The sequence below is a fragment of the Hyperolius riggenbachi genome, chromosome 10 (assembly GCF_040937935.1).
Source record: "Hyperolius riggenbachi isolate aHypRig1 chromosome 10, aHypRig1.pri, whole genome shotgun sequence".
NCBI lineage: Eukaryota > Metazoa > Chordata > Amphibia > Anura > Hyperoliidae > Hyperolius > Hyperolius riggenbachi.
Window position 1 is genome coordinate 288959757 of NC_090655.1, and position 144179 is coordinate 289103935.

The following is a 144179-nucleotide window of genomic DNA, read 5'->3' on the forward strand; positions in this document are numbered from 1 at the left end:
TGTGCCCACTCTGTCTCTCTCTCCCTGTGCCCACTCTCTCTGTGCCCACTCTGTCTCTCTCTCTCTCTCTGTGCCCACTCTGTCTCTGTGCCCACTCTGTCTCTCTCTCTCTGTGCCCACTCTGTCTCTCTCTCTCTGTGCCCACTCTGTCTCTCGCTCTCTCTCTGTGTCCACTCTGTCTCTCTCTCTGTGCCCACTCTGTCTCTCTCTCTCTCTGTGCCCACTCTGTCTCACTCTCTCTCTGTGTCCACTCTGTCTCTGTGCTCACTCTGTCTCTCTCTCTCTCTCTGTGCCCACTCTGTCTCTCTCTCTGTGCCCACTCTGTCTCTCTCTCCCTGTGCCCACTCTGTCTCTGTGCCCACTCTGTCTCTGTGCCCACTCTGTCTCTCTCTCTCTCTCTGTGCCCACTCTGTCTCTCTCTCTGTGCCCACTCTGTCTCTCCCTGTGCCCACTCTGTCTCTGTGCCCACTCTGTCTCTGTGCCCACTCTGTCTCCCTCTCTCTGTGCCCACTCTGTCTCTCCCTGTGCCCACTCTGTCTCTGTGCCCACTCTGTCTCTCTCTCTCTCTCTGTGCCCACTCTGTCTCTGTGCCCACTCTGTCTCTCTCTCTGTGCCCACTCTGTCTCGGTGCCCACTCTGTCTCTCTCCCTGTGCCCACTCTGTCTCTGTGCCCACTCTGTCTCTGTACCCACTCTGTCTCCCTCTCTCTGTGCCCACTCTGTCTCTCCCTGTGCCCACTCTGTCTCTGTGCCCACTCTGTCTCTCTCTCTCTCTCTGTGCCCACTTTGTCTCACTCTCTCTCTGTGCCCACTCTGTCTCACTCTGTCTCTGCGCTTGCACGATCACATAGCCGGGTAGCGTTCTGCACATGCGCTGAAGTACTGTGTCTGTGCACAGATCTCCTGGCCAGATGAGGGCGTTCGCAAGCGGTGCGCTCATGCAGCCACAGAAGCCACCAACTAGGCCTGAACGATTTTAGGAAAAAAATTGAATTGAATTTCGATTCAATTTGCAATTTCCTTCCAATCAAGCTTTGTTCCCCCTCTGTGTCTCTCTATCCCTCTCTTTGTGCGCCCACTCTGTCTCTCTCTCTATCTCTGCCCACTCTCTCTCTCTGTGCCCACTCTGTCTCTCTCTGTGCCCACTCTGTCTCTCTCTGTCTCTGTGCCCACTTTGTCTCTCTCTCTGTGCCCACTCTGTCTCTGTGCCCACTCTGTCTCTCTCTCCCTGTGCCCACTCTATCTCTCTCTCTTTCTCTGTGCCCACTCTGTCTCTCCCTGTGCCCACTCTGTCTCTGTGCCCACTCTGTCTCTGTACCCACTCTGTCTCCCTCTCTCTGTGCCCACTCTGTCTCTCCCTGTGCCCACTCTGTCTCTGTGCCCACTCTGTCTCTCTCTCTCTCTCTGTGCCCACTTTGTCTCACTCTCTCTCTGTGCCCACTCTGTCTCTGTGCCCACTCTGTCTCTGTACCCACTCTGTCTCCCTCTCTCTGTGCCCACTCTGTCTCTCCCTGTGCCCACTCTGTCTCTGTGCCCACTCTGTCTCTCTCTCTCTGTGCCCACTTTGTCTCACTCTCTCTCTGTGCCCACTCTGTCTCACTCTGTCTCTGCGCTTGCACGATCACATAGCCGGGTAGCGTTCTGCACATGCGCTGAAGTACTGTGTCTGTGCACAGATCTCCTGGCCAGATGAGGGCGTTCGCAAGCGGTGCGCTCATGCAGCCACAGAAGCCACCAACTAGGCCTGAACGATTTTAGGAAAAAAATTGAATTGAATTTCGATTCAATTTGCGATTTCCTTCCAATCAAGCTTTGTTCCCTCTCTGTGTCTCTCTATCCCTCTCTTTGTGCGCCCACTCTGTCTCTCTCTCTATCTCTGCCCACTCTCTCTCTTTCTCTGTGCCCACTCTGTCTCTCTCTGTGCCCACTCTGTCTCTCTCTGTCTCTGTGCCCACTTTGTCTCTCTCTCTGTGCCCACTCTGTCTCTGTGCCCACTCTGTCTCTCTCTCCCTGTGCCCACTCTATCTCTCTCTCTTTCTCTGTGCCCACTCTGTCTCTCCCTGTGACCACTCTGTCTCTGTGCCCACTCTGTCTCTCTCTCTCTCTCTCTGCCCACGCTGTCTCTCTCTCTCTGCCCACTCTGTCTCTGTGCCCACTCTGTCTCACTCTCTCATGTCAGCACAAAATAAACGCAATGTAGGCAAACATGTCAGCATAAAATAAACGCATTGCGGGCAACATTTCAGCACAAAATAAACGCAATGGGGGCAAACATGTCAGCACAAAATAAACGCATTGCGGGCAATATTTCAGCACAAAATAAACGCAATGGGGGCAAACATGACAGTACAAAATAAACGGATTGCGGGCAACATGTCAGCACAAAATAAACGCACATTTCACCTGGAAAAAAAAGCATTTACTCACCTGGCAGAAGACGTCCCCTCACGCAGCCGGCCTCTGGTGTGTGTGCCGCTCCCCCCGGACGATCCTCCTTCAATCTCCCGCTCTCACAGGCAGAGCAGAGCTATGGCAAGATGGCGCCCGAAGCCCTGTACTGGAGACACAAATAGTCTCCAGTACAGGGCTCCGCCTCTGGACGCCATCTTCCCGTAGCGCTGCTTTGCCTGAGCCTGCCGGAGGACAATGCAGGCTGCGGGGAATGAACTAGTGCAGCGTCTACGAGACGCTGCGGCTAGTTCATTCAGTACGGTGGCCAAAGTCCCGAGGGCGGGACGTCCCGCTGCTAAAAGCTGGACGTTTCCAGGGACCTCATGCAGCCTGGGACAGCGCCCACCCGAAGGCGGGACGTGTCCCGGGTAAAGCGGGATGTATGGTCACCGTATCTTTAACAAGCTGGCACATCACGGCATTCCAGCAGTTCTGGACAGGGCCGGGCCGAGGCATAGGCTGGAGAGGCTCCAGCCTCAGGGCGCAGTGTAGGAGGGGGCGCAGAATTCATTCAGCTGTCATTCCTAATTGTGTTTGAAGCAGAAAGAAATAAGAAAAGGGGATACATGACAGTGACTGCAAGCCAGATAACTAGATATTAAGCTGTTGGGGGGGGGGGGGGGGGGTTTGTGGGCCCTGTGGCGCCTCTTAGTCTAATAGCAATCAGTGTTTGACGGCTGGGGTGGGAGGGATGGAGGGGCGCACTTTGGTGTCTCAGCCTTGGGTGCTGGAGGACCTTGTCCCGGCTCTGGTTCTGGAGACGTGTTTCGCTACTGGGGACAACAAAGGATGATTTGCATATTCAGCTGTGGTGCATTGTGGGACACCTCAGCACACTCTAAGCTGAATAATCACAAATACCTTCTGCTTTAAAGAGAGACTGAAGCGAGGATAAATTCTATTTTTTAACTTGTATTCCTGTCAATGGCCATAACCCCTGCTAAACTGCCGCTATCCCGAGGCAAAACGAGGGGTCTATACCCTCCAAATCCCCTCTGTGGTGTCCGGGGAGCGCTTCCTGAATGAGGCAGAGCTAATGGCTGTAGCTCTGCCTCTGAGCGCATCAATCCCAGCTGATCGCCGCCTCTCCCCGCCCCTCTCAATCTGCCTTTACAGAGAGGGGTGGGGGAGAGGTGGAGATCCGCCGGCAGATTGACGCGCATGGAGGCAGAGCTGCGGCTGAAAGCTCTGCCTCCATGGGCAGCAAAATCCAGGATCAAGAAAGTCGTGGATTATGCAGGGGGGTTTGGGGGGTAAAAACCCCTTGTTTTGCAGCGGGATATCGGCGGTTTATCAGCTAGTCATTGACAGGAATACAAGTTAAAAAATAGAATTTATCCTTACTTCAGAATACTTAAGGCAAAAAATAAAAATGCTATTTACTCACCCGGGGCATCCCTCAGCCCCCTGAAGCTGGATGGTGCCCTCGCAGCCCCACTCCGATCGTCCTGTCCCCGCTGGCGGCTACTTCCGGGTTCGGTGACAGCCGCCGACAGGCTGGGAACGTGAGTGATTCTCCGCGTTCCCAGCTGCTATATCACCCTCTATGCTGCTATAGCGTATATATTATACACTATAGCAGCATAGAGGGTGATATAGCGGCTGGGAACGCGGAGAATCAGCCGCGTTCCCAGCCTGTCGGCGGCTGTCTCCGAACCCGGAAGTAGCCGCCGGCGGGGACAGGACGATCGGAGTGGGGCTGCGAGGGCACCATCCAGCTTCAGGGGGCTGAGGGATGCCCTGGGTGAGTAAATATCATTTTTTTTTTTTGGCCTTAAGTATTCCTTTAAGCAGAGGGCCCAACCGTCCCAATCTCGTCGGGACTGTCACGATTTATGGGGGGCTCTCCCGCTATCACGGTGTGAGCCCCCCAAGTCCCGGCGGCAGTGGGCAGCAGTAAAAAAAAAATGATCGAGGCGCCAGCCGCGCCTAAGTGGTATGCGGGATGTGGCCATAGCATTACTACCTCCCTCCCTCCTTCCCTTGAGATCTGCCCCCCTGTGTCCCTCGTTAGCAGAGTGCGCAGCGAGCGGAGCGGGCTGTCATCTTACCTGCGTCCATGCACAAGTATTGTGTCTTCATCCAGCTTCCTGCTTCCTGTGACGTCACAGGAAGCAGAGTGAAGCCGGACATCGGTACTCGTGCATGGACGCAGGTAAGATGACAGCCCACTCCGCTCGCTGCGCACTCTGCTAACGAGGGACACAGGGGGGCAGATCTCAAGGGAAGGAGGGAGGGAGGTAGTAATGCTATGGCCACATCCCGCATACCACTTAGGCGCGGCTGGCGCCTCGATCATTTTTTGTTTTTGCAGTGGCACCCATCCTCACCCATCCTCCCCACCCACGGGCACCCTTACCCTCCTCCCCACCCACGGGCAGGGTGTATAAGGGTATATTTAGTAAAAAAAATATAAGGGCATAAATATTAATTAAAAAAAAAATCTTCAAAAACCGATGGTAGGCGTGTGTTGGGGGTGTGGTTGGGGGGTGTGGCCAGTGTCCCGGTTTCTTAGTTTAAAATGTTGGGAGGGCTCTATTTATAAAACTTTACCGCAAGTTTTCCGCTCAAAACAGCGGACTTTCCCGACCATTTAGCAAAGTGGGCATTCATAAAAGCTGTTCCCGCATGAAAATCTACAATCGCCCAGCAGAGCGAGAAATTTCCGCCTTCTGCAGTGTTTTTCTAGATTTATCTAGAAAAAAGTAACAAAATGGCCATTCATAAAGATTAGAGGAAGCGGTATGTGGATGGGAAATACCGCTTCCTCGATATAGCGAGAAGCCTGCAGATTACATACAAGTGAATGGGACAGACCTCCTAGAGAGAGCAGCGCACGGAGGGACTCTGACGGCTTCAGTGTTTCCGCATGCCTTCCGACAGCTTACCGCCAGCCTTCAGCGGGAGATCTCCGCACTTGTATGGCAGCTGCATGCGGATGGGAAATACCGCTTCCTCGATATAGCGAGAAGCCTGCAGATTACATACAAGTGAATGGGACAGACCTCCCAGAGAGAGCAGCGCACGGAGGGACTCTGCCGGCTTCAGTGTTTCCGCATGCCTTCCGACAGCTTACCGCCAGCCTTCAGCGGGAGATCTCCGCTCTGCTATCCCAGCTGCCAAAATTTTTATGAATGCCCACCCAGAAGTCTAAAATATTGATGCGGTATTTTCCCTCCAGTAGTATTTTCGCAACACTTTTTTTATGAATAGAGCCCATTGTGCTTTGCAGAGTTTGGAAGGGAAAGGACCCTACAGGCTAATCTTTAGCATCTCTCCTGCAGGCTGTAATTCCCTCCTTCGCCACAGGGGGATCAGTGGAACGCACATGTAGGAAGTGCTGGAACGCATAGACAGGAAGTGCTGGGAGGAACAGGCAGGAAGTGGAGAGACGTTTCCGGGTCAGAGGTGAAGCGGGAGGAAGTAGGCGGCGGACATTGCAGGACCTGGCAGTCGGAGGTAACGTGTGTGTGTAATATAATAACCGGCGAGGAGAGCTCCCGTCTCACGCTGCGAGATCACCGGGGATGCTGTGACGTCACACGCGGAGGAGTAGGGGAGAGGCGCAGTCACCGCAGGGGAAGTGACGTCATCGCTCACTACCAGCATTTGAGGTGCGCCCCAAGGTGACTGCGCCCCTCTCTTCTCCTATACTGGGGGTTACCTTTTGCTACCCATTCTGGGGGATGTTACCTTTTATGGGGGACACCTTTTGTTACCTATATTGGGGGTTACCTATAATGGGGGACACATTTGGCTACCTGTATTGCAGGAGAGTCACCTATAATGGGGGGGGACACCTTCTTCCTTTACTGGTAGGGTTACCTATACTGGGGGACACCTGTAATGAGGATACTGCTTTGGCTACCTGTACTGTGGGGTTACCTATTATGGGGTCTTTTGCTACATGTGCTGGGTGGGAGGCTACCTGTAATGGGGAACACTACTTTTGGCTACGTATAATGGGGAACGCCTGTGGCTACTTGTACTGGGGGGGGGGGGGGGGGGGGTGTACCTATAATGTGGGAATACCTTTGACTACACTTACTGGGTTACTGTCATGTTCTCTATAAACATATGTCGGGGGTATAAAGAGAAGATTTGCATATTAAGGAGTGATGTATTGTTGGAAACCACAGTTTCTCTCTTAAAGTCTACCAGAGCTGGAATAAAGTAAATGTTTTATACATACTCGGGGCTTCCTCCAGCCCCATCCGCATGGATCGCTCATACACCGCCGTCCTCAGTCTTCTCTGTCTTCTGTACCGGGTCTTGTTACTTCCTCCAGTCGTGGCCAGTCTGACATAAGTGAAGTGCACTATTTACGTATCTCGAGGGAGCGATCCATTAGTATGGGGCTGGTGGAAGCCCCAGGTATGTATAAAACGTTTACTTTATTCCAGCTCTGGTACACTTTAAAAAGAAACTGGAGTGTCTTTTCTTACCTTATTTTCCTCTTCAGGCATGTTCATCTTGTGAATACAAGCTGAGTTGCTGCATTCCCGCGGCAAAACGAAGTATTTATGCCCCTGAAATACACAGGCAAAATTCCACGACTTGGCAGGTCGTAGAATCTGCTGCCATGAAGAGGCAGAGCTGTGTGCAGTAGCTCTGCCTCTTACTGTGTTAGTCTTGCTGATCTCCACCTCTCCTCGCCCCTCTGAGCACTTTGTCCTTGATTATTCAGCTCCACTCATGCGCACACCCGTACCCATGAGACTCCTCCCACAGAGCAAGTGAGTCAGACGCCTGCAGATAGCGAGAAGCTGCGGTATGCGCAGCGCTAGTGGTGGGCTTTCCAGTAGTTTACTACTGGAATTCGGAATTCAAATGAAGTCTAATTCCTTCACGTGTGACCACAGGCAGCAGGGAGTTACCTTACCCAGAAGCCTTTGGGATGTTAGCGTTCTATTACGTGTGATAGTTGTAATGAGTGCCACGTTCCATGACTCCGTACCGCACTTACTCCTTCCAGCTTGAAAGAGGAAGTGTGGACTAGTCATGGAATGCGGCTTTCATTATGCCTATGACACATAATGGTACACAGACCTCCCTGAAGACTTCTGGGTAAGTTAACTCTCCGCTGCCTGTGGTCACACCTGAAGTCATTAGACTTAATTTGAAATCCGAATTAGAGTAGTAAACTACTGGAAAGCCCGCTATTAGCGCTGCGCTGGACTCTCCTGTGTACAGTAGAAAGGTATGAAGTACACAGGAGTTAAAAGGGTTGACAAATGAATAATATTAGCTAAACTAGTTGACCTAAGCCCATTTAAAAATGGGCCCTAGGTCTGTCACACCGCCAAATGTCAGTGCGCATGCGTGCGCACCTGTCTGCCACGTGTGCAGCTGTCCGACGGGCACACGCCCGCCCAGCTCCATGGCTCTGTCCTCCTGTCCCAACGGCTGTCCGTGCTGCACATGCGCAGTAGTGCAAACGCACGGACACAGGGACAGGGTGACGCAGGGACACTTAGGTTTTATTATATAGGATTATTTATATGATGAATCTTACTAGTGAATGAATTATGCTAGATATTTTAGCATAATTCTGAGTATACATTCTCTAATTCATAGTAATGAATGTTTAGCCTGACAATTAGGGCTCAGCCACACTATAAGCACTTTTCTGAGCGCTTGTGATTGATTAGGTCTTTCTGATCGCTTTTTAAAAATTGCTATCAATCGCTTTCATTAAAATCGCAGTAAAAATCACGTAAAAATTACCGAGATTGCACGATTTTTACGACATTTTAATGAACGTGAATGGGAGCGATTTTTAAAAAGCGCTTAGAAAGCACTAATCAATCACAAACGCTCAGAAAAGCGCTTATAGTGTGGCTGAGTCCTTACAGATTGCTATTGGGTGTGGGGGAAGGGTGGAAGGATGTCATAGGTGGGATTATGAGACAACATACTGTGTTTATACTGCAAAAACAATGTGATCGTCCATTGCTGGAGGGAAATTGATTGTCAGTGTTAATATCGTTCATGTCGGGATTGGCCTTCTCTTTATGCCTGCTACTCAATATACAATTTCTTTCAAAACATGGGACAATTCGATTGCCAACAGATCTAATCTGCTTCCATATTGTTTTTCAGATTTATTTTCTGATCAATTCTGTAAAATATCGACAAGATATATTATCGTAAATCATATCAGACCTGTTCCAGACTATCGATTTGACCCGTCTATGTGACGGAAAATTGCATGTCATATATCGTGCATATTATTGGTAGGCTCAGGCGTTCACTAATGACTTTATCATGTGATAATCTGTAATTGTGAAATCCTGGTACACACCATGCAATTTCCATTCAGACACACTGGTCAATGCGATATCTTCCCACAGGTCCAATCTGATTTACATTCGTTTTTCTTGATTTTTTTTTTTACAGAATTTAATAAAAAATCTATCAAAAAATGAACTGAAATCAGATGGTGGTTCCATTTGTAAATCGAATGGCTCAGTTTATCTGATATAAATTTGATGATGTGTAGCAGGTAATATTCAATCTTCCATCAGATTGGTGGTTTAATCAATTTTGGAATATTGGTTAATGTTTCTGTAAAACAGATGGTAGATAGTACGGTGCTTTCTCTAGAAATTTTTTTGGCATGAAAAAGTAGCCGGGTGGGGTGAGATGAGAGCATGGAAGGCCGGTGCTTTTCTGCACAACTCTGCTTAAAACGGAGGAGGAGGTGAGACGATGACAGCCGGGTGGTCACCCAAACTAGCCGGGTGATGCACCCGCCTAAAAGAACCTGGGGAGAACACTGTAGTGTACTCTTCCAATGCTGGGAATACACGTCACGTTTTTGCGGCAGAATCGTTACGTTAGTTGCCTTCGATAGATAAAATTCCATCATGTCCGATTCTCTGTTCGATTCTTTTCCGCTCGATTTCTCATAGAAATTAATGGAAAAAAAGATAAGGAAAACGAGCGGAAGATAAGAGACTCAAGCAGAGGATCGAATGGTTAATAGATGCGCTGAGAATCGACCCCAAAAAAGTAACATGTATTCCCAGCATAAGCCTGATGGCAAATCTTTTACTGTTAGTGTCAGTCTGATGGCAGATCGTTTACTGTTCAGTGTTCTCCTCAGGACTAATTAGGTGGGGGAGCCGCCCGGCTCTTTTGAAACCCCGCCCGGGTGCTATCCAAGGCCCGCCCACATTTACACACAGTTCTCCAGCTTTTCCGTGTGCTGATATGCGCTGGCACAGAGCGGATTTCCCTCTGCATAGCTGCCCCTAGTTCCCGTTATGCTGCCCGCCCGTAGAGTCAGTCAGACCTCCAGATCATGGATATGAGAAGGGAGCGATGTGTGGTAACACGCCATAAACTTCAAATACAGGAAGTGACATCACTTGAAGTCTGGCGCGTCACCGCACATCGCTCCCCTCTCTCACCCCTGCTGGCTGCCGCTCATCAGGAGGTCTGACTGACTACGGGTGGGCAGCGCAGCAGGAACTAGGGAGCACATCCTCCGGTCCCCTCCCAGTACTCCTCCCCCATCCGTAGAGCGGCCTGGCCGGCGCTCCCCTGGGCAGCAGGCGATCCAGTCTCCAGGACCAGCGAACTGGGACGTGGGTCACCGTCTTCCAGCAGAAGCCCCGCTAGATGGATAACTTCATCCAGAGCATCCTGGGGTGCACAGAGCCCGGCGAGCAGCAGGAAGGAGTGCTGGTGGTCAGGAGGATGGGATGCTACTCTATGAAGGAGGCCATCCAGCTCATCATCCAGATCGTGGCTGCCAATGGGGTGAGCAGAGGGAGTGGGTGACATTGGTGAAGGGGGGGGGGGGGGGTGTTGTAACAGTGCAAGCACACTGGATCAGGGTAGAGGGTTGCCCTATACTGCAGGGTGTAATAATCACAGTGGTATAGAGTGGTTGTGTAATTATAAATGGAATGGTCGTAGTAATGTATGGACTGCAATGTATTGTGCTAAAGAGCCGGGCATAAAATCAAAAATCAATTCTTTATTTTTATCTGGTAAACAAGTAATAAGAATGCTAACCAGGCAATCCAAACGTTAAAATCACCATTACTTTTCTTGTTGATAAATGATCATTCCCCAGTTTACCTGACTCTTGTTTGGTACACACAAAATTTGGTACACAAAAAGGAAGTTGCAGGGCATGCTGGGTTGTCCTTTTTTGCTTCTCTATTTCCCCTCAGACTTAACTAATGCAGCCTGTTTGGCTGAAGCCTCTTTCCCTCTGGTTTTCCCCGCCCACACCTCTGTTCCTCTCTGATTGGCCAATATTTCTCATGCTGAGACAAGGCACTTTCTATAGTGAATGGCGGGCAAATCAGGCAAAGGAGAGTAAGGGAGGAAATTGCATCAGAATTGGCTTCACAGTAGCCACACTTAAAATGGGAAATGCTAAGAAGGATTTTTTTTTTTTACTGTAGAAAAATCACTAAAATCAAAACATGGACAGTGCAATACATATGTTATGGGTTTTTTTCTGAGATAGTATGGCTGACAGCTCCTTTTTAATGTATTGTGCTGTGCTGTAAGGAGGGTGATGTGAAGTGATCACTAATAAGCTATGTAATCTGTAGGTCGGTGCAATAATATGTGGAGTGTGGTGGGTTCTTTATGGGGAGGGGGGGCGCATACTAAAGTGCAGTAATTTGTGGAGTGTGATATTGGTGCCTATTGTATGAAATGAAATGTGTTTGAGAGTGCAATAACCTATATGGTAAGGAAATAGGCATAGGCCATGATAGGGGGTGCAGGGGTGCATAGGCCATGATAGGGGGTGCAGGGGTGCATAGGCCATGATAGGGGGTGCAGGGATGCATAGGCCATGATAGGGGGTGCAGGGATGCATAGGCCATGATAGGGGGTGCAGGGATGCATAGGCCATGATAGGGGGTGCAGGGGTGCATAGGCCATGATAGCCGTGCATAGGCCATGATAGGGGGTGCAGGGGTGCATAGGCCATGATAGGCAGTGCAGGGGTGCATAGGCCATGATAGCCGTGCATAGGCCATGATAGGGGGTGCAGGGGTGCATAGGCCATGATAGGGGGTGCAGGGATGCATAGGCCATGATAGGGGGTGCATAGGCCATGATAGGGGGTGCAGGGATGCATAGGCCATGATAGGGGGTGAAGGAGGTCATAGGCCAAGATAAGGGGTGCAGGGGTGCATAGGCCATGATAGGGGGTGCATGAGACATGATAGGGGGTGCAGGGGATGTGATAGGGGGTGCAGGGGTACATAGGCCATGATGGGGAGTGCAGGGGTGCATGGGACATGATAGGGGGTGGAGGGATGTCCTATGCTGTAAGCATTCTTCCCGTTGCGCCCCACCCAGCTACTTTTTCATGCCACCCGGCATGAAAAAAATTCTGTGGAGAACTCTGCTGTTATTGTCAATCTGATGGCAGATCGTTTATTCTTAGTGCCAGTCTGATTGCAGATCGTTAGCCTCAATTTTGTGGCCGATTGGGTACTGTTAGTGTCAGTCTGATGGCAGATCGAGAGTGATATATTTTAAATCGATAGGTGACTATTTTAGAAGCTTTAGTATGTATTTGTTATTTTACATTTTTTTTTACATTCATTTTTTTTTCCCCTTTAGTTTTGGAGAACATGCCTAACTGCATAATTGTCGGTTGCCCTAATTTTACGGGAAAAGATGAGAACATTAGTCTGCATTGCTTTCCGAACACTGTCGACAAAATTAAACTCTGGCTAGAGAGAACAGGTCAAACGTTTGTCGACATTGATGCTCTTTCATCCAAAATTTTGAAAGGAAAACCTTCAGATTTGTACCGAGTATGTTCCAACCATTTCACACCAGAGTGTTACAAAACGAAAACTAAAAGAAAAACGCTAGTCAAAGATGCAGCTCCCTCAATTTTCCCTTCCAACACTAACAATGTAGTCATAAACGAGGAAGCTGTTATGACGTCCGGAAAACCAAAAAATATTGATTTGCCCCCGAAAAAAAAAAAGAAATTTCGCCATTTGATAGAATTGGGAGAATCGACGTACAGTTGTCCACATTGTTATCGAATTTACAAAGAAAAAGAAAAAGTACGCTGTAAAAATATATCAACACAGACTGAAGACCTAAGCTCTACTCAATCTGACCTGTTATCAGACAGTGGAAGTCCATCGTCAGTTCAATATATGGAAAATCCATACAACATAGTCTATGTAACACTGGAAAATCCGTCCGAAACTTTGTCTAGTGCACAAATTCCTTTACAACCATCTCTACCAAGCCTATATGAAAGTCCAATTACTTTACCACAAAGTACAATAACTTTACCAGTTTTAGTAGAAAGCACTATCTCAAATGTCGCCCCTTTTAATCCGCTTCCATCCCACCCTCAGGCAGAAGGAAATTCTGAAGATCAGTTTGATTCAAGAAGACCAATGGAAAGCTCATGTTCAATACTTGATCAAGGGAAAGATAGTGATGAGCAATTCAACCGCTTTGATTTTAGTTTAGACAAATCTGAAATAAGTGCACTTTGTGACCTTCAAGAATCGACACGTACAGGATCACCATCTGATCCTGACGAATATTTTAAAAACATTGCGTTTCAACGTAAATTTATTGTATTCGAATCTTGCCTAGACAACTTGATACAGAAAATGACATGCCTTGGGGACCCAGCCTGTAACCGTAAAATCAAAAAGTTTAACAAACAAATGCAAGGATCGGCAGTTATAGTAAGAGGTGAATGTGAGGATGGACATGACTTCAAAATCTTTGAATCACAACCAAAAATAAAACGTTACTATGCAGGAAATCTTCTTTTAGCAGCATCTGCGCTGTGTACAGGGCTAAACTTCACAAGACTGAATGATTTTCTTACTGTTTTTGGTATGCAATTTTTTAGTGAAAAAACTTTCCATGATTACCAAAAAAAATACCTCTTCCCCGCAATTAGTCGTGCCTGGACCATGGAAAAAGAAAACCTCAAACAAGAATTGTTTAATGAGCCGGTGACAGTGGCAGGAGATGGACAGTGCGACAGCCGTGGACACAGTGCTAAATACTGTATGTACACATTGATGGACCTGCTTAGTGGGAAGATTTTAGATTTTGAAGTCGTACAAAGTACCCAGTGTTCTTCCTCCGTTGCCATGGAGAAGTTTGCCTTTGAGAAGTGCATAGCCCGTGTAATTGATGATGGGTATGAAATTATATTTTTTGCTTCTGACCGACATGCAGACATACAGAAAGTTATGAGAGAGCAATATCCACACATCAATCATCAGTTCGATGTGTGGCATTATGCAAAAAATATCTCTCAAAAAATCAGAAAATTCAGCCAAAACAGAACCTGTTCTACTCTAACACCCTGGATCAGTGAACTCAACAATCACTTTTGGTGGGCAATCAAAAATTGTGAAAATGATCCCGAAAAACTTCGTAAGAACTGGCAGTCTTTACTTCATCATGTGGTCAATGAGCATGAATGGGTGGAGGATGGAGAAATCAGGAAATGTGCCCACCAAGAACTTTCTGAAAATCAAGTAGACGAGTCCATGTGGCTGGACCGTGAAACTCCTGCATACGAGCGACTAACAGCAATAGTAAACAACAAACAACTGCTGAATGATCTTCCACATCTGACCTGGTCCTGTCATACCGGCCCACTAGAAAAATTTCACAGTAACGTGCTGAAATATAGGTCAAAAAGATCTCATTACAGTTCTGATGATCTGGAATGCAGAACTATTCTTGCTGCATTGTCAAACAACTTTAACGTTAACAGACTTCAGGCTGGTTTTGATCGGGATCAAAAAGGTAGTAGGAAAAAAGGATCTAAAAGATACAGCCTTGTGCCCCCAAAGGGAAAAAACAAAAGGGTTTTGAGAAATAAGTTTGAAAAAAAAAATTGGGGCTTCCTATCTCCAATTCTTGTGGACACTTTAAAAATGTGTGAAGGTACACTGGAAACTGATTGGGTATCTAAATCTGATTCACTGCCATTGAACATTTCTACTGTTCCAAAGCCAGACATTGAGGATATGATTGCTGAACGGTCAAAGCCGGTTTGGCTCTAGTCACAAATACTAATGACGTTAAACTAGTTATTATTGAGGTTACAAAGTCTTTGAAAATTACCTCCCATTTATGTTTTTTTTTTCTTCATTATGTAAATAAGAAAAGTTAATTAAAAAAAAATAATTTCGATTGGTTTTGTTTAATTTTTTAATGTTATTAACTACCATTTTATGTAAATAACTTTTTGCTACATTTTTTGAAGATACAAATATTATTAGAATGGTGGGAATATATTTCTAATTTTTTCCCAGTATATTTTTTTTTCTATTTCTTGAAAAAATATCAAAACAAATTCATTTATATCTTCAAAACTTTTATGTGTTAAGTATTAAGTACAGCCAGGGCTGTGGAGTCGGTCCAAAAATCCACCGACTCCGACTCCTCAGTTTAGGATTCCACTGACTCCGACTCCTCAGTTTAGGATTCCACTGACTCCGACTCCTCGACTCCGACTCCTCTAATTTGCATATTACAATTTTGTTGATTAAAAGTATGTAACATGAAATTCGTCTCTTAAAGGGACTCCGAGCAGTGCAGAAACTATGGAAAGATGCATATCATTTTAAAGCTCTCTTTCTCCTCTTTCCAATGATAGATAAACTACCGCCCTACACCTTTTAGTTTTCGCGATTGAAATTGCCGCGGCTGCAATTTCGATCGCGAATATAGAGAAAACTAAAAGGCGTAGAACGACGATTTAGGTGTCGCCAGAAAGAGGAGAAAGAGAGCTTTAAAATGATACCCATCTTTCCATAGTTTCATTGTATTACACAGGGCGACTTTTTCTGCTGAATGGAGCTGCTGACTTTGAGAAAAAGTCGCCCTGTGTAATACAATGTAACTATGGAAAGATGGGTATCATTTTAAAGCTCTCTTTCTCCTCTTTCTGACGACACCTAAATCGTCATTCTACGCCTTTTAGTTTTCTCTATATTCGCGATCGAAGTTGCGGCCGCGGCAATTTCAATTGCAAAAATAGCGAAAACTAAAAGGCGTAGGGCGGCGGTGTATATATCATTGGAAAGAGGAGAAAGAGAGCTTTAAAATGATATGCATCTTTCCATAGTTTCTGCACTGCTCGGAGTCCCTTTAACTGCCAACGCTTAGGAATTTTACAAGACAACTGAAGTGAGAAGGATATGGAGACTGCCACATTTATTATCTTTAGTCATAGACTACAACTAGTCCTTGGTAAGAGTACTTGTAAAAGGTACAGACCGGAACAAAGAACATCTATCAGGCCCTAGGCAATGTAAGTGTGGGTACATGTAAGAATGATGTGCAGGTACTCTGCAGGGGAATGAGGAGATTCTTCCTCTATTACACATTCTTCATGCACAATCTGAACAAGGTTTATGGGTGACAGACAACACCTCTGTGTTCAATGTGCACAGCATTCTCAGTGGATTCCCTGCAGCTCTGTGGAGAGTGCATATGTAGAGTATAGTACTACTGTGTAACAAAGTAAACCTGAGACAGATGAAATTAAAGTTTTATACATACCTGGGGCTTCCTCCAGCCGCCTTCAGGATAATCAGTCCCTCGTTGTCCTCCTCCACCACCTGGATCTTCTGCTATGAGTCCAGGTACTTGAGCCAGTCGGGCGTAGTGCGCATGCACACACTCCGCCGCCAGGAGCATACTACACCTGTGCAGCACTATTGCGCAGGTGCAGAATGTTCCTGGCTGTGGGAGCGGCATTCGGCCGGACAGCGCTGACTGGCTGAATTACCAGGACTCATAGCAGAAGATCCGGGTGGTGGAGGACAGCGAGGGATTGATTAGCCTGAAGGGGGCTGGAGGAAGCTCCAGGTATGTATAAAACTTTACTTTTCATCCGTCTCAGGTACCCTTTAATTTGTAGTCGCCAAACCAAATTTTAACAACATATCAAATTATTTGATTTCATCAGCAAAGGGAGTGCATACATTTGCATAAATCAGCATCAGTGCAGAATTATTTCCATCTCATTGACCATCTCTATTAGTGACACAGCTACACATCAGGCTTTATTCTTACAGCATAGATGTTATTTAGTATATATAAGAGATTCCTGTGTACACATCATATATACAGTCACAATCAGATATGTATATCTGACCTTAAAAATACGGGGACTGCTTTATTGAAGCAGCACAAGTAACTAATTTTGATTGGTTTATTTCATTTTTGTGGACTAAGCACAGCTATTACTGTATATATACTGTATATATACATTATTTTTAATGACTATTATCTGAGAAATAGAACATTTTATCATATTTTCTATTTTAATTACAGTTACAAATTCATTAGGAGTCGGAGTCGGTGCATTTTCTCCCGACTCCGACTCCAGGCACCCAAAATTGCCCAACTCCACGACTCCGACTCCGCAGCCCTGAGTACAGCAAATGTTTTTTTTTTTTATAACATATCTTATAAAAATATATCTTTGTGGTATATTGAGAGAATATTCACTTTTTGGAATAAATTTCATAAATTTAATATAAGTTGATTTTGTATATTACTGTTATCATCCTGTTTTGCTTATCCACGTTGATGTACATTATGCCATTTTTTGATTTTTTTTTTTTTTCTTTGAAAAAAACATTTTCAGTCACTACAGTGAAGTTTAGAACATAAAGTGAATTCATTCTTATTTTTTTAACTTCTTAATTTCTGCCAGCCATGCTCTGGGGTGAGAAGGAAGGTACGGGAGGGCCTTTAACCCCACCCTAGTACATAAGGTTTTGAATATAACAGGCACTGTACTCAAGTTCTGTTCAGCTTTGTCAGTGTGCTGCACAGCTATAACACTTACTACACAAATTGAAAATATTTAGAAATGGCCTTGTAGCCCTTTCCTGACTTGTGAGCAGCCACAATGCGCAGCCGTAGGGCCTCACTGAGCTCCTTTGTCTTAGCCATGACTGTCCACAAACCAACTGCAGAGAGCTGTTGAAGTGATTAAAACAGCTGTTCCCAATTAATCCAGGGTAATTGGGATTCTTTAGAACAGCTTGGACTATTTGGAATGGTATAGAACTTTGGATTTTTCCACAGACTGTGACAGTTTGTGAAGGGTGTGAATAATTATGGACTGGACACTTTTTTCTCAAATGTAAATAAAAGCTGAGAATGATTTTTCCCACAATAATGCCTCTTGTACATCGTCTTATTATCTTTTGTGAGACACCCTATGTCATTTCCCGTCAAAAAATTACTTGCTGATAACTTTAAGTCAAAATTTGACAGACATATGAATAATTATGGGCAGCACTGTATACTTGAAGAAAAAACAATTGTTATTAAGAAAAAATGTTTGTTCAAATAAACTTTCAAACAGCACAATACATTTTTTTTTTGTTTCAACAATAAAAAAAAAATTAACAATAATATAACTTTTTAATGACATTTAAATAAAAAAATAAATAAACCAGTATAAATATTTTATATTCAGTCTAAAACAGCAGGCATAGGGGAACACAGCACAGGGAGACACACGAACAGCCAATCAATACACTGACCACGTAGGGGAACATAGGCAACGTGGGAGCAGCCAATCATTACACTGTCCCCATATGGGCTCCAGTATAGGTAGCCAGGCATAGGTGCTCCAGTATAGGTAGCCAGGCATAGGTGCTCCAGTATAGGTAGCCAGGCATAGGGGCTCCAGTATAGGTAGCCAGGCATAGGTGCTCCAGTATAGGTAGCCAGGCACAGGTGCTCCAGGATAGGTAGCCAGACATAGGTGCTCCTGTATAGGTAGCCAGGCATAGGTGCTCCTGTATAGGTAGCCAGGCATAGGTGCTCCTGTATAGGTGACCAGACTTAGGTGCTCCAGTGTAGGTAGCCAGACTTAGGTGCTCCAGGATAGGTAGCCAGACAGGTGCTCCTGTATAGGTAGCCAGGCATAGGTGCTCCAGTATAGATAGCCAGACATAGGTGCTCCTGTATAGGTAGCCAGGCACAGATGCTCCAGTATAGGTAGCCAGGCATAGGTGCTCCAGTATAGATAGCCAGGCACAGGTGCTCCTGTATAGGTAGCCAGGCACAGGTGCTCCAGGATAGGTAGCCAGGCACAGGTGCTCCAAGATAGGTAGCCAGGCACAGGTGCTCCAAGATAGGTAGCCAGGCACAGGTGCTCCAGGATAGGTAGCCAGGCATAGGTGCTCCAGGATAGGTAGCCAGGCATAGGTGCTCCTGTATAGGTAGCCAGGCATAGGTGCTCCTGTATAGGTAGCCAGGCATAGGTGCTCCTGTATAGGTAGCCAGGCATAGGTGCTCCTGTATAGGTAGCCAGGCATAGGTGCTCCTGTATAGGTAGCCAGGCATAGGTGCTCCAGTATAGGTAACCAGACATAGGTGCTTCAGTATAGGTAACCAGACATAGGTGCTCCTGTATAGGTAGCCAGGCATAGGTGCTCCAGTATAGGTAACCAGACATAGGTGCTCCTGTATAGGTAGCCAGACATAGGGGCTCCTGTATAGGTAGCCAGACATAGGGGCTCCTGTATAGGTAGCCAGACATAGGGGCTCCAGTATAGGTAGCCAGGCACAGGTGCTCCAGTATAATTAGCCAGGCATAGGTGCTCCAGTGTAGGCAGCCAGGCATGCCCCCACCCCCTGCAACGGATGCAGCTGTTACACTGAGCAACACTCCTCCACCATACTGGGATCTCCCTCACTGTCACTGCATGCCTGGTGCATAGACCTCATATCAGCGACTAGCCACAGCAGAAAGTAGAGAGGTGGCCTATTGCCTCTCTGCTAGACCACTGCTCTCCTCCCCACTGCCGGTTGCCACTGAAATTAGGTCTCGGAGCCCGTTCTGCAGCACCAGCAATGTGGATTTTACCATGGTGGTGGTGGAGGACAGCTCAGCCTTAGGAGTGGACGAAGATGGGTGGGCGGGGAAGTAATAGGCAGAAGGACCACCCCTGGCTCAATTATGCATCTCCCTGAGCCTCATCTGTTTGGCTGCATGCTGCTCTGCATAGGGCAGCAGAACAGCAAAATTAGAGGTGTAGCCAGCAGTGTAGTCCTCAATCTACTTGTAGATCGCGATCCTGGCCTATACACCTCCTGCAGGCTCTAGTGTACAGTACTATTTCCTGTGTGTCATGTAATATACAGGAAGCGATGATCTGCACAAGAGCATGAAGGTGGAGGATAGAGAAGGAAGGACAGAGCTGGACTCGGTGCAGAGATGAGCCCAGCACCGCATCCACTGAGGGAGACCGGCGCCTGCAATCGTTGGAATTTTTAAAATGCTTCTTCACACTTACCCCTCGCAGAAATTACATTAATGGGACGGGATTGGGCCGTTAATATTAGCGGTTTGTTCGTAAATCGGGGACTACCTGGACAACAAAAAATAAATCACATAGATGAAAACTAACCTATTGCGATCTTTAACCATTTCAGCCGCCCGGACGTGATCCTCACGTCCAGGCGGCTGCTCTGTTGCGGTGCCGCGCATCGGCAATCTCCCGCGCGCGGGCGCGCCCCAGTGCAGTCCCCCGGTAGCCCTCAGATCAGTGAACGGGAACGTGGTTCCCTATCATCAATCCGTGTCCCCAACACTGAAACCGAAGCTCTCTTACTAGAGGCTTCAGTCTTTCTGCAAAAAAAAGTTTCCCCGTCCTCCTTGTGCTTCCGGTTAGCGAGAAGCACAAGGAGAAAAAAAAACTCAAGGTGGCCAAATAGTAAAACTACATCTACAAACATTTTACATACCATTTTACACAGAACATTAAAAATTGACTGTTTATTTCCCAACACCAAAAAATTGCCCAAATAAATTTTTTAATGAAAAAAAATTACATTTAAAAAACAAACAAACATAAATAGTTACCTAAGGGTCTGAACTTTTTAAATGTGCAGGTGAAGGGGGTATACTATGAAATTTTTTTTAATTATAAGCTTGTAAATAGTGATGGACGCAAAACTGAAAAAATGCACCTTTATTTCCAAATAAAATATTGGCGCCATGCATTGTGATAGGGACAAAATTTAAAGGGAACCTTAACTCTAAAAAAACATGAGTTTTACTTACCTGGGACATGTACCAGCTCCTTGCAGCCATCCTGTGCCCTCGCAGTCACTCATGGCTCCTCTGGTCCCCCGCTGCCAGCTAGTTTCGTTTTTGCCGACTGGGAGTTGGCCGGTTGCCATGCGTACCTTTTTTACGCATTCCCGCTGGTGCAGGAAGCTATTACGGACATCAACAAGTAAATTTTTACGCGTTATGGTTGTAATGCGTAAAATTTTATGCATTACACACGTAATGCGTAAAAAGTTACTTGTTGATGTCCACAATAACTTCCTGCACCAGCGGGAATGTGTAAAAAGGTACGCATGGCGGTCGGCAAAAACTAAACTAGCTGCCAACGAGGGACCAGAGGAGCCATGAGTGACTGCGAGGGCGCAGGATGGCTGCAGGGGGCTGGTACATGTCCTAGGTAAGTAAAACTTTTTTTTTTTTTTTTTTTAGAGTTAAAGGGACAATTAAGTAAAAAAAAAATGAGTTTTACTCACCTGGGGCTTCCAATAGCCCCCTGCAGCTGTCCGGTGCCCTCGCCGTCTCCCTCCGATCCTCCTGGCCCCGCCGGCAGCCACTTCCTGTTTCGGTGACAGGAGCTGACAGGCTGGGGACGCGAGTGATTCTTCGCGTTCCTGGCCACAATAGCGCCATCTATGCTGCTATAGCATATATCATATACCATATAGCAGCATAGAGGGTGCTAATGTGTCTGGGAACGCGAAGAATCCCTCGCGTCCCCAGCCTGTCAGCCCCTGTCACCGAAACAGGAAGTGGCTGCCGGCGGGGCCAGGAGGATCGGAGGGAGACAGCGACGGCACCGGACAGCTGCAGGGGGCTATTGGAAGCCCTAGGTGAGTAAAACTCATTTTTTTTGTTTGACTTAAGTGTCCCTTTAAGGTTCCCTTTAAATGGTGTAATAACTGAGACAAACGGGCAAATAAAATACATAGGTTTTAATTATGGTAGCATGTATTATTTTAAAGCTATAATGGCTGAAAACTGAGAAATAAATGATATTTTTCTTAATATTCCTGTTAAAATGCATTTATAAAAAAATTATTCTTAGCAAAATGTACCACCCAAAGAAAGCCTAATTAGTGGCGGAAAAAACAAGATGTAGATCAATAAATTGTGATAAGTAGTGATAAAGTTATTAGCGAATGAATGGGAGGTGAAAATTGCTCTGATGCATAAGGTGAAAAATCCCCGCGGGCTGAAATGGTTGTTGGATGGATTAATTGCATTCAGGTTGTTTGTTAGAAAAATAGATATCCTGGTCCAATCTTCAGGCCCACACAATGGTGGAAACGTGGAGTGTGTGCAATGCTTTTTATGTAGTCCATCAGTCCATATACGTTGCCTATTTCACTGCAACAGACAGACTCCATCCCTGTCGGCATCGCTATACAAGAGTGATGTGCACCATTGTGTATGGCCAATTACCCATCTCCCGCCATGTCACGCACACACTGCTCTGTCGTCCCTCCGCACCCACTACCCCGCCCTTCTCCCGCCACGTCACATGCGCCGCTCTGTCGTCCCTCTGCTCCCCCCTACCCTGCCCACCTCCCGCCATGTCACGCACACGCTGCTCTGTCGTCCCTCCGAACCAACTCCCCCGCCACGTCACATGCGCCGCTCTGTCGTCCCTCTGCTCCCCCCTACCCCGCCCATCTCCCACCACGTCACGCACCACTCTGTCATCCCTCTGCTCCCCCCTACCCCGCCCATCTCCCACCACGTCACATGCGCCACTCTGTCGTCCCTCTGCTCCCCCCTATCCCGCCCATCTCCCGCCACCTCACGCATGCGCCACTCTGTCGTCCCTCTGCTCCCCCCTACCCCGCCCATCTCCCACCATGTCACGCACACGCTGCTCTGTCGTCCCTCTGCTCCCCGCTACCCGCCCATCTCCTGCCATGTCACGCACACGCAGGTCTTTCGTCCCTCTGCTCTCCCCTACCCCGCCCATCTCCCACCACGTCACATGCGCCGCTCTGTCGTCCCTCCGCTCCCCCCTACCCCGCCCATCTCCCGCCACGTCACATGCACCGCTTGTCAGGAACCGGCCCGCGGCACGCCTGCGTATACGGTTCCCGACTGCGGGTTTGACCAGATCAAGCGGGGAGCAGCCTTATTCAAGCTAAAAACAAGGCTGTTACTCCTCAAACGCTTCTTACTACCACCACTTGCTGTTGCTAGACACGTCCACTCGGCTGTCGAGTGCTCATGCAATCCGCGTATTCGTATTCGGTTCAGCTTTGCGCTTTAGGCTAAATACGGGAACGCCACGCACATACACACACAGTACAGTTGTACAGTAACACGGCACGATCAGGCACTGACTTGTAATGCAAGTTACACTGTAGTGCAGCAAAACCACTAACAGTCGTTCCGAACGATACGGTTAGCCACTCTGCTGTCGAGTGCAAAAGTGCCACATACACACAATGCCGTTACAATCTCATACGGTAGTGTTGCTCAAACGTACAATCAGGCATGGACTTATACCCAGTTACGCTTCAGTCTCTTCTAGGCTATGAGTGTTAGTTTAGTACAGCAGAAGTCAAACTTATTAAATAACGATTTAATATTCCAAAAAGTGGAACCATGCAGAAAATAATATATACAAAAGATGTACAAAAAACAAAGTAAAAAAAAGTTACAAAGTAAAAGTTACAAGGATACAGAACAAGACAAGTTGCACATAACGTTAGTGCGTAGGTTAGAACGGGGTTGGCGGGCGAACACCGTTCCGATTCGCTCGGGATCCCTCTAGCTATGTGCTACCTCCAAGAGAAGATGATTTTTGAGAGTCCTAGCTGCTGTTTTATAGCAAAATGTGTGCCCCGGGGCTACCCCAATGTCCAGGTGCAGGAATAATCCAATTTCCTGTTTAACGCATGCAACTTCAAAGCGTTCCTGTTTTAGCTTGTGAAGTTTGGGGTAAAATGATAGTCTAGTACATACATCAAAAGAGTGAGGCTCCCTCCTGTCATGTAAATTCCAAGGGTTTTCCTGTCCACTTTGAACTTGGCAGACTCAGTTAGTCAGATTGTATTTTGGCCAACAGGTGCTGTTTACAGAGTTCAACACAATATTGTTATGTAATTACCTGTACCCAGACACAGACAATCACATCTGAGACAGCAGATCAAAGGTGAAGACCTGACTGCTATTGACTACTTAGCCATCTCCTTGCCAGAGGCTAGCAAATCCATTTAGCATTCCCTGCTCTTAAGTGGTTCCTAATTAGCAGCAGACAATGACAGCTGCTGGACAATGAATGCAGAGTTAACTTGCATTTACATACTCCATGAAGCCAACCTGACATATCTACACCTTTGACATAATACACAGCAGATAGAAAAATGAAAATATACTACTGTATTATCGCAACATCATAACTAGCTGCTATATCATGACACCGCTCTGTCATCCCTCTGCTCCCCCCTACCCCGCCCATCTCCCACCACGTCACATGCGCCGCTCTGTCACCCCTCTGCTCCCCCCTCCCCGCCCATCTCCCACCACGTCACATGCGCCGCTCTGTTGTCCCTCTGCTCCCCCCTACCCCGCCCATCTCCCGCTATGTCACACACACGCTGCTCTGTCATCCCTCTGCTCCCCGCTACCCGGCCATCTCTCACCACGTCACATGCGCCGCTCTGTCACCCCTCTGCTCCCCCCTAGCCCGCCCATCTCTCACCATATCACATGCGCCGCTCTGTCGTTCCTCTGCTCCCTACCCCGCCCATCTCCCACCACGTCACATGCGCCGCCCTGTTGTCCCTCTGCTCCCCCCTACCCCGCCCATCTCCAGCTATGTCACACACACGCTGCTCTGTCACCCCTCTGCTCCCCCCTCCCCGCCCATCTCCCACCATGTCACATGCGCCGCTCTGTCGTTCCTCTGCTCCCTACCCCGCCCATCTCCCACCACGTCACATGCGCTGCCCTGTTGTCCCTCTGCTCCCCCCTACCCCGCCCATCTCCCGCTATGTCACACACGCTGCTCTGTCATCCCTCTGCTCCCCGCTACCCGCCCATCTCCCATCATGTCACATGCGCCGCTCTGTCATCCCTCTGCTCCCCGCTACCTGCCCATTTCCCGCCATGTCACGCACATGCTGCTCTTTCGTCTCTCCGCTCCCCCCTACCCCGCCCATCTCCCACCACGTCACGCACACACAGGTCTTTCTTCCCTCCGCTCCCCCCTACCCCGCCGATCTCCCGTTACCTCACGCACATGCTGCTTTGTCGTCCCTCCGTTCCCCCGTACCCCGTCCCATCTCCCGCCACGTCACGCACGTGCCGCTCTGTCTTCCCTCTGCTCCCCCTACCCCTCCCATCTCCCACCACGTCACACACGCCGCTCTGTCACCCCTCTGCTCCCCCCTCCCCGCCCATCTCCCACCATGTCACATGTGCCGCTCTGTCGTCCCTCTGCTCCCCCCCCTACCCCGCCCATCTCCCACCACGTCACGCATACGCTGCTCTGTCATCCCTCTGTTCCCCCTACCTCGCCCATCTCCGGCCACGTTATGCACCACTCTGTCATCCCTCTGTTCCCCCTACCTCGCCCATCTCCCGCCACGTTATGCACCACTCTGTCATCCCTCTGTTCCCCCTACCCCGCCCATCTCCCCCCACGTCACGCATATGCAGCTTTGTCATCTCTACGCTCCCCCTACCCCACCCGTCACGTCACGCACGTGCTGCTCTGTCTTCCCTTTGCTCCTCCTACCCCGCCCATCTCCCGACCTGTCACGCACGTGCTGCTCTGTTGTCCCTCTGCTCCCCCCCACCCTGTCCCATCTCCCGCCATGTCTCCACGCTCTGTCGCCCCACTGTGGTCCCCTACCCCATCTCCCGCCACGTCACACGCGCCGCTCTGTCGTCCTTCAGCTCCCCCCTACCCCGCCCATATCCCACCATGTCATGCGCCACTCTGTCATCCCTCTGCTCCCCCTTACCCTGCCCATCTCCCACCATGTCACATGCGCCGCTCTGTCACCCCTCTGCTCCCCCCTCCCCGCCCATCTCCCACCATGTCACATGCGCCGCTCTGTCGTCCCTCCTCTCCCCTTACCCAGCCCATCTCCCGCCTCGTCATGCACCACTCTGTCATCCCTCTGCTCCCTCCTACCCCGCCCATCTGCCACCATGTCACATGCGCCACTCTGTCCCTCTGCTCCCCCTAACCCACCCATCTCCCACCATGTCACGCATACGCTGCTCTGTTGCCCCTCCGCTCCCCCCTACCCCGCCCATCTCCCACCACGTCACGCACCACTCTGTCATCCCTCTGCTCCCCCTACCCCGCCCATCTCCCGCCACATCATGCACCACTCTGTCATCCCTTTGCTCCCCCTACCCCGCCCATCTCCCGCCACTTCACACACACGCTGCTCTGTCGTCCCTCCGCTCCCCCTACCCCGCCCATCTCCCGCCATGTCACACACACGCTGCTCTGTCATCCCTCTGCTCCCCCCCACCCCGCCCATCTCCCCCCACATCACGCATATGCCGCTTTGTCATCTCTACGCTCCCCCTACCCCACCCATCTCCCGTCACGTCACGCATATGCCGCTTTGTCATCTCTACGCTCCCCCTACCCCATCCGTCACGTCACGCACGTGCTGCTCTGTCGTCCCTCTGCTCCTCCTACCCCGCCCATCTTCCGCCAAGTTACACACACGCCGCTTTGTCATCCCTCTGCTCTCCTCCTACCTGCCCATCTCCCGCCACTTCCAGCACGCTTCGCTGTGTCGTCCCTCTGCTCAACCCCCCGCATAGCGACAGTACAGCTACGCAGCTGACATACGTTTGTACTGTCCCAGCAATGTTACCGATCCCCGACGGGCGTCAGGCATCATAGGTGTTTTTGTCTTATTGATATGTTTATTTATTTTTTACAGAAAATGCCTCGCTGTATCTACAAGAAATGTATCCACATGACTGGTCAGAAATCAAAGTACCCGGATGTTTCTCTACATAGGTTGCCAAAAGATGCACAGAGAATAAGGCGCTGGCTCCAGAACGCCGGCATGGAGGAGGAGCAGATTTGTGCTTTTGTTCCGATGGTGCTGGAAGATCGTCAGGGGGATAAATTCCGTATGTGCTCTAATCATTTCTCCCTGGATTCCTATACTGTGAAGGGGACGCTACGGCACCTTCGCAAGGATGCAGAGCCAACACTTTTTAAGGAAGTACCGACTTACACCGACTGTCGTTTCGATAAATGGAGGAGGAGGGCCGTAAAGCGAAAAGCTGCAAACTTGTCTTCAGGGATTCCAGATGTTGATAACCCAAAATGGCCATGCTGCTTCTCTGACCCACCAGAAGATAGAACGCCCGCACTGTGCATGTCTGCCCAGATCCAACCGGAATATCACAGCTCGGAAGAGGACCCTGAGTTACTGGAGGTGGTCCGGCATTCTCTGTCACTCCATCACCCAAACACATGCAAGGAGGAGCGCCTTCCGCCGTCCTCTCCAAAGGTAAATGTAGAAGATCACAGTCACCTGACAATCACAGAGTCACCCATTCAGCCAGAAGCTAGGCATTATCCTTCACAGTATCCATCAGGAGTTTCTGCACATCTGTATCTAGTGTAATAATAGAGGTATAACGTAACTACTGGTATATCTAGTGTAATAAGAGGTATAACGTAACTACTGGTATATCTAGTGTAATAATAGAGGTATAACGTAACTACTGGTATATCTAGTGTAATAATAGAGGTATAACGTAACTACTGGTATATCTAGTGTAATAATAGAGGTATAACGTAACTACTGGTATATCTAGTGTAATAATAGAGGTATAACATAACTACTGGTATATCTAGTGTAATAATAGAGGGTATAACGTAACTACTGGTATATCTAGTGTAATAATAGAGGTATAACGTAACTACTGGTATATCTAGTGTAATAATAGAGGTATAACGTAACTACTGGTATATCTAGTGTAATAATAGAGGTATAACGCAACTACTGGTATATCTAGTGTAATAATAGAGGTATAACGCAACTACTGGTATATCTAGTGTAATAATAGAGGGTATAACGCAACTACTGGTATATCTAGTGTAATAATAGAGGGTATAATGTAACTACTGGTATATCTAGTGTAATAATAGAGGTATAACGTAACTACTGGTATATCTAGTGTAATAATAGAGGTATAACATAACTACTGGTATATCTAGTGTAATAATAGAGGGTATAACGTAACTACTGGTATATCTAGTGTAATAATAGAGGTATAACGTAACTACTGGTATATCTAGTGTAATAATAGAGGTATAACGTAACTACTGGTATATCTAGTGTAATAATAGAGGTATAACGCAACTACTGGTATATCTAGTGTAATAATAGAGGTATAACGTAACTACTGGTATATCTAGTGTAATAATAGAGGTATAATGTAACTACTGGTATATCTAGTGTAATAATAGAGGATATAACATAACTACTGGTATATCTAGTGTAATAATAGAGGTATAACGTAACTACTGGTATATCTAGTGTAATAATAGAGGTATAATGTAACTACTGGTATATCTAGTGTAATAATAGAGGTATAACGTAACTACTGGTATATCTAGTGTAATAATAGAGGTATAATGTAACTACTGGTATATCTAGTGTAATAATAGAGGATATAACATAACTACTGGTATATCTAGTGTAATAATAGAGGTATAACATAACTACTGGTATATCTAGTGTAATAATAGACTTATAACATAACTACTGGTATATCTAGTGTAATAATTGAGGATATTACGTAACTACTGGTATATCTAGTGTAATAATAGAGGATATAACATAACTACTGGTATATCTAGTGTAATAATAGAGGATATAACCAGTGGCGTAGCTAAGGAGCTATGGGCCCCAGTGCAAGTTTTACATTGGGGCCCCCCAAGCACTTTATACAGAACAATTGATACGGCGCACCAGAACTTGCCAAGGACAACCCCAGTGTCAGAGGTGCCAGAAGGGGGGAGGGGGGACAGCATGTTACTGATTATTATCATTCAAAGCATTTATAGAAGTGATTATTACAAACACAGGACCAACAAAGAGCTAATACTGCGTTTGAGGGAGGGCCCTATGGGGGCCCAAGGGCCCCGGTGCGGTTGCAACCCCTATTGCTGCTCCACTGGCTGTAACACACCTCTATCTAGTGTAATAATAGAGGTACAGTGGCTTGCAAAAGTATTCGGCCCCCTTGAAGTTTTCCACATTTTGTCACATTACTGCCACAAACATGAATCAATTTTATTGGAATTCCACATGAAAGACCAATACAAAGTGGTGTACATGTGAGAAGTGGAACGAAAATCATACATCATTCCAAACATTTTTTACAAATAAATGCAGTCAGTTTCCCATAGATATTGCCTGATGAGTGCTAATGACTAAATAGAGTGCACCTGTGTGTAATCCAATGTCAGTACAAATACAGCTTCTAAAATGATAACATACTTCAAAAATTATAAAGTTCTAATGTTGTGAACGATATTTATCGCAGCGCCCTTTTTTCTGCTTTTTTTGCCGTATTAACGATAATTGCATTAAAGTCTATGGCGGTGCCCCTTACGTCCACCCTCAGCCGACGCCCCTTTTTCCTGCTACCAATAAAAGAGGTATAACACAGCTATGTCTAGTGTAGGAATAGAGGAAATAACATATACAGTATATATCTAGTGTAATAATAGAGGTATAACACATCTATATCTAGTGCAGGGGTGTCAAACTCAAATACAAAGTGGGCCAAACACTGTACACTGGGACCAAGTCATAGGCTAACATCAATGTCTAATGGCCACCTCCCTCCCTTATAAAGTTCCCTGGTGTCTAGTTGCCCCCCTCCTGCTCTATACAGTTCCCCGGTGTCTAGTGGCCACCTCCCTCCCCTATACAGTTCCCTGGTGTCTAGTGGCCACCTCCCTCCCCTATACAGTTCCCTGGTGTCTAGTGCCCCCTCCCTCCTGCCCTATACAGTTCCCTGGTGTCTAGTGGCCCCCTCCCTCCCCTATACAGTTCCCTGGTGTCTAGTGGCCCCCTCCCTCCTGCCCTATACAGTTCCCTGGTGTCTAGTGGCCCCCTCCCTCCCCTATACAGTTCCCTGGTGTCCAGTGGCCCCCTCCCTCCCCTATACAGTTCCCTGGTGTCGAGTGGTCCACACCCTCCCCTATACAGTTCCCTGGTGTCTAGTGGCCACCTCCCTCCCCTATACAGTTCCCTGGTGTCTAGTGGCCCCCTCCCTCCCCTATACAGTTCCCTGGTGTCTAGTGCCCCCCTCCCTCCCCTATACAGTTCCCTGGTGTCTAGTAGCCTCCTCCCTCCCCTATACAGTTCCCTGGTGTCTAGTGGCCACCTCTCTCCCCTATACAGTTCCCTGGTGTCTAGTGGCCCCCTCCCTCCCCTATACAGTTCCCTGGTGTCTAGTGGCCACCTCCCTCCCTTATACAGTTCCCTGGTGTCTAGTGGCCACCTCCCTCCCCTATACAGTTCACCGGTGCCTAGTGGCCACCTCCCTCCCCTATACAGTTCCCTGGTGTCTAGTGGCCCCCTCCCTCTCCTATCCAGTTCCCTGGTGTCTAGTGGCCCCCTCCCTCCTGCCCTATACAGTTCCCTGGTGTCTAGTGGCCACCTCTCTCCCCTATACAGTTCCCTGGTGTCTAGTGGCCACCTCTCTCCCCTATACAGTTCCCTGGTGTCTAGTGGCTCCTCCCTCCCCTATACAGTTCCCTGGTGTCTAGTGGCCACCTCCCTCCCCTATACAGTTCCCCGGTGTCTAGTGGCCACCTCCCTCCCCTATACAGTTCCCTGGTGTCTAGTGGCCCCCTCCCTCTCCTATCCAGTTCCCTGGTGTCTAGTGGCCCCCTCCCTCCCCTATACAGTTCCCTGATGTCTAGTAGCCCCCACCCTCCCCTATACAGTTCCCTGGTGTCTAGTGGCCCCCTCCCTCTCCTATCCAGTTCCCTGGTGTCTAGCGGCCCCCTCCCCTATACAGTTCCCTGGTGTCTAGTGGCCCCCTCCCTCTCCTATCCAGTTCCCTGGTGTCTAGTGGCCCCCTCCCTCCCCTATACAGTTCCCTGATGTCTAGTAGCCCCCACCCTCCCCTATACAGTTCCCTGGTGTCTAGTGGCCCCCTCCCTCCCCTATACAGTTCCCCAGTGTCTAGTGGCCACCTCCCTCCCCTATACAGTTCCCTGGTGTCTAGTGGCCCCCTCCCTCCCCTATACAGTTCCCCGGTGTCTAGTGGCCCCCTCCCTCCCCTATACAGTTCCCTGGTGTCTAGTAGCCCCTCCCTCCCCTATACAGTTCCCCGGTGTCTAGTGGCCACCTCCCTCCCCTATACAGTTCCCCGGTGTCTAGTGGCCCCCTCCCTCCCCTATACAGTTCCCTGGTGTCTAGTGGCCCCCTCCCCCCCCTATACAGTTCCCTGGTGTCTAGTGACCTCCTCCCTTCCCTATACAGTTCCCCGGTGTCTAGTGGCCACCTCCCTCCCCTATACAGTTCCCTGGTGTCTAGTGGCCACCTCCCTCCCCTATACAGTTCCCTGGTGTCTAGTGGCCCCCTCCCTTCCCTATACAGTTCCCTGGTGTCTAGTGGCCCCCTCCCTCCCCTATACAGTTCCCTGGTGTCTAGTGGCCCCCACCCTCCTTGATACAGTTCCCTGGTGTCTAGTGACCCTCCTCCCTCCCCTATACAGTTCCCTGGTGTCTAGTGGCCCTCCTCCCTCCCCTATAAAGTTCCCTGGTGTCTAGTGGCCCCCTCCCTCCCCTATACAGTTCCCTGGTGTCTAGTGGGCCCCTCCCTCCCCTATACAGTTCCCTGGTGTCTAGTGGCCCCCTCCCTCCCCTATACAGTTCCCTGGTGTCTAGTGGCCCCCTCCCTCCCCTATACAGTTCTCTGGTGTCTAGTGGCCCCCACCCTCCTCCCCTATACAGTTCCCTGGTGTCTAGTGGCCACCTCCCTCCCCTATACAGTTCCCTGGTGTCTAGTGGCCCTCCTCCTGCTCTATACAGTTCCCCGGTGTCTAGTGGCCCCCTCCCTCCCCTATACAGTTCTCTGGTGTCTAGTGGCCCCCTCCCTCCCCTATACAGTTCCCTGGTGTCTAGTGGCCCCCTCCCTCCCCTATACAGTTCTCTGGTGTCTAGTGGCCCCCACCCTCCTCCCTATACAGTTCCCTGGTGTCTAGTGGCCACCTCCCTCCCCTATACAGTTCCCTGGTGTCTAATGGCCCCCTCCCTCCTGCCCTATACAGTTCCCCGGTGTCTAGTGGCCCCCTCCCTCCCCTATACAGTTCCCTGGTGTCTAGTGGCCCCCTCCCTCCCCTATACAGTTCCCCGGTGTCTAGTGGCCCCCTCCCTCCCCTATACAGTTCCCTGGTGTCTAGTGGCCCCCACCCTCCTCCCCTATACAGTTCCCTGGTGTCTAGTGGCCCCCTCCCTCCCCTATACAGTTCCCTGGTGTCTAGTGGCCCCCACCCTCCTCCCCTATACAGTTCCCTGGTGTCTAGTGGCCCCCACCCTCCCCTATACAGTTCCCTGGTGTCTAGTGGCCCCCTCCCTCTCCTATATGGTTCCCTGGTGTTTAGTGGTCCTCCCTCCCCTATACAGTTCCCTGGTGTCTAGTGGCCCCCTCCCTCCCCTATACAGTTCCCTGGTGTCTAGTGGTCCACACCCTCCCCTATACAGTTCCCTGGTGTCTAGTGGCCCCTCCCTCCCCTATACAGTTCCCTGGTGTCTAGTGGCCCCCTCCCTCCTGCCCTATACAGTTCCCTGGTGTCTAGTGGCCACCTCTCTCCCCTATACAGTTCCCTGGTGTCTAGTGGCCACCTCTCTCCCCTATACAGTTCCCTGGTGTCTAGTGGCTCCTCCCTCCCCTATACAGTTCCCTGGTGTCTAGTGGCCACCTCCCTCCCCTATACAGTTCCCCGGTGTCTAGTGGCCACCTCCCTCCCCTATACAGTTCCCTGGTGTCTAGTGGCCCCCTCCCTCTCCTATCCAGTTCCCTGGTGTCTAGTGGCCCCCTCCCTCCCCTATACAGTTCCCTGATGTCTAGTAGCCCCCACCCTCCCCTATACAGTTCCCTGGTGTCTAGTGGCCCCCTCCCTCTCCTATCCAGTTCCCTGGTGTCTAGCGGCCCCCTCCCCTATACAGTTCCCCGGTGTCTAGTGGCCCCCTCCCTCTCCTATCCAGTTCCCTGGTGTCTAGTGGCCCCCTCCCTCCCCTATACAGTTCCCTGATGTCTAGTAGCCCCCACCCTCCCCTATACAGTTCCCTGGTGTCTAGTGGCCCCCTCCCTCCCCTATACAGTTCCCCAGTGTCTAGTGGCCACCTCCCTCCCCTATACAGTTCCCTGGTGTCTAGTGGCCCCCTCCCTCCCCTATACAGTTCCCCGGTGTCTAGTGGCCACCTCCCTCCCCTATACAGTTCCCTGGTGTCTAGTAGCCCCTCCCTCCCCTATACAGTTCCCCGGTGTCTAGTGGCCACCTCCCTCCCCTATACAGTTCCCCGGTGTCTAGTGGCCCCCTCCCTCCCCTATACAGTTCCCTGGTGTCTAGTGGCCCCCTCCCCCCCCCTATACAGTTCCCTGGTGTCTAGTGACCTCCTCCCTTCCCTATACAGTTCCCCGGTGTCTAGTGGCCACCTCCCTCCCCTATACAGTTCCCTGGTGTCTAGTGGCCACCTCCCTCCCCTATACAGTTCCCTGGTGTCTAGTGGCCCCCTCCCTTCCCTATACAGTTCCCTGGTGTCTAGTGGCCCCCTCCCTCCCCTATACAGTTCCCTGGTGTCTAGTGGCCCCCACCCTCCTTGATACAGTTCCCTGGTGTCTAGTGGCCCTCCTCCCTCCCCTATACAGTTCCCTGGTGTCTAGTGGCCCTCCTCCCTCCCCTATAAAGTTCCCTGGTGTCTAGTGGCCCCCTCCCTCCCCTATACAGTTCCCTGGTGTCTAGTGGGCCCCTCCCTCCCCTATACAGTTCCCTGGTGTCTAGTGGCCCCCTCCCTCCCCTATACAGTTCCCTGGTGTCTAGTGGCCCCCTCCCTCCCCTATACAGTTCTCTGGTGTCTAGTGGCCCCCACCCTCCTCCTCTATACAGTTCCCTGGTGTCTAGTGGCCACCTCCCTCCCCTATACAGTTCCCTGGTGTCTAGTGGCCCTCCTCCTGCTCTATACAGTTCCCCGGTGTCTAGTGGCCCCCTCCCTCCCCTATACAGTTCTCTGGTGTCTAGTGGCCCCCTCCCTCCCCTATACAGTTCCCTGGTGTCTAGTGGCCCCCTCCCTCCCCTATACAGTTCTCTGGTGTCTAGTGGCCCCCACCCTCCTCCCTATACAGTTCCCTGGTGTCTAGTGGCCACCTCCCTCCCCTATACAGTTCCCTGGTGTCTAATGGCCCCCTCCCTCCTGCCCTATACAGTTCCCCGGTGTCTAGTGGCCCCCTCCCTCCCCTATACAGTTCCCTGGTGTCTAGTGGCCCCCTCCCTCCCCTATACAGTTCCCCGGTGTCTAGTGGCCCCCTCCCTCCCCTATACAGTTCCCTGGTGTCTAGTGGCCCCCACCCTCCTCCCCTATACAGTTCCCTGGTGTCTAGTGGCCCCCTCCCTCCCCTATACAGTTCCCTGGTGTCTAGTGGCCCCCACCCTCCTCCCCTATACAGTTCCCTGGTGTCTAGTGGCCCCCACCCTCCCCTATACAGTTCCCTGGTGTCTAGTGGCCCCCTCCCTCTCCTATATGGTTCCCTGGTGTTTAGTGGTCCTCCCTCCCCTATACAGTTCCCTGGTGTCTAGTGGCCCCCTCCCTCCCCTATACAGTTCCCTGGTGTCTAGTGGTCCACACCCTCCCCTATACAGTTCCCTGGTGTCTAGTGGCCCCTCCCTCCCCTATACAGTTCCCTGGTGTCTAGTGGCCCCCTCCCTCCTGCCCTATACAGTTCCCTGGTGACTAGTGGCCCCCACCCTCCCCTATACAGTTCCCTAGTGTTCAGTGCTTTCCCCCTACTTACCCCATATGGCTTCCCTGGTGATCTAGGGCTTCACCTCCAATATAGCTTCCCTGGTGGACTAGAGTGGGCCAAACATAATGCAAAGTGGGGAAACCAAATAAGGGACACATTTAATGTCTCCGAGGGCCAGATGTGGCCCGCGGGCCGGAGTTTGACATGTATGATCTAGTGTAACAACATCCTCACTCTATCATTTCTGTACAGGAGAGAGCGACCTCTGGAGATCACATGACCACATCGGTAATGATGGAGGCGGAGCCCGGTCACATGGCTGAGAGGATACTAAACCTCACACTAGAGATCATCTGCCTATTGACGGGAGAGGTGAGGATGACTGTCACATGGTAGAATACTTTTATTCTTGTTTATAAACATATATAACACTAGCACATGCATTCCCCCCTCACACCTGGCCCCCGGCTAAAGTAGTGCGGCTTAATGTGAGGGGCGTGAGTTGTGCGCATGCTATGCACAATGGTGCAGTGTAGCATGTGCTGGTATCTTACGTGTGCTCCTGCCAAGTAGCAGCCGCTCCACTGATCCCGCCCTGAGCCCTGCCGGGTCCAGTGACTTTATAGGACGGGATCCCCGCACTTTGATTGGCCCGGTAGGCTGCTTGTCACTTGACAGTGCGGGCATCACATCTTGTGAAGTCACTGGACCGGGATGAGTGAAGTGGCACAGGGCGGGCCCAGGGAGGGGCTCAGGGCGGGATGAGTGGAGTGGCACAGGGCGGGCCCAGGGAGGGGCTCAGGGCGGGATGAGTGAAGTGGCACAGGGCGGGCCCAGGGAGGGGCTCAGGGCGGGATGAGTGAAGTGGCACAGGGCGGGCCCAGGGAGGGGCTCAGGGCGGGATGAGTGGAGTGGCCCAGGGAGGGGCTCAGGGCGGGATGAGTGGAGTGGCCGATATTAGCACGGAGCATAAGTAAGTTACCAGCGCACACTACGCAGCACTACAGTGTGTATAGTGTGCACACCGCGCGCTGCTCACGTTAAGCTGCAGTGCTTTAGCAGCGCAGCTTAATGCTTTCCTCCTGTCTGACTCCAAAGTAGCTGGGTGCTGCAGCCAAGGAAGGCACAGTCAGCAGACATCCCTGGAACAATAAGGCATTTCACTACAAATTACTTACGGAACAGGTGCTGGCCCCAGCCAGGATGCCAACCCCAGTCTCCTACATCAAAGGTAGTTTCTTTATCCAATACACTATCCAGGAGCTGCTCCCTTGCCAAACAGTCCCAGCAAATCAAGTCCTAGTTAGTCCTGGAGAAGGGTGTCATTGCTGGGGTAGCAAATTTAAGGAGGCCACACTAAGGGGGGGGGGGGGGGGGGGGTCTGCCAAAGGCTTACAATCTAAAGTTGCCAGCAGACAAGAGTCCAGGGAGCAACAGCTGGCGGCGACCGCCATCCACAAAGGCAGAGATACGGCGGAAGCTGTCTGTGAAGGGAGCATCCCCCGGCCGGATGCGCCATTCACTTGCGCTTGTCTCCCGTCGCTAGTCCGCATACACACGCAATACGCGTGGCGGACTAGCGACCGTTGCGGAGACAGAAGTTGCCGGCGATTGTACTTTTCAATCGCATGGCAACTTCACTTCCCGGCGACAGTTCGTGGCGCGCACGTCATACACACGGGGCAACTGTCGCTCAGACATGCGCGTGCCACGTGTTTGTGGCGACAGTTGTGCCCTGTGTGTATGAGCCATAAAGGGTGGGGGAGGAACACATGAGGTAGGACTGTGGAAAAGGTGGTTGACAGAGTTAGAGTGTGGTAGATGTGGGGTAGGCCATTTTAAAGAAATGTGTTTTGAGGGCTTGCTTGAAGGTGTAGAAGGAAGGATTGAGTCTGAGGGGGAGTGGAAGGGAGTTCCATAGGGTGGGGGCAGCTCTTGAGAAGTCTTGTAGGCATGCATGGGAATGAGAAATGCGTGGGGAAGTCAGGCGGAGATCATTGGAGGACCAGAGGGGACGGGCAGGTATATATCTGTGGACGAGCTCAGAAATGTAGGTTGGGCAGGTCTTGTGCACAGATTTGTAGGTAAGGCACAGAACCTTAAAATTGATCCTGAAGCTGATAGGGAGCCAGTGTAGGGCTTTGCAGAGGGGAGACGTGGAAGCAGAGCGGTGGGAAAGATGGATGAGTCTATCTGCTGCATTCATGACTGATTGAAGGGGTTCAATGCGTTTTAAGGGGAGGCCAGATAGTACGGCATTGCAGTTGTCAAGGCGGGAGATGATGAGGGCATGGATGAGAAGCTTGGTAGTGTCTGGGGTCAGAAAGGGGCGGATTTTGGAGAAGCTTCGAAGGTGGAAGTTGCAGGTTCTGGTAACATTTTGGATGTGTTGGCTGAAGTAGAGGGCAGAGTTTAGGGTGACGCCCAGGCAGCGGGCCTGGGAGGTAGGGCGGATGGTAGTGCTGTTGATAGTGACCTGAATATCTGGGAGGGGTGGTGCGGGGCGGGGTGAAAGAGAGGGCAGAGTCTAGGGTGACGCCCAGGCAGCGGGCCTGGGAGGTAGGGCGGATGGCAGTGCTGTTCATAGTGACCTGAATATCTGGGAGGGGTGGTGCGGGGCGGGGTGAAAGAGAGGGCAGAGTCTAGGGTGACGCCCAGGCAGCGGGCCTGGGAGGTAGGGCGGATGGTAGTGCTGTTGATAGTGATGTGAATATCTGGGAGGTGTGGTGCGGGGCGGGGTGAAAGAGGGCAGAGTCTAGGGTGACGCCCAGGCAGCAGGTCTGGGAGGTAGGGCGGATGGTAGTGCTGTTGATAGTGACCTGAATATCTGGGAGGGGTGGTGCGGGGCGGGGTGAAAGAGAGGGCAGAGTCTAGGGTGACGCCCAGGCAGCAGGCCTGGGAGGTATGGCGGATGGTAGTGCTGTTGATAGTGACCTGAATATCTGGGAGGGGTGGTGCGGGGTGAAAGAGAGGGCAGAGTCTAGGGTGACGCCCAGGCAGCGGGCCTGGGAGGTAGGGCGGATGGTAGTGCTGTTGATAGTGACCTGAATATCTGGGAGGGGTGGTGCGGGGCGGGGTGAAAGAGAGGGCAGAGTCTAGGGTGACGCCCAGGCAGCGGGCCTGGGAGGTAGGGCGGATGGTAGTGCTGTTGATAGTGACCTGAATATCTGGGAGGGGTGGTGCGGGGCGGGGTGAAAGAGAGGGCAGAGTCTAGGGTGACGCCCAGGCAGCGGGCCTGGGAGGTAGGGCGGATGGTAGTGCTGTTGATAGTGACCTGAATATCTGGGAGGGGTGGTGCGGGGCGGGGTGAAAGAGAGGGCAGAGTCTAGGGTGACGCCCAGGCAGCAGGCCTGGGAGGTATGGCGGATGGTAGTGCTGTTGATAGTGACCTGAATATCTGGGAGGGGTGGTGCGGGGTGAAAGAGAGGGCAGAGTCTAGGGTGACGCCCAGGCAGCGGGCCTGGGAGGTAGGGCGGATGGTAGTGCTGTTGATAGTGACCTGAATATCTGGGAGGGGTGGTGCGGGGCGGGGTGAAAGAGAGGGCAGAGTCTAGGGTGACGCCCAGGCAGCAGGCCTGGGAGGTAGGGCGGATGGTAGTGCTGTTGATAGTGACCTGAATATCTGGGAGGGGTGGTGCGGGGCGGGGTGAAAGAGAGGGCAGAGTCTAGGGTGACGCCCAGGCAGCAGGCCTGGGAGGTAGGGCGGATGGTAGTGCTGTTGATAGTGACCTGAATATCTGGGAGGGGTGGTGCGGGGCGGGGTGAAAGAGAGGGCAGAGTCTAGGGTGACGCCCAGGCAGCAGGCCTGGGAGGTAGGGCGGATGGTAGTGCTGTTGATAGTGACCTGAATATCTGGGAGGGGTGGTGCGGGGCGGGGTGAAAGAGAGGGCAGAGTCTAGGGTGACGCCCAGGCAGCGGGCCTGGGAGGTAGGGCGAATGGTAGTGCTGTTGATAGTGACCTGAATATCTGGGAGGGGTGGTGCGGGGCGGGGTGAAAGAGAGGGCAGAGTCTAGGGTGACGCCCGGGCAGCAGGCCTGGGAGGTAGGGCGGATGGTAGTGTTGTTTGTGATAGTGACCTGAATATCTGGGAGGGGTGGTGCGGGGCAGGGTGAAAGAGAGGGCAGAGTCTAGGGTGACGCCCAGGCAGCGGGCCTGGGAGGTAGGGCGGATGGTAGTGCTGTTGATAGTGACCTGAATATCTGGGAGGGGTGGTGCGGGGCGGGGTGAAAGAGAGGGCAGAGTCTAGGGTGACGCCCAGGCAGCAGGCCTGGGAGGTATGGCGGATGGTAGTGCTGTTGATAGTGACCTGAATATCTGGGAGGGGTGGTGCGGGGTGAAAGAGAGGGCAGAGTCTAGGGTGACGCCCAGGCAGCGGGCCTGGGAGGTAGGGCGGATGGTAGTGCTGTTGATAGTGACCTGAATATCTGGGAGGGGTGGTGCGGGGCGGGGTGAAAGAGAGGGCAGAGTCTAGGGTGACGCCCAGGCAGCGGGCCTGGGAGGTAGGGCGGATGGTAGTGCTGTTGATAGTGACCTGAATATCTGGGAGGGGTGGTGCGGGGCGGAGTGAAAGAGAGGGCAGAGTCTAGGGTGACGCCCAGGCAGCGGGCCTGGGAGGTAGGGCGGATGGCAGTGCTGTTCATAGTGACCTGAATATCTGGGAGGGGTGGTGCGGGGCGGGGTGAAAGAGAGGGCAGAGTCTAGGGTGACGCCCAGGCAGCGGGCCTGGGAGGTAGGGCGGATGGTAGTGCTGTTGATAGTGATGTGAATATCTGGGACGGGTGGTGCGGGGCGGGGTGAAAGAGAGGGCAGAGTCTAGGGTGACGCCCAGGCAGCGGGCCTGGGAGGTAGGGCGGATGGTAGTGCTGTTGATAGTGATGTGAATATCTGGGAGGTGTGGTGCGGGGCGGGGTGAAAGAGGGCAGAGTCTAGGGTGACGCCCAGGCAGCAGGTCTGGGAGGTAGGGCGGATGGTAGTGCTGTTGATAGTGACCTGAATATCTGGGAGGGGTGGTGCGGGGCGGGGTGAAAGAGAGGGCAGAGTCTAGGGTGACGCCCAGGCAGCAGGCCTGGGAGGTATGGCGGATGGTAGTGCTGTTGATAGTGACCTGAATATCTGGGAGGGGTGGTGCGGGGTGAAAGAGAGGGCAGAGTCTAGGGTGACGCCCAGGCAGCGGGCCTGGGAGGTAGGGCGGATGGTAGTGCTGTTGATAGTGACCTGAATATCTGGGAGGGGTGGTGCGGGGCGGGGTGAAAGAGAGGGCAGAGTCTAGGGTGACGCCCAGGCAGCGGGCCTGGGAGGTAGGGCGGATGGTAGTGCTGTTGATAGTGACCTGAATATCTGGGAGGGGTGGTGCGGGGCGGGGTGAAAGAGAGGGCAGAGTCTAGGGTGACGCCCAGGCAGCAGGCCTGGGAGGTAGGGCGGATGGTAGTGCTGTTGATAGTGACCTGAATATCTGGGAGGGGTGGTGCGGGGCGGGGTGAAAGAGAGGGCAGAGTCTAGGGTGACGCCCAGGCAGCGGGCCTGGGAGGTAGGGCGGATGGTAGTGCTGTTGATAGTGACCTGAATATCTGGGAGGGGTGGTGCGGGGCGGGGTGAAAGAGAGGGCAGAGTCTAGGGTGACGCCCAGGCAGCAGGCCTGGGAGGTATGGCGGATGGTAGTGCTGTTGATAGTGACCTGAATATCTGGGAGGGGTGGTGCGGGGTGAAAGAGAGGGCAGAGTCTAGGGTGACGCCCAGGCAGCAGGCCTGGGAGGTAGGGCGGATGGTAGTGCTGTTGATAGTGACCTGAATATCTGGGAGGGGTGGTGCGGGGCGGGGTGAAAGAGAGGGCAGAGTCTAGGGTGACGCCCAGGCAGCGGGCCTGGGAGGTAGGGCGGATGGTAGTGCTGTTGATAGTGACCTGAATATCTGGGAGGGGTGGTGCGGGGCGGGGTGAAAGAGAGGGCAGAGTCTAGGGTGACGCCCAGGCAGCAGGCCTGGGAGGTAGGGCGGATGGTAGTGCTGTTGATAGTGACCTGAATATCTGGGAGGGGTGGTGCGGGGCGGGGTGAAAGAGAGGGCAGAGTCTAGGGTGACGCCCAGGCAGCGGGCCTGGGAGGTAGGGCGAATGGTAGTGCTGTTGATAGTGACCTGAATATCTGGGAGGGGTGGTGCGGGGCGGGGTGAAAGAGAGGGCAGAGTCTAGGGTGACGCCCGGGCAGCAGGCCTGGGAGGTAGGGCGGATGGTAGTGTTGTTTGTGATAGTGACCTGAATATCTGGGAGGGGTGGTGCGGGGCAGGGTGAAAGAGAGGGCAGAGTCTAGGGTGACGCCCAGGCAGCGGGCCTGGGAGGTAGGGCGGATGGTAGTGCTGTTGATAGTGACCTGAATATCTGGGAGGGGTGGTGCGGGGCGGGGTGAAAGAGAGGGCAGAGTCTAGGGTGACGCCCAGGCAGCAGGCCTGGGAGGTAGGGCAGATGGTAGTGTTGTTTGTGATAGTGACCTGAATATCTGGGAGGGGTGGTGCGGGGCGGGGTGAAAGAGAGGGCAGAGTCTAGGGTGACGCCCAGGCAGCGGGCCTGGGAGGTAGGGCGGATGGTAGTGCTGTTGATAGTGACCTGAATATCTGGGAGGGGTGGTGCGGGGCGGGGTGAAAGAGAGGGCAGAGTCTAGGGTGACGCCCAGGCAGCGGGCCTGGGAGGTAGGGCGGATGGTAGTGCTGTTGATAGTGACCTGAATATCTGGGAGGGGTGGTGCGGGGCGGGGTGAAAGAGAGGGCAGAGTCTAGGGTGACGCCCAGGCAGCAGGCCTGGGAGGTAGGGCGGATGGTAGTGCTGTTGATAGTGACCTGAATATCTGGGAGGGGTGGTGCGGGGCGGGGTGAAAGAGAGGGCAGAGTCTAGGGTGACGCCCAGGCAGCGGGCCTGGGAGGTAGGGCGGATGGTAGTGCTGTTGATAGTGACCTGAATATCTGGGAGGGGTGGTGCGGGGCGGGGTGAAAGAGAGGGCAGAGTCTAGGGTGACGCCCAGGCAGCAGGCCTGGGAGGTATGGCGGATGGTAGTGCTGTTGATAGTGACCTGAATATCTGGGAGGGGTGGTGCGGGGTGAAAGAGAGGGCAGAGTCTAGGGTGACGCCCAGGCAGCGGGCCTGGGAGGTAGGGCGGATGGTAGTGCTGTTGATAGTGACCTGAATATCTGGGAGGGGTGGTGCGGGGCGGGGTGAAAGAGAGGGCAGAGTCTAGGGTGACGCCCAGGCAGCGGGCCTGGGAGGTAGGGCGGATGGTAGTGCTGTTGATAGTGACCTGAATATCTGGGAGGGGTGGTGCGGGGCGGGGTGAAAGAGAGGGCAGAGTCTAGGGTGACGCCCAGGCAGCAGGCCTGGGAGGTAGGGCGGATGGTAGTGCTGTTGATAGTGACCTGAATATCTGGGAGGGGTGGTGCGGGGCGGGGTGAAAGAGAGGGCAGAGTCTAGGGTGACGCCCAGGCAGCGGGCCTGGGAGGTAGGGCGAATGGTAGTGCTGTTGATAGTGACCTGAATATCTGGGAGGGGTGGTGCGGGGCGGGGTGAAAGAGAGGGCAGAGTCTAGGGTGACGCCCAGGCAGCAGGCCTGGGAGGTAGGGCGGATGGTAGTGTTGTTTGTGATAGTGACCTGAATATCTGGGAGGGGTGGTGCGGGGCGGGGTGAAAGAGAGGGCAGAGTCTAGGGTGACGCCCAGGCAGCGGGCCTGGGAGGTAGGGCGGATGGTAGTGCTGTTGATAGTGACCTGAATATCTGGGAGGGGTGGTGCGGGGCGGGGTGAAAGAGAGGGCAGAGTCTAGGGTGACGCCCAGGCAGCAGGCCTGGGAGGTAGGGCGGATGGTAGTGTTGTTTGTGATAGTGACCTGAATATCTGGGAGGGGTGGTGCGGGGCGGGGTGAAAGAGAGGGCAGAGTCTAGGGTGACGCCCAGGCAGCGGGCCTGGGAGGTAGGGCGGATGGTAGTGCTGTTGATAGTGACCTGAATATCTGGGAGGGGTGGGGCGGGGTGAAAGAGAGGGCAGAGTCTAGGGTGACGCCCAGGCAGCGGGCCTGGGAGGTAGGGCGGATGGTAGTGCTGTTGATAGTGATGTGAATATCTGGGAGGGGTGGTGCGGGGCGGGGCGGGAAAATTATGAGCTCAGTTTTATCCAGGTTAAGCTTCATTAACCTAGCTGACATTCAGGAGGAGATGGTTGATAGGCAAGAGGAGACCTTGTCCATAGCGGAGGGGGAGAGATCGGGGGTGTGGAGATAGATTTGGGTATCATCGGCATATAGGTGGTATTTGAAGCCCAGGGAGGAGATGACTTTGCCAATAGAGGAGATGTAAAGTGAGAACAGTAGAGGGCCCAGAACAGAGCCCTGGGGGACTCTGACTGAGAGGGGTGTGGGAGTTGAGGAGGAACCATTGAAAGAGGTGGTGAAGAGGTATGAGGAGATCCAGGCCAGGGTGTTGTCACAAATCCCTAAGGACTGAAAGGATTGAAGGAGGAGGGGATGGTCAACTGTATCAAATGCTGTGGAAAGGTCAAGCAGTAGCAGGATGGAGTAGTTTCCTTCAGCTTTGGCAAGGATAAGGTCATTTACTACCTTGATGAGAGCGGTTTCTGATGAGCAGGAAGGAAACCAGGTTGTAGAGGGTGGAGTAGGGAGTTGGTGCTGAGGCAGTGCGTGATGCGTCTGTGGATCTGGGGTTGGGTTGCAGTGACTGAGCATCTGTGAGGTATGACCAGTTGGTGCTGAGGTAGTGCGTGATGCGTCTGTGGATCTGGGGTTGGGTTGCAATGACTGAGCATCTGTGAGGTATGGCCAGTTGGTGCTGAGGTAGTGTGTGATGCGTCTGTGGATCTGGGGTTGGGCTGCAATGACTGAGCATCTGTGAGGTATGGCCAGTTGGTGCTGAGGTAGTGTGTGATGCGTCTGTGGATCAGGCGTTGGGTTGCAGTGACTGAGCATCTGTGAGGTATGGCCAGTTGGTGCTGAGGTAGTGCGTGATGCGTCTGTGGATCTGGGGTTGGGTTGCAATGACTGAGCATCTGTGAGGTATGACCAGTTGGTGCTGAGGCAGTGCGTGATGCGTCTGTGGATCTGGGGTTGGGTTGCAATGACTGAGCATCTGTGAGGTATGGCCAGTTGGTGCTGAGGTAGTGTGTGATGCGTCTGTGGATCAGGCGTTGGGTTGCAATGACTGAGCATCTGTGAGGTATGACCAGTTGGTGCTGAGGTAGTGTGTGATGCGTCTGTGGACCTGGGGTTGGGTTGCAGTGACTGAGCATCTGTGAGGTATGGCCAGTTGGTGCTGAGGTAGTGCGTGATGCGTCTGTGGATCTGGGGTTGGGCTGCAATGACTGAGCATCTGTGAGGTATGACCAGTTGGTGCTGAGGTAGTGCGTGATGCGTCTGTGGATCTGGGGTTGGGTTGCAGTGACTGAGCATCTGTGAGGTATGGCCAGTTGGTGCTGAGGTAGTGTGTGATGCGTCTGTGGATCTGGGGTTGGGTTGCAGTGACTGAGCATCTGTGAGGTATGACTAGTTGGTGCTGAGGTAGTGTGTGATGCGTCTGTGGATCAGGGGTTGGGTTGCAGTGATTGAGCATCTGTGAGGTATGGCCAGTTGGTGCTGAGGTAGTGTGTGATGCGTCTGTGGATCAGGCGTTGGGTTGCAGTGACTGAGCATCTGTGAGGTATGACCAGTTGGTGCTGAGGTAGTGTGTGATGCGTCTGTGGATCTGGGATTGGGTTGCAATGATTGAGCATCTGTGAGGTATGGCCAGTTGGTGCTGAGGTAGTGTGTGATGCGTCTGTGGACCGGGGGTTGGGTTGCAATGACTGAGCATCTGTGAGGTATGGCCAGTTGGTGCTGAGGTAGTGTGTGATGCGTCTGTGGATCTGGGGTTGGGTTGCAATGACTGAGCATCTGTGAGGTATGACCAGTTGGTGCTGAGGTAGTGTGTGATGCGTCTGTGGATCAGGGGTTGGGTTGCAATGACTGAGCATCTGTGAGGTATGACCAGTTGGTGCTGAGGTAGTGCGTGATGCGTCTGTGGACCTGGGGTTGGGTTGCAATGACTGAGCATCTGTGAGGTATGGCCAGTTGGTGCTGAGGTAGTGCGTGATGCGTCTGTGGACCTGGGGTTGGGTTGCAATGATTGAGCATCTGTGAGGTATGACCAGTTGGTGCTGAGGTAGTGTGTGATGCGTCTGTGGATCTGGGGTTGGGCTGCAATGACTGAGCATCTGTGAGGTATGACCAGTTGGTGCTGAGGTAGTGTGTGATGCGTCTGTGGACCTGGGGTTGGGTTGCAATGACTGAGCATCTGTGAGGTATGACCAGTTGGTGCTGAGGTAGTGCGTGATGCGTCTGTGGATCAGGGGTTGGGTTGCAATGACTGAGCATCTGTGAGGTATGACCAGTTGGTGCTGAGGTAGTGTGTGATGCGTCTGTGGATCAGGGGTTGGGTTGCAATGACTGAGCATCTGTGAGGTATGACCAGTTGGTGCTGAGGTAGTGTGTGATGCGTCTGTGGATCTGGGGTTGGGCTGCAATGACTGAGCATCTGTGAGGTGTGACCAGTTGGTGCTGAGGTAGTGTGTGATGCGTCTGTGGATCTGGGGTTGGGTTGCATTGACTGAGCATCTGTGAGGTATGACCAGTTGGTGCTGAGGTAGTGTGTGATGCGTCTGTGGATCTGGGGTTGGGCTGCAATGACTGAGCATCTGTGAGGTATGACCAGTTGGTGCTGAGGTAGTGTGTGATGCGTCTGTGGATCAGGGGTTGGGTTGCAATGACTGAGCATCTGTGAGGTATGACCAGTTGGTGCTGAGGTAGTGCGTGATGCGTCTGTGGATCAGGCGTTGGGTTGCAATGACTGAGCATCTGTGAGGTATGACCAGTTGGTGCTGAGGTAGTGTGTGATGCGTCTGTGGATCAGGGGTTGGGTTGCAGTGACTGAGCATCTGTGAGGTATGGCCAGTTGGTGCTGAGGTAGTGTGTGATGCGTCTGTGGATCTGGGGTTGGGATGCAATGACTGAGCATCTGTGAGGTATGACCAGTTGGTGCTGAGGTAGTGCGTGATGCGTCTGTGGATCTGGGGTTGGGTTGCAGTGACTGAGCATCTGTGAGGTATGACTAGTTGGTGCTGAGGTAGTGTGTGATGCGTCTGTGGATCTGGGGTTGGGTTGCAGTGACTGAGCATCTGTGAGGTAGGACCTCCTGTGTAAAGCTTTGCTACCAAAATGTCAGCCATGACTATTTGTGCATTGCTATTGGCTGCAATAAGAGCACAGGCTTGGAAATAAACCACAAAGGTGATGATTGTGTGTTAGTGTGTGTGGCTTATCCAAAATAAAGGCATTGTGATTGGACAATCATATAATTATGCATGAATTAGAATCTGGGTGGGACTTATGCTGGATACACACGTTGAGATATCCCGTTCGATTCCCGGGATCGAACGGATCGAATCAATTATTTCCAACATGCTCGATTCGGATTTCGATCGCTTCTGCCGTCGATTTGGCATACTTAACATGCAAATTGACGGCAGAAACGATCAAAATCCGAATCGAGCATGTTGGAAATAATCGATTTCGATCCATTCGATCCCGGGAATCGAACGGGAAATCTCAACGTGTGTATCCAGCATTAGGGGTGTGTTTGGAGGTTCAACCTTAATTACAATTCTGTAGTTATTTTAAGGATTGAAACCTTAACTTCAGAAATCTCTGCTTGATTTAAAGACAAAATTCTTAACTTTAGGTTTGTCTGATGTAACTTGTTTAGTGAATACTACATGCTTTATCACTGTGGTAATAACAGTAAAAAAGCTCAGAAACAAATACCGTACATACTGGCGTATAAGGCGACTGGGCGTATAAGACGACCCCCCAACTTTTCCTCTTACAATATACAGTTTGGGGTATACTCGCCGTATAAGACTACCCCTCTGTGTGAGCGAGCATGCCGGGTGCCAGGCAGAGTTGTAAATACCGTACTTATGCATTCTCCGCCTAATTGCTCCTTGCGAGAAGCCGCTTGCGCGGGTAGCAGTGCCTCTTCCGTGGTCACCTGACCGGTGATGTGTGCGTTCCACTGATGACGCTCATGGAAGAGCCCGGCAATCTCTTCTATGAGCGTCATCAGTGGAGCGCACGCATCACCAGTCAGGTGACGCCGGAAGAGGCACTGCTACCCGTGCGAGCGGCTGCTCGCAAGGAGCAATTAGGCGGAGAATGCGATCTATTAACCAGGGGACTGCACCATAAGTACGGTATTTACAACTCTGCCTGGCACCCGGCACCCTCCTGACTGACATCCGGCGTATAAGACGACCCCCGACTTTTCTGAAGATTTTTAGGGGTTAAAAAGTCGTCTTATACGCCAGTATATACGGTATATGAAATACTGGGACCAAGAACTGAACTCAGACACCAACTTGGACACATGGTCAAAAATATGGTTAAATGCAGCTAAAACTTCTATCTGCGTAACAGCGAAAGAAAATATCTACATGATCATGTTTCTTTGGTACCAAACACCAGTCAGACTCCATAAATGGAACCCATTAATATCCCCGGCATGCTGGAGAAAGTGCAATCAGCCTGGTACTATTTATCATCTGTTCTGGTCGTGTCCTAGAATACAGTCCTTCTGGACAGAAGTGATCCACCTAATAAAGTGCTACACTGACATCGAAGTACACTTAGACCCTTGGATCTGCATACTGGCAAAACCAATACCTAAACTGAAATCTCATAGGCAGCGCTTACTAAATCACTTTTTAACTGCTGCTAGGTGTGTCATATCAAAACATTGGAGGGATCCTCTCTCAGGCCCGGTGCACACCAAAACCTGCTAGCAGATCCGCAAAATGCTAGCAGATTTTGAAACGCTTTTTCTTATTTTTCTATGGCGTTTTGCTAGCGTTTTGCGGATTTCAGTATAGTACATTTCATATATTGTTACAGTAAAGCTTTTACTGAACAGCTTCTGTAACAAAAACGCCTGGAAAGCCGCTCTGAACAGGCGTTTTTCAGAGCGGTTTGCGTTTTTCCTATACTTTACATTGAGGCAGAAACGCATCTGAAATCCAAAAAATGCCTCACCCCGGGAGTATGCGTTTCTGCAAAACTCCTCCGGCTCTGGTGTGCACCAGCCCATTGAGATACATTGACCAAGCGGATCCGCAGCCACAAGCGGCTGCAGAAACGCTGAAAAAGCCGCTCGGTGTGCACCAGCCCTCATCCAATGTTACGGAGGTACTGAATAGAGTGAAATATATCTATAAATTAGAGCACTTGACAGCTGCTGTTCAGGATAAAATGCATTTGTTTGACAAAATATGTAGGGAAATCGTCCTGTAATTATATTTGCAATGTTATGACTTTTGTCAAAATGTAATACAGTACTTGATGCTGGCCGGACTCTTTTCTTCTCTTCTCTCATTTCTCTTTTTTCCTTTCTTCCTATCCTATCTTTCTCTCCCGTGGATGCCTGGTCTGTAGGGGTGTGCGGATGGCCAAGGCTATATTTGTAACATAATTTGACCCCTCTGGGCTTATTGGAGGACCATCGCATGCCCATGCGGACTAGAGTCTTATTGGGATTAAAACAACTTCTATAGATTATAGCTTAATAGGCTAGAGTGGTAAACTATATTGAAGTATTGTGATGTTTTAGACTCTCCACTGTTATAAGCTATCAGAATCTGTTATGCTTGCAGATAATGGTAAAGTGAAAGCAGAATGTTGTTTTATTTTTTCTTTGAAAAATTTGAAAATAAAAAATTTTAAATACAAAAAAAAAAAGCTCAGAAACATTATTAACCACTTAATGACAAACTGACTTATGAAAACGTGCTGCTAGAGCCTCTTAATGGCTCCAAGACGTTTTTATAAGTCAGACAGTGCTGCTGCCGCTGTGCGCGCTCACGTGTGCGCTCCCGCATGTGCATTCCCGTGCATGTGCGCGCTCCCGCATGTGCATTCCCGTGCATGTGCGCGCTCCCGCATGTGCATTCCCGTGCATGTGCGCGCTCCCGCATGTGCATTCCCGTGCATGTGCGCGCTCCCGCATGTGCATTCCCGTGCATGTGCGCGCTCCCGCATGTGCATTCCCGTGCATGTGCGCGCTCCCGCATGTGCATTCCCGTGCATGTGCGCGCTCCCGCATGTGCATTCCCGTGCGCGTGAAAACAGTGGGAAAAAAAAACCACCAAAGAAAAAATACACCTTTATTTCCAAATACAATATTGTCACCATACTTTGTACTAGGGACATAATTAAAATCTTGTGATAACCAGAACAAATAGGCAGATACAATGTGTGGGTTTTATGCCCAGTAGCAGTGTTTATATTAAAACTATAGGGGATGAAATTGGAGAAGTAGTGTATTTTTTCATTTTTTCCTTGTTTTTCCCTTTAAAATGCATAGAAAATAAAGTAATTACTGAAAACAAATATCAACCCCAAAAAGCTCAATTGGTGGTAAAAAACAACAACATATACATCATTTCATTGTGATCAGTAGTGATTAAGCCAGGCATGGGCAAACTTGGCCCTTCAACTATTACGGAACTACAAGTCCCACAATGCATTGCAGGAGTCTGACAGCCACAGTCATGGCTCATAAAGGCAAATGCATTGTGGGACTTGTAGTTCCGTAACAGCTGAAAGGCCAAGTTTGCCCATGCCTGGATTAAGCTATTGGCAAATGAAAGGGATGAGCACTGAAAGGTGAAAATCGCTCTTGTCCGTTAGGGTAAAACGCCTTTGGGGTGAAGTGGTTAAAGGACCTCTGTCTTAAAAATCTTAAAAACACAAAATATATGTAAACGTAAACAATTAAGAAGTATGTTTCTTCCAGATTAAAATTAGCCATAAATTACTTTTCTCCTATGATATGTGAAGTGAAAATCCGCTCAACCAACCACCCAGCAGGGTCAGAGCAGGAACGAGGCAACTCAACCTCAAACAGCTGGCATGTCGTGCCATGTCCTACTGCTACAATAAAGATTATTAACTGCTGGATCATTGAGCGGAAAATCACTTTCTTGGATACTACTTTTCTCCTATGTTGCTGTCACTTACAGTAGGTAGTAAGGTAGTAGGTAAAGAGGCCACTGTACTCCCCCTGCTGAAAAAAACCCCACTCGACCCCTCCCTACCCTCCAACTACCGCCCAATCTCTCTCCTCCCTTTTGCCTCAAAGCTCCTCGAACGCCTGGTCCACAGACGCATCACGCACTACCTCAGTACCAACTCCCTACTTGACCCCCTACAATCTGGTTTCCGTCCTGCCCATTCAACAGAAACCGCTCTCGTCAAGGTAGTAAATGACCTTACCCTTGCCAAAGCTGAAGGAAACTACTCCATCCTGCTACTGCTTGACCTTTCCTCGGCATTTGATACAGTTGACCATCCGCTCCTCCTTCAATCCCTACAATGCTTAGGGATTTGTGACAACACCCTTGCCTGGATCTCCTCATACCTCTCTAATTGCCACTTCACCACCTCTTTTAATGGTTCCTCCTCAACTCCCACACCCCTCTTGGTTGGAGTCCCTCAGGGCTCTGTTCTGGGCCCCCTACTGCTCTCAATTTACATCTCCTCTATTGGCAAAGTCATCTCCTCCCTGGGCTTCAAATACCACACCTATATGCCGATGATACCCAAATCTATCTCCACATCCCCAATCTCTCCCCCTCCACTATGGACAAGGTCTCCTCCTGCCTATCAACCATCTCCTCCTGGATGTCAGCTAGGTTCCTGAAGCTTAACCTGGATAAAACTGAACTCATAATTTTCCCGCCCCGCTCTGTACCACCCCTCCCGGATATTCACATCACTATCAACAGCACTACCATCCGCCCTACCTCCCAGGCCTGTTGCCTGGGTGTCGCCCTAGACTCCGCCCTCTCTTTCACCCCGCCCCGCACTACCCCTCCCAGATATTCATGTCACTATGAACAGCACTACCATCCGCCCTATCTCCCAGGCCCGCTGCCTGGGTGTCACCCTAGACTCTGCCCTCTCCTTCACCCCCCACATCCAAAATGTTACCAGAACCTGCAACTTCCACCTTCGCAACATCTCCAAAATCCGCCCCTTTCTGACCCCAGACACTACCAAGCTTCTCATCCATGCCCTCATCATCTCCCGCCTTGACTACTGCAATGCCATACTATCTGGCCTCCCCTTAAAACGCATTGAACCCCTTCAATCAGTCATGAATGCAGCAGCCAGACTCATCAGACTTTCCCACTACTATGCTTCCACTTCTCCCCTCTGCGAAGCCCTACACTGGCTCCCTATCAGCTTCAGGATCAGTTTTAAGGTTCTGTGCCTTACCTACAAATCTGTGCACAAGACCTGCCCAACCTACATTTCTGAGCTCGTCCACAGATATATACCTGCCCGTCCCCTCCGGTCCTCCATTGGTCTCCGCCTGACCTCCCCACGCATTTCTCATTCACATGCACGCTTACAAGACTTCTCAAGAGCTGCCCCCACCCTATGGAACTCCCTTCCACTCCCTCTCAGACTCGCTCCTTCCTTCAACACCTTCAAGCAAGCCCTCAAAACACATTTCTTTAAAATGGCCTACCCCACATCTACCACACTCTAACTCTCAGTCAACCACCTTTTCCACAGTCCTACCTCATGTGTCCCTCCCACCCTTTAGATTGTAAGCCTTGCCAGCCCGCCCAACAACCCCCCCCCCCCTACCACCCCCCCTTAGTGTGTCCTTCTTAATTTTACTATCCCAGCAATTACACCCTTCTCATGGATTAACTCGTACTTGTTTTGCCGGGTCTCTGTAAACCGCATTTTATACCCTGATTGTATGGATAACCTTGTGCTATGTTGTATAACAGTGTGCTACCTCTCTGTCTGTCACCCCTTGTTGCAATGTATGTATCCCTATTTATTGTCCAGCGCTGCGTAATATGTTGGCGCCTTATTAATACAATTACTAATAACTGACAGGTTTTGGACTAGACCATGTCTTCATGGGGGGTTCACAGGGATTTCTTTATTTTCAAAATGCACTTAGTAAATGGCAATTGCTCCGTCCAACTGCCAAAAAAGTGTACGGTGAGCAGGGAGGCTGGCCTGGATCTTTGTATAAATCCTTTTCAGGGAATGTCTTTATAAAGAATAAAGGCCATGCTGAGAATCCCCCATGGAGAGATGGACTAGCCCAAAACCTGTCGGTAATGTCAGATTTCTACTAACTGCTGTAAGTGACAGCAACATAAGGAGAAAAGTAATGTATGGCTCATGTTACTCAGGAAGAAACGTACTACTTATTTGCATGTGTTTTAAATTTTAAGATTTTTCGTGACAGTTCCTCTTTAAAGACTGGAGATGAGCTGAGGGAATTGAGGCCAAAGTCCCGCTCGGGAATCGCAGGTCATTCACATTTTTCCTGACATTTTAAATCAGACAGCTTTCTGCTTTTTCCCACATGATGTGCTTATTCCTGATTCCAATGTTGCTTCATCTACATAAAAAGGTGAACAAAAGCTAAACAGTGAAATAATAAAGTAGGTTTGATTAACATGGCCACTTCTGCATTCATTATATGACAAAATGTTATACAGTATGAACAGGTATTATCAGTAGCGTAACTAAGGAGCTGTGGGCCCCCTCAAGCACTCTATACATAAGAATTGATGCGGGGCACCAAAACCTGCCAATGGCAACTACAGTGTCAGAGGTGCAAGAAGGGGATGGGGAACAGCTTGTTAATAATTACCACTATTCAATGTATCTATAGAAGTGATTATAATGAGCACAGGACCAATAGAGAGCTAATACTGTAGTTGAGGGAGGGCCCTTCGGGGGCCCCTCTGGCCCAAGGGCCCGATGCAGTCGCTACCTCTGCACCCCCTATTGCTACGCTCCTGGGTATTGTGGTGTGTGTGTACTCAGATATGTCCACTGTTGTGTGCAGGGCTGAGGAGTCAGAGCAATTTTGGGGACCTGGAGTCGGAGTTGGGGGTTTCATAAACTGAGGAGTCGGATGATTTTTGTACCGACTCCACAGCCCTGATTTTGTTATATTTCTATTCCTGCCGTGGTGAGTGTGATGGGAGAATGAAGAGATGTGTGGGGAGGCAGGGGTGGAGTCAGTGACATATGAGCATACAGCCAAAGCTGTCAGTGGTGTTATTGCTGTTTGTGGCACTGCTAGGCTGAGGTATATGCATAGCTCACAACAGTCCCGATTTGGGCGGGACTATCCCGGTTTACGCCCCCTGATCCCGCCTCCTGCCTGTCAAATCCTGCTTTCCTCCTCCCTGCCCGACTGTCTATGAGGAGGAAAGAGGGACTGTTGTGTGCTGTGTGGATTTCTGTCCTGTCTCTGTAGGGAGGCTGCTGGGGAGGGGAGAGGGTGACGCTGGTCTCCCCTCAGCACAGGGTGTGCCCGCCAGGTACAGCTCCCCATCCCCAGTGGTGACTCAGTCTGCCCAGAAGAGCTCAGCCGCCAGAGGCTCCTCCCCCTCCTCAGTCTGTCACAGTCCGCAGCGGCGGCTGAGGGGCGTTATGTGACGTGACATCATCGCCGGGTCACGTGAGCAGGCTGAGGGAGGCGGGCGCTCTGAGTGTGAATCGAGTTTCACGCACCGGGAGTGTGGAGAGCGCTGCCGCTGCTGAGATAGCATGCTGGGGGGATGGGGGGAGCGGGGTGTATGGAGGGGGAGAAGCGGTCACTCCGGCACATGGTGCCCCGCAGCCTACCGGGGGCTCCCGTGTGATGGAGGCGGACAGACCCCTCAGCGGGAGGCCACGCTGCCATGGCAACGGGGGAAGCTGCAGGCCTGGCAACCAATCACACGCGGCCAGAGGAGATCTGAGTGTCAGCATAGCTCCCAACTGTCCCTCTGTCCCTCTTTCCTCCTCATTTGTCCCTCTTTCTATGTAAATATATATATTTCTCTATTAAAAATGTTTGACTCTACGCTTTATTCCCATCCTTTACATTGATATATTACTAATTTTAAAATGTTAATCTGAAGGAAAATGAACCAGGATAGAAAGGACCAGTGTGGTTTGATTTATAAAACAGTGTATTTTTCTTATGAAATCTTCATGGTATGCGTGACTAGGGGTGTGGCAGGGGCATGGCTTAAGTGTCCCTCTTTCTCATCTCACAAAGTTAGGAGGTATGGGTATATGGGGTATATGTGTAGTGGCTGTGTGGTGTAATACATGTGGTGTGTTGGGTCAGGCAGCCAGGGATGTTGTACTTTTCTCTCTCACACACATAGCAGGTGGCTGGAAGAAAGGACTGGATGTGAGTTCCTGTTTGGTGGGGTGTTTGGGGGATGATCTGTAGTGGGTGTGTGGAGATGACTTTCATGGGAGGGCATTTGCTGGTTCAGCCACACCCAGGATGGGGTGACTTGAAGCACTCTCTTCTGCCACGCCCCTCTGACATCATCTTCCACCTCTCTCCAGTAACCAGAAAGTTGCCCACTGGAGATCAGCCACTTAAATATATGTACAATGATATGAAATGTTCTGGAGGATTGTGGGAAGTTCAAGATATGTTATTGTTTCTGTTTTGATGCAGAGTTTGCCTGTTGCAAAATGTTCTGACCAAGTGATTACGGTGCCCCCACCTCACTGCCTTAGTCTGGAGGGACACAAAGTTGAGAGGATTCTAGAGGTTGTCAAGGAGATGATGGAGCTGCTGACAGGAGAGGTGAGCAGTGCTGGGAATTTTGGGATATTATCCAGTAACACAAGGGGCGTGTCTGGAGGTTGAGAGGTGCTGGGAATTATGGGACATTATCCAGTAACACGAGGGGCGTGTCTGGGTGGTGAAAGGTGCTGGGAATTATGGGATGTTATGCAGTAACACAAGGGGTGTGTCTGGGTGGTGAGTGGTGCTGGGAATTATGGGACATTATCCAGTAACACAAGGGGCGTGTCTGGGTGATAAGCAGTGCTGGGAATTATGGGACATTATCCAGTAACACAAGGGTGTGTCTGGGTGGTGAGCGGTGATGGTAATTATGGGACATTATCCAGTAACACAAGGGGCGTGCCCAGGGTCGGACTGGGCCACAGTAGTACAGTTTTTTCCCTCGGTGCCCCCCCCCCCCCCCCCCCCCGCCTTGTCTGACAGAGCTCCAATTGCTGCCTGCAGCACAAAAAATTATCTTCTCAGTGCTGTAATCACTCATGCTGAGAGCAGTGGCGTAGCTAAGGAGCTGTAGGCCTCGATGCAAATTTTACAATGGGGCCCCCCAAGCACTCTATACATAACAATTGATACGACGCACCAAAACCTGCCAATGGCAACTACAGTGTCAGAGGTGCAAGAAGGGGATTGGAAATAGCTTGTTAATGATTACCACTGTTCAAAGTATCTATAGAAGTGATTATTATGAGCAAAGGACCAATAGAGAGGTAATACTGTAGTTAAGGGAGGGCCCTTCGGGGCCCCTTTGGCCCATGGGCCCCGATGCGTCGCAAACTCTGCAAAGTAGGACATTACTTTATATTGAAGGAGGAGACTCTATGCAAAGTTTAGCTGGGCAGCAGTGTCTCTGAATTACAATGCTGCTAAGATCATGTACATTTGGCCCTGTCCATAATACATCATGGCCACGCCCTTTTTCACCACAATCATGGGATGTGTGGGCCCCAGGTTGAAATTTCTTTGGTGGGCCCCCAGTGTCCCAGTCCGACCCTGGGCGTGCCTGGGTGGTGAGAGGTGCTGGGTATTATGGGAGATTATCCAGTAACACAAGGGGCATGCCTGGGTGGTGAGCAGGGCATTATGGGATATTATCCAGTAACACAAAGGGCTTGTCTGGGTGGTGAGAGGTGCTGGGAGTTATGGGACATTATCCAGTAACACAAGGGGTGTGTCTGGGTGGTGAGAGGTGCTGGGAATTATGGGATATTATCCAGTAACACAAGGGGTGTGTCTGGGTGGTGAGCAGGGAATTAGGGGACATTATCCAGTAACACAAGGGGCGTGTCTGGGTGGTGAGCAGGGAATTAGGGGATATTATCCAGTAACACAAGGGGCGTGTCTGGGTGGTGAGCAGGGAATTATGGGACATTATCCAGTAACACAAGGGGAGTGTCTGGGTGGTGAGCAGGGAATTAGGGGATATTATCCAGTAACACAAGGGGCGTGTGTGACGCCGGGCGACGCCCAGTCGTCCGAGGATTCGCGGCCGATTGTCCGATCGCAACCGTGATCGGAAAACTGACATTCTTTATTTTTAAAATAGAAGTTTTTCCTTCCTGCCTTCCCCCCCCTTTTGCCATGAGGGCTGAATGGGCCTGCGTTAGCATATGGCTAAAGCAACCTGGTTCAGCAAGAAATCCTGTTAAGGCTCCCGGAAAAGCTCTGGTGACACTAATGTGCTAATTGGGCAGAGCTGAAATACCAACAGAGTCTATTCAACAGGGGAAGCTAGCACAGCATGAGGTCTATTGACACCTACATTCCTCCCAGTCTTGACGGCACCGACTAAACTGAGTATGGAATGCATGGTGTTGATAACTTTGTCACATTTTGCAAATACCATCCATGGGAGGAATATGAAAATTACATAATTTTGTTTCCCTAATTCTGTAGAATATGGTGATACTAGACATAGCCAGGTAACCCGAGCAGGGGCTGAGATATGAATAATGGGGTCCCCGTGCGCCCCAAATATTGCAAGTTTGATGTCCTATGAACGTGTATTCTCAGCCCAATCTGAATATGAAATCGGTTTGCATGTGCGACAAAACCCCGGCGGGGTATGAAATTGGACATATTTTGTGGATGGCTGGAAGTTCCTCCCCTGAGAACTCACTGCCTGACACGCCCCTGGGCTGAGCTTGAGACTCCGCCCAGAAATGTCAGTGCTCAAAACTGATTGCATGAGGACCCCCAGCCAATTCCCCCACTTTCCATCATACCGAAAAGACTGCCACTGCTTGGGGAAATAGCAGTGGCCATCTTGCAGGCGGAGCAACGGCCATGTGGTTCGGCCATATTGCGAACTAACTGCAACAAAGGAACTTTGTCTTTTCCCGAACGGACTTTCCACAGAATCATAAGTATTCGTTCTTTTTATCCCTTTTTCTTTTATGTACTGTGTTATCATTGTCTCTCATCGTTTAATTGTTCACGATTGTCTGTATATATTAATTATTTATATTGTAACAAATAAAGGCTTTTTAAAAGGTCTTTACCTCTCAGTAAAACCTTCTATTCAGTATACACAGACGAGACCTAAACTTCCGAAGGGACGCTACTGTTTTGATAGATAGATAGGAATTGCACAGTTTTAACCGGTTGTTTGTTTCACAGGTCTATAGCCAGTTAGCAGTTTCTCTGGGCTGATAGAAAACAGAGATGGTGGCAAATCTACCCCTGGGTTGGAGTAAAAGTGTATTTTCGTAACCTCACAGGCTCCCTACTGCGTCGTGACGCTCAAACTCCGCCAATTCTACGCAGATTGCGTCCATAGCTCTCAATCTGTGTGCTAGAATCGGATCGGACGGTTTTGCGTGTTCACGGCCAGTGGGGCTCTTGTGACAGTGGTCGGCAGCGTTTGGGATCTGTGTGTGCTGATAGTATCTCAGGTAGGGCTATCGAATTAGCCCTATCGAGAAACGAACTAATTCGTTGGTAGTGACTGAGTGCAATATATTTTTCATATATACAGAGAGACTGTGTAACCAGTACCCCTCCCCTAAGTTTTCTTTTATTTGGCATGGAAATGTCCGGGAATTACAAGGTCATGGTCCTATCCGACCTGCAGAGTCTGTGCGAGGCGAGAGGCATGGACATCCGCGGCAAGAAACAGCAGGACCTGATAACGGACTTGTACCGATGGGATAGCCAGAATCTGCGGACGCTGGAGGTGTCCACTGTGGAGGACACCGGCTCATCTAACGCAAGTCGAGGGGAACCAGAGACTGAAGATCCTGTGCGTACCGAGGTTGAGCAACCCGCGGGCAATGCGGCAACAGATACGCAGGAGGCTGTCAGTGTGATCCCCGACCCCAGAACCCCTGAAAGTACTCGCCTGGAACCGGCCAGTACTGGACTGTCCAGTTATGTTGATCCAGTAATGCAGCAGGCATTGCAAAAGCTGATGGAAACTGATGTGGACAAGTACCTGCAGTACATGGCGGAGCAAAAGCGAGAGGAACGCCAATCTGCAGAGGCGCGGGAGAGACGACAGCATGAGCTGAACATGGCGAAAGTGCAGCAAGCCAGCCGGAGTTCAACGCCCAGCCTCCCTGCTGAAGGGACTGCCGCTCCAGTAAGTGCAAAATTTAAATTTGCTATTATCGAAAAAGACACTGACATTGACTTGTTTTTGAGGTCTTTTGAAAAGGCCTGCCGTCAGTATCGTCTGTCCCAAGACCAGTGGGCCAGACATCTGACACCCTTGCTGCGCTACAAAGCGCTTGATGCTTTCTCAGAGCTGCCTGTGGAAAAGGACAATGATTATACCGCTATAAAGGAGGCTATAATCACTAAGTACCAGCTGACGCCAGAAGCCTACCGGAAAAGGTTCAGGTCCTGGCAGAAAAAATCTACTGATTCTTATCAAGATGTGGTCAGCAGTCTGCTCACCACACTCCGCCAGTGGACGCTAGGCCTCACTAAAGGGTCTTACGGTGTCCTGGAGGACTTAATCGTCCTGGAGCAGTTTCTGAACATTTGCCCGGCTGATGTACGCCAGTTTGTGCTGGAGCGCCGACCGGCGTCAGCGACGGTCGCTGCAGACCTCGCTGAGACCTTTGCAACGACCAGGGTGCCGGAGACCCGCAGGACTGCCCCATCTAGCTGGAGAGGAGGTCAGTCCCACAATTTTGCAGACTCTCCTACCTCTGTGAGCCGTGCGCCCCAGAGGCCCTCCAGCGCAGCTGCTGCGTCCAGGCCTGCAGTAACAGAGGGCATCACCTGTCACTTTTGCCGCAAGCCCGGACACATGAAGTTTAACTGCCCGGAGCGGAGGCAGACCGCGCCAGCTCCTGCACCACCTACACCTCGCCCACGGCAACTGCCGCCAGCCAGCGCACCCCAGCCGGGAGCACCCAACAACGTCATGTTCGCAGGTGGGAGAGGGATCCACTCCGCTACGAGCAACCACCAGCTGGTTACAGTGAACGACCAGCTTGTTACCGGTTTCCGCGACACTGGAGCGGATGTCACCCTGGTGCGTGCGCACCTGGTCCCGACGGAAAATATCCTCCCTGACAAATACCTTACCCTCACTGGAGTGGGGGGCACTCTTTCTCGCATTCCCCAGGCTCGGGTGTCCATCGATTGGGGGGTGGGGGTTCAAGAGAAGGTTGTTGGGGTCCTGGACCAACTGCCGGTCCCAGTTTTGTTGGGGACCGACCTGGGCAAGCTTGTGTCCTATTATGAACCTGCCCCAAGCCCCTCAGACTGCCAGGAGGGAGACGGACTCTCCGCCCACACTAAGGTACTTTGCACCAAGGGGCAAGAACAGGGGGGAGGTGGGTTGAATGTGCCCAGTCCAGGGGTACCGAGTCCAATAGTACCTGTGTCACAGGTACCTGTGTTTGATATACCGATTGTTTGTGATGAAAATGTTGTTGTACCTGTCACTGTAATTCATGCATGCAGCCAGGATGTGAGTAATGCCAGTATGTGCCAGTCTGAAGGTGTACCTGTACTGGCAGTAACACGCAGCCGCGCTGCTCAGAACCTGGGCTCAGAGCAGGTGGAAGAGGTTCCGGCCTCCTCCCCCTCCTCTGACCACAGGGATGGTAGCCTTCAGCCACTAACTGCATATGCCACGGGCCAGCTGGCTGAGAGCGAGAGTGCTGCATTTGTGCAAGCACTCCAGACTGACCCTAGCCTCGAGGCACTCAGAAGACAGGCTTCGGAGCCCCTCACGAATGAAGATACCTTCAAGGTATATTGGGAAGGTGGTAAGCTGTACAGCGAGCCTGTACAGCCCACCGAAGGTGAAACAAGTGTGGGTACCAAGTTGCTTGTGGTACCCAGTGCCTTCCGGGGGCATGTGCTGAAGTCCGCACATGACATTCCCCTGGCAGGGCACTTGGGAATCCACAAGACACTTGACCGTATCCAGGGTCATTTCTACTGGCCCAGGATGCGGATCGATGTGACCAACTATTGCCGCTCATGTACTGTTTGCCAAAAGGTAAAACGGGCTGGGAACCCCCGCAAGGCTCCCTTGTGTCCACTGCCAATCATAGGTGAGCCCTTTCACAGAGTGGCAGTCGACATAATTGGACCATTGCCCACTCCCAGCAGCAGTGGCAAAAGGTACATCCTGACGGTGGTGGATTACGCCACCCGCTATCCTGAGGCCATGGCGCTTTCCTCCCTGAGGGCGGACAAGGTAGCAGACGCGCTACTTAACATTTTCTCCCGAGTCGGGTTCCCTGCGGAGATGCTCTCCGATCAGGGATCCCAGTTTATGTCCGAACTCATGGAGGCCCTGTGCAAAAAGATACACATGACGCACATTGTCTCCAGTCCCTACCACCCGCAGACCAATGGACTGTGTGAACGGTTCAACGGGACGCTGAAGCAAATGCTGACCACGTTTGTTGAGTCGCAAGGTGGGGACTGGGAACGATACCTGCCTCATCTGTTGTTTGCGTACAGGGAGGTGCCGCAGGAGTCAACCGGGTTTTCCCCGTTTGAACTCCTGTATGGGAGGAATGTCCGAGGACCCTTACAATTGATGCGGGAGACATGGGAGGGCAAGGGCGACCCCACTGATGTCTCCGTGGTCGATTACGTCCTCAAGTTCAGGGACAAAATGGAGTCCCTGTCCGCAGTAGTGACCAACAACCTGGCCCAGGCTCAGGCCAAACAAAAAGCATGGTACGACCGCACTGCTGGAGAGCGGTCATTTGATGTGGGTGACAAGGTATATGCCCTTCTTCCCGTGAGGCAGAACAAGCTGCAAGCAGCCTGGGAGGGGCCTTTTACTGTAGTGCAGCGGTTAAACCCTCTGACGCATCTAGTGAACATGGGGGGCAGGAAGCAGAAGAGCTTTCATGTAAACATGCTGAAGGCCCACCATGACAGGACCCAGTATGCGCTGCCAGTGTGCAGCCGGTTAGAGCAGGGAGAGGCAGACCCCCTGTTAGACCTGCTGGCTGACGTACGAGATGTGGACGGCGACCTAAACGTCAATCCACAGCTCGCCTCAGCCCAGCAAGAGCAGTTACAGAAGGTGCTGGGCCAGTACCAGCACACCTTCTCCGGTATCCCGGGGCGGACCAGTATGGCGGTGCATGGGGTAGATACAGGTACCCATCCCCCCATCAGGCAATCCGCTTACCGTGTCTCTCCCGAGGTACAGGCGGACATGCAGAAGGAGGTGAGGGAGATGCTGGAGTTAGGGGTGGTTCAAAAGTCCAGTAGTGCCTGGGCAGCCCCTGTTGTCCTGGTCCCCAAGAAGGACCAGACAACTCGGTTCTGCGTAGACTACAGGAAACTGAACGCCATCACCACTACAGACGCCTACCCCATGCCTCGCATTGATGAGCTGCTAGATACACTGGCATCAGCCAGGTACCTATCAATCATGGATCTGAGCCGGGGGTATTGGCAGATACCACTTGCACCTGACGCGAGGCAAAAGTCGGCCTTCATCACCCCTTTCGGCCTCTTCGAGTTCACGATGATGCCCTTTGGGATGAAGAACGCCCCCGCCACGTTTCAGCGGGCCGTGAACGACCTGCTAGAGGGAATGCAAGGGTTCGCTGTAGCGTATCTGGATGACATTGCGGTGTTCAGCCCCACCTGGGAAGAACACCTCAAACACCTGTCCCAGGTACTAGAGAGGCTGGCCATGGCCAATCTGACGGTTAAACCGAGTAAGTGTCAGATTGGCATGACCGAGGTGCAGTACTTAGGTCACCGGGTGGGGGGTAACACCCTGAAACCTGACACGGGAAAGGTGGACGCCATCCTGGCATGGCCTCGACCTATCACGAAAAAGCAGGTCCAGGCGTTCCTGGGGACCGCCGGCTACTATAGGAAATTTGTTCCCGCCTATAGTACACTGGCGAAGCCCCTGACCGATGCCACTAGCAAGAAGCACCCCAAGGTTGTTAGCTGGACCCCCGCTTGCGAGAATGCCTTCCAGGCCTTGAAGCAGGCCCTCGCAAGCGCCCCTGTGCTTCAGGCCCCAGACTTCAGTCGTCGGTTTGTGGTGCAAACCGATGCCTCTGACTACGGTCTCGGCGCAGTCCTCAGCCAGGTGGATGGAAAGGGGGATGAACACCCTATCCTCTACCTGAGCCGGAAGCTCCTGCCCCGAGAGGTAGCCTACTCCACAACTGAAAAGGAGTGCCTGGCGATCGTGTGGGCCCTACAGAAACTGCAGTCGTATCTGTACGGCCGCTCCTTCACGATCGTCACTGATCACAATCCCCTGAGTTGGCTAAACCGTACTGCTGGAACCAACGGCAAGCTCCTACGGTGGAGCCTGTCATTGCAGCAGTACGACTTTACGATCCAACACAAAGCAGGCAGCCGACACCAAAACGCTGATGGGCTGTCGCGGTGTCAGGGGGAACCCGACCCAACAGCGCCAATAGCTGCTACGGAAGGCGTCCTGTTGACACCTCCCTGAGCAGAGCTCGGGAAGGGGGAGGTGTGACGCCGGGCGACGCCCAGTCGTCCGAGGATTCGCGGCCGATTGTCCGATCGCAACCGTGATCGGAAAACTGACATTCTTTATTTTTAAAATAGAAGTTTTTCCTTCCTGCCTTCCCCCCCCTTTTGCCATGAGGGCTGAATGGGCCTGCGTTAGCATATGGCTAAAGCAACCTGGTTCAGCAAGAAATCCTGTTAAGGCTCCCGGAAAAGCTCTGGTGACACTAATGTGCTAATTGGGCAGAGCTGAAATACCAACAGAGTCTATTCAACAGGGGAAGCTAGCACAGCATGAGGTCTATTGACACCTACATTCCTCCCAGTCTTGACGGCACCGACTAAACTGAGTATGGAATGCATGGTGTTGATAACTTTGTCACATTTTGCAAATACCATCCATGGGAGGAATATGAAAATTACATAATTTTGTTTCCCTAATTCTGTAGAATATGGTGATACTAGACATAGCCAGGTAACCCGAGCAGGGGCTGAGATATGAATAATGGGGTCCCCGTGCGCCCCAAATATTGCAAGTTTGATGTCCTATGAACGTGTATTCTCAGCCCAATCTGAATATGAAATCGGTTTGCATGTGCGACAAAACCCCGGCGGGGTATGAAATTGGACATATTTTGTGGATGGCTGGAAGTTCCTCCCCTGAGAACTCACTGCCTGACACGCCCCTGGGCTGAGCTTGAGACTCCGCCCAGAAATGTCAGTGCTCAAAACTGATTGCATGAGGACCCCCAGCCAATTCCCCCACTTTCCATCATACCGAAAAGACTGCCACTGCTTGGGGAAATAGCAGTGGCCATCTTGCAGGCGGAGCAACGGCCATGTGGTTCGGCCATATTGCGAACTAACTGCAACAAAGGAACTTTGTCTTTTCCCGAACGGACTTTCCACAGAATCATAAGTATTCGTTCTTTTTATCCCTTTTTCTTTTATGTACTGTGTTATCACTGTCTCTCATCGTTTAATTGTTCACGATTGTCTGTATATATTAATTATTTATATTGTAACAAATAAAGGCTTTTTAAAAGGTCTTTACCTCTCAGTAAAACCTTCTATTCAGTATACACAGACGAGACCTAAACTTCCGAAGGGACGCTACTGTTTTGATAGATAGATAGGAATTGCACAGTTTTAACCGGTTGTTTGTTTCACAGGTCTATAGCCAGTTAGCAGTTTCTCTGGGCTGATAGAAAACAGAGATGGTGGCAAATCTACCCCTGGGTTGGAGTAAAAGTGTATTTTCGTAACCTCACAGGCTCCCTACTGCGTCGTGACGCTCAAACTCCGCCAATTCTACGCAGATTGCGTCCATAGCTCTCAATCTGTGTGCTAGAATCGGATCGGACGGTTTTGCGTGTTCACGGCCAGTGGGGCTCTTGTGACAGCGTGTCTGGGTGGTGAGAGGTACTGGGAATTATGGGATATTATCCAGTAACACAAGGGGCGTGTCTGGGTGGTGAGAGGTGCTGGGAATTATGGGATATTATCCAGTAACACAAGGGGTGTGTCTGGGTGGTGAGCAGGGAATTAGGGGACATTATCCAGTAACACAAGGGGCGTGTCTGGGTGGTTAGCAGGGAATTAGGGGATATTATCCAGTAACACAAGGGGCGTGTCTGGGTGGTGAGAGGTGCTGGGAATTATGAGACATTATCCAGTAACACAAGGGGTGTGTCTGGGTGGTGAGCAGGGAATTATGGGATATTATCCAGTAACACAAGGGGCGTGTCTGGGTGGTGAGCAGGGATTTAGGGGATATTATCCAGTAACACAAGGGGCGTGTCTGGGTGGTGAGAGGTGCTGGGAATTATGGGATATTATCCAGTAACACAAGGGGTGTGTCTGGGTGGTGAGAGGTGCTGGGAATTATGGGATATTATCCAGTAACACAAGGGGCGTGTCTGGGTGGTGAGAGGTGCTGGGAATTATGGGATATTATCCAGTAACACAAGGGGCGTGTCTGGGTGGTGAGAGGTGCTGGGAATTATGGGACATTATCCAGTAACACAAGGGGCATGTCTGGGTGGTGAGAGGTGCTGGGAATTATGGGACATTATCCAGTAACACAAGGGGCGTGCCTGGGTGGTGAGAGGTGCTGGGAAATATGGGATATTATCCAGTAACACAAGGGGCGTGCCTGGGTGGTGAGAGGTGCTGGGAATTATGGGACATTATCCAGTAACACAAGGGGCGTGTCTGGGGGGTGAGAGGTGCTGGGAAATATGGGATATTATCCAGTAACACAAGGGGCGTGTCTGGGTGGTGAGAGGTGCTGGGAGTTATGGGAGATTATCCAGTAACACAAGGGGCGTGCCTGGGTGGTGAGAGGTGCTGGGAATTATGGGATATTATCCAGTAACACAAGGGGCGTGTCTGTCGGGGTGGTGAGTGGTGCTGGGAATTATAGGACATTATCCAGTAACACAAGGGGTGTGTCTGGGTGGTGAGAGGTGCTGGGAATTATGGGATATTATCCAGTAACACAAGGGGTGTGTCTGGGTGGTGAGAGGTGCTGGGAATTATGGGATATTATCCAGTAACACAAGGGGCGTGTCTGGGTGGTGAGAGGTGCAGGGAATTATGGGATATTATCCAGTAACACAAGGGGCGTGTGTGGGTGGTGAGAGGTGCTGGGAGTTATGAGACATTATCCAGTAACACAAGGGGCGTGTCTGGGTGGTGAGCAGGGAATTATGGGATATTTTCCAGTAACACAAGGGGCGTGTCTGGGTGGTGAGAGGTGCTGGGAATTATGGGACATTATCCAGTAACACAAGGGGCGTGTCTGGGTGGTGAGAGGTGCTGGGAATTATGGGGCATTATCCAGTAACACAAGGGGCGTGTCTGGGTGGTGAGCAGGGAATTATGGGACATTATCCAGTAACACAAGGGGCGTGTCTGGGTGGTGAGCAGGGAATTATGGGACATTATCCAGTAACACAAGGGGCGTATCTGGGTGGTGAGCTGGGAATTATGGGATATTATCCAGTAACACAAGGGGTGTGTCTGGGTGGTGAGAGGTGCTGGGAATTATGGGATATTATCCAGTAATACAAGGGGCGTGTCTGGGTGGTGAGCAAGGAATTATGGGACATTATCCAGTAACACAAGGGGTGTGTCTGGGTGGTGAGAGGTGCTGGGAATTATGGGATATTATCTAGTAACACAAGGGGCGTGTCTGGGTGGTGAGCAGGGAATTATGGGATATTATCCAGTAACACAAGGGGCGTGTCTGGGTGGTGAGCAGGGAATTATGGGACATTATCCAGTAACACAAGGGGCGTGTCTGGGTGGTGAGCAGGGAATTATGGGACATTATTCAGTAACACAAGGGGCGTGTCTGGGTGGTGACTGTACCATTGTGTGTGTCAGGTTCCTGTAAGGTGTCAGGATGTCACTGTCTGTTTCTCCATAGTGGCAGTATCTGAAAGGAAAGAAGGACCTCTACAAGTACGCCAAGATGAAGAATCAGCTGCCCCTCAAATCACCGGGTAAGAGGAGACTTTCATTTATTGTAATGCAGAGAGCAGTACTTGTGGTATACCTAGACCCCCCCTCTCCCCCCCCCCCCCCCCCCCATCAACTAAAGACATAGACAATGTATTCAGGCAGTGTGTGTGTTTCCTACAGATGTATCCAGAAACCCACCAGAGAGATGTACAGGTCCTCTTTATTCCTGGGATTGTCCACCTAGATCCCCCATCATCTGATAATCACATAGAGACAATGTATTCAGTCAGTGTGTGTGTTTCCTACAGATGTATCCAGTAACAGAAACCCACCAGAGAGATGTACAGGTTCTCTTTATTCCTGGGATTGTTTACAGGAAGATTCCACCATCCCCCGGCATTATCAGGTTGGTGGGACTGAGGGTCACCAGAGACCCCAAACATTTTGCTATTTATGTAAGATATTGTTTGATATCTTTTTGTTCACTTAGGAAGAAGTTGCGACTGATGTAAAAGTAGAGGTTACAGTGGAAAAAAAAGAGACGTATGTGAGGAGTGATCAGCAGTCTATGGAGGAGGGGGACCTGATGAGGACAATTAAAGAGGAAGAAGAAGAGACATATGTGAGGAGTGATCAGCAGTCTATGGAGGAGGGTGACATTAAGAGAACAATTAAAGAGGAAGAAGAAGAGACATATGTGAGGAGTGATCAGCAGTCTATGGAGGAGGGTGACATGATAAGGACAAGTAAAGAGGAAGAAGAAGAGACGTATGTGAGGAGTGATCAGCAGTCTATGGAGGAGGGTGACATGATGAGGACATGTAAAGAGAAAGAAGAAGAGGCATATGTGAGGAGTGATCAGCAGTCTATGGGGGAGGGTGACATGATGAGGACATGTAAAGAGGAAGAAGAAGAGACGTATGTGAGGAGTGATCAGCAGTCTATGGAGGAGGGTGACATGATGAGGACATGTAAAGAGGAAGAAGAAGAGATGTATGTGAGGAGTGATCAGCAGTCTATGGAGGAGGGAGACATGATGAGGACAAGTAAAGAGGAAGAAGAAGAGACATATGTGAGGAGTGATCAGCAGTCTATGGAGGAGGGTGACATGATGAGGACATGTAAAGAGAAAGAAGAAGAGGCATATGTGAGGAGTGATCAGCAGTCTATGGGGGAGGGTGACATGATGAGGACATGTAAAGAGGAAGAAGAAGAGACGTATGTGAGGAGTGATCAGCAGTCTATGGAGGAGGGTGACATGATGAGGACATGTAAAGAGGAAGAAGAAGAGATGTATGTGAGGAGTGATCAGCAGTCTATGGAGGAGGGAGACATGATGAGGACAAGTAAAGAGGAAGAAGAAGAGACATATGTGAGGAGTGATCAGCAGTCTATGGAGGAGGGTGACATGAGGAGGACATGTAAAGAGGAAGAAGAGACGTATGTGAGGAGTGATCAGCAGTCTATGGTGGAGGGTGACATGATGAGGCCAAGTAAAGCAGAAGAAGAAGAGACGTATGTGAGGAGTGATCAACAGTCTATAGAGGAGGGTGACATTAAGAGAACAATTAAAGAGGAAGAAGAAGAGACATATGTGAGGAGTGATCAGCAGTCTATGGAGGAGGGGGACCTGATGAGGACAATCAAAGAGAAAGAAGAGGAGATGTACGTAAGGAGTGATCAACAGTTTATAGAGGAGGGTGACATTAAGAGAACAATTAAAGAGACTTTGTAACAAAAATGTTTAGCCTTATTTCTTCTATCCTATAAGTTCCTATACCTGTTCTAATGTGCTCTGGCTTACTGCAGCCTTTCTTAGTTGCACAGTGGCTGTATTATCTCTTATATAATCTAATCTTCTTTCCTCTGATGGCTTTGTCAGCTCAGGCACTCAGGCTGGAATGTGCTGGTCTGCTTGTGATAGGATAGAAGCTATACACACCCTCTCCACGCCCCCTGCAGGCTTTGTGGGAGTCACATACTTCGCTCCTCTCAGCCTATCAAACTCTGGTTAGAAGCCATGTCTTTTGTTTGTAAACACTGCCTAAAACTGGCAATTACAAGCCAGGATTGCAGCAGGGAGTGGCAGAAACAGCACAGAGGGGCCCAGGAGAACATAATGAATAGAATGGTATGCTTTTTATTGTAAGACTGTTAGAGTACAGATTCTCTTTAAAGAGGAAGAAGAAGAGACATGTGTGAGGAGTGATCAGCAGTCTATGGGGGAGGGTGACATGATGAGGACATATAAAGAGGAAGAAGAAGAGACGTATGTGAGGAGTGATCAGCAGTCTATGGAGGAGGGTGACATGATGAGGACAAGTAAAGAGGAAGAAGAGGAGACGTATGTGAGGAGTGATCAGCAGTGTATGGAGGAGGGTGACATGATGAGGACATGTAAAGAGGAAGAAGAAGAGACGTATGTGAGGAGTGATCAGCAGTCTATGGAGGAGGGTGACATGATGAGGACAAGTAAAGAGGAGGAAGAAGAGACGTATGTGAGGAGTGATCAGCAGTCTGTGGAGGAGGGTGACATGATGGGGACAAGTAAAGAGGAGGAAGAAGAGACGTATGTGAGGAGTGATCAGCAGTGTATGGAGGAGGGTGACATGATGAGGACATGTAAAGAGGAAGAAGATGATACATATGTGAGGAGTGATCAGCAGTGTATGGAGGAGGGTGACATGATGAGGACATGTAAAGTGGAAGAAGAAGAGGCATATGTGAGGAGTGATCAGCAGTCTATGGGGGAGGGTGACATGATGAGGACATGTAAAGTGGAAGAAGAAGAGGCATATGTGAGGAGAGATCAGCAGTCTATGGGGGAGGGTGACATGATGAGGACATGTAAAGTGGAAGAAGAAGAGGCATATGTGAGGAGAGATCAGCAGTCTATGGGGGAGGGTGACATGATGAGGACAAGTAAAGAGGAGGAAGAAGAAGAGACATATGTGAGGAGTGATCAGCAGTCTATGGAGGAGGGTGACATGATGAGGACATGTAAAGTGGAAGAAGAAGAGGCATATGTGAGGAGTGATCAGCAGTCTATGGGGGAGGGTGACATGATGAGGACAAGTAAAGAGGAGGAAGAAGAAGAGACGTATGTGAGGAGTGATCAGCAGTCTATGGAGAAGGGTGACATGATGAGGACATGTAAAGAGGAAGAAGAGACATATGTGAGGAGTGATCAGCAGTCTATGGAGGAGGGTGACATGATGCGGACAAGTAAAGAGGAGGAAGAAGAAGAGACATATGTGAGGAGTGATCAGCAGTCTATGGAGGAGGGTGACATGATGAGGACATGTAAAGTGGAAGAAGAAGAGGCATATGTGAGGAGTGATCAGCAGTCTATGGAGGAGGGTGACATGATGAAGACAAGTAAAGAGGAGGAAGAAGAAGAGACATATGTGAGGAGTGATCAGCAGTCTATGGAGGAGGGTGACATGATGAGGACATGTAAAGAGGAAGAAGAAGAGATGTATGTGAGGAGTGATCAGCAGTCTATGGAGTGGGGTGACATGATGAGGACAAGTAAAGAGGAAGAAGAGACGTATGTGAGGAGTGATCAGCAGTCTATGGAGGAGGGTGACATGATGAGGACATGTAAAGTGGAAGAAGAAGAGGCATATGTGAGGAGTGATCAGCAGTCTATGAAGGAGGGTGACATGATGAGGACAAGTAAAGAGGAAGAAGAAGAGACGTATGTGAGGAGTGATCAGCAGTCTGTGGAGGAGGGTGACATGATGAGGACATGTAAAGAGGAAGAAGAAGAGACATATGTGAGGAGTGATCAGCAGTCTATGGAGGAGGGTGACATGATGAGGACATGTAAAGTGGAAGAAGAAGAGGCATATGTGAGGAGTGATCAGCAGTCTATGGAGGAGGGTGACATGATGAGGACAAGTAAAGAGGAGGAAGAAGAAGAGACATATGTGAGGAGTGATCAGCAGTCTATGGAGGAGGGTGACATGATGAGGACATGTAAAGTGGAAGAAGAAGAGGCATATGTGAGGAGTGATCAGCAGTCTATGGGGGAGGGTGACATGATGAGGACAAGTAAAGAGGAGGAAGAAGAAGAGACATATGTGAGGAGTGATCAGCAGTCTATGGAGGAGGGTGACATGATGAGGACATGTAAAGTGGAAGAAGAAGAGGCATATGTGAGGAGTGATCAGCAGTCTATGGAGGAGGGTGACATGATGAGGACAAGTAAAGAGGAAGAAGAAGAGACGTATGTGAGGAGTGATCAGCAGTCTGTGGAGGAGGGTGACATGATGAGGACATGTAAAGAGGAAGAAGAAGAGACATATGTGAGGAGTGATCAGCAGTCTATGGAGGAGGGTGACATGATGAGGACATGTAAAGAGGAAGAAGAAGAGACATATGTGAGGAGTGATCAGCAGTCTATGGAGGAGGGTTACATGATGAGGACATGTAAAGAGAAATAAGAAGAGGCATATGTGAGGAGTGATCAGCAGTCTGTGGAGGAGGGTGACATGATGAGGACATGTAAAGAGGAAGAAGAAGAGACGTATGTGAGGAGTGATCAGCAGTCTATGGAGGAGGGTGACATGATGAGGACATGTAAAGTGGAAGAAGAAGAGGCATATGTGAGGAGTGATCAGCAGTCTATGGGGGAGGGTGACATGATGAGGACAAGTAAAGAGGAGGAAGAAGAAGAGACGTATGTGAAGAGTGATCAGCAGTCTATGGAGGAGGGTGACATGATGAGGACATGTAAAGAGGAAGAAGAAGAGACATATGTGAGGAGTGATCAGCAGTCTATGGAGGAGGGTGACATGATGAGGACATGTAAAGAGAAATAAGAAGAGGCATATGTGAGGAGTGATCAGCAGTCTGTGGAGGAGGGTGACATGATGAGGACATGTAAAGAGGAAGAAGAAGAGACGTATGTGAGGAGTGATCAGCAGTCTATGGAGGAGGGTGACATGATGAGGACATGTAAAGAGGAAGAAGAAGAGACATATGTGAGGAGTGATCAGCAGTCTATGGAGGAGGGTGACATGATGAGGACATGTAAAGAGAAATAAGAAGAGGCATATGTGAGGAGTGATCAGCAGTCTGTGGAGGAGGGTGACATGATGAGGACATGTAAAGAGGAAGAAGAAGAGACGTATGTGAGGAGTGATCAGCAGTCTATGGAGGGGGGAGACCTGATGAGGACAAGTAAAGAGGAAGAAGAAGAGACATATGTGAGGAGTGATCAGCAGTCTATGGAGGAGGGTGACATGATGAGGACATGTAAAGTGGAAGAAGAAGAGGCATATGTGAGGAGTGATCAGCAGTCTATGGAGGAGGGTGACATGATGAGGACAAGTAAAGAGGAGGAAGAAGAAGAGACGTATGTGAGGAGTGATCAGCAGTCTGTGGAGGAGGGGGACATGATGAGGATCTATAAAGAGGAAGAAGAAGAGATGTATGTGAGGAGTGATCCGCAGTCTATGGGGGAGGGTGACATGATGGGGACAAGTAAAGAGGAAGAAGAGGAGACATATGTGAGGAGTGATCAGCAGTCTGTGGAGGAGGGTGACATGATGAGGACATGTAAAGAGGAAGAAGAAGAGACGTATGTGAGGAGTGATCAGCAGTCTATGGAGGAGGGTGACATGATGAGGACATGTAAAGAGGAAGAAGAAGAGACATATGTGAGGAGTGATCAGCAGTCTGTGGAGGACGGTGACATGATGAGGACAAGTAAAGAGGAAGATGAGGAGACGTATGTGAGGAGTGATCAGCAGTCTATGGAGGAGGGTGACATGATGAGGACATGTAAAGAGGAAGAAGAAGAGACCTATGTGAGGAGTGATCAGCAGTCTATGGAGGAGGGTGACATGATGAGGACAAGTAAAGAGGAAGAAGAGGCGTATGTGAGGAGTGATCAGCAGTCTATGGAGGAGGGTGACATGATGAGGACATGTAAAGAGAAATAAGAAGAGGCATATGTGAGGAGTGATCAGCAGTCTGTGGAGGAGGGTGACATGATGAGGACATGTAAAGAGGAAGAAGAAGAGACGTATGTGAGGAGTGATCAGCAGTCTATGGAGGGGGGAGACCTGATGAGGACAAGTAAAGAGGAAGAAGAAGAGACATATGTGAGGAGTGATCAGCAGTCTATGGAGGAGGGTGACATGATGAGGACATGTAAAGTGGAAGAAGAAGAGGCATATGTGAGGAGTGATCAGCAGTCTATGGAGGAGGGTGACATGATGAGGACAAGTAAAGAGGAGGAAGAAGAAGAGACGTATGTGAGGAGTGATCAGCAGTCTGTGGAGGAGGGGGACATGATGAGGACATGTAAAGAGAAAGAAGAAGAGGCTTATGTGAGGAGTGATCAGCAGTCTATGAAGGAGGGTGACATGATGAGGACAAGTAAAGAGGAAGAAGAAGAGACGTATGTGAGGAGTGATCAGCAGTCTATGGAGGAGGGTGACATGATGAGGACAAGTAAAGAGGAAGAAGAAGAGACGTATGTGAGGAGTGATCAGCAGTCTATGGAGGAGGGTGACATGATGAGGACAAGTAAAGAGGAAGAAGAAGAGACATATGTTATGAGTGATCAGCAGTCTATGGAGAAGGGTGACCTGATGAGGACAAGTAAAGAGGAAGAAGAAGAGACGTATGTGAGGAGTGATCAGCAGTCTATGGAGGGGGGTGACATGATGAGGACAAGTAAAGAGGAAGAAGAAGAGACGTATGTGAGGAGTGATCAGCAGTCTATGGAGGGGGGTGACATGATGAGGACAAGTAAAGAGGAAGAAGAAGAGACGTATGTGAGGAGTGATCAGCAGTCTATGGAGGAGGGTGACATGATGAGGACAAGTAAAGAGGAAGAAGAAGAGACGTATGTGAGGAGTGATCAGCAGTCTATGGAGGGGGGTGACATGATGAGGACAAGTAAAGAGGAAGAAGAAGAGACGTATGTGAGGAGTGATCAGCAGTCTATGGAGGGGGGTGACATGATGAGGACAAGTAAAGAGGAAGAAGAAGAGACGTGTGTGAGGAGTGATCAGCAGTCTATGGAGGAGGGTGACATGATGAGGACATGTAAAGAGGAAGAAGAAGAGACGTATGTGAGGAGTGATCAGCAGTCTATGGAGGAGGGTGACATGATGAGGACATGTAAAGTGGAAGAAGAAGAGGCATATGTGAGGAGTGATCAGCAGTCTATGGAGGAGGGTGACATGATGAGGACAAGTAAAGAGGAGGAAGAAGAAGAGACGTATGTGAGGAGTGATCAGCAGTCTATGAAGGAGGGTGACATGATGAGGACAAGTAAAGAGGAAGAAGAAGAGACGTATGTGAGGAGTGATCAGCAGTCTATGGAGGAGGGTGACATGATGAGGACAAGTAAAGAGGAAGAAGAAGAGACGTATGTGAGGAGTGATCAGCAGTCTGTGGAGGAGGGTGACATGATGAGGACATGTAAAGAGGAAGAAGAAGAGACATATGTGAGGAGTGATCAGCAGTCTATGGAGGAGGGTGACATGATGAGGACATGTAAAGAGAAATAAGAAGAGGCATATGTGAGGAGTGATCAGCAGTCTATGAAGGAGGGTGACATGATGAGGACAAGTAAAGAGGAAGAAGAAGAGACGTATGTGAGGAGTGATCAGCAGTCTATGAAGGAGGGTGACATGATGAGGACATGTAAAGAGGAAGAAGAAGAGACATATGTGAGGAGTGATCAGCAGTCTGTGGAGGAGGGAGACATGATGAGGACAAGTAAAGAGGAAGAAGAAGAGACGTATGTGAGGAGTGATCAGCAGTCTATGAAGGAGGGTGACATGATGAGGACAAGTAAAGAGGAAGAAGAAGAGACGTATGTGAGGAGTGATCAGCAGTCTATGAAGGAGGGTGACATGATGAGGACATGTAAAGAGGAAGAAGAAGAGACGTATGTGAGGAGTGATCAGCAGTCTATGGAGGAGGGTGACATGATGAGGACAAGTAAAGAGGAAGAAGAAGAGACGTATGTGAGGAGTGATCAGCAGTGTATGGAGGAGGGTGACATGATGAGGACATGTAAAGAGGAAGAAGAAGAGACGTATGTGAGGAGTGATCAGCAGTCTGTGGAGGAGGGAGACATGATGAGGACAAGTAAAGAGGAAGAAGAAGAGACGTATGTGAGGAGTGATCAGCAGTCTGTGGAGGAGGGAGACATGATGAGGACAAGTAAAGAGGAAGAAGAAGAGACATATGTGAGGAGTGATCAGCAGTCTATGGAGGAGGGTGACATGATGAGGACAAGTAAAGAGGAAGAAGAAGAGACGTATGTGAGGAGTGATCAGCAGTCTATGGAGGAGGGTGACATGATGAGGACAAGTAAAGAGGAAGAAGAAGAGACGTATGTGAGGAGTGATCAGCAGTCTGTGGAGGAGGGTGACATGATGAGGACAAGTAAAGAGGAAGAAGAAGAGACGTATGTGAGGAGTGATCAGCAGTCTATGGAGGAGGGTGACATGATGAGGACATGTAAAGAGGAAGAAGAAGAGACATATGTGAGGAGTGATCAGCAGTCTATGGAGGAGGGTGACATGATGAGGACATGTAAAGAGAAATAAGAAGAGACGTATGTGAGGAGTGATCAGCAGTCTATGAAGGAGGGTGACATGATGAGGACAAGTAAAGAGGAAGAAGAAGAGACGTATGTGAGGAGTGATCAGCAGTCTATGGAGGAGGGTGACATGATGAGGACAAGTAAAGAGGAAGAAGAAGAGACGTATGTGAGGAGTGATCAGCAGTCTATGGAGGAGGGTGACATGATGAGGACATGTAAAGAGGAAGAAGAAGAGACGTATGTGAGGAGTGATCAGCAGTCTATGGGGGAGGGTGACATGATGAGGACAAGTAAAGAGGAAGAAGATGAGACATACAGTGGGTTGCAAAAGTATTCAGCCCCCTTGAAGTTTTCCACATTTTGTCACATTACTGCCACAAACATGAATCAATTTTATTGGAATTCCACATGAAAGACCAACACAAAGGGGTGTACACATGAGAAGTGGAACGAACATCATACATTATTCCAAAGATTTTTTTACAAATCAATAACTGCAAAGTGGGCTGTGCATAATTATTCGGCCCCCTTTGATCTCAGTGCAGTCAGTTGCCTATAGACATTGCCTGATGAGTGCTAATGACTAGAGTGCACCTGTGTGTAATCTAATGTCAGTACAAATACAGCTGCTCTGTGATGACCTCAGAGGTTGTCTAAGAGAATATTGGGAGCAACAACACCGTGAAGTCCAAAGAACACACAAGACAGGTCAGGGATCAAGTTATTGAGAAATTTAAAGCAGGCTTAGGCTACAAAAAGATTTCCAAAGCCTTAAACATCCCACGGAACACTGTTCAAGCGATCATTCAGAAATGGAAGGAGTATGGCACAACTGTAAACCTACCAAGACAAGGCCATCCACCTAAACTCACAGGCCGAACAAGGAGAGCGCTGATCAGAAACGCAGTCAAGAGGCCCATGGTGACTCTGGACGAGCTGCAGAGATCTACAGCTCAGGTGGGAGACTCTGTCCATAGGACAACTATTAGTCATGCACTGTACAAAGTTGGCCTTTATGGAAGAGTGGCAAGAAGAAAGGCATTGTTAACAGAAAGCATAAGAAGTTCCGTTTGCAGTTTGCCACAAGCCATGTGGTGGACACAGCAACCATGTGGAAGAAGGTGCTCTGGTCAGATGAGACCAAAATGGAACTTTTTGTCCAAAATGCTAAACGCTTTGTGTGGCAGAAAACTAACACTGCACATCACTCTGAACACACCATCCCCACTGTCAGATATGGTGGGGGCAGCATCATGCTCGGGGGGTGCATCTCTTCAGCAGGAACAGGGAAGCTGGTCAGAGTTGATGGGAAGATGGATGAAGCCAAACACAGGGCAATCTTGGAAGAAAACCTCTTGGAGACTGCAAAAGACTTGAGACTGGGGCGGAGGTTCACCTTCCAGCAGGACAATGACCCTAAACATAAAGCCAGGGCAACAAGGGAATGGTTTAAAACAAAACATATCTATGTGTTAGAATGGCCCAGTCAAAATCCAGATCTAAATCCAATCTAGAATCTGTGGCAAGATCTGAAAACTGCTGTTCACAAACGCTGTCCATCTAATCTGACTGAGCTGGAGCTGTTTTGCAAAGAAGAATGGGCAAGGCTTTCAGTCTCTAGATGTGCAAAGCTGGTAGAGACATACCCTAAAAGACTGGCAGCTGTAATTGCAGCTAAAGGTGGTTCTACAAAGTATTGACTCAGGGGGCCGAATAATTACGCACACCCCACTTTGCAGTTATTTATTTGTAAAAAATGTTTGGAATCATGTATGATTTTCGTTCCACTTCTCACGTGTACACCACTTTGTATTAGTCTTTCACGTGGAATTCCAATAAAATTGATTCATGTTTGTGGCAGTAATGTGACAAAATGTGGAAAACTTCAAGGGGGCCGAATACTTTTGCAAGCCACTGTAGTTCCCCCAGTATAGGTATAGATGTCTACAGTGTAGGTAGCTAGTATAGTTGCCCCAGTATAGGTATAGGTGACTCCAGTATAGGTAGCTAGTATATACAGTTCCCCCAGTATAGGTATAGGTGCCTCCAGTGTAGGCAGCTAGTATATACAGATCCCCCAGTATAGGTATAGGTGCCTCCAGTGTAGGTAGCTAGTATATACAGTTCCCCCAGTATAGGTATAGGTGCCTCCAGTGTAGGTAGCTAGTATATACAGTTCCCCCAGTATAGGTATAGGTGCCTCCAGTGTAGGCAGCTAGTATATATAGTTCCCCCAGTATAGGTATAGGTGCCTTCAGTGTAGGTAGCTATTATAGTTGCCCCTATTTTAGGTTCCTCCAGTGCTGGTAGCCAGTATAGTTGCCCCCAGGATAGGTTAGCAAGGTAGGTGCCTCCAGTATTGGTAGCCCGTATAGTTGTCCCCAGTATAGGTATAGGTTGCTCCAGTGTAGGTAGCTAGTATAGTTCCCCCAGTATAGGTACAGGTGCCTGCCAGTATAGATGGCTAGTATAGTTCCCCCAGTATAGGTGCCTCCAGTGTAGGTAACTAGTATAGTTGCCCCAATATAGATGCCTCCATTGTAGGTAGTTAGTATAGTTGCCCCCAGTATAGATGCCTCCATTGTAGGTAGTTAGTATAGTGCCTCCAGTGTAGGTATAGGTGCTTGCCAGTATCGATAGCTAGTATCGTTCCTCCAGTATAGGTGCCTCCAGTGTAGGTATAGGTGTAACAAGTGTAGATAGCTAATATAGTTCCCCCAGTATAGGTATAGGTTCCACAAGTGTAGGTAGCTAGTATAGTTCCCCCAGTATAGGTATAGGTGCCTCCAGTATAGATAGCTAGTATAGTTCCCCAGTATAGGTATAGGTGCCTCCAGTATAGATAGCTAGTATAGTTCTGCCAGTACATGTATAGTTGCCCCCAGTATAGGAATATGTGCCTCCAGTGTAGGAAGCTAGTAGAGTTCCCCCAGTATAGCTGCCCCCAGTGTAGAAAGCTAGCATAGTTCCCCCAGTATAGGTGCCTCCAGTGTAGGTATAGGTGTAACAAGTGTAGGTAACGAGTATAGTTCCCCCAGTATATGTATAGATGCCTCAAGTGCAGCGGCTGGGGAGAGTGTTCAGAACTTACTCTCCTTCCTCCAGCCAGCCACACGGGGCATCCATCTTGTTCCTCCAAAGCTCTGTCACTTTTATAACAGTGCCCCCTGTGGTGACATGTGGCTACGTCTTCACAGGGTGTGCTGTTACCAATGTGACGACGCCTGGGAGGAAGTAGATTGCAGCTGCGTGTGGCAGAAGGTAGGTGAGCGCCCTCTCCCTGTCAATGCAGCCGTTCTCCCCCTCCTGCCGATGTGGGCGTTCTCCCCCCAGCAATGCACATGCTCTCTCCCCGTCCCCTAAAATGGGATTGTGCATGATATGATTACCATGCACAATCAAACTGCGGTATACTGCCATACCGGTATACCATGGCAACCCTAAACACAAATATATAGTCTTCTTGGAGACAGAAATAAGGCTTTCCTCCTGGAGGTATAAATACTGCTTTCATCCTGTTTGGGTTTGGGTTACATTGTTGTGAAACAGCACTGCTTCAATTACAGCACCCAATACTGTTACATAAATTAATATATTACAAACACAATCATTACACACAAAAGTGCAAACTTGCAGGCTTACAAAATGTAAAGTCTTGGTAGCATAGAGGTAGAGACATTGGTGCAATCAGGGCCGTTTCTAGCCTTTTCTCACCCCGGGCAATACCCCTCAGAAAAACAAACAAACAAAAACATGACACTAGAGAAGACATCCCATATGATATAACCATGTGCCATATACTACATGCTGCCACCATGCACCTCATATATAACAGCAGGTATTATGCCGCCCACACTACAAGTCCCGACATCATGTCCCCACAGAGCAATTACAGGTATCATGTCCTTCACATTGCAGCATCAGATGATCAAGCAGGACGGTCTTCATTTCAGAATACTTTTCCACGAACATTATGGGATATGTAAATCTGACCCCGCCTGTTAGGATAGCTGTGGCCTGGAGGGGGTATATCATGGTAGCAGCACACACATTTATCCTCTGCACATCCATGATGTCCCCTCCCACCCCATCATGGGGGGAAATGCTGCCTTATGATGTGTGTGGGCTGTCATGGCCACGCCCATTTCTCACTGCAGCTTTGTCCCTTCCTTTTCCTACAAGCTCCCACAATGCACTTAGCATGCCAACCCCTTGAGAAAAAGGCCTCCTATGCTTTGTTCTTTGTGTAGATATTGTGATAGTCCTCTGTTGTAGCGTCCCACACATTAGGCCGGGCTTGGAGAAAACACAGATAATATTTTCCTATAGACGACTCGCTCCTGACAACCGGTAGAGCTGTGGAGATTCAAATACACAAATTGCAAATTGTTAGTGAAACTAACATCCTCCAAGTGGTAGACAGGTCATGTGTATGCTCATTGTGTATTTGAATCCCATGAGTGGGGTGTGCACTTTTTTTGCAGGTAAGCACTCATCTGTTTTTAAGTAGCGCTGTTCATTTCTTTGCTATGTTTGATTTAATTCTGGTCAGCTGCTCCCACTTGATAGTTTTCTTTGGTGTATATGCAGAGCCTCTGTTTGGGTTCAAGGTGCGTTTTGTAGTTCCTGGGGGGGCTCAGCGCATCTCTGAGCTGAGGCCATCCAGAGGCGGCCTGGTGATGCGCTGATCCCACTTTTTCTTAGGCACAGAGGTGGCACTGCATTATAAAATGTGAGGGACAAGGCCATAAGCTGATACTGGATGGCTGTGATCTTCAGTCACTAAGGTGGCACTGCATTATAAAATGTGAGGGACAAGGCCATAAGCTGATATCGGATGGCTGTGATCTTCAGGCACAGAGGTGGCACTGCATTATAAAATGTTAGGGACGAGGCCATAAGCTGATATTGGATGGCTGTGATCTTCAGGCACAGAGGTGGCTCTGCATTATAAAATGTGAGGGACAAGGCCATACGCTGTTATCGGATGGCTGTGATCTTCAGGCACAGAGGTGGCTCTGCATTATAAAATGTGAGGGACAAGGCCATAAGCTGATATTGGATGGCTGTGATCTTCAGGCAGAGAGGTGGCACTGCATTATAAAATGTGAGGGACAAGGCCATAAGCTGATATTGGATGGCTGTGATCTTCAGGCAGAGAGGTAGCACTGCATTATAAAATGTGAGGGACAAGGCCATAAGCTGATATTGGACAGCTGTGATCTTCAGGCACAGATGTAGCACTGCATTATAAAATGTGAGGGACAATGCCATAAGCTGATATTGGATGGATGTGATCTTCAGGCACAGAGGTGGCTCTGCATTATAAAATGTGAGGGACAAGGCCATAAGCTGATATCGGATGGCTGTGATCTTCAGGCACAGAGGTGGCACTGCATTATAAAATGTGAGGGACAAGGCCATATGCTGATATTGGATGGCTGTGATCTTCAGGCACAGAGGTGGCACTGCATTATAAAATGTGAGGGACAAGGCCATAAGCTGATATTGGATGGATGTGATCTTCAGGCACAGAGGTGGCTCTGCATTATAAAATGTGAGGGACAAGGCCATAAGCTGATATTGGATGGCTGTGATCTTCAGGCAGAGAGGTGGCACTGCATTATAAAATGTGAGGGACAAGGCCATAAGCTGATATCGGATGGATGTGATATTTAGGCACAGAGGTGGCACTGCATTATAAAATGTGAGGGACAAGGCCATAAGCTGATATTGGACGGCTGTGATCTTTAGGCACAGAGGTGGCTCTGCATTATAAAATGTGAGGGACAAGGCCATAAGCTGATATTGGATGGCTGTAATCTTCAGGCACAGAGGTGGCTCTGCATTATAAAATGTGAGGGACAAGGCCATAAGCTGATATTGGATGGCTGTGATCTTCAGGCACAGAGGTGGCACTGCATTATAAAATGTGAGGGACAAGGCCATAAGCTGATATTGGATGGCTGTGATCTTTAAGCACAGAGGTGGCTCTGCATTATAAAATGTGATGGACAAGGCCATAAGCTGATATTGGACGGCTGTGATCTTCAGGCACAGAGGTGGCTCTGCATTATAAAATGTGAGGGACAAGGCCATAAGCTGATATTGGATGGCTGTGATCTTCAGGCACAGAGGTAGCACTGCATTATAAAATGTGAGGGACAAGGCCATAAGCTGACATTGGATGGCTGTTATCTTCAGGCACAGAGGTGGCTCTGCATTATAAAATGTGAGGGACAAGGCCATAAGCTGTTATCGGATGGCTGTGATCTTCAGTCACTAAGGTAGCACTGCATTATAAAATGTGAGGGACAAGGCCATATGCTGATATTGGATGGCTGTGAGCTTCAGGCACAGAGGTGGCTCTGCATTATAAAATGTGAGGGACAAGGCCATACGCTGATATTGGATGGCTGTGATCTTCAGGCACAGAGGTGGCACTGCATTATAAAATGTGAGGGACAAGGCCATAAGCTGACATTGGATGGCTGTGATCTTCAGGCACAGAGGTGGCACTGCATTATAAAATGTGAGGGACAAGGCCATAAGCTGACATTGGATGGCTGTGATCTTCAGGCACAGAGGTGGCACTGCATTATAAAATGTGAGGGACAAGGCCATAAGCTGATATTGGATGGCTGTGATCTTCAGGCACAGAGGTAGCACTGCATTATAAAATGTGAGGGAGAAGGCCATAAGCTGACATTGGATGGCTGTGATCTTTAGGCACAGAGGTGGCACTGCATTATAAAATGTGAGGGACAAGGCCATAAGCTGATATCGGATGGATGTGATCTTTAGGCACAGAGGTAGCTCTGCATTATAAAATGTGAGGGACAAGGCCATAAGCTGATATCGGATGGATGTGATCTTTAGGCACAGAGGTAGCTCTGCATTATAAAATGTGAGGGACAAGGCCATAAGCTGTTATCGGATGGCTGTGATCTTCAGGCACAGAGGTGGCACTGCATTATAAAATGTGAGGGACAAGGCCATAAGCTGATATTGGACGGCTGTGATCTTCAGGCACAGAGGTGGCACTGCATTATAAAATGTGAGGGACAAGGCCATAAGCTGATATTGGACGGCTGTGATCTTCAGGCACAGAGGTGGCTCTGCATTATAAAATGTGAGGGACAAGGCCATAAGCTGATATTGGACGGCTGTGATCTTCAGGCACAGAGGTGGCTCTGCATTATAAAATGTGAGGGACAAGGCCATAAGCTGATATTGGATGGCTGTGATCTTCAGGCACAGAGGTGGCTCTGCATTATATAATGTGAGGGACAAGGCCATAAGCTGATATTGGATGGTAATACTCACAAAAGCTAATTATTAAAGATACTATAGTTTACAAAAAGGTTTATTACATGAAGAAATGTAAAACAGCCAGGCTGCTAGAACATCATATGTTGGTATGCATTTAGGTAATTATACAACTGTGCTAGTCATATACATCCACCACCACGACACCATAGAAAATGCATGCGCTTACCTGATGAAAACAGACTTTAATTACAGGGTCTGCAGTATAGCATAATAAGGTCAGAGGCCGGTGTCTTCCCAGCTGGCCTCCTTTCCACAGATAAATGTCAGCAATATTTCAGACTCTCCATGTAATGTTCACCAAAGGATGCATGAAAGATAACAGTAGACTCATCTGAGCGTATCTATCTTAAAGAGGAACTGTAACGACAAAACGGCCCCTGGGGGGTACTCACCTCGGGTGGGGGAAGCCTCAGGATCCTAATGAGGCTTCCCACGCCGTCCTGCATCCCTCGGGGGTCTCGCTGTAGCCCTCCGTACAGCGGTGACGCAATATTTACCTTCCTGGCTCCTGCGCAGGCGCTCTGATGCCTCTCGGCGCCGAAGTAGGCGGAAATACCCGATCGCCGTCGGGTCTGCTCTACTGCGCAGGCGCAAGTTTCCGGCGCCTGCGCAGTAGAGCGGACCCGACGGAGATCGGGTATTTCCGTCTATTTCCGTGCCGAAAGTCGCCACAGCGCCCCCGCTGGAGCCAGCAAAGGTAAATATTGAACTGACAGTCGCCGGCTGTTCGGAGGGCTGCGGCGAGACCCCCGTGGGACAGAGGACGGCGTGGGAAGCCTCATTAGGATCCGGAGGCTTCCCCCACCCGAGGTGAGTACCCCCCAGGGGAGGTTTTTGTTGTTACAGAGTCTCTTTAAATTTATTAAATCCTTTAAAAATGACGCACTATACATTCAGCAATCACTTACATCAGGGTCCTTGTTACAGGGACCCAGAGCAGCAAATCAACACACAGGACGCTGTCCAGCCACACGTCCGCCTCACCCGACCGGTTTCACTGTTCCCGTTTCATCAGGGGCTAAGAGACAGGGTGGCTGGATTGGCCTATTTATAAAAATCACCTTTAACGAGGAGGTGTTCCCCGGTGAAGTCACGCCGCAGGTACGGGCAGATCTTCCTGGAACATGGCGCTGCGCTCCACGCAGCGTCACTTCCGCTTCAGCTACGGTGGCTCAAAAGCGTATAAAGTCACAGGGATAATGAGTTCCACAAGGGGCCAATGCGTACTTTCGTACACATCAACTCCCGAAATTCCCAATGTTAATATTTTAACTAAAATGTATAAAAAATGTAATAAAATAATGCTAAAATTTAATTAGACAATCAATATTAGAATTTGATCGGAAATTACCCGAAAGCAGACCAGGGTATGGACTGCGTCCTGTTCACAATACTCAATGTTTAAAATTAATTTAAAATTGATCCTGCACTGCCATCTACTGGCAAGAAAAATTTACTGCAGACAGAAAAATAAGGTCAATTTTTATAAATGATTCTATACTACCATCTAATGGACTAAATCATTAATTACAAGCCATAAATAAAAAAATAGAAAATGTATACATTTGAAATAAAGCAATTTAAATCTAATTCAATATTTAGACCATTGGGAGTCATACAATTTAATTCGTAAATCCACTTGGTCTCTAATTTGGATATTTCTCTACAGTGTTCTCCCCAGGATTTTTTTCCAGCCGGGTGGCATGAAAAAGTAGCCGGGTGGTGTGCGAGGGGGAAGTGCAGGACAACTCTGCTTACAGCATAGGGGGAGGATGAGGAGACGAGCCGATGTACCTGCTAGGTACACACGATGCAATTTTCTGACAGATTTACTGTCGGATGGACTATTTCCAACATGTTTAATCTGATTTTCAATCGATTTTCTGTTTACTTCTATGGGAAATCGAGCGGAAATTTGATCAGAAATCAGATTGGACATGTTGGAAATAGTCCATCTGACAGTAAATCTGTCAGAAAATTGCATCGTGTGTACCTAGCATTAGGGAGAAAGTATTTCAGATTATGGTGCTCAGGTTCCTATAAAGCAGACCAGCACTCAGAACTTCCTCTCTTCTCTAAAAGATAAGCAGCAACATAATACATTTTAATGGAAGACATTTCATTGTTACAGCTGATACAAATTCTACAATAAATCTGCACTGTTTCTACTTCCTGCTTTCAAGGAAGCAGACATTGTTAACCTCCTGTGCTTTCAAATGAGTTTATCTGCCATAGCAGTCAGGTGACACAGGGGAGAAATAAAACTACAAATTGTGATTAGACAAGAGGGGTAATTATACAGGCCAGACTCTATAAATACATGCAGGGTACATTTCACAGTTTTCCTTCTATGCAAGAGTTCAGGTCCACTTTGTTGCTGCAGAGTGATTGTTGAAGGGGGAGGGGGATCATTACTGACAGAATGCAAGCTGAGGGGTAGACACGGCAGGAGAGAAGATTGCTTTTTTTATTACTTTACGTTTAGGACTCGGGAGCAGAAAAGAGCTGAGTGCAGAGGAGGCTGCCTCGGAAACACCCTGTCACTCTACATGCCCTGTAATTCTATCCTCCCCCGAAGTGAATGCAAACAAAAGAAAGCAAACATAGCAACAACATCAGAGCTCTGAAGTTAGATCACCTCTACTAGCTGGATTAGACCAGCAGCTCCTTATCTAAACTGCATGATAGTTATCTGCTGTCTGCGGGGATGGAGAATGAAGGAGTCGCTCCTGACTGACTGTCCCTGATTGCAGAACGAACGCACATGGTCTCTCTCCTCTCATAACTTCTGCAGGCTGCTGAGAAAGATGTGTGGGCGTGCTTGCTTGGCTGCCTCTCATTCCATTGGCCAGAGAGCTGCCAGCATAAAATAAAGCCTGTTTCATTGGAGGGCGGGAGGCCGCCCCTTACAACCCGCATGGTGCCGCCCCTTACAACCCGCCCAGCCAATCCCTGCTCCACCAGACAGCGTGAGGTGACAGGCAGAGGAGCGCTCCTCAGCTCCTGCAGTGTACAGCGTCAGCTCTCCCTATTGTGCGAGAGCTGGACGCTGATTGCTAGCAGGCAATGGAGCGCTCCTGCCTGGGTTTTTTCGCAGCTGGGTGGGTGATTGACAGCTGGGCGGGGTCTGGAAACAGACGGGCGGCCCGCCCACTTAATTGGCCCTGGTGAGAACACTGCTCTAATTTTATTAGAGCCTCTCCCAATTGTCCAAATATTTTTGTATACCACAAAAAATTAGACCTGACGGATCCTTATCATGTTTCAATCTAAAATGGTCTGAGACTGAATGTCTTTCAAAGCCATTTTTTATATTATTCACATGTTCCCCCAGTCGTTCTTTCAATTTTCTCTTAGTCCTACCGACATATTTGAGGCCACATGGGCATACTAATAGGTACACTACATATTTTGACTCACATGTTATAAACACCTTGATTTCATACGCATCTGAAAAAATAGTTTGCTTTCTGGGAGTCTGGGTACATGTTGTACAAACTACACACTTTCTACATTTAAAAAACCCTTTCTCCCCAAAGAAACTCAAACCCCTATAATGTGGTTGGTCAATAGCACTTCCAGTTATCATATCCTTAACCGTGGGCGCTTTTCTATATATGACCTCTGGCTGTTTCGGTATCAATGATCCCAGTACTGGGTCTTCTCTCAGAATTGGCCAGTGTTTATTCAGAATTTTCTTCAGTTTGTTGTGATGCACACTATAGTCGGTCACAAAGGGGCAAAATAATGGTTTTTTTAGCATTCTCCCTCCTTTCCTCCAAAAGAGTGGCTCTATCCATGGCCAAAATATCTCTTTCAACTTTCTCCAAATCTGTGCTCTTATATCCTTTTTTGATGAACCGATCTCTTAAAATATTGGCCTCTCCCTTGAAATCATCCTGATTACTACAATTTCTATATAACCTCATGTATTGTCCCTTAGGGGCTGCTCTCATCCAATTTTGATGGTGGCAACTACCGACTGGAATAAAACCGTTCCGATCCGTAGGTTTAAAAAATGTCCATGGGGCGGAGCCAGGCATGAAACTGTGAGGACGTGTCTTCCCGGAGCTCCGGGCTGAGAGCTGTCTTTTTGCCTATAATGAAGAAGCATTCTGAAACTAATCCTCTCCCTGATACCACCTCAGCACGGGGGAACAAACGAGGAACAAGACAGAACCAGACCTCAGTCGTAAATACTGTCACTAACTCCGTGGCGAAGTACTTCACAGGCCCAACCACACGCTCTAATCCTGACAAGATCAAGATGACAGACCAAGCTGGCCCAGCAGCAGCCCCTGGCAATTTATCATCCTCTCCCTCGGCTAAAAGTCTAGAGGACATCTGGGAATTTTTACGAAGCCTCCCAACAAAGGAAGACTTAGATAAACAGACTGACCTCATTTTGACCACCACGAGGTCTGAAGCTGCTGCTCTGCGTGAAGAGGTTACTGGCCTGACAGACAGGGTCTCAGGAGCAGAAGCAAATATCTCTCAGCTACAACGAGATGTACAGCTCCTTAAAGAAACATCCATTAAACAAACTGCCCTGAATAACTTTTACCGATCCAGCCTAGAAGACCTACAAAATAGGAATCGCCGCAATAACGTCCGCATTCGCAGCCTGCCGGAAACCACACGCAATGAGGATCTTCCAGCTACTGTACAGGCTATATTTGATAAAGTCCTCGATCAGATCCATTCACCTCCGATCCGACTGGATCGGGTTCATCGTGCTCTACGCGCCATGCCTCAGGGTGACTCCCCGCCCAGAGATGTTATATGCAGAGTCCACCATTTTCCTATTAAGGAAGCTATTATGGCAGCCGATAGGCGTCACGGTACTATTGACTTTGATGGAGCCCAGATCACACTCTACCAGAACTTGGCCCCCTTCACTTTAGCCCAAAGAAAAGCACTTCGGCCACTTCTTCAAGCTTTACAGGATGAGGGAGCGACTTACCGCTGGGGTTTCCCCTTCAATCTTCAAGCAAAGATTGGTTCCCGCTCAGCCATTTTACGCACTCCTGCTGATGTCCCTACCTTTTGCTCATCCTTAGAGATCGAACAAGTACCTCTTCCTCTATGGGACCCTGACCGACTGCTGATTAACCCACCGCAGAAAAAGAAACCGGCAAGAGAAGTTCAGCGTGACTCATCCTTGTGAGTTGTTTTAAGTGTTTCTTCAGCCCTTTTTCCTTTCTCTGAAGAACTATTCTCACGAGTGACCTATCAACACTCTTATTTTTACTTCCGTTTTTTTTTTTTTTAAACTAGGCACTTAGTGGACCTAAGACTCACATTTTTTCCTCTTGTTTTGGTTTTTGTTTTCTTTTTGTTTTTTCTTCTGGTGTTCTGGACTTACTTACTTCGATAGCTGATATACCACCCGTTCCCTGCATTAATTTGTTTTACCCAGTTTGAAACGTATGACCTTTACACAGTGGCTGGTCTGTTTTCTACCTTTAATGGTTATATTGCATGTGCATCATGATATAGGTTCTTATCTCAATGGGCACTTTTATGTTTCGCAACCCCTGTGACATACACGGCTGTATTTCCACTGAGAGTTTAATCCTGTCCCTATAGACACATCATTATGGCGGTTTAATCAATACCCGCTCCCGTATATTTTCCTTTTATTCCCCCGCCATCCCTTCCCCCGTGCATATCTTAAGACTATACAAATGTCAATCAGTTTATCAGTTTTCCAGCTTCTCATGGGCTCATAGCCATTTATACAGATGTGTATGCCCGGGGCTCCGAGATACTCCTTGTGTGTGGAATGTCCCTTCGTAACCCACCCATTATGGCCTTACAGGCTATTTCAAATGTTTTAGATCTATGTTGCACAATTTTTAGTTTGTTAATATTATGCTATGGGATATGGATTTTTCCTTTCCCATTACTCTTTTTCTCTTATTTCTCCTATGTTCTTCCTCTCCTGTCTCTTTCTTGTTTTCTAAAGATCTATGCCGGGCCGACCCTGACCTCACCCTTAGCACGCTATTCACATCCTCATGTTCCTTAAAACTCAAACCCTGAATACGAAAGGACTTAACCTCCCTAAAAAACGTAGAGCCCTCTTACGCCAACTTCATAAACAACGTGTGCACATTGTGTTCCTGCAGGAAACGCACTTCAAAGGCAATACTGCCCCCAAACTTACTGATAAGTATTACACTCAGGCCTTCTTCAGTAACTCGCCTGACACAAAAACCAAAGGTGTAGCAATATTACTGTCCAAGGATTTCGATTTTCGTTTCTTGCAGGAACACTAGGACAACTCCGGCCGCTTCCTTTTTATAAAAGGTACTTATTTATCCCGAACTTTTACACTTGGCACTTATTATGCCCCTAATAGTGGGCAACCGGCTTTTTTGGTCAGGGCCCTCGATGCCCTTGATAGCTTCGCAGAGGGAAGCTTAATTCTGGGAGGCGATCTTAACATGATCGTGGACCCATCTGTGGACTGCTCTACCGGTAAGAGCTCCCTGACCAACAGAGCAATTGCTAAGTGTAGGAGGGAATTGGTTCAGCGCCAATTAGTCGATATCTGGAGGATCCAGCACCCATCCGGGCGCGATTATACTTTTTTCTCCAACTTACACAATTCCTATACGCATATTGATCATATTTTTATCTCTCAAAATCTACTATCTGAACAAATTTCCTCAGAGATTGGCAATATGACGCTATCTGACCATTCTCCGGTTACACTGGAATTGGGTATTCGCCCTAAAACTCACCTCCCTAGACAATGGCGTTTGAACATTTCCCTTCTGCAAGATAAGGACTTTAAACACTCCATTTCCAATGCCCTTCAGGAGTATTTTTTAACAAATACTACTGAAGAAGTCCCGCTTTCTTCAATCTGGGAAGCACACAAATGCACCATTAGAGGGAAAATGATACAAGAGGCGAGCTTCAGACACAAAAAAAGGCAGGAAGACATTCTTCATAGTTTAAACACTATTAGAGTACTGGAGTCGCGTCACAAGAAAACCTTATCATGTGCTGATTTGCAAAATCTGCAATTGGAAAGGGAAAAACTGAAAACCTCTCTCTTCCACAGGGAGAAACACTTGGCTCTTAAGTGCAAACGCTCATATTATGAGTTTGGCAACAAGTGCAGTAGAATGCTAGCTAGGGCCCTTCGGGAAACCTATCCTCACACTAATGTGGCCCATATCCAAGACCGTTCGGGAATTAAAAAATATAGATCTGAATCAATCGCCAAGGTTTTCAGGGATTATTACCATTCCCTTTACAACTTACCATCTAACAACTCTGATCCTCCTAACCAGGCAAGGTCTCAGGCCATAAACACTTATCTACAAGCTGCTGGCCTGCCCAAATTGACTGAACAAATCGTTAGTGATCTAGAATCCCCTATAACTGACTTTGAACTTAGACAGGCAATAAAGTCTTCAGCTACTGGCAAGGCCCCCGGTCCTGACGGCCTCCCACTTGATTATTATAAAACCTTTGGAGACATTCTGATCCCCCGCTTACTGACGTTTCTTAATGCCTTAGTATCGGAAGATGCTCCTCCCTCTAGTCTACCCAGAGACATGCTATCTGCACAGATAGCGGTTATTCCTAAACCGGGTAAGGACGCCACCTTGTGCTCTAATTATCGTCCCATTTCCCTTTTAAACGCTGACTTGAAACTGTTTGCCAAAGTGTTGGCAAACAGGCTTTCCCCCCTTATGGATTCACTAGTTCATCCAGACCAAGCTGGTTTTATACCAGGACGTGAGGCGAGAGACAACACCATACGCACAATTGATCTTATCCAATGGGCGCATAAGACACATACCCCTCTGCTTCTTTTATCCACCGATGCCGAAAAGGCATTTGATAGGGTTGACTGGAGCTTTTTAGAGGCTACACTTCAACATATAGGCCTTGGTCAACATATGTTGCGGTGGATTATGTCACTCTATTCCATCCCGTCTGCACAGGTCCGTGTTAATGGTGTTGTCTCCGCCTCTTTCCCTATTGCCAATGGTACAAGGCAAGGCTGTCCCCTTTCCCCTTTAATATTTGCCTTATCATTAGAACCCTTCCTACGCACTATCCGCAAGAATGTGAATATCAGAGGCCCCCAACTACCCTCTTCAGAGCACAAGGTGGCGGCCTATGCGGATGATCTGCTATTTTACCTGATAGAACCCCACACTTCCCTCCCCTCTTTGGAACTGGAATTAAAATCATACCAATACATTTCTAATTTTAAAATAAATCCAGACAAATGCCAAGCTATGGGGGTATCCATGCCAACTAATTTAAGTTCCCAGATCAAAAATAACTTTCCTTATAAATGGCCACCACAAGCTATTACATACCTTGGCATACGTATTCCCTCTTCACTAAATGATTTGTACAGACTCAATTTTGTCCCTTTGACCCAAACTCTAACTTCCGATCTACAGCGTTGGGACAAACCTTGCTTTTCCTGGTTAGGAAGGAACAACATGAACATTTTACCAAGAATACTATACCTTTACCAAACCATACCAATAGTCTTGCCAGCGGAACACTTTAAGACTTTACGGAAGCGGTTTGCACGGTTTATCTGGAAACGCAAGCCCCCACGCATCCGTTACACTGCACTTGTTCTGCCCAAAGATTCTGGTGGTTAAGCTGTACCGGACATGGGAAAATATCACTCCGCAGCATCCTTGACTCGCCTAGTTGACTGGCACAGGAACTCCAATCAGAAAAGATGGGTACAACTGGAGCAAGATCTTGTTGGCACGGAGCTTTGTGTTTATCCTTGGTCCTCTTTTAAAATACAAAATGAATATCTCTCTGTGAACTCAACCTTAAATGCTCTCTTTAGGGTCCGCCATCTCCCAGATTTATCTCCTTGGCCTTCCCCTATGGTGCCCTTACTAAACAACCCATTATTCCCCCCAGGCTGGGGGGAATAATGGGTTGTTTAGTAAGGGCACCATAGGGGAAGGCCAAGGAGATAAATCTGGGAGATGGCTATGCCTGCTGGAGAATGGGTGACATAATTAGATGCCGTGACCTCATACAAAATAAAGCTTGGATCCCACTCTCACAGATACGTGACTCACGTTCATGTCCATTTTTGGACGAATGGAGTCACATGCAATTTGTCCACTTTCTCAGTTCTCTGGGAAATAGGGAGCAAGTTTCTAGACCACTCTCTACTTTTGAGAATTTATGTTTATCTAAGGGCACCATTAAAAAAACGCTTTCCCAGTTATATCAACTTCTGCTCTCAGATACCACCTGGTCGCTAGAACTCAAATCTAAATGGGAATCAGAACTTAACTGTGTATTTTCTGATGAGCGTTGGCAGAAGATACTCACGCTAAATCAATCTGCCTCAATGTCCTCTCGGATCAAAGAGTCCAATTATAAAATCTTGTCCAGGTGGTACCTGACTCCGAGCAGATTAAATAAAATCTTCCCTAATACTAGCTCTCAATGTTGGTGATGTGACAATGCAGTAGGCTCATTAACCCACATATTCTGGGACTGCGAAGCTATAAAACCATTTTGGCAATCGGTCTAGAAATACATTAAAATTTTAACAGACGGAGATCCGATTGAAGATCCCTCATGCTCTGCCTGTTCAGTAAGCCAGCACTAATTCAGTAGGAGACCTTTGGCAAGTCTCCCTTACACTGCTACTGCCAATAGAGCGCGCCCTAGTGGCTGCTGCTCTGCTCTGGCGCTTTGAGTCCGCAAGGAGAAAAGCGCAATATAAATGTTATTTGTCTTGTCTTGTCTACTTGCTCCATAATACCCCAAAACCCTTTAAAAAATTCAAGCGCTCTCTTTCTCGCCATTTGATCCAAGCTGCAAGAGTCCTTATTGCTCGCCACTGGAAATCACAATCTGTGCCTTCAATAAGGGAATGGATCAATGAGATAAAGTTTGTCTATCAGATGGAGTCTTTGACCCACACCTTACACGATAGGGACGAGGCCTTCTCACGTACATGGATTCACTGGGATATGTTTCTAGAATCAGAAGAATACCTACAAATTCCCCAGGATACATAAATATTTTACATTTTCCCCTTCGTAATGGGGTGATTCCACATTTTTCCTCATAAACTTGAGTTTTTTACTAGATCATGTGAGGTCTATTTGGGTTCGGCCCGGCGCGGATCTTACTATAAATCTTTCCTTCTTTATTTCACTCTAATGGGTTCTCTGGATCTGGTCTTCAGAGGACCCATTCTATTTCTCTCCTTTCCTCTGGTTTTCTTTCCTTCCCCCTCTTTCTTTCCCCTTACCCCTCTTCATATACTCCGTTTAATAGTGGTAACACTACAGTTTTACTCTTTAAGCGTTAATAGTGGGGGAAGGGATAGGCCCCTGGGCTTAGGATTTTAACTGTTGTGCACAATAGTTTGGAATGTTATATCTGACCTGTGGCTAGGAATGCCCCTCCCCACTAAGTGTTATTGTTATCTGTATTTATTTTGTTCAAGACTGTGATGAACCACTTGTTGTTGTTTTGTTTAAAATGCTTTTTCTTCTTCAAAATAAAATAAAGAATCTTTAAAAAAAAATAAAAAATGTCCATGTTCCAGGAAGATCTGCCCGTACCTGCGGCGTGACTTCACCGGGGAACACCTCCTCGTTAAAGGTGATTTTGTATAAATAGGCCGATCCAGCCACCCTGTCTCTTAGCCCCTGATGAAACGGGAACAGTGAAACCGGTCGGGTGAGGCGGACGTTTGGCTGGACGGCGTCCTGTGTGTTGATTTGCTGCTCTGGGTCCCTGTAACCAGGACCCTGATGTAAGTGATTGCTAAATGTATAGTGCGTCATTTTTAAAGAGAATCTGTATTGTTAAAATCGCACAAAAGTAAACATACCAGTGCATTAGGGGACATCTCCTATTACCCTCTGTCACAATTTCGCCGCTCCTCGCCGCATTCAAAGTGGTTAAAAACAGTTTTAAAAAGTTTGTTTATAAACAAACAAAATGGCCACCAAAACAGGAAGTAGGTTGATGTACAGTATGTCCACACATAGAAAATACATTCATACACAAGCAGGCTGTATACAGCCATCCTTTTGAATCTCGAGATCATTTGTGTGTTTCTTTCTCCCTGCAGCTATCTTCCACTGAAGTGTCGGGCTGTTTCTTCCTGCAGAGTGCAGACAGCTCTGCCTGTATGTAATTCCTCAGTATGTGAAAGCCCAGCCAGCTCAGAGGAGGATTTATCCAGCTTGTACAAGATAATAGAGCAGAGAGAAGCTGCACTAATCTAAATATCACACAGGCAGTGTGCAGAGAGGGGGCTGGAGGGGGGAGATGCATCACAGAACCACAACACTGAAGAACTTGGCAGCCTTCCAGACACTGGCTGACAAGTCTGACAAGAGAGAGATAAGTTGATTTATTACAGAGATGGTGATAGTAGAACGTGCTGCAGTAAGCCAGAACACTTTTGGAACTTGTAGGATGATAAAAAAGCAGGATGCAATTTTTGTTACGGAGTCTCTTTAAAGGATTTAATAAATTTAAGATAGATACGCTCAGATGAGTCTACTGTTATTATCTTTCATGCATCCTTTGGTGAACATTACATGGAGAGTCTGAAATATTGCTGACACTTGCATGTGGAAAGGAGGCCAGCTGGGAAGACCCCGGCCTCTGACCTTCTTATGCTTTAAGGTCTGTTTTCATCTGGTAAGCGCATCCATTTTCTATGGTGTCGTGGTGGTGGATGTATATGACTAGCGCTGAAGGTTTTATATATATGGTTGAAGACGCTATACTGAAGTGTTGGACTTTGGCTGCTTTTTTATGAACTGTACTGTTGCCATATGGTTGCGCTGATATAACATCATTTTGAATTACACAACTGTACAGCAGTAAGCCATCCGTATTAGACTCAATGGAAAGCAAAACTAGTTTAAAGGATAGCAGAGCTGAAACAGAAAGTAAGACCAGGGGAGCTGGCATGTGTATGAACCAGCCCTTATGCCCACCGCTCCCCCTCCTTACTTGTGCAAATGCCCCCCCCTGCAGCTACTTTCTGGTTGGGCAGGCATTAGTGCGCCAGTGCACAGCGCACCTCGGAAGCTTGCAGCCGGGCCGGCACCTGCACAGTAATGCCCGAAGTAGCTGCAGGGGATATTTGTGCAGGTAAGGAGGGGGAGCGGAGGGCATGAGGACTATTTTACACACATGCGTGCACACCCCTCCCCCCCCCCCCCCCCCCCCTTTTTTTACTTCTTTTTTTTCGGCTCTGGTATCCTTTAAGGAAAAATCATACTATTTAACAATACCAGTCCAGGCAAAACAAAAATGAGTACAAGAGCTAAAGTCACACACAAGAGTCAAATGGACCCTAAGGGGGTGTCCCCGAGAAATGATAGGCTAACCGTTCTGCCCAATCAAACTGAAATGTCTCACTGGAGGAGGAGCTGGCGTGAACTGGCTTGTCAGTCCCCATCAATTGGGGGGAATTTCTGGTAATAGGCAGTGACCCATCATGTGGCTGAGATACAAGCGTAATGAAGCTTCTGAAGGGTACCAGGGATCTCAGGGCCATTTGTACACAGAAGAGCTGGAGATGTGAGGTCACCTCTCTATCATGTGCTTCATCTCAGGCTCTTCTGTCTGTAGAAATCCTTCATGTTTGGCCATACGGCTTGTGCTTGCATACAGTCCCAAGGAATGTGCACAAGGTTGCCTGTGGCCCCACATTCCCCCAAGACACAGGAGGGAAGGGGGGTGGGAAGATGCTATGCTGATCCCAGGAAGTATTATACCATTGCATCACTAGCTGCAGTATCATCAAGACACAGGAGGGAGGGGGTGGGAAGATGCTATGCAGATCCCAGGGAGTATGATACCATTGCATCACTAGCTGCAGTATCATGAAGACACAAGAGGGAAGGGGGGTGGGAAGATGCTATGCAGATCCCAGGGAGTATCATACCATCGCATCACTATCTGCAGTATCATCAAGACACAGGAGGGAGGGGGTGGGAAGATCCTATGCAGATGCCAGGGAGTATTATACCATCGCATCACTAGCTGCAGTATCATCAAGATACAGGAGGGAGGGGGTGGGAAGATCCTATGCAGATCCCAGGGAGTATTATACCATCGCATCACTAGCTGCAGTATCATCAAGACACAAGAGGGAAGGGGGTGGGAAGATCCTATGCAGATACCAGGGAGTATCATACCATCGCATCACTAGCTGCAGTATCATCAAGACACAGGAGGGAGGGGGTGGGAAGATCCTATGCAGATCCCAGGGAGTATCATACAATCGCATCACTAGCTGCAGTATCATCAAGACACAGGAGGGAGGGGGGTGGGAATATCCTATGCAGATCCCAGGGAGTATCATACCATCGCATCACTAGCTGCAGTATCATCAAGACACAGGAGGGAAGGGGGTGGGAAGATCCTTTGCAGATCCCAGGGAGTATCATACAATCGCATCACTAGCTGCAGTATCATCAAGACACAGGAGGGAAGGGGGTGGGAAGATCCTTTGCAGATCCCAGGGAGTATCATACCATCGCATCACTCGCTGCAGTATCATCAAGACACAGGAGGGAAGGGGGTGGGAAGATCCTTTGCAGATCCCAGGGAGTATCATACCATCGCATCACTCGCTGCAGTATCATCAAGACACAAGAGGGAAGGGGGTGGGAAGATCCTATGCAGATACGAGGGAGTATCATACCATCGCATCACTAGCTGCAGTATCATCAAGACACAGGAGGGAAGGGGGTGGAAAGATCCTATGCAGATACGAGGGAGTATCATACCATCACATCACTAGCTGCAGTATCATCAAGACACAGGAGGGAAGGGGGTGGGAAGATCCTATGCAGATCCCAGGGAGTATCATACAATCGCATCACTAGCTGCAGTATCATCAAGACACAGGAGGGAGGGGGGTGGGAAGATCCTATGCAGATACGAGGGAGTATCATACCATCGCATCACTAGCTGCAGTATCATCAAGACACAGGAGGGAAGGGGGTGGGAAGATCCTATGCAGATACGAGGGAGTATCATACCATCACATCACTAGCTGCAGTATCATCAAGACACAGGAGGGAGGGGGTGGGAAGATCCTATGCAGATCCCAGGGAGTATCATACAATCGCATCACTAGCTGCAGTATCATCAAGACACAGGAGGGAGGGGGGTGGGAATATCCTATGCAGATCCCAGGGAGTATCATACAATCGCATCACTAGCTGCAGTATCATCAAGACACAGGAGGGAAGGGGGTGGGAAGATCCTATGCAGATGCCAGGGAGTATCATACCATCGCATCACTAGCTGCAGTATCATCAAGACACAGGAGGGAAGGGGGTGGGAAGATCCTTTGCAGATCCCAGGGAGTATCATACAATCGCATCACTAGCTGCAGTATCATCAAGACACAGGAGGGAAGGGGGTGGAAAGATCCTATGCAGATACGAGGGAGTATCATACCATCACATCACTAGCTGCAGTATCATCAAGACACAGGAGGGAAGGGGGTGGGAAGATCCTATGCAGATCCCAGGGAGTATCATACAATCGCATCACTAGCTGCAGTATCATCAAGACACAGGAGGGAGGGGGGTGGGAAGATCCTATGCAGATACGAGGGAGTATCATACCATCGCATCACTAGCTGCAGTATCATCAAGACACAGGAGGGAAGGGGGTGGGAAGATCCTATGCAGATACGAGGGAGTATCATACCATCACATCACTAGCTGCAGTATCATCAAGACACAGGAGGGAGGGGGTGGGAAGATCCTATGCAGATCCCAGGGAGTATCATACAATCGCATCACTAGCTGCAGTATCATCAAGACACAGGAGGGAGGGGGGTGGGAATATCCTATGCAGATCCCAGGGAGTATCATACAATCGCATCACTAGCTGCAGTATCATCAAGACACAGGAGGGAAGGGGGTGGGAAGATCCTATGCAGATGCCAGGGAGTATCATACCATCGCATCACTAGCTGCAGTATCATCAAGACACAGGAGGGAAGGGGGTGGGAAGATCCTTTGCAGATCCCAGGGAGTATCATACAATCGCATCACTAGCTGCAGTATCATCAAGACACAGGAGGGAAGGGGGTGGGAAGATCCTTTGCAGATCCCAGGGAGTATCATACCATCGCATCACTCGCTGCAGTATCATCAAGACACAGGAGGGAAGGGGGTGGGAAGATCCTTTGCAGATCCCAGGGAGTATCATACCATCGCATCACTCGCTGCAGTATCATCAAGACACAAGAGGGAAGGGGGTGGGAAGATCCTATGCAGATACGAGGGAGTATCATACCATCACATCACTAGCTGCAGTATCATCAAGACACAGGAGGGAAGGGGGTGGGAAGATCCTATGCAGATACGAGGGAGTATCATACCATCACATCACTAGCTGCAGTATCATCAAGACACAGGAGGGAAGGGGGTGGGAAGATCCTTTGCAGATCCCAGGGAGTATCATACCATCGCATCACTCGCTGCAGTATCATCAAGACACAGGAGGGAAGGGGGTGGGAAGATCCTATGCAGATACGAGGGAGTATCATACCATCGCATCACTAGCTGCAGTATCATCAAGACACAGGAAGGAAGGGGGTGGGAAGATCCTTTGCAGATCCCAGGGAGTATCATACCATCACATCACTAGCTGCAGTATCATCAAGACACAGGAGGGAAGGGGGTGGGAAGATCCTATGCAGATCCCAGGGAGTATCATACCATCGCATCACTAGCTGCAGTATCATCAAGACACAGGAGGGAAGGGGGTGGGAAGATCCTATGCAGATACGAGGGAGTATCATACCATCGCATCACTAGCTGCAGTATCATCAAGACACAGGAGGGAAGGGGGTGGGAAGATCCTATGCAGATGCCAGGGAGTATCATACCATCGCATCACTAGCTGCAGTATCATCAAGACACAGGAGGGAAGGGGGTGGGAAGATCCTATGCAGATACCAGGGAGTATCATACCATCGCATCACTAGCTGCAGTATCATCAAGACACAGGAGGGAGGAGGGTGGGAAGATCCTATGCAGATGCCAGGGAGTATCATACCATCGCATCACTAGCTGCAGTATCATCAAGACACAGGAGGGAAGGGGGTGGGAAGATCCTATGCAGATACGAGGGAGTATCATACCATCACATCACTAGCTGCAGTATCATCAAGACACAGGAGGGAAGGGGGTGGGAAGATCCTATGCAGATACGAGGGAGTATCATACCATCGCATCACTAGCTGCAGTATCATCAAGACACAGGAGGGAAGGGGGTGGGAAGATCCTATGCAGATCCCAGGGAGTATCATACCATCGCATCACTAGCTGCAGTATCATCAAGACACAGGAGGGAAGGGGGTGGGAAGATCCTATGCAGATACGAGGGAGTATCATACCATCGCATCACTAGCTGCAGTATCATCAAGACACAGGAGGGAAGGGGGTGGGAAGATCCTATGCAGATCCCAGGGAGTATCATACCATCGCATCACTAGCTGCAGTATCATCAAGACACAAGAGGGAAGGGGGTGGGAAGATCCTATGCAGATACGAGGGAGTATCATACCATCGCATCACTCGCTGCAGTATCATCAAGACACAGGAGGGAAGGGGGTGGGAAGATCCTTTGCAGATCCCAGGGAGTATCATACCATCGCATCACTCGCTGCAGTATCATCAAGACACAGGAGGGAGGGGGGTGGGAATATCCTATGCAGATCCCAGGGAGTATCATACCATCGCATCACTAGCTGCAGTATCATCAAGACACAGGAGGGAAGGGGGTGGGAAGATCCTATGCAGATACGAGGGAGTATCATACCATCGCATCACTAGCTGCAGTATCATCAAGACACAGGAGGGAAGGGGGTGGGAAGATCCTATGCAGATACGAGGGAGTATCATACCATCGCATCACTAGCTGCAGTATCATCAAGACACAGGAGGGAAGGGGGTGGGAAGATCCTATGCAGATACGAGGGAGTATCATACCATCGCATCACTAGCTGCAGTATCATCAAGACACAGGAGGGAAGGGGGTGGGAAGATCCTATGCAGATACGAGGGAGTATCATACCATTGCATCACTAGCTGCAGTCTCCTTAAAGAGGAACTGTCGCAAAAATCTTAAAATTTAAAGCACATACAAATAAGAAGTACATTTCTCCAAGAGTAAAATGAGCCATACATTTATTTTCCCCTATGTTGCTGTCACTTACAGTAGGTAGTAGAATTCTGACATTACCGACAGGTTTTGGGTTAGTCCTTCTCTTCAAGGGGGATTCTCAGCATGGATTCTTTATAAAGACATTCCCTGAAAATGATTAAATACAAAGATGCTGTACACTATTTTGGCAGTTGAACAGAGCGACTGCCATTCACTAAGTGCTTTTAAAAATAAAGAAAACCCTGAGAACCCCCCATGAGAAGATGGGCTAGTCCAAAATCTGTTGGTAATGACAGATTTCTACTACTTACTGTAAGTGACAGCAACATAGGAGAAAAGTGATTTATGGCTCATTTTACTCTGGGAGAAATGTACTTCTTATTTGTGTTTTAAATTTTAAGATTTTCGTGACGGTTCCTCTTTAAGACACAGGACCATTGCTTATCAGTGAATGTGACTGCAAGATCCGGCTCCCAATCCTGCAGATACCTGGGAAGTTGCCAGTGACGCCATCATGTCCTCATAAAGGGAAGAAATACCCCTCCCCCATTCCCCCCAACAAAGGCTTTCAAGCAGGGACGGGGAATCTGATCTCCTTCCAAGGCTCCCCGGTTGTAAATCGTAACATTCAGATTCAGGAATATCCTTGGTGATCCTCAGGTGCTCGGAGGGTATAACTGTATAAATAAAGCATTGATTTTCCTTGCAACGTGCAAATCGTTAATAAAAGCAAAAGTGCTTTCCAAATGACCCCAAAGCGTGCGGTTACCAGCGGAGTGCCACTTAATGAGTCGAGCAAAGTAGGAGGCCAGACAATAGTGCCACAGCTCAGGAAGCCCTAAGCCATCCAAGTGCTTTATTCAAGATACCATCATGCAACAAAAATCCTATCACATACAAAAGTCATTTTATTTTTTTCCCGTTTATATAAATACTAGTCTGCTGTCATGGACACATAAAGAACAAAAAATACATTTACTGACTTGTGAAAGGCCAAATACTGAAATAAAAATATCTAGTATTTATTCAGTGATTTATTCACTTTAGGAAAATGTTACATTTGTGCAGCAGAGGCAGGCAGCAAGCAGGAGAGTCAAGGAGACAGTCAGAAGCAGGCAGCAAGCAGGAGAGTCCAGGAGACAGGCAGAGGTCAGAGGCAGGCAGCAAGCAGGGGAATCCAAGAGACAGGCAGAAATCAGAGGCAGGCAGCAAACAGGGGAATCCAAGCGTTAGGCAGAGGTCAGAGGCAGGCACCAAGCAAGAGAGTCCAGGAGACAGTCAGAGGTCAGAGGCAGGCACCAAGCAAGAGAGTCCAGGAGACAGGCGGAGGTCAGAGGCAGGCAACAAGCAGGAGTCCAGGAGACAGGCGGAGGTCAGAGGCAGGCAGCAAGCAGGAGAGTCCAGGAGACAGGCAAAGGTCAGAGGCAGGCAGCAAGCAGGAGAGTTCAGGAGACAGGCAGAGGTCAGAGGCAGGCAGCAAGCAGGAGAGTCCAGGAGACAGTCAGAGGCAGGCAACAAGCAGGAGAATCCAGGAGACAGGCAGAGGTCAGAGGCAGGCAGCAAGCAGGAGAGTCCAGGAGACGGTCAGAGGCAGGCAACAAGCAGGAGAATCCAGGAGACAGGCAGAGGTCAGAGGCAGGCAGCAAGCAGGAGAGTCCAGGAGACGGTCAGAGGCAGGCAGCAAGCAGGAGAGTCCAGGAGACAGTCAGAGGCAGGCAGCAAACAGGAGAATCCAGAAGACAGGCAGAGGTCAGAGGCAGGAAGCAAGAAGGGATAGTCCAGGAGACTGGCAGAGATCAGAGGCAGACAGCAAGCAGGGGAATCCAGGAGGCAGGCAGCAAGCAGGGGAATCCAGGAGACGGGCAGAGGCAGGCAGCAAGCAGGTGAGTCCAGGAGACAGGCAGAGATCAGAGGCCGGCAGCAAGCAGGAGAGTCCAGGAGACAGGCAAAGGTCAGAGGCAGGCAGCAAGCAGGAGAGTCCAGGAGACAGTCAGAGGCAGGCAACAAGCAGGAGAATCCAGGAGACAGGCAGAGGTCAGAGGCAGGCAGCAAGCAGGAGGGTCCAGGAGACAGGCAAAGGTCAGAGGCAGGCAGCAAGCAGGAGAGTCCAGGAGACAGGCAAAGGTCAGAGGCAGGCAGCAAGCAGGAGAGTCCAGGAGACAGTCAGAGGCAGGCAGCAAACAGGAGAATCCAGAAGACAGGCAGAGGTCAGAGGCAGGAAGCAAGAAGGGATAGTCCAGGAGACTGGCAGAGATCAGAGGCAGACAGCAAGCAGTGGAATCCAGGAGGCAGGCAGCAAGCAGGGGAATCCAGTAGACGGGCAGAGGTCAGAGGCAGGCAGCAAGCAGGTGAGTCCAGGAGACTGGCAAAGGTAAGAGACAGGCAGCAAGCAGGAGAGTCCAGGAGACAGGCAAAGGTCAGAGGCAGGCAGCAAGCAGGAGAGTCCAGGAGACAGGCAGAGGTCAGAGGCAGGCAGCAAGCAGGAGAGTCCAGGAGACAGTCAGAGGCAGCCAACAAGCAGGAGAATCCAGGAGACAGGCAGAGGTCAGAGGCAGGCAGCAAGCAGGAGAGTCCAGGAGACAGTCAGAGGCAGGCAGCAAGCAGGAGAGTCCAGGAGACAGGCAAAGGTCAGAGGCAGGCAGCAAGCAGGAGAGTCCAGGAGACAGTCAGAGGCAGGCAGCAAACAGGAGAATCCAGAAGACAGGCAGAGGTCAGAGGCAGGATGCAAGAAGGGATAGTCCAGGAGACTGGCAGAGATCAGAGGCAGACAGCAAGCAGGGGAATCCAGGAGGCAGGCAGCAAGCAGGGGAATCCAGGAGACGGGCAGAGGCAGGCAGCAAGCAGGTGAGTCCAGGAGACAGGCAGAGGTCCGAGGCAGGAAGCAAGAAGGGATAGTCCAGGAGACTGGCAGAGATCAGAGGCAGACAGCAAGCAGGGGAATCCAGGAGGCAGGCAGCAAGCAGGGGAATCCAGGAGACGGGCAGAGGTCAGAGGCAGGCAGCAAGCAGGTGAGTCCAGGAGACAGGCAGAGGTCAGAGGCAGGCAGCTAGAAGGGATAGTCCAGGAGACAGGCAGAGATCAGAGGCCGGCAGCAAGCAGGAGAGTCCAGGAGACAGGCAGAGGTCAGAGGCAGGAAGCAAGAAGGGATAGTCCAGGAGACTGGCAGAGATCAGAGGCAGACAGCAAGCAGGGGAATCCAGGAGGCAGGCAGCAAGCAGGGGAATCCAGGAGACGGGCAGAGGTCAGAGGCAGGCAGCAAGCAGGTGAGTCCAGGAGACAGGCAGAGGTCAGAGGCAGGCAGCTAGAAGGGATAGTCCAGGAGACAGGCAGAGATCAGAGGCCGGCAGCAAGCAGGAGAGTCCAGGAGACAGGCAGAGGTCAGAGGCAGGCAGCTAGAAGGGATAGTCCAGGAGACAGGCAGAGATCAGAGGCAGGCAGCAAGCAGGAGAGTCCAGGAGATAGTCCGAGGCAGGCAGCAAGCAGGGGAATCCAGGAGACAGGCAGAGGCAGGCAGGAAGCAGGGGAATGCAGGAGACAGACAGAGGTCAGAGGCAGGCAGCAAGCAGGAGAGTCCAAGAGACAGGCAGAGGTCAGAGGCAGGCAGCAAGCATGGGGCATCCAGGAGACAGAGGCAGGCAGCAAGCAGGAGAATCTATGAGACAGGCAGAGGTCAGAGGCAGGCAGCAAGCAGGAGAGTCCGTGAGACAGGCAGAGGCAGGCAGCAAGCAGGAGAATCTATGAGATAGGCAGAGGTCAGAAGCAGGCAGCAAGCAGGGGAATCCAGGAGACAGGCAGAGGTCAGAGGCAGGCAGCAAGCAGGAGAGTCCAGGAGACAGGCAGAGGTCAGAGGCAGGCAGTAAGCAGGAGAGTCCAGGAGACAGGCAGAGATCAGAGGCAGGCAGCAAGCAGGGGAATCCAGGAGACAGGCAGAGGTCAGAGGCAGGCAGTAAGCAGGAGAGTCCAGGAGACAGGCAGAGGTCAGAGGCAGGCAGCAAGCAGGGGAATCCAGGAGACAGGCAGAGGTCAGAGGCAGGCAGTAAGCAGGAGAGTCCAGGAGACAGGCAGAGGTCAGTTTAAGGAATCAGATCAAGAGAAGTCAGACTAGACTTGGCCAGCAAGGGAGCCGAGGCACCTCATGGGGCTGGATGAAGCCCCAGGTAAGTATAAATACACCCATTATTCACATCTCAGGTACACTTTAAAAGGTGAAACTAATATATGAAATAGACTTATTACATGCAAAGCAATACATGCCAAGCCCTTTTCTGTTATAATATTGATGATTATGGCTTACAGCTTATAAGCACAGGGGACCTTTCTGTACAAATCTGCTATTGTTGGCCCTGCAGCCGGACCCCTGCTTTACTACCAATCTGAGAGTGGCCACAGAAGTTATATGCTCAGCCCCACCCCTTTCACATCCAAAGTCCCCTATTCGCTGGTTGATGACTAAGTGATGATGTTTCTCTATTTGCAGTGCGGAGTCCCGGGATCAGGAACCTCTCAGAGACCCGGCTGACTTCCTCCCCTGACTGCACAATGGATGATGACATTGATGTCACAGATGACCGTTCAGAAGAGACTATCCAAACTGGGCCCTCCCATTACCCTTCTCCTCGGGGCCCTCATATCAGAGCCCAGCAGCAGAAGAGATTTCCCTGTTCTGAGTGTGGGAAATGTTTTGGGCAGAAAACGCACCTTACTGTACATCTGAGATCTCATACAGGCGAAAAGCCCTTCCCATGCACAGAGTGTGGGAAATGTTTTATTCGGAAGGATCACCTTACTGACCATAAGAGATCTCACACAGGGGAGAAGTCCCATTCCTGCACAGAGTGTGGGAAATGCTTTACCTACAAGCCATCCTTGCTGCACACCAGCAATCTCACAAGGTTGAGAAGTCCCACAAGTGTGCTGAGTGTGGGAAAACCTTCAGACATAAACAAAATCTCGGCCAACATCTGAGATCTCACACAGGGAAGAAGGCCCATTCGTGTGCAGAGTGTGGGAAATACTTTGCCTATAAATCATGCCTTGCAGCACATCAGAGATCTCACACCGATGACAAGTCCCACAAGTGTGCTGAGTGTGGGAAAACCTTCAGACATGAAAGAAATTTGGACCAACATCAGAGATTTCACACCTTTGAGAAACCACATTCGTGTGCAGAGTGTGGGTAATGTTTTGCCTATAAATCCCGCCTTGCTGCACACGAACGACCTCACACCAGTGTGTTAAACGTGGGAGAACTTTAAGAGGTGGATGAAACCTGGGCTAACATTTGAGCCCTCACACGGGTAAAAGCTATTTCTGTGTGTGTCAGTGGGAGCAGTGATTTCCCCAGTGTCTGCTGTCCAGAAAAAGTCTCAGCTTGTGCTGCTGCAGTACTGACCACAGAGAGTTACTCTTTATCAGGAGGAAATGGTCCCAAGGAGGGAGGGGTCCAGTGATGACACTCCCATTCTGCTGGCAGTACTATACTTTGTGCACAGATCTCTGGGTCGTGTGACTTAGTTTTCCTTAGGGAATTTGTGTGTAAAGGCTTCCTCACATGCAAACTGTGGTTAAGCAATGTCATAGTCCCCTGTTGGCATCTGCTGTCCAGGAGGGTGGTCTATGGCAGGGCTTCTGAACATTATTACAGCAGATACCCCTCTATGAATGACCGTGTATAGTAGGTACCCCTGTTGTGAACAGGAACCCTAACATGCATATATTTGTAAGCAGGGCTCAATATTTATATATAAATGCTTTTCAAACATTCTTTGGTGGTTTTCATTAATTAAAAATAATTTTTCAGTCTTATTTATGTATTACCTATTATTGGATTTTTATTTTTTTTTTAAATTCCCAAACCCATAGTTATAGAATGACCATGACACGTTTACATAGCCCCGGAACCCAGCCCAAATACCCCCAGGAGTACAATACCATGTGTGGAGAACCTGGGATCTAGAACTTCAAGCCTGTCACTCTCAGTGAAGAATGTGAGATGTCAGTCTGTGCTGCTGTTGCTTGGCAAATCACCTATTAGCCTGGGTGGGGAATTTGGGCTTTGCTGTGAGGTAGATGAGGCAGTGGATGAGGGGGAGAAGGTATGAAGAGATCCCATCCATATGTTGTAGTGGAGGTTGAGGCAGAGGATGAGGTAGAGACGGTATGAGGTGATCCCATCCATATGTTGTGGTGGTGGTTGAGGCAGTGGATGAGGTGGAGAAGGTATGAGGAGATCCCATCCATATGTTGTGGTGGTGGTTGAGGCAGTGGATGAGGTAGAGAAGGTATGAGGTGATCCTATCCATATGTTGTGGTGGAGGTTGAGGCAGTGGATGAGGGGGAGAAGGTATGAGGAGATCCCATCCATATGTTGTGGTGGAGGTTGAGGCAGTAGATGAGGGGGAGAAGGTATGAGGAGATCCCATCCATATGTTGTGGTGGTGGTTGAGGTAGTGGATGAGGTGGAGAAGGTATGAAGAGATCCCATCCATATGTTGTGGTGGTGGTTGAGGCAGTGGATGAGGTGGAGAAGGTATGAAGAGATCCCATCCATATGTTGTGGTGGAGGTTGAGGCAGTGGATGAGGTAGAGAAGGTATGAGGTGATCCTATCCATATGTTGTGGTGGAGGTTGAGGCAGTGGATGAGGGGGAGAAGGTATGAGGAGATCCCATCCATATGTTGTGGTGGAGGTTGAGGCAGTAGATGAGGGGGAGAAGGTATGAGGAGATCCCATCCATATGTTGTGGTGGTGGTTGAGGTAGTGGATGAGGTGGAGAAGGTATGAGGTGATCCTATCCATATGTTGTGGTGGAGGTTGAGGCAGTGGATGAGGTAGAGAAGGTATGAGGAGATCCCATCCATATGTTGTGGTGGAGGTTGAGGCAGTGGATGAGGGGGAGAAGGTATGAGGTGATCCTATCCATATGTTGTGCTGGAGGTTGAGGCAGTGGATGAGGGGGAGAAGGTATGAGGAGATCCCATCCATATGTTGTGGTGGTGGTTGAGGCAGTGGATGAGGGGGAGAAGGTATGAGGTGATCCTATCCATATGTTGTGCTGGAGGTTGAGGCAGTGGATGAGGGGGAGAAGGTATGAGGAGATCCCATCCATATGTTGTGGTGGTGGTTGAGGCAGTGGATGAGGGGGAGAAGGTATGAGGAGATCCCATCCATATGTTGTGGTGGTGGTTGAGGCAGTGGATGAGGTGGAGAAGGTATGAGGTGGACCCATCCATATGTTGTGGTGGAGGTTGAGGCAGAGGATGAGGTGGAGAAGGTATGAGGAGATCCCATCCATATGTTGTGGTGGTGGTTGAGGCAGTGGATGAGGGGGAGAAGGTATGAGGAGATCCCATCCATATGTTGTGGTGGTGGTTGAGGCAGTGGATGAGGTGGAGAAGGTATGAGGTGGACCCATCCATATGTTGTGGTGGAGGTTGAGGCAGAGGATGAGGTGGAGAAGGTATGAGGAGATCCCATCCATATGTTGTGGTGGTGGTTGAGGCAGTGGATGAGGGGGAGAAGGTATGAGGAGATCCCATCCATATGTTGTGGTGGTGGTTGAGGCAGAGGATGAGGGGGAGAAGGTATGAGGAGATCCCATCCATATGTTGTGGTGGAGGTTGAGGCAGTGGATGAGGGGGGGAAGGTATGAAGAGATCCCATCCATATGTTGTGGTGGAGGTTGAGGCAGTGGATGAGGTGGAGAAGGTATGAGGAGATCCCATCAATATGTTGTGGTGGAGGTTGAGGCAGAGGATGAGGTGGAGAAGGTATGAGGTGGTCCCATCCATATGTTGTGGTGGAGGTTGAGGCAGAGGATGAGGTGGAGAAGGTATGAGGTGGTCCCATCCATATGTTGTGGTGGAGGTTGAGGCAGAGGATGAGGTGGAGAAGGTATGAGGAGATCCCATCCATATGTTGTGGTGGTGGTTGAGGCAGTGGATGAGGTGGAGAAGGTATGAAGAGATCCCATCCATATGTTGTTGTAGTGGAGGTTGAGGCAGAGGATGAGGTAGAGAAGGTATGAGGAGATCCCATCCATATGTTGTGGTGGTGGTTGAGGCAGTGGATGAGGTGGAGAAGGTATGAAGAGATCCCATCCATATGTTGTTGTAGTGGTGGTTGAGGCAGTGGATGAGGGGGAAAAGGTATGAGGAGATCCCATCCATATGTTGTGGTGGAGGTTGAGGTAGTGGATGAGGGGGAGAAGGTATGAGGAGATCCCATCCATATGTTGTGGTGGTGGTTGAGGCAGAGGATGAGGTGGAGAAGGTATGAAGAGATCCCATCCATATGTTGTTGTAGTGGTGGTTGAGGCAGTGGATGAGGGGGAGAAGGTATGAGGAGATCCCATCCATATGTTGTGGTGGTGGTTGAGGCAGTGGATGAGGTGGAGAAGGTATGAAGAGATCCCATCCATATGTTGTTGTAGTGGAGGTTGAGGCAGAGGATGAGGCAGAGAAGGTATGAGTAGATCCCATCCATATGTTGTTGTGCTGGAGGTTGAGGCAGAGGATGAGGTAGAGAAGGTATGAGGAGATCCCATCCATATGTTGTGGTGGTGGTTGAGGCAGTGGATGAGGTGGAGAAGGTATGAAGAGATCCCATCCATATGTTGTTGTAGTGGAGGTTGAGGCAGAGGATGAGGTAGAGAAGGTATGAGGAGATCCTATCCATATGTTGTGGTGGAGGTTGAGGCAGAGGATGAGGTGGAGAAGGTATGAGGAGATCCCATCCATATGTTGTGGTGGAGGTTGAGGTAGTGGATGAGGTGGTGAAGGTATGAGGAGATCCCATCCATATGTTGTGGTGGAGGTTGAGGCAGTAGATGAGGTGGAGAAGGTATGAGTAGATCCCATCCATATGTTGTGGTGGAGGTTGAGGCAGAGGATGAGGTGGAGAAGGCATGAGGTGATCCTATCCATATGTTGTGGTGGAGGTTGAGGCCGAGGATGAGGTAGAGAAGGTATGAGGAGATCCTATCCATATGTTGTGGTGGAGGTTGAGGCAGAGGATGAGGTAGAGAAGGTATGAGGTGATCCCATCCATATGTTGTGGTGGAGGTTGAGGCAGAGGATGAGGTGGAGAAGGCATGAGGTGATCCTATCCATATGTTGTGGTGGAGGTTGAGGCCGAGGATGAGGTAGAGAAGGTATGAGGAGATCCCATCCATATGTTGTGGTGGTGGTTGAGGCAGAGGATGAGGTGGAGAAGGTATGAGGAGATCCCATCCATATGTTGTTGTAGTGGAGGTTGAGGCAGAGGATGAGGTAGAAAAGGTATGAGTAGATCCCATCCATATGTTGTTGTGCTGGAGGTTGAGGCAGAGGATGAGGTAGAGACGGTATGAGGTGATCCTATCCATATGTTGTGGTGGAGGTTGAGGCAGTAGATGAGGTGGAGAAGGTATGAGGTGATCCTATCCATATGTTGTGCTGGAGGTTGAGGCAGTAGATGAGGTGGAGAAGGTATGAGGTGATCCTATCCATATGTTGTGCTGGAGGTTGAGGCAGAGGATGAGGTAGAGAAGGTATGAGGTGATCCTATCCATATGTTGTGCTGGAGGTTGAGGCAGAGGATGAGGTGGAGAAGGTATGAGGTCATCCTATCCATATGTTGTGCTGGAGGTTGAGGCAGAGGATGAGGTGGAGAAGGTATGAGGTGATCCTATCCATATGTTGTGGTGGAGGTTGAGGTAGTGGATGAGGTGGTGAAGGTATGAGGAGATCCCATCCATATGTTGTGGTGGAGGTTGAGGTAGTGGATGAGGTGGAGAAGGTATGAGGTGATCCTATCCATATGTTGTGGTGGAGGTTGAGGCAGTAGATGAGGTGGAGAAGGTATGAGGTGATCCTATCCATATGTTGTGGTGGAGGTTGAGGCAGTGGATGAGGTAGAGAAGGTATGAGGTGATCCTATCCATATGTTGTGCTGGAGGTTGAGGCAGAGGATGAGGTGGAGAAGGTATGAGGTGGTGCCAACCATACCGTCAGGTCCGTAAACATTGGGACAATTGACACAACTCTTACATTTTTGGCTCTATACACAACCACAATGGTTGCAAGTGTTATATAATACAAGTGAGTAGCTTCTTGTGGAATACGAATATCCTATGGACAGATGAGACTAAAATCCACCAGAGTGATGAGAAGATAAGAGTATGGAGAAGTAAAGGAGCTGCTCATGATCTTAAAGAGCTTTAGAGATGGATTAAAATATAGCTCTGATACTTACCCATGGCTTTCTCCCACCCCATAAACACGTCTAAGTCCCACGCCGTCCTCCCATGGTCTGCTGTTCAGCCGTGGTGAGCCCCGGTGTCAGGCTCAGTCGATGCCAGTCAGGATCTACTGCGTACGTGCAGAGCTCCCACTCATGTGCAGTAGACACGGGCTGATGTAACTGAGCCTGTTACTGGGGCTCACCACGGCTGAACGGTGTGGGACTTAGACATGTTTATGGGGCTGGAGAAAGACCCGTGTAAGTATCAGAGCTATAGTTTAATCCATCTCTGAGTCTCTTTAAGATCATGAGCAGGTCCTTTCCTTCTCCATACTCTTCTCTCCTCATCACTCTGGTAGAAGTTGATTTTTGTCTCATCTGTCCATGGGATATTATTCAAGAACTATGAAGCCTTTATAGATGTCGTTTGGCAAACTCTAATCTGGCCTCCAGCACTAGAGGAGAAGAAACAGGCCGAGACAAGCTTCTCCAGCACTAGAGGTGAAGGAAGAGGGCTGGGACAAGCTTATCCAGCACTAGAGGAGAGGGAACAGGCCGGGACAAGCTTCTCCAGCACTAGAGGTGAAGAAAAGAGGGTCAGGACACGCTTCTCCAGCACTAGAGGTGAAGAAAGAGGGCCGGGACAAGCTTCTCCAGCACTAGAGGAGAAGGAACAGGGCCAGGACATGCTTCTCCAGCACTAGAGGAGAAGGAACAGGGCCAGGACAAGCTTCTCCAGCACTAGAGGTGAAGGAACAGGCCGAGACAAGCTTCTCCAGAACTGGAGGTGAAGGAACAGGCCGGGAGAAGCTTCTCCAGCGCAAGAGGTGAAGTTTTGTCTGTTGTGCTCATTCTGCGGTCGATCAATTTTTCGAGGCACTGCATTGAGCTTTGACTGACGGCTGCGTTCACAAGTCCCTGCTCCCCTAGGACCACAAAACACAACCTGACAACGAAACGACGGGGCGATATCAAACACTTATCTGCTTGGTGGCAGAAACACATTGGCTAAACAAGCCGCGGGCAGAAGGGCGTGTGAGCTGGCCCTTATGTTCTCGGTATGTTCATACTTTAACTTGCTGTAACATACCTCCCAAAATTTTCAGATGGGAAAGAGGGACACTTAAACCACACCCCTGATCACGCCCCTGTCACAACCCTAGTCACGCATACCATTAAGATTTCATAAGAAAAATATGTTGTTTTATAATTCAAACCACACTGGTCCTTTCCATCCTGGTTCATTTTCCTTCATATTAATATTTTAAAATTAGTAATATATCAATTTAAAAGATGGGAATAAAGTTTAGAGTCAATCAAACACATTTTTAGTAGAGAAATCTATATATTTACATAGAAAGTGGGACAAAGTCCTCAAAGAGGGACAAATGAGGAGGGACTGAGGGATAGGGCCAGTGGCGTAGCTAAGGAGCAGTGGGCCCCGATGCAAGTTTTACAATGGGGCCCCCCAAGCACTTTATACATAACAATTGATACGGCGCACCAAAACCTGCCAATGGCAACTACAGTGTCAGAGGTGCAAGAAGGGGATGGGGAACAGCTTGTTAATGATTATCACTATTCAAAGTATCTATAGAAGTGATTATTATGAGCACAGGACCCATAGAGAGCTAATACTGTAATTGAGGCAGGGCCCTTCGGGGCCCCTCTGGCCCAAGGGCCCCGATGCGGTCGCTACCTCTGCAACCCCTATTGCTACGCCCCTGGATAGGGCTCCCAAAGAGGGTCTGTCCCTCCAAAAGAGAGACATTTGGGAGCTATGCTGTAACAGTAGTTTTTTTTTCCTTTTCCTGAATTTAAGAACAGCCTAAAATTCCTGTCAGGATGCGCTCCGGATTAAATTCAGATAAAATCCTAATGAGTTTTATTCAGATTTCATCCTCCTAATTAGTGCACCTGAGCGTGTATGTGCGGGGGGGGGGGGGGGGGGGGGTGTTTAAACTTTCCCAGAAAGCCATCCTTTATAACCCATCCCACGCTGCGTTCCAAGCCACGTCACGTGACTACTACGCTTTCTCCTTCAGCCTGGAAGGAGGAAGTGTTTGTAGTCACCTGACCGCGGCTTGCAATGCAGCTTGGGAAGAAGACTGCTGGGTTAACACCTCCACACACACCCACTCAGGTGCTTTAAATACCTGGATGAAATGTGAATGAAACTCATTCGGATTTCATCCGTTGCTCATCACTGGTACTGGCCAGGTGACCCCCCCATTTAAAGCCCAATTTTCCTGTTAAATGTGAATAAACGGAGAATCGTATACAAAAGACTTGGGGGTGCATGGCTCCCAACTGTCCCTCTTTCGTAGCCCTGTCCCTCTTTCCTCCTCATTGTCCCTCTTCCTGTGTAAATATATATATTTATCTACTAAAAAATGTGTACGATTGACTCTAAATTGTATTTCCATCCTTTAAATTGATATAATACTAGTTTTATAATGTTAATATGAAGGAAAATGAACCAGGATAGAAAGGATCAGTGTGGTTTGAATTATAAAACAACATATTTTTCTTATGATATCTGTATGGTATGCATTACTTGGGTTGTGATCAGGGGTGTGGAAGGGGCGTGGCTTACGTGTCCCTCTTTCTCATCTCAAAAAGTTGGGAGGTATGGAGTGGGTAGGTAGAAGTGTGCCTCATGTGGGACACTATGTCTCTCCCCTCCCCCATGCAGAGCTCTGTAGAGGGGGTGCAGGAGGCTCCCCATACAGAAGACCCGGGTGTGATAGGCAGAAGTGTTCCCCTTGTGGGGCCCCATGTCTCTCCCTTCCCCCACGCAGCGCTCTGTAGTGGTGTTGATCCTCCATGTCCTGCACTGACTGTGGCTGTGAAAGGGGGGGGGGTGCAGGAGGCTCCCCATACTGGAGTCCCATACAAGGGCGTGTCAGAGCTTTCGCCCCAATCCGTAGGCGACTGGTGGTCACGTGTGTATGTGACGTCAGCCCGCCCGCAGGAGCTTCCGGTCTCTGCGTTCCATCCTGCACTGTGGTTGGCGATGAAATAACTTCCGCGTTGTGCGTTCCAAGCCTCGGCCGTTATCAGTAATCAGCGCATCAATTCCTTTTAGCTTCCGGGTTTTGCGGGCCACGCTGTGCTGACGTCACTTCTGCTCGACGTTTCCGGGGTTTTCACGTGTCAGAATGGAGCTGCAGAAGCTGAGAGAGGAGATCCGAGTCCTGAAGGGGCAACTGGCGGCCAATCAGAGGGGAGAGTCGGGGGCTGCCCCTCCATGCCAGGCTGGGGGCTGCTCCTCTCACAGGTCCTCTTCCTGTCACCCTAGAGACTGTCACCATGGGGATGAGGGTGATAACCGGTCCTCTTCATGTCACCCTAGAGACAGTCACCATGGGGATGAGGCGGATGACTGGTCCTCTTCATGTCACCAGGAAGTCAGTCGCCATGGGGATGAGGCTAATGACAGGTCCTCTTCATGTCACCCTAGAGACTGCCACCATGGGGATGCGGCTGATGGCAGGTCCTCTTCATGTCACCAGGGAGATCGTCACCAAGGGCATGAGGCTGATGACAGGTCCTCTTCAGGTCACCAGAGGGACTCTCAATCTATCTTGCCTGGCGAAAGAGCGTCTTCAGATCATCAGAAAGGAATCCCTCCGCTACACATGGAGAATTACTCCTCCTTTCACCAGCCGGACACGTTCCCATCACAGCTCCATCACGATGACAGGTCCTCTTGTCCTGGACCCTCCAAGTCATCACTGAGCAATGCTGAGATCCTGCGCTATAGCCGGCAGCTGGTGCTCCCGGAGCTGGGGGTCAGGGGTCAGCTCCACCTCTCTCAGGCTTCAGTGCTGGTGATTGGTTGCGGTGGTCTGGGCTGCCCCTTGGCACAATATCTTGCCGCAGCTGGAGTTGGCAGGCTGGGACTGGTGGACTACGACACGGTAGAGATGAGCAATCTTCATAGACAGGTCCTCCATACCGAAGAGAGGGTAGGAACCCCGAAAGCCACATCTGTGGCAGCAGCCCTGCAGCAGCTGAACTCTTCAGTGGAATGTGTGCCGTACCAGGTCATGCTCCGCCCTGACAATGCCCTGCACCTGGTGAGGCAGTATGACATCATAGCAGACTGCTCAGACAATGTCCCCACCCGTTATCTGGTGAATGATGCTTGTGTGGCCTCTGGGAAGCCTCTAGTGTCAGCTAGCGCCCTCCGCTGGGAGGGGCAACTCACCACCTATAACCACCAGGATGGGCCATGTTACCGTTGCCTGTTCCCTACCCCACCTCCTCCTGAAACCATCACCAACTGTGCCGATGGCGGAGTTCTGGGTCTGGTTCCCGGCATCATGGGGTCCCTACAGGCTCTGGAGGTGCTGAAAATTGCCTGCAAGATGGCGCCAGCTTTCAGTGGGGTCCTTCTAATGTATGATGCCCTCGATGGGCGTTTCCGCCACATCAAGCTGCGAGGAAAGCGACCAGACTGCGCTGCCTGCGGCGGAGGAGGGGACCAGCCTCTGCTGGAGGATTATGAAGCATTCTGCGGGTCCTCAGCTTCTGACAAATGCCGGTCACTCCATCTGCTGAGATCTGAGGAGCGCCTGACTGTCCACCAGTACCAGAAGCTTCTGGAAGATCGCATTCCCCACCTGCTGATTGACGTGCGACCAATCGTCGAGGTGGACATCTGTCGCCTGGAGCATTCCATCCACATCCCGCTTCACCATCTAGAGGAACATAATCCCACCTCCCTGGAGCTGCTCCAGAGGAAGTGGGTGGAGTTACAGGAGGGCAGTGGCCAATCAGAAAGGAAACTTATAACCATCTGCAAGCTGGGAAATGATTCGCAGAAGGCGGTGAGGATTCTGCAGAGAGTAATGGAGGATGTCCAAGTGATGGATGTTGCCGGGGGACTGATGGCATGGGCTGCAAAGATTGACCCCACCTTCCCCAGATACTAAGTGTACCTGTTGCTGGTTTACTGCGATCAACAGGCGTCCAATAGAAGCCCATGGGCACCTGATGTGGCTCCGACCTAGTAATGACGTTCATGTGAAGGATAAGGCTGACATCAGCATTGGGCTGAAATTTTGCATTGAAATTTGCAGTTATGCATCATCGTAATGCAAAATGTTGTATGCAATAGTAATATTTCATATTTTTGTGTAATTTTCTACAAAATTGCTACATAGAATTTTTCAAAAAGATCTTGTAGTTTTTTTTAGAAAAGCAATAAAAATGTTTTTTTTCAGTGTTTAACCTCCTTAGCGGTAACCCCGTGCTGGACACGGGGTAAGCCGCCGGAGGGTGCCGCTCAGGCCCTGCTGGGCCGATTTTCATAATTTTTTTTTTGCTGGACGCAGCTAGCACTTTGCTAGCTGCGCCAGCACTCTGATCGCCGCCGGCCCCCGCCCGATCGCCGCTATTTGCTGCGGCGCGCGCCCCCCCCCCCCCCCCCAGACCCCAGCGCTGCCTGGCCAATCAGTGCCAGGCAGCGCCGAGGGGTGGCCCGGGACTCCCAATGACGTCCCGACGTCAGTGACGTCATCCCGCCCCGTCGCCATGGCGACGGGGGAAGCCCTCCAGGAAATCCCGTTCTATGAACGGGATTTCCTGATCGGAGATCGCCGAAGGCGATCGAAGCGGGCGGGGGGATGCCGCTCAGCAGCGGCTATCATGTAGCGAGCCCTCGGCTCGCTACATGATTAAAAAAAAAAAAAATTTAAAAAAAACTGCTGCGCTCCCTCCTGGCGGTATTTTTCATACCGCCAAGGAGGTTAAAAACCATTTTTTCTTTGCATACTTAAAATCGATTTTCTCAAAAACTACAAGGTCTTTTTGGAATTTGTTTTTGACTTTTACCCACGATTCTCTTTAACATACGTAGCAATTTAGGTGCCAATCGCATGTATGGTGGTTTTGCTATTCACTGCCAAAGTCGGCGTGAAAATTACGTGAAATTATGAAGGACTGTAAACTCAATGAAATGTACAAATCGTAATTACGTATAGGCGAAATTGTGAAAATTTACGTGAAAAGTAGCATAATCGCTGATTACGGTCTTCACTAGCTGACACCGACGTGGAGAGGTGGCAGGCGCGCCGGTCCTTGTGGAATTGCACTATTTGTATTTCCTTTTCTCTATGCATGTATGGGTTATACAAGGAGGAACGATGATCTAATTAAAGGACACCTGAAGTGAGAGCGATATGGAGGCTGCGATATATATTTCCTTTTAAGCAATACCAGCTACCTGGTAGCCCTGCTGATCCTCTACCTCTAATACATTCAGCCACAGCCCCTGAACAAGCATGCAGATCAGGTGCTCTGACTGAAGTGTGACAAGATTAGCTGCATGCTTGTTTCTGGTGTGGGATTCAGACACCACTGCAGCCAAATAGATCAGCAGGACTGACAGGCAACTGGTATTGTTTAAAACAAAATAAATATGGCAGCCACCATGTCCCTCTTACTTCCAGTTTTTTTTTTAAGTTTTCAAGACCATCATTTGTTTGAAGTAAAATGACTATAGTAATTAGATTAGCCAGGGAAGGTAAAGAGAACCTGTAGTGAGAGGTATATGGAGGCTGCCATATTTATTTCCTTTTAAAGAATGGCAGTTGCCTGGCAGCCCTGCTGATCTATTTGGCTGCAGTAGTGTCTGCATCACACCAGAAACAAGCATGCAGCTAGTTCAGTCAGAACACCTGATGTGCTGCATGCTTGTTCAGGGGCTATGGCTAAAGGCATCAGAGGAAGAGGATCAGCAGGGCTGCCATGTAACTGGTATTGCTTATAAGGAAATAAATATGGCAGCCTCCATATACCTCTCTCTTCAGTTCCCCTTTAAGCTCAGCGGTGGGTGGTTAAGGCTAGACATTAGGTGGGAGGTGGAGAGGGCGTTCAAGTAAGAATGGGTACTGCATAGTTAAATATTGGTAATCTGAATTACCGATATTTTGCTACTAGCAGCACCACCCAGTGGCCAACTCATGCCGTGCTGCAATATGTACTTGTTTACTGTGAGGCCCTGCAACTTTCCTGCCAAGCTCTGTCACTGTCTCTTTGTCACTGTCAGATTGTGCAGCGGAGTCATGTGATCTGAGGCTGAGCCACTTTCTAGAGAGCTGTCATTTGGAGGTTGTGTTGGGGGGAGTTTGGTGTGAGGGCCGGGGCTGTGGAGTGGGAGCTTTTTTGGGGTACCCAGAGTCGGTAACAACTGTAATTGAAAGAGAAAATGTTAAAATGTTGTATTTCTCTAATAAGTCATCATACATAACGTATACAGTGATTGCTGTGCTTAGTCCACAAACATGAACTAAACCAATGAAAGTCATTTGTGCTGTTGCAATAAAGCAATCGCCATGTTTTTAAGTTAGATACACATATCTGATGTGTACACAGCAATTTCTTTTTCTTATATATAATAAATGACACCTCTGAATAAAGCCTGATGGGCAGTCGTGTTACTAGTAGCGATGGTCAATGAGATGCAAATAATTCTGTGTTGATGCTAGTTTATGCAAATTTTGTATGCACTCCTCCTCTTGCTCATAAAATCAGATGTATTTTTAAATTTGGGGATATACATTAGTACTATACTCTACATATGCACTCCCTGCAGAGCTGTTGTACACACTGATCACACAGGTGTTGTCAGAAAATAGCCCTGGCCTTCTCTATATCGGTTATAGAAAAGGTAGGGGCTTTTTCTGCAAGGTGGCATGGCTACACACCGGAACCCGGCTGGTATGAGGCTCCAGTGAATCTTTTTAAACAGACAACATACTGGGGCATTCACACTGACAATGACTGGCTGCGATGGCTGACAGGGTAGAGTGTCAGCTTCCTGGCCGGGAGCTTTTTGTTCCCAAAAGCAGATGCCATCTTAATATAGCTTTAAAATTCCTAAGCGTTGGCATGTGACGAAATGACTTTTATGTTACATACGCTCAATCAACAAGATTATTATATGCAAATTAGAGGAGTCGGTGGAATCATAAACTGAGGAGTTGGATGATTTTTGTACTGACTGCACAGCCCTGGTGAGGCCAGCCACTTTCTAATTGGTTGTCACTGGGAGTTTGGGGAGGAGTTTGGTGTATGCTGCTGGCATGCTGGTCTGCGTGTATGCTCCTGGCATGTATGCTGCCGATGTGGATGCTGCTGGTCTGTTTGCTGCTGGCGTGTATGCTGATGGCGTGTATTCTTCTGGGGTGTAAGCTGCCGATCGGTTTGCTGATGGAGTGTATGCTGCTGGCGTGGATACTGCCTTTGTGCATGCTGCGCTGTGTATGCTGCTGGTGAGTATGCTGCGGGCATGTATGCTGCCAACGTGTGAATGCTGCTGGAGTGTATGCTGGTAGTGTGTATGCTGCTGGTCTGTACGTTGCTGGCATGTTTGCTGGAGTATGTTGATGGGGTGTATGCTGCCGATGTGTATGCTGCCGATCGGTTTGCTGATGGAGTGTATGCTGCTGGCGTGGATACTGCCTTTGTGCATGCTGCGCTGTGTATCCTGCTGGTGAGTATGCTGCGGGCATGTATGCTGCCAACGTGTGTATGCTGCTGGAGTGTATGCTGGTAGTGTATGCTGCTGGTCTGTACGTTGCTGGCGTGTTTGCTGGAGTATGTTGATGGGGTGTATGCTGATGGGGTGTATGCAGATGGCGTGTATGCTGATGGTGTATATGTAGATGGGGTGTATGCTGCGGGTGTGTATTCTGTCGGCGTGTATGCTGCCGGCAGTAGCTTCTGGGTGAATTGTAAGTTTGAGTTATTAGCCCTTCCAATAACTTTATACCAGTCATTGTTTTTGCAAATCAGCCTCCTATGTTGTATTAACTACTTCCGTAACGGCCATCTCTGGCCCCGCAAAATGATGCTTACCGACGATTCGCCGCACTGATCCGCCGCTCTCGCCAGTCACGCCGCTCTCCCATTGCAGCAGGTCCCTCTATCTGCCATCAGCGTGTCAGGAGCCGCTTTCATTGGCTCCTGACCCTATCCATCAATGCAGGGGCGTAACAATAGACCCTGCAAGAGATGCCTCCGCAGGGGGGCCCAGAAGCCACAGGGGGCCCCGTGGGGGAAAAAGTTTGAGAGACTGACAACTAAGGGCATGGAGAAAAAACGTATTCTGCTCTACCATTGTTATGTTGACTGCATGTGTCTACCACACAGATAAGGAATCATACACAATTTGGAATTTGTACACTGTCCCTGCTCCCTAGGGTTCGTAAAAAAAAACATCTGTCTCATACTGCAGCAGAGTTCTGATGACTTCATGTACAACTTTACAAACAAAGGAGTCACAGTTGAAAAAAAGTTGTAGACCTTCCCTCAGAAGAGATTCCTAGATTCTTATCACACACAGGCTAGTGACCTTATGGTGTCTAATTACTGGACAATGTGGAATGGGTAAGATTAATGTCTGACTGTCGCTGCCTCATTGAGAGCTTGTTGTCTCATCCTGTCCAAGTAATAGTAACAACAGTAATAACAGTATCAATCAGTGACATTCTGAATGTTTTGCCAAAGTTACAGTGAATACTATATGTTATGTTCAGCATGTCATTGTTGTTCCTCCATATAGCATGTGCTCTCATGTAGTAATAATACAGCTGTGTGTGTATGTATGTACTGGGAGCAGAGCTGTGACGAGGGACTTGTCAGCTGCAAGGGGCTGGAGGAAGCCCCGGGTAAATAGATCTGGGGGTAGCATAGATTGCCTGACATTTCCTTTAAGTCTAAGGCTACTTACACTCTAAGACGTTGCGTTTTAGGGGACGTTATGGTCGCATTACGTGCCCTTTATGCAACGTTTGGTGGTGCGGGAGAGGACGTTAGAGTGAGCCACGTTAGGCGGCTCTATCCCTATAAGGTCTCCCAGAGTGGCGCTGATTGGCCGGCGGGACCACGTGATGCGGAGCGAGACACTCCGCATCACGTGGTCCCGCCGGCCAATCAGCGGCCGCCAGTGCAGTGCATATTAAGTAGCCATGTGCGCGGCTACTGTAGCGGCATCTCACCCGCCTCCTCTCCGCCCCCCACTGAGCATGTGCAAACAGTCTAACGCACAGCATGTTGCACTTTCACTACAACGTGCAGCGTTACATGTAACGCAACGTGGGCACTGTGAACAGCCCACTTGTGTTACATTGCTGTGTGTTGGGGGAGCGTTACAGGCTGCACTAACGTGCACCTGTAACGTCCCGGTGTGAAAGCAGCCTAAGTGTTTTTATCTGCATGGGAAAAACACATTGGTCCTCAGTTTTCCTGTGCAGAAAGCGAGGGAGGTGGGGGCAGTTTCACAGGGGGGCCCAGTGATGTCTAGTTATGCCCCTGCCTGGGGGCCCAGTGATTTCTAGTTACGCCCCTGCATCAATGTAAGCCAATGGCATTTGCTCACAGTGATGACAGGGTCAGGGGCCAATGAAAGCGGCTCCTGACCGGCACACACAGCTCTGCTGTCATACTGCCGGCAGGGTGAGTGGGGTGCGGTGGGGGCAGATCGGAGGGACCACGCTGTGACGATTGTTGAAATCTACGTCCTGTCATAGCCTTGCAGCCACCAGCAGGACGTAGATGTCAACCACGCTGCTCCGGAAGAGGTTAAACCTGAATTTTATTATTTCTGAACCTCAGGGGGCGGGGTTACTTGTGACAGGCGGAGAACAGGTACATTCCCCTGCAAATTCTATGCGACTGCTAATTGTGCTAATCTAGTGCTGTTCCTGATGAGTCCAAGATGCTTACAGATTGCATGATGTATGCATACAAGCGGGAACTAGTACTGTCTTCTGAAAATAACAAACACAAATAAAACAATAAATAATTGTGTTATTCTGGTTAAAATTCTATGTACTGTCAGTTTCGTCTGCTTCTACACAACTACACTGCGGGAAACAAATCACAGAGACAATTACATGATACAAGGGAAACCTATATAGCGCTGACATCTTCTGCAGCACATTACAGAGTACATAGTCATGTCACTGACTGCCCTCAGAGGAGCTCACACTCTAATCCTACCATAGTCATAGTCTAATGTCCTACCATATTATTATTATGTATTTATATAGCACTGACATCTTCTGCAGCACATTACAGAGTACATAGTCATGTCACTGACTGTCCCCAGAAGAGCTCACAATCTAATCCTGCCATAGTCTAATGTCCTATCATATTATTATGTATTTATATAGCACTGACATCTTCTGCAGCACTTTACAGAGCATATAGTCACGTCACTGACTGTCCTCAGAGGAGCTCACACTCTAATCCTACCATAGTCATAGTCTAATGTCCTACCATATTACTATGTATTTATATAGCGCTTACATCTTCTGCAGCACATTACAGAGCACATATTCATGTCACTGACTGTCCTCAGAGGAGCTCACACTCTAATCCTACCATAGTCATAGTCTAATGTCCTACCATATTACTATGTATTTATATAGCGCTGACATCTTCTGCAGCACATTACAGAGCACATAGTCATGTCACTGACTGTCCTCAGAGGAGCTCACACTCTAATCCTACCATAGTCATAGTCTAATGTCCTACCATATTATTATTATGTATTTATATAGCACTGACATCTTCTGCAGCACATTACAGACTACGTAGTCATGTCACTGACTGTCCTCAGAGGAGCTCACAGTCTAATCCTACCATAGTCATAGTCTAATGTCCTACCATATTACTATGTATTTATATAGCGCTGACATCTTCTGCAGCACATTACAGAGCACATAGTTATGTCACTGACTGTCCTCAGAGGAGCTCACACTCTAATCCTACCATAGTCATAGTCTAATGTCCTACCATATTACTATGTATTTATATAGCGCTGACATCTTCTGCAGCACATTACAGAGTACATAGTCATGTCCCTGACTGTCCCCAGAAGAGCTCACAATCTAATCCTACCATAGTCTAATGTCCTACCATATTATTATGTATTTATATAGTACTGACATCTTCTGCAGCACATTACAGAGTACATAGTCATGTCACTGACTGTCCCCAGAAGAGCTCACAATCTAATCCTACCATAGTCTAATGTCCTACCATATTATTATGTATTTATATAGTACTGACATCTTCTGCAGCACATTACACAGTACATAGTCATGTCCCTGACTGTCCTCAGAGGAGCTCACAATCTAATCCTACCATAGCCATAGTCTAATGTCCTATCATATTATTATGTATTTATATAGCACTGACATCTTCTGCAGCACTTTACAGAGCATATAGTCACGTCACTGACTGTCCTCAGAGGAGCTCACACTCTAATCCTACCATAGTCATAGTGTAATGTCCTACCATATTATTATTATTATGTATTTATATAGCACTGACATCTTCTGCAGCACATTACAGAGTACATAGTCATGTCACTGACTGTCCTCAGAGGAGCTCACAATCGAATCCTACCATAGTCATAGTGTAATGTCCTACCATATTATTATTATGTATTTATATAGCACTGACCTCTTCTGCAACACTTTACAGAGTACATAGTCCAGTGTTCTCCCCAGAATTTTTTGCCAGCAGGGTGGCATAAAGTAGCCGGGTGGGGTGAGATGAGAAAATGCAGGGCCGGTGTTTCTGTTTGCCACTGCTTACAGCATAGGAGGAGGTGAGCCGATGACAGCCGGATGCTCACCAAAACTAGCCGGGTGGAGCACCCGCCTAATAGAGCCTGGGGAGAACACTGTAGTCATGTCACTTACATGACTGGCTCAAGTACCTGGACTCATAGCAGAAGATCCAAGTGGCGGGAGGAGGACAGCGAAAGACTGATTAGCCTGAAGGGGGCTGGAGGAAGCCCCATGTATGTATAAACTTTAATCTGTCTAAGGTTTACTTTAAGTTAAACAGTAGTACTATACTCTACATATGCACTCCCCACAGAGCTGCAGGAAATCCACTGAGAATGTTGTGCACATTGAACACAGATGTGTTGTCTATCGCCCATAAACCTGGTTCAGATTGTACCTGAAGAATGTGTAATAGAGGAAGAACCCCCTCATTCCCCTGCAGAGTACATGCACATCACTCTTACATGTACCCACAGTTACATTGCCTAGGGCCTGATCCATGTTCAGATTGTGCATGAAGAATGTGTAATAGAGGAAGAATCCCCTCATTCCCCTGCAGAGTACCTGCACATCACTCTTACATGTACCCACAGTTACATTGCCTAGGGCCTGATCCACATTCAGATTGTGCATGAAGAATGTTTAATAGAGGAAGAATCCCCTCATTCTCCTGCAGAGTACCTGCACATCACTCTTACATGTACCCAGAGCTACATTGCCTAGGGCCTGATCCATGTTCAGATTGTGCATGAAGAATGTGTAATAGAGGAAGAATTCCCTTATTCTCCTGCAGAGTACCTGCACATCACTCTTACATTTAACCACAGTTACATTGCCTAGGGCCTGATCCACATTCAGATTGTGCATGAAGAATATGTAACAGAGGAAGAATTCCCTCATTCTCCTGCAGAGTACCTGCACATCACTCTTACATGTACCCACAGTTACATTGCCTAGGGCCTGATCCATGCTCAGATTGTGGATGAAGAATGAGTAATAGAGGAAGAATCCCCTCATTCCCCTGCAGAGTACCTGCACATCACTCTTACATATACCCACCGTTACATTGCCTAGGGCCTGATCCATGTTCAGATTGTGCATGAAGAATGTTTAATAGAGGAAGAATCCCCTCATTCTCCTGCAGAGTACCTGCACATCACTCTAACATGTACCCACAGCAGGGTCGGCGCTACCATAGAGGCAAAGGGGGCAATTGCACTAGGGCCCCAGAGCCTGTAGGGCCCCCAAGGTGTCCCCTCAACTTAACTGTTGCTCCCCAGGCACCCTGCAGAGTCTTCAACAGAACCATGGAGTGTCAGCCCATGGCTCAGGAGTCCTGGGAGAAATTTGACTAAAACAAAGGGTCCCTACTGCTGCTTTTCGGTTGGGGGGGGGGGGGGGGGGGGGCTGGTTAATTTTGCCCTGGGACCCCACTGTTACTAAAACCGGCCCTGACCCACAGTTATATTGCCTAGGGCCTGATAGACGTTCTTTGTTCCTGTTTATACCTTCTACAAGTACTCTTACCAAGGACTAGTTTTAGTCTAGAGGCAGAAGATCAGCCAGATAGCCAGGTAACTGGTATTGTTAAAAAGGGAATAAATATGGCAGCCTCAATATCCCTCTCACTTCAGTTATATTTCCTAAGCGTTGGCAGTTAAGAGATGCATTTTATGTTACATACTGTCAATCAACAAAATTGTAATATGCAAATTAGAGGAGTCGGAGTTTGTGGAATCCTAACCTGAGGAGTCGGAGTCTGTGGAGTTTTGTACCGTTTCCACAGCCCTAATACATAGTCATGTCACTGACTGTCCTGAGAGGATGCTACTTAAGAGGATGCTACCTGGGGAAAGGGGGGGGGGGGGGGGCACACAGTGGGAGAGGGCAGTTGTGTTGAGGGGTTGGTAGGTGGGGTGGGACTTTTCCACCCATATCTATGGGGAGTCTCTTCACTTTTATATGTAGAAAAAATGTGTGTTGTATTCTCAAATGCTGGAAACTAGTGATGGGTTGTTCGCGAACGAGCCGGCTCTTTACTGCGAACAATTAGAGCCGGTTCTCAGTTTTCAAAGAGCCGATGCCTCAGCCGCCCCAAACAGCTCTGCTTTGGTCTGTAATAAAGGGCGCTGAGGCATGCTGGGAGATGTAGTCCTCCTCTTGCAGCTTGTAAGAGTGTATGGGGCGGAGCAGAGCAGTAGCAGGAGGGATTGCCCCAATCAGAGAAGCAGTCTAGAACTGTCATGGAGACGGGGGCGGGGCTTTTACTCCGATTCAGAGTGTTGTCTAGTGATATTTAATGAAGAGCCGATTGAGAGCCGTAAGAGCCGGCTCTTTAATGGGAGCCGATTCAGAAGAGACGATTCTCCGAGAAGTGCCGGAATTCCCATCACTACTGGAAACTGGCCAACAAATGTAATGCTTTTTATTGTCTGTCATGTTCTGTGGATTGTGATTTTATTACCTTGGAAACATTCATGTCCTTGGTAATGGTCAGTAAAGGGGATAAACAGGATACAACTGAGATCTGACAAGAAGCACAGGAGTCTGCAGTTCTCATGTTGTCCACAAGATGGTGATATCAGCTATACCAAGGCAGGAAGTAGCGTTTGGCACAGGCAGGAAGTTGGGTGGTAGAGGTGAAGTCGGGAGAAGCCATTGCTGGAACTGGCAGCAGGTACATAATAAGATAGTATTGCAGATACATTGTAGAAGATTCCTGATATCTCTTCCCTCTGGTGAAGCCTAATCCTCCAGAAGGTGTCACATTGTCACTGATTATCTCCCCATGGAGGAGGGGGATGCCAGGACCTCTATTATGACTTCATGATGGAGAGTTCCCAGGATTGTCCACAGTAACATCACACCACCATTATCAGGAAGGTGGGACTGGGGACACAAGAGGCTCCAGACTGTGATGTGATATATCTCCCAGATTATTAATATCCTCACATATTATACATCATCATTCTCTACACCTAGGAAGGAGTCCTCACTGATTGCAAAGTAAAGAGGAGGAAGAGACTTGTGTGAGGGGTGACATGAGGAGGACAAATAAACAAGATGTCTCTGCTGATATCAGCACAGGTAAGTAATTATCATTATTATGTATTTATATAGCACTGACACGTTCTGCAGCACTGTACAGAGTACATAGTCATGTCACTGACTGTCCTCAGAGGAGCTCACACTCTAATCCTACCATAATTATAGTTTAATGTCCTACCATATTATTATTATGTATTTATATAGCACTGACATCTTCTGCAGCACATTACAGAGTACATAGTCATGTCACTGACTGTCCTCAGAGGAACTCACACTCTAATCCTACCATAGTCATAGTCTAATGTCCTACCATATTATTATTATGTATTTATATAGCACTGACATCTCCTGCAGCACATTACAGAGTACATAGTCATGTCACTGACTGTCCTCAGAGGAGCTCACAGTCTAATCCTACCATAGTCATAGTCTAATGTCCTACCATATTATTATTATGTATTTATATAGCACTGACATCTCCTGCAGCACATTACAGAGTACATAGTCATGTCACTGACTGTCCTCAGAGGAACTCACACTCTAATCCTACCATAGTCATAGTGTAATGTCCTACCATATTATTATCATGTATTTATATAGCACTGACATCTTCTGCAGCACATTACAGGGTACATAGTCATGTGACTGACTGTCCTCAGAGGAGCTCACACTCTAATCCTACCATAGTCATAGTGTAATGTCCTACCATATTATTATCATGTATTTATATAGCACTGACATCTCCTGCAGCACATTACAGAGTACATAGTCATGTCACTGACTGTCCTCAGAGGAGCTCACAATCTAATCCTACCATAGTCATAGTCTAATGCCCTACCATATTATTATTATGCATTTATATAGCACTGACAACTTCTGCAGCACATTACAGAGTACATAGTCATGTCACTGACTGTCCTCAGAGGAACTCACACTCTAATCCTACCATAATCATAGTTTAATGCCCTACCATATTATTATTATGTATTTATACAGCACGGACACCTTCTAAGCATATTTGCACATGCTTATATAAATGTGGCGATGTATGTGCTGCATTACATAGATGTCATTGCATCTATGTACAAAAGCTCCAAAAGATGCTCCTCCTCCCCACTCTCTCCAAATCGCCGCTCCCAGCGCTACTCCGGCTAGCATGTCCTGCTAGCTTTATTAGTGGAGCGCACATGCTGGGAAGGGAGGAGGCGGGGGAGTGCCCATACTTTTGCATCTCACGCTAGCTTTATTACTGGAGCGCACACGCTGGGAAGGAGGAGGTGGGGGAGTGTCCATACTTCTGCATCTCACGCTAGCTTTATTAGTGGAGGGCACACGCTGGGAAGGAGGAGGCGGGGGAGTGTCCATACTTCTGCATGTCACGCTAGCTTTATTAGTGGAGCGCACACGCTGGGAAGGGAGGAGGTGGGGGAGTGTCCAAACTTCTGCATCTCACGCTAGCTTTATTAGTGGAGGGCACACGCTGGGAAGGAGGAGGCGGGGGAGTGTCCATACTTCTGCATCTCACGCTAGCTTTATTAGTGGAGCGCACACGCTGGGAAGGGAGGAGGCGGAGGAGTGTCCATAATTCTGCATGTCATGCTAGCTTCATTAGTGGAGCGCACACGCTGGGAAGGGAGGAGGCGGGGGAGTGTCCATAATTCTGCATGTCATGCTAGCTTTATTAGTGGAGCGCACACACTGGGAAGGAGGAGGCGGGGGAGTGTCCATACTTCTGCATCTCACATTAGCTTTATTAGTGGAGGGCACACGCTGGGAAGGGAGGAGGTGGGGGAGTGTCCATACTTCTGCATCTCACACTAGCTTTATTAGTGGAGCGCACACTCTGGGAAGGGAGGAGGCGGGGGAGTGTCCATACTTCTGCATGTAACGCTAGCTTTATTAGTGGAGCGCACACGCTGGGAAGGGAGGAGGCGGGGGAGTGTCCATACTTCTGCATCTCACGCTAGCTTTATTAGTGGAGCGCACACGCTGGGAAGGGAGGAGGCGGGGGAGTGTCCATAATTCTGCATGTCATGCTAGCTTTATTAGTGGAGCGCACACACTGGGAAGGGAGGAGGTGGGGGAGTGCCCATACTTCTGCATCTCACGCTAGCTTTATTAGTGGAGCGCACACGCTGGGAAGGGAGGAGGCGGGGGAGGGCCCATACTTCTGCATCTCACACTAGCTTTATTACTGGAGCGCACACGCTGGGAAGGGAGGAGGCGGGGGAGGGCCCATACTTCTGCATCTCACACTAGCTTTATTAGTGGAGTGCACACGCTGGGAAGGCAGGAGACGGGGGAGTGTCCATACTTCTGCATCTCACACTAGCTTTATTACTGGAGCGCACACGCTGGGAAGGGAGGAGGCGGAGGAGTGTCCATACTTCTGCATCTCACGCTAGCTTTATTAGTGGAGCGCACATGCTGGGAAGGGAGGAGGCGGGGGAGTGTCCATACTTCTGCATCTCACGCTAGCTTTATTAGTGAAGCGCACACGCTGGGAAGGGAGGAGGCGGGGGAGTGTCCATACTTCTGCATGTCCCGCTAGCTTTATTAGTGGAGCGCACACTCTGGGAAGGGAGGAGGCGGGGGAGGGCCCATACTTCTGCATCTCACACTAGCTTTATTAGTGGAGTGCACACGCTGGGAAGGGAGGAGGCGGGGGAGTGTCCATAATTCTGCATCTCACACTAGCTTTATTACTGGAGCGCACACGCTGGGAAGGGAGGAGGCGGGGGAGTGTCCATACTTCTGCATCTCACGCTAGCTTTATTAGTGGAGCGCACACGCTGGAAAGGGAGGAGGCGGGGGAGTGTCCATACTTCTGCATGTAACGCTAGCTTTATTAGTGGAGCGCACACTCTGGGAAGGGAGGAGGTGGGGGAGTGTCCATACTTCTGCATGTCACGCTAGCTTTATTACTGGAGCGCACATGCTGGGAAGGAGGAGGCGGGGGAGTGTCCACACTTCTGCATCTCACTCTAGCTTTATTAGTGGAGTGCACACGCTGGGAAGGGAGGAGGCGGGGGAGTGTCCATACTTCTGCATCTCACGCTAGCTTTATTAGTGGAGGGCACACGCTGGGAAGGAGGAGACGGGGGAGTGTCCATACTTCTGCATCTCACGTTAGCTTTATTAGTGGAGCGCACACGCTGGGAAGGGAGGAGGTGGGGGAGTGTCCATACTTCTGCATGTCCCGCTAGCTTTATTAGTGGAGCGCACACGCTGGGAAGGGAGGAGGCGGGGGAGTGTCCATAATTCTGCATGTCATGCTAGCTTTATTAGTGGAGCGCACACGCTGGGAAGGGAGGAGGCGGGGGAGTGTCCATACTTCTGCATCTCACGCTAGCTTTATTAGTGGAGGGCACACGCTGGGAAGGAGGAGACGGGGGAGTGTCCATACTTCTGCATCTCACGCTAGCTTTATTAGTGGAGGGCACACGCTGGGAAGGGAGGAGGCGGGGGAGTGTCCATACTTCTGCATCTCACGCTAGCTTTATTAGTGGAGCGCACACGCTGGGAAGGGAGAAGGCGGGGGAGTGTCCATACTTCTGCATCTCACGCTAGCTTTATTAGTGGAGCGCACACGCTGGGAAGGGAGGAGGTGGGGGAGTGCCCATAATTCTGCATGTCATGCTAGCTTTATTAGTGGAGCGCACACGCTGGGAAGGGAGGAGGTGGGGGAGTGTCCATACTTCTGCATCTCACGCTAGCTTTATTAGTGGAGGGCACACGCTGGGAAGGAGGAGACGGGGGAGTGTCCATACTTCTGCATCTCACGCTAGCTTTATTAGTGGAGCGCACACGCTGGGAAGGGAGGAGGCGGGGGAGTGTCCATACTTCTGCATCTCACATTAGCTTTATTAGTGGAGGGCACACGCTGGGAAGGGAGGAGGTGGGGGAGTGTCCATACTTCTGCATCTCACACTAGCTTTATTAGTGGAGCGCACACTCTGGGAAGGGAGGAGGCGGGGGAGTGTCCATACTTCTGCATGTAACGCTAGCTTTATTAGTGGAGCGCACACGCTGGGAAGGGAGGAGGCGGGGGAGTGTCCATACTTCTGCATCTCACGCTAGCTTTATTAGTGGAGCGCACACGCTGGGAAGGGAGGAGGCGGGGGAGTGTCCATAATTCTGCATGTCATGCTAGCTTTATTAGTGGAGCGCACACACTGGGAAGGGAGGAGGTGGGGGAGTGCCCATACTTCTGCATCTCACGCTAGCTTTATTAGTGGAGCGCACACGCTGGGAAGGGAGGAGGCGGGGGAGGGCCCATACTTCTGCATCTCACACTAGCTTTATTACTGGAGCGCACACGCTGGGAAGGGAGGAGGCGGGGGAGGGCCCATACTTCTGCATCTCACACTAGCTTTATTAGTGGAGTGCACACGCTGGGAAGGCAGGAGACGGGGGAGTGTCCATACTTCTGCATCTCACACTAGCTTTATTACTGGAGCGCACACGCTGGGAAGGGAGGAGGCGGGGGAGTGTCCATACTTCTGCATCTCACGCTAGCTTTATTAGTGGAGCGCACACGCTGGGAAGGGAGGAGGCGGGGGAGTGTCCATACTTCTGCATCTCACGCTAGCTTTATTAGTGAAGCGCACACGCTGGGAAGGGAGGAGGCGGGGGAGTGTCCATACTTCTGCATGTCCCGCTAGCTTTATTAGTGGAGCGCACACTCTGGGAAGGGAGGAGGCGGGGGAGGGCCCATACTTCTGCATCTCACACTAGCTTTATTAGTGGAGTGCACACGCTGGGAAGGGAGGAGGCGGGGGAGTGTCCATACTTCTGCATCTCACACTAGCTTTATTACTGGAGCGCACACGCTGGGAAGGGAGGAGGCGGGGGAGTGTCCATACTTCTGCATCTCACGCTAGCTTTATTAGTGGAGCGCACACGCTGGAAAGGGAGGAGGCGGGGGAGTGTCCATACTTCTGCATGTAACGCTAGCTTTATTAGTGGAGCGCACACTCTGGGAAGGGAGGAGGTGGGGGAGTGTCCATACTTCTGCATGTCACGCTAGCTTTATTACTGGAGCGCACATGCTGGGAAGGAGGAGGCGGGGGAGTGTCCACACTTCTGCATCTCACTCTAGCTTTATTAGTGGAGTGCACACGCTGGGAAGGGAGGAGGCGGGGGAGTGTCCATACTTCTGCATCTCACGCTAGCTTTATTAGTGGAGGGCACACGCTGGGAAGGAGGAGACGGGGGAGTGTCCATACTTCTGCATCTCACGTTAGCTTTATTAGTGGAGCGCACACGCTGGGAAGGGAGGAGGTGGGGGAGTGTCCATACTTCTGCATGTCCCGCTAGCTTTATTAGTGGAGCGCACACGCTGGGAAGGGAGGAGGCGGGGGAGTGTCCATAATTCTGCATGTCATGCTAGCTTTATTAGTGGAGCGCACACGTTGGGAAGGGAGGAGGTGGGGGAGTGTCCATACTTCTGCATCTCACGCTAGCTTTATTAGTGGAGGGCACACGCTGGGAAGGAGGAGACGGGGGAGTGTCCATACTTCTGCATCTCACGCTAGCTTTATTAGTGGAGCGCACACGCTGGGAAGGGAGGAGGCGGGGGAGTGTCCATACTTCTGCATCTCACGCTAGCTTTATTAGTGGAGCGCACACGCTGGGAAGGGAGAAGGCGGGGGAGTGTCCATACTTCTGCATCTCACGCTAGCTTTATTAGTGGAGCGCACACGCTGGGAAGGGAGGAGGTGGGGGAGTGCCCATAATTCTGCTTGTCATGCTAGCTTTATTAGTGGAGCGCACACGCTGGGAAGGGAGGAGGTGGGGGAGTGTCCATACTTCTGCATCTCACGCTAGCTTTATTAGTGGAGGGCACACGCTGGGAAGGAGGAGACGGGGGAGTGTCCATACTTCTGCATCTCACGCTAGCTTCATTAGTGGAGCGCACACGCTGGGAAGGGAGGAGGCGGGGGAGTGTCCATACTTCTGCATCTCACGCTAGCTTTATTAGTGGAGCGCACACGCTGGGAAGGGAGGAGGTGGGGGAGTGCCCATACTTCTGCATCTCACACTAGCTTTATTACTGGAGCGCACACACTAGGAAGGGAGGAGGCGGGGGAGTGCCCATACTTCTGCATCTCACGCTAGCTTTATTACTGGAGTGCACACGCTGGGAAGGGAGGAGGCGGGGGAGTGTCCATACTTCTGCATCTCACGCTAGCTTTATTAGTGGAGGGCACACGCTGGGAAGGAGGAGACGGGGGAGTGTCCATACTTCTGCATCTCACGTTAGCTTTATTAGTGGAGCGCACACGCTGGGAAGGGAGGAGGCGGGGGAGTGTCCATACTTCTGCATGTCCCGCTAGCTTTATTAGTGGAGCGCACACGCTGGGAAGGGAGGAGGCGGGGGAGTGTCCATGATTCTGCATGTCATGCTAGCTTTATTAGTGGAGCGCACACGCTTGGAAGGGAGGAGGTGGGGGAGTGTCCATACTTCTGCATCTCACGCTAGCTTTATTAGTGGAGGGCACACGCTGGGAAGGAGGAGACGGGGGAGTGTCCATACTTCTGCATCTCACGCTAGCTTTATTAGTGGAGCGTACACGCTGGGAAGGGAGGAGGCGGGGGAGTGTCCATACTTCTGCATCTCACGCTAGCTTTATTAGTGGAGCGCACACGCTGGGAAGGGAGGAGGTGGGGGAGTGCCCGTACTTCTGCATCTCACGCTAGCTTTATTAGTGGAGCGCACACGCTGGGAAGGGAGGAGGCGGGGGAGGGCCCATACTTCTGCATCTCACACTAGCTTTATTACTGGAGCGCACACGCTGGGAAGGGAGGAGGCGGGGAGGGCCCATACTAATGCATCTCACACTAGCTTTATTAGTGGAGTGCACACGCTGGGAAGGGAGGAGGCGGGGGAGTGTCCATACTTCTGCATGTCCCGCTAGCTTTATTAGTGGAGCGCACACTCTGGGAAGGGAGGAGGCGGGAGAGGGCCCATACTTCTGCATCTCACACTAGCTTTATTACTTGAGCGCACACGCTGGGAAGGGAGGAGGCGGGGGAGTGTCCATACTTCTGCATCTCACACTAGCTTTATTAGTGGAGCGCACACGCTGGGAAGGGAGGAGGCGGGGGAGTGTCCATACTTCTGCATGTAACGCTAGCTTTATTAGTGGAGCGCACACTCTGGGAAGGGAGGAGGTGGGGGAGTGTCCATACTTCTGCATGTCACGCTAGCTTTATTACTGGAGCGCACATGCTGGGAAGGAGGACGCGGGGGAGTGTCCACACTTCTGCATCTCACTCTAGCTTTATTAGTGGAGTGCACACGCTGGGAAGGGAGGAGGCGGGGGAGTGTCCATACTTCTGCATCTCACGCTAGTTTTAATAGTGGAGGGCACACGCTGGGAAGGAGGAGACGGGGGAGTGTCCATACTTCTGCATCTCACGCTAGCTTTATTAGTGGAGCGCACACGCTGGGAAGGGAGGAGGCGGGGGAGTGTCCATACTTCTGCATGTAACGCTAGCTTTATTAGTGGAGCGCACACGCTGGGAAGGGAGAAAGCGGGGGAGTGTCCATACTTCTGCATCTCACGCTAGCTTTATTAGTGGAGCGCACACGCTGGGAAGGGAGGAGGCGGGGGAGGGCCCATACTTCTGCATCTCACGCTAGCTTTATTAGTGGAGGGCACACGCTGGGAAGGAGGAGACGGGGGAGTGTCCATACTTCTGCATCTCACGCTAGCTTTATTAGTGGAGCGCACACGCTGGGAAGGGAGGAGGCGGGGGAGTGTCCATACTTCTGCATCTCACGCTAGCTTTATTAGTGGAGGGCACACGCTGGGAAGGGAGGAGGCGGGGGAGTGTCCATACTTCTGCATGCCACGCTAGCTTTATTAGTGGAGCGCACACGCTGGGAAGGGAGGAGGCGGGGGAGTGTCCATACTTCTGCATCTCACGCTAGCTTTATTAGTGGAGCGCACACGCTGGGAAGGGAGGAGGCGGGGGAGTGTCCATACTTCTGCATCTCACGCTAGCTTTATTAGTGGAGCGCACACGCTGGGAAGGGAGGAGGCGGGGGAGTGTCCATACTTCTGCATCTCACGCTAGCTTTATTAGTGGAGCGCACACGCTGGGAAGGGAGGAGGTGGGGGAGTGTCCATACTTCTGCATCTCACGCTAGCTTTATTAGTGGAGCGCACACGCTGGGAAGGGAGGAGGTGGGGGAGTGCCCATACTTCTGCATCTCACACTAGCTTTATTACTGGAGCGCACACGCTAGGAAGGGAGGAGGCGGGGGAGTGTACATACTTCTGCATCTCACGCTAGCTTTATTACTGGAGCGCACACTCTGGGAAGGGAGGAGGTGGGGGAGTGTCCATACTTCTGCATGTCACGCTAGCTTTATTAGTGGAGCGCACACGCTGGGAAGGGAGGAGGTGGGGGAGTGTCCATACTTCTGCATCTCACGCTAGCTTTATTAGTGGAGCGCACACGCTGGGAAGGGAGGAGGTGGGGGAGTGCCCATACTTCTGCATCTCACACTAGCTTTATTACTGGAGCGCACACGCTAGGAAGGGAGGAGGCGGGGGAGTGTCCATACTTCTGCATCTCACGCTAGCTTTATTACTGGAGCGCACACTCTGGGAAGGGAGGAGGTGGGGGAGTGTCCATACTTCTGCATCTCACGCTAGCTTTATTAGTGGAGGGCACATGCTGGGAAGGAGGAGACGGGGGAGTGTCCATACTTCTGCATCTCACGCTAGCTTTATTAGTGGAGCACACACGCTGGGAAGGAGGAGGCGGGGGAGTGTCCATACTTCTGCATCTCACACTAGCTTTATTAGTGGAGCGCACATGCTGGGAAGGGAGGAGGTGGGGGAGTGTCCATACTTCTGCATGTCACGCTAGCTTTATTTGTGGAGCGCACACGCTGGGAAGGGAGGAGGTGGGGTGTGCCCATACTTCTGCATCTCACACTAGCTTTATTAGTGGATCGCACACGCTGGGAAGGGAGGAGGCAGGGGAGGGCCCATACTTCTGCATGTCACGCTAGCTTTATTAGTGCAGCAGACGCTGGGAAGGGAGGAGGTGGGGCAGTGTCCATACTTCTGACTGTCACACTAGCTTTATTACTGGAGCGCACACGCTAGGAAGGGAGGAGGCGGGGGAGTGTCCATACTTCTGCATCTCACACTAGCTTTATTAGTGGAGGGCACACGCTGGGAAGGGAGGAGACGGGGGAGGGCCCATACTTCTGCCGTCATCATGCGACGGCAGAAGGGAAAACTATAGGACACGCTGCGCATGTGCAGTGCAGTATGTCCGGGAAAAGGTCAGGAGAGTTGGCCGGTACCGGCAGCTGTAGGAGACGAGCGGGGGCCGACGGCTGGGAGCGAGGGAAGCGGTATGTGCTTTTCATTCTCTTCGCATGCCACAAGTCTGGAAACCTTCAAACGTACTCTGAAAACACCCCTGTTCAGACAAGCCTATAATTTTCTATAGGCAGCACTGAAGGCACACTGGCTCGCCCACTAACCCCTGTGTTTCCTTCCCTGTTGTTTCCTCCCCACTACCCTCTAGATTGTAAGCCCGCAAGGGCAGGGACCTCCTCCTAGTGTTTCTCATACTGCTGTTATTTTACCATATGCACATCTACCAACTACACATCAACTATGTATGTATCTGTATTTCTACTATTCAATGCCATGACTGTACAGTGTCTTTTACGTCTCATGTATATTTGTTCCCCATTATTTGTTTGTACTATGTACAGCGCTACGGAAGATGTTGGCGCTATATAAATAAAAAATAATAATAATAATAATTAATGTATTTTAGCATAGCCTTTGGGCTGTGATATCCTTTAAAGTGATACTGAGCAGGTTAAAAAAAATCACAATTGGTACTTACCTGGGGCTACCTCCCGGAGCAGTTATGTTCAGCGCAGGAGATTTGGGCGCAGCCGGCACCACCATAGGCCATAATAGGAATTACTGAGTAACTTCGGCGCCGCCAGAAGATGGAGCAGGAGTTACATTTTAGAACACTATAATTCAGACTCCACTTATAGCTGCAAGCCTAATTATACCATTCCCCACTATCCACGTGGACCTGGAGGGGGAATAGTATTTAACGCGGCCGGGAACTTGTGCAGCAGCCGGGTGAGCCGTATATCGGCTGTATCCTGTGCCCAAGTCTCTCGCCATTGATTACATATGTATGCCTTCCTCCAGCCCACAGTAGGCCGCGAGGTCCCCCGATGTCCTCCTGGCTTCTCTCCCGGTCCTGTTAGCAGCACCATTAATTGGCGAATTCGGCCTGAAGTCATGAGGCCGGCGTATGCGTGGTTCAGAGTTAGAGAACTGCGCTCTCCCTGTGTAAAGAAATCAGCCATGGGTATCACTCACCTGACCCTATGCCTGCAGTATCAGCTGCTCTCCCCTCCGTGTGCCTGACGTCCGCACGGTGTCTTCCGGTGTCCTCCTGCACTCTTCCTCCACCCTTGTAATGTAATTAAGTAGCGGAAGCCACGGGCATCACTCACCTCATCCTTAGAGCCCTGCGGGATCAGCTGCTTGTCTCGCTCACTCCTTCCCCCCCAGTGCCGGTATTTCCTGGTCGGATCATTACAGATGCGATCAGCACTAGGGGGAAGGAGTGAGAGAGACAAGGGGCTGATCCCACGGACTCCAAGGACCAGGTGAATGATACCAGTGCAGGGGGAATGGAAGAGAGCAGGAGGACCTCAGCCACACAGAGGGGGACAGCAGCTGATATTGCGGGAATCGGGTGAGGTCAGTGATAGCCACGGATACCAGGAGGAGGCCACAAGGAGGGACAGGAGGAGGACACAAGGAGGGAAAACAGGAGGTCACAAGGGGGGGACAGGAGAAGGGCAAAAGGAGGGCACAAGGAGGGACAGGAGGAGGGCACAACAGGGGACAGAAGGAAAACACAAGAGGGGACAGGAGGAGGAAACAGGGAGGGGTGCAGGAGGAGGCAACGGAGGGGGGCAGGAGGAGGCAACAAGAGGGGACAGGAAGAGGACACAAGCGGAGACAGGAGGAGGCCACAAGGAGGGACAAGAGGAGGCCACAAGGGGGGGACAGGAGCAGGGCAAAAGGAGGGCACAAGGAGGGACAGGAGGAGGGCAAAAGAGGGGGACAGGAGGAGGCCACAACAGGGAACAGAAGGAAAACACAAGAGGGGACAGGAGGAGGCAACAGTGAGGGGGGCAGGAGGAGGCAACAGGGAGGGGGGCAGGAGGAGGCAGCAGGAGGCAACAAGAGGGGACAGGAGGAGGCCACAAGGGGGGGACAGGAGCAGGGCAAAAGGAGGGCACAAGGAGGGACAGGAGGAGGGCACAACAGGGGACAGAAGGAAAACACAAGAGAGGAGGAGGACACAAAGGGGGACAGGAGGAGGAAACAGGGAGGGGGCAGGAGGAGGCAACAAGAGGGGACAAGAAGAGGCCACAATGGGGAACAGGAGGAGGCCACAATGGGGAACAGGAGGAGGCCACAATGGGGAACAGGAGGAGGCCACAATGGGGAACAGGAGGAGGACACAAGGGAGGACAGGAGGAGACCACAATGGATGACAGGAGGAGACCACAATGGATGACAGGAGGAGGACACAAAGGATGACAGGAGGAGGACACAAGGGGGGACAGGAGGAGGACACAAGGGGGGACAGGAGGAGGATACAAGAGGGGACAGGAGGTGGACAAGAAAATTGGGGGGAGAGCTTCTACAAGACGTCCCTGGACCATGGACACACCAGGTTTAGTATATATATTTTTTTTGCCCTGTAAACCTAGGTGCGTTTTATAGTCCGGAGCGTCTTATGCAGTAGTCCGAAAAATCTGGTAATTCTGCACCATTCTGTGAAGTTAGAAGTGGCTGTATTCCTTCCCTCTGTTATGTGGACAGTCACATTTTAAGTAAACTAATTTTTAGTGATCTACATGTTTAAAAATGAATGAAATGTTCCACAATAATAATATAATAATTGTTCTTCCCCATAGATGGAAAATATATTAGACGCCACCTGGAGGATCCCGCCAGCAGTGACGGAGGTCTGGAGCATGATCCATCAGACCATCCCTGGACACCAACTTTGGGGGAGGAGGAAGGAAGCTCAGAGGAAGAGGCGGAGCACAGAATAAGGAGGAGTCCGGGCAAGGGCACAACACAGAGGACTGGAGACAGCAGCCGTCCCATCACACAGTCTGATGGCACGCTACCATGGCAACAGGCCACCACCGTCACCAGCAGTCCGACTTTCCGGTCTTCAGCAGTCTGGGCCTTTTTTACATTGTCCAGCATTGACCATAGTATTGCAATCTGCAACCTTTGCCAGCAGCAGATCAGCCGTGGAAGACGGGCGACACATCTCGGCACCACCGCTATGAGGAGGCATATGGATCTGCGCCACAAAGCCCAGTGGGAGCAGCAACAGAACAGGGCTCCTCCTTCAGCAGCTGCACCCTCCGCATCCTCCACCACCAGGGAGGAGCCTCATCAGGGGGCCATGGATAGCAGCAGGAAAAGGAGGCGTCAGCATCTTATGGAGTCTCCATCATCCACCATGCAGTCTCTAGAGCAGAGGACTTGGCCCCCTCACCATCCTACTGCCCAGGCTCTGACTTCCAGCTTGGCAAAACTTCTGGCACTGCAGCTGATACCTTTACACCTGGTAGACACATTGTCCTTTCGGGAATTTGTTGCCATTGGAACACCACAGTGGCAGGTACCTAGCTGCCGGTATTTTGCTGACAAGGCCATTCCAGCCCTCTATAGGCATGTGCAGCATAATGTAATGGCATCTCTTAACCATGCCATTAGTAGGAAGGTACATCTGACCACAGACGCTTGGTCGAGTAAAGATGGTCAGAGGCGCTATGTTTCCTTCACTGCCCACTGGGTGACTCTCCTGGCAGCTGGGAGGAATGCAGGACCAGGCACACCGCTGGAGCTCATGTCACCACCACGACTTTGGTCCACCTCTGGGACCATCACCAGCAACCCTACTTTTCCCCCCTCATCACTGACGTCATCTTCTGGGCTCATAACAGTCCAGCAACAGCATCCCAGAACCTTCGGATCATCCCAGGCAAAGCGCTGCTCTGCTGTCCTGCAGCTCGTGTACTTGGGGAATAAGAACCTCACTGGACCAGAGCTACTCTCAGCTCTGTGCGCACAGTCAGAAAGGTGGCTGAACCCACGACACTTAACACCGGGCAAGGTGGTGTGTGATAATGACTGCAACCTCTTGGGTGCCCTTCAGCTTGGGAAACTTACACATGTGCCTTGCTTGGCCCATGTGCTCCACTTGGTTGTTCAGCGGTTCATAAATAAGTTTCCCAGCTTCCAAGAGGTGCTACGGCAGGCCAGAAGGGTGTGTGGACACTTTCTCAGATCGTACACGGCCTCAGCTCGATTAAAAGACTTTCAGCGACAGAACAATCTTCCTGCTAAACGCCTTATTTGTGACGACCCCACCCGCTGGAACTCAACCTTGGCCATGCTGCAGAGGCTTCACCAGCAACAACGCGCTATTAATGACTACTTGTACGAATATGAAACAAGGACCGTCTCTGGAGACCTGGGATTTTTTTCTCTAGGACAGTGGCTGGATATAAAGGATGCTTGCTCCATCTTGTCCCCATTTGAAGAGGCCACCAACATGGTCAACTCTAATAGTGTGAGTATGAGTGTTACCATCCCATTGCTGTTCCTCCTAGATCACACACTTCGTGGCATAATTGACCGGGCACTGGAAACACAACAAGGTGAAGATGAGGACACGTTGCTTTCTCAGGCCCAGCAAGGAAACTTGCCTTCCGCCTCGAGCGCCGTAATGCGTGGTCAGCAGGAAGCAGAGGATATGTATGAGGAGGAGGAGGAGCTTTTGGGTGCTGTAGGTGAGGAGGAGGAAACGGTGCAGTCTTCCAGTGGGGGTTTCCATGCCTCCCAGACTCTTGTGCGTGGCTGGGGAGAGGCTGTGGAGGACAATGTTGTCCTCAGTGACACTGAAGACTTGGGGTCCTCTGCAGCAGAGAATTTGAGGAAAATGGGAATGTTCATGCTGCAATGCCTGCGTAAAGACCCAAAGATTCAGGCCATCAAGGAAAATGATAACTATTGGCTTTCCACCTTCTTAGATCCCAGATACAAGCAGAAAATGTCTGAGTTCCTGCCACCGTCACAGAGGGAAAGTAAAATGCGGCAGCTTGCAGAGCTGCTAAGGATAAACCTAATGTCCGCTTTTCCAGATGGTCTCAGCCAGGTGTCCCTTCGTGATGATCCCTGTGCCTCTGATACTGCCATGCCTGAAAGGAGGAACCCAAACATCAGTGGTGGCCTCATTGACAACTTCCATCTGTTTTTCCAGACGCAGCAGTCAGTCCCAACATTTCACAGCTCACACAGGCAGCGCCTCGACAGCCAGATAAATGGCTACATGGGGTACATAGGGGATGTGGACAGTCTCAGCACTAAGGACCCCCTGGACTATTGGGTGTCCAAGTTAGACACCTGGCCTGAGCTGGCACAATATGCCATAGAGATTCTCTCTTGCCCGGCATCCAGCATACTCTCTGAAGGAACATTTCGTGCAGAAGGACGTTTTGTTAATGAGAAGCGAACCCATCTGCCCACTAACAACGTGGATCGACTCACATTCATCAAAATGAACCAGGCTTGGATCACCAAGGACTACAAACCCCCCGAGGCCTAAAGTGGTCATTTGTCTTCTGGTCCACAAAAAACTGTATTACAATTAAAAGGGGGTGAAAGAGGAGTGTGGAGGCCTGATTACAGTATATGTCATGAACATATCTCAGTGGATTTAGGAAGGAAATGATAAAGCAAAACATCCTGGATATGAGGAAAAGCCCACTAAAGTGGATCCGAGGTGAACTTTTACTCATTGCATAATTGTGTTCCTTTCCTATTGTTTATAGGGCATTCCTCAAGCCAAATACTTTTTTGTTTTAATACTCTAATTCCCTATAAACTAAATAAGCCACGCCCACAGGTTTTCAGAGAGCCTTGGCAGTAGCAAGGGCTCATGGGAGCTATGTCTGGGCAGGAGGAGGATGAGGTGTTACTAGCCAGAGATTTCAGAGGCAGAGGGGAGGAGGGAGCAGGAGGGGGGTTATGTTTTTTTGCTCAAGATACAGATAAGCCTGCCTCTGTGTAATGTGTACAAACAACATGGCTGCTGTCATTGTATCACAGGAAGAAATAATCATTTTCTATTAAAACTGTTTGCAGCTAGATTTGCTGTGTAAACCATCTAAACTGTAGATAAGATATATAGACAAGTTACTTGTTATAGTTAGTTTTTCATCTCGGATCTGCTTTAAGGGTAACCTTGTAGCATTACTGTCTAGAAAGACCTTCAACCACTTGGGTCATCTCTACTTAAAGAGGAACTGTCGCAAAAATCTTAAATTTTAAAACCCATACAAAGAAATTTCTGTACATTTCTTCCAGAGTATAATGAGCCATAAATGACTTTTCTCCTATGTTGCTGTCACTTACAGCAGGTAGTAGAAATCTGACAACACTGACAGGTTTTGGGCTAGTCCATCTCTTCTTGGGGGATTCTCAGCATGGCCTTCATTCTTTATAAAGACATTCCCGGAAAATGATTAATACAAAGATGCTGGCCATCCTCACTGCTCGCTGCACACTATTTTGGCAGTTGGACGGAGCAACTGCCATTCACTAAGTGCTTTTAGAAAATAAAGAAATCCCTGAGCCCCCCTCCTTGAGAAGATGGGCTAGTCCAAAATCTGTTGGTAATGTCAGACTTCTACTACTTACTGTAAGTGACAGCAACATAGGAAAAAAATTATTGATGGCTCATTTTACTCTGTAATAAATGTACTTCTTATTTGTGTGCGTTTTAAATTTTAAAATTTTTGGGACTTCACCACTTTAGCCTTCAGTCGTTTTTCATCTCATGCATCCGAGCAATTTTCTCCTCCCATTTATTCGCCAATAACTTTATCACTACTTATCACAATGAATTGATCTATATCTTGTTTTTCCGCCACCAATTAGGCTTTCTTTGGGTGGTACATTTTGCTAAGAATTATTTTTTTCTAAATGCATTTTAACAGGAATATTAAGAAAAAAAAGGAAAAAATTATTTCTCCGTTTTCGGCCATTATAGTTTTAAAATAATACATGCTACCATAATTAAAACCTACATATTTTATATGCACATTTGTCACGATTATTACACCATTTAAATGATGTCCCTATCATAATGTATGGCGCCAATATTTTATTTGGAAATAAAGGTGCATTTTTTTTAGTTTTGTGTCCATCACTATTTACAAGCTTATAATATATTAAAAAAATATTAGTTGTATACCCTTTTAACATGCATATTAAAAAGTTCAGACCCTTAGATAACTGTTTTTTTTTAAATTGTAATTTATTTATTTTTAGTTAATTTTATTTGGGTATTTTTTGGGTGTGGGAGGTAAACCGTTAATTTGAAATGTAGTTTGTGTCTTTATGTAATAAAAATGTATGTGCATGTAGTTTTACTATTTGGCCACAAGATGGCCACAGTGAGGTTTTTGTTTTTCTATCCTGTGAGTGAGCATGCTCGCTCACAGGAACTACAAGGACGACGTGATTTTTTTTTTTCTCAGAAAGACCGCGGCCTCTGAAAAGAAGCCGTCGTTTTTTCTACCGGGGACTTAGATCAATGAATGGGAACAATGTTCCCATTCATTGATCTCCGGGCTACCGGGGGGGCGGCACGGGAGCACGCCGGCATGCGCATACACGCGCAGCAGCAGACCAGCAGCCTTTTGGACGTGAAAGTCATGTCCAAAAGGCAAAAATGGTTAAAGGGAACCCAAGGTGAGAGGGATATGGAGGCTGATGTGTTTTATTTCTTTTTAAATAATTCACATTGCCTGGCTGGCAAACAAAATCCTTCTGGACCACAGAACAGCTGAATCCTGTAATGGAGAGCTGTAGCCGGTGCCTTTCCTCCAAGCAGGTGCACCACTCCTGCTGCCACACTGTGTATTACAACAATTACAAAGAGGCACTCCACTGACTTGAACTTGCGTTCAGTTTTATAGCATCTCACACACTACATGTTACGGGTGGATTCCTTCATCAGGAGTGTCTCCCAACACAGCACCAGCAATTTATATACTACTTAATCACCTTACGACCGCCTAACGCCGATCGGCGGCCGCAAGGTGGCTCCCCCAGGACCACGTAATGCAGATTGGTGTCAAGTCCTGGGGGGTGGAGATTAGCAGGGAATGCTCGCGCGCATGCGTGATTGTTCCCTGCCGAGATGCAGAGCTCCATGTTCAGCCTGCTAGCCGCAATCGCCTGCAGTGCTGTACGGGGACGCCTCTGTCACTGAGCTGTCCCCTCGAGTGGCTTATAAAATGATAGCCTCTCATAGGCTGATGCCTAGGAGAGCCGATCACACTGATTGGCTCTCGGGGGGGAAGGCAGGGAGGGTTAGGGGAAAACAATAGACAATTTTATTTAAAAAAAAAAAAAAGCAGCATTTAAATTAATAATAATAATAAAAAAGATTCAGCAGAAATTAGATGCCACCAACAGAAAACTCTGTTGGTGGCAAGAAAAGGGGGAAAAAATAATTTGTGTGCTGAGTTGTGTGGCACTAAAGGGAGCTATTAAAGCTGCAGTGGCCTTAATTGTAAAAAATAGCCTGGTCCAGGTCCAGCTAACCAGAAGACAATGCACCAGGGATAATGACCATTCTCTACAGAAAATAATCTAATTATGCATTCTAACAGAAAATGTAACAGAAAATCTTAAGCCCCATCTACACGATACGATTCTTTGTACGATTCGATTACGATTCTATTTACGATTCGATTAAAACCGACATGATTGATCGGGATTCGATTCAATTCGATTTGCCATTGTTTTGCAATGGCAAATCGAATCCCTATCGGACATGTTGGATTTAATCGGATTGTAAATAGAATCGTACAAAGAATCGTATCGTGTAGATTGGGCTTAAAGGTGCGTACACGCACTACGGCCGCCAACAACGAGTCCATCAGACCCTCCCGCTGGGCGGACTTTCAGGCGACAGTAGCGCGTGTGTACGCAGAACCAGCCTTATCAGTCCGCCGACAGCGCGTACACACGCGCTACTGTTGCCTGAAAGTCCGCCCAGCAGGAGGGTCTGATGGACAAGTCGTTGGCGGCCGTAGTGCGCGTGTACGCACCTTAACAGAAAAATCTAACAGAAAATTGTATGGTGTAAACCCAGCATTATACTTTAAGCCACAGACCCTGAACAAGCATGCAGATCAGATGTCTATGACAAGTCTAACAAGATTAGCTGCATGCTTGTTTCAGGTGTGTGATTTAGACCCTATTAACCAGAAAGATCAGCAGGACTGCCGGGCAACTGGTATTGTTTAACCGGAAATAAATATGGCAGCCTTCATATCTTACCTCGGGTTCCTTTGAATCTTCAAACCCAACTGGTTTACATGTTGTGCTAAACCCCCAGAAGCCTTTTTAGGCCCTTTATCACTAAAAAATGTTAGGATGTGTAACCAGGGCCGAATTTAAGCCAAGGCCACATAGGTCATGACCTAGGGCACCACAGGATCAAGGGTGGGTGGGCAGCATGATAACCTTGGGGGGGGGGGGTCACTTGGCTACCTATACTGAAGGGGAAGGTGGGGGTGATCAAGCTATCTATACAGAAGGGTCATCTGGATTCTTATACTAGGGGAAAGGGTCATCAGGGTGCCTATACTGGAGGGAAATAAGGTCATCAGGCTATCTAAACTGGAGGGGGGGTGGTCTATGTGGCTTCCTATACTGGAGGTGGGGGGGTCATCTGGCTGCTTATATTCGAGAGAAGGGTCAGTGGGCTACCTATACTGGAGGGAGGGAGGGAGTCATCAGGCTACCTATGCTGGAGGGAAGGGGGAGGAGTCATCAGGCTACCTATACTGGAGGGAAGGGGGAGGAGTCATCTGGCTACCTATATTGGAGGGGAGGGGTCATCTGGCTACCTATAATGAAGGGAGAGGGGAGGGGTCATCTGGCTACCTATAATGAAGGGAGAGGGGAGGGGTCATCTGGCTACCTATACTGAAGGGAGAGGGGAGGGGTCATCGGGCTACCTATATTGGAGGGGAGGGGTCATCTGGCTACTTATAATGAAGGGAGAGGGGAGAGGTCATCTGGCTACCTATACTGGAGGGGAGGGGTCATCTGGCTACCTATACTGGAGGGGAGGGGTCATCTGGCTACCTATAATGAAGGAAGAGGGGAGGGGTCATCTGGCTACCTATACTGAAGGGAGAGGGGAGGGGTCATCAGGCTACCTATAATGAAGAGGGGCGGCTGCTGACAGTTGCCTTGGGCGGAAAAGAGTACAAATCCGGCCCTGTATGCAACCTGTCCCAGACCCATTAGCCCAATAGATAGATTCGCTACAATGTTCCCCCACTATTTATACGTATGGATAGATATCGCCATCTAGAGTTGATCCCTCTGTCTCCCGAGTTCAGTGCTGTGTTATAATGGTTTTCACTGTCTATGTATTATTCCT

The 144179-nt window shown here is 49.5% G+C and overlaps 4 protein-coding genes across 5 annotated transcripts; all 4 read left to right on the plus strand.

Moving 5' to 3' along the window:
- The first annotated feature begins 4509 nt into the window (after positions 1–4509).
- Positions 4510–67893, plus strand: LOC137537287 (uncharacterized). Its single transcript, XM_068259365.1, has 8 exons — positions 4510–4605; positions 5760–5909; positions 26448–27029; positions 34767–34886; positions 54093–54224; positions 65593–65668; positions 65936–66033; positions 66118–67893. The coding sequence occupies exons 1-8, from the start codon at positions 4510–4512 to the stop codon at positions 67360–67362; spliced, it is 2499 nt and encodes an 832-aa protein (XP_068115466.1). The 3' UTR covers positions 67363–67893.
- Positions 5954–15272, plus strand: LOC137535573 (uncharacterized). Its single transcript, XM_068257423.1, has 2 exons — positions 5954–6076; positions 12054–15272. Exon 2 carries the CDS (start codon positions 12065–12067, stop codon positions 14498–14500), a length of 2436 nt encoding a protein of 811 aa, XP_068113524.1. The 5' UTR covers positions 5954–6076; positions 12054–12064; the 3' UTR covers positions 14501–15272.
- A 44189-nt stretch (positions 67894–112082) lies between the features above and the next one.
- Positions 112083–114377, plus strand: LOC137535579 (adenylyltransferase and sulfurtransferase MOCS3-like). Its single transcript, XM_068257430.1, has one exon. It carries the CDS (start codon positions 112119–112121, stop codon positions 113895–113897), a length of 1779 nt encoding a protein of 592 aa, XP_068113531.1. The 5' UTR covers positions 112083–112118; the 3' UTR covers positions 113898–114377.
- Positions 114378–123844: 9467 nt separating this feature from the next.
- On the plus strand, positions 123845–140084 carry LOC137535569 (zinc finger BED domain-containing protein 6-like). 2 transcript variants are annotated; one of them, XM_068257418.1, is made up of 3 exons: positions 123845–123965; positions 124533–124637; positions 136603–140084. In XM_068257418.1, exons 2-3 carry the CDS (start codon positions 124592–124594, stop codon positions 139314–139316), a joined length of 2760 nt encoding a protein of 919 aa, XP_068113519.1. In that variant the 5' UTR covers positions 123845–123965; positions 124533–124591; the 3' UTR covers positions 139317–140084. The 2 variants fall into 2 exon arrangements, with proteins under 2 accessions (XP_068113519.1, XP_068113518.1); XM_068257417.1 differs by lacking the exon at positions 123845–123965 and adding an exon at positions 124178–124227.
- The last annotated feature ends 4095 nt before the right edge of the window (positions 140085–144179 follow it).

Bases quoted from the DNA above. Each gene is read 5' to 3' on its own strand.
- LOC137535579 (XM_068257430.1), top strand. From the start codon at position 112,119: ATGGAGCTGCAGAAGCTGAGAGAGGAGATCCGAGTCCTGAAGGGGCAA.
- LOC137535573 (XM_068257423.1), top strand. From the start codon at position 12,065: ATGCCTAACTGCATAATTGTCGGTTGCCCTAATTTTACGGGAAAAGAT.
- LOC137535569 (XM_068257418.1), top strand. From the start codon at position 124,592: ATGAGGAGGACAAATAAACAAGATGTCTCTGCTGATATCAGCACAG. The intron at 124,638-136,602 runs GTAAGTAATTAT...TCTTCCCCATAG, and splicing joins CTCTGCTGATATCAGCACAG to ATGGAAAATATATTAGACGC.
- LOC137537287 (XM_068259365.1), top strand. From the start codon at position 4,510: ATGCACAAGTATTGTGTCTTCATCCAGCTTCCTGCTTCCTGTGACGTC. The intron at 4,606-5,759 runs GTAAGATGACAG...CCTTCGCCACAG, and splicing joins GTACTCGTGCATGGACGCAG to GGGGATCAGTGGAACGCACA. The intron at 34,887-54,092 runs GTGAGGATGACT...GTTTTGATGCAG, and splicing joins TCTGCCTATTGACGGGAGAG to AGTTTGCCTGTTGCAAAATG.